Source organism: Gavia stellata, chromosome 4 (assembly GCF_030936135.1).
Source record: "Gavia stellata isolate bGavSte3 chromosome 4, bGavSte3.hap2, whole genome shotgun sequence".
Classification (NCBI taxonomy): domain Eukaryota; kingdom Metazoa; phylum Chordata; class Aves; order Gaviiformes; family Gaviidae; genus Gavia; species Gavia stellata.
This window is the reverse complement of record NC_082597.1, coordinates 32,441,847-32,586,025: the sequence shown is the minus strand read 5'-3', so window position 1 is coordinate 32,586,025 and position 144,179 is coordinate 32,441,847. Positions and strand designations below refer to the sequence as shown.

Genomic DNA, 144,179 nt, shown 5'->3' with positions numbered 1-144,179 from the left:
AGAGGACCACCCGGGGAAGGCGTCCCACTTTCGGCAGCCCGGGGGTCCCAGTAACCCCGTCCCCAGCGCCCTGGGAGGGGGCGGCTCCCCCCACCCCCGCTTCCCGCGCCGTCTAACGGCCGCCGCCCGCGGCCGCCTCACAACAGCGGGCCCCGCCGCCCAGGCCCGGGCTCCGCTACCGTCCGCGGGCCAGCGCCGCGTCTGCGGACCGAAGGGGAGCTCGGGGCTCTCCCGCCGCCCAGCCCCGCGGCGAAGGGCCGCGGCCGCCCGCCACGCCACACCTGCCCCAGCTCCCCCAGCCGCACCGGGAAAGTTGACTCCCCGCCGCGGGCGGCACCCCCCGCCCCCCGCGCAAACCCACCCACGGCGGCGTCCCCTCCCGGGACCACCCGCTGCCGGGGGTGCCCTCTCCCATCACTGGAGGCAGTGCCGCGGCGGCGACTCCTACTCGCGTCTCTAAAGCGGGACCCCACTGCGCAAAGCGGGCGGAGGGCACACCGCCGCACCCGCTAGGAAGCGAGCCGTGCCCTACCTGTGCAGTGCTGCCGCACAGCCGGGCTGTCACCCCGCGGCGTCCCGCCTCAGCTGCGCACACCTGGGACGGCTCGGCTCGGCTCGGCACGGCACGGCACGGCCCGCCGCCCGCGCGCCCGCCTGACAGCCGCCCGCGCGCCCCCCCCTCCGCGCCGCGCGCGGGGCCGCCGGGGCCGAGCGGGGCGCGGGGAGCGGCGGCGGCTGATTGGACAAGGGTGATGTCACTCGTGCGCGCGAGCGAGCGAGCGCGAGCGCGGCAATGGGGGGAGCGGGGAGAGGTGAGGGGAAAGGTGAGGGGGAGCGGTGAGGGGAGAGTAGGGGGAGGCGAGGGATGGTGGGGAGAGGAGTGGGAGTAGGCGAGGGCAGAGTGCTGAGGAGAGCCGCGGGGAGTGGGCGGTGAGGGGAGGAGTGTGGCGTGAGGAGAGCCGCGGGGAGGAGGTGAGCCCGGCGAGGTGAGGGGCGGAGGGGCGTACCGGCCGGCAGCCCTGCCTGCGGTGGGTGCACGGTCTCGGGGGGTGGGGGAGCGGGGTGGGAGGCAGCGCGAGGGTCGCCCCGTCAGCCCAGGAGGGGCGAGGGAGAGCAGTGGCGGGGGCGCGGAGGGTTTTCAGCATCCCTCCGTCCACGCCTGTCCCGCTTGCTGTGACACACGACTGCAGGTGCAACAGCACTCCGCGCTGGGCAGTGAGCATGTGCAGCACCGCGTCGCTCGCTCGCTCGTTCGCTCGCTCTCACTTACTCACTCTCGCTCTCTCGCAGGGACGGGCGTGCGCTCTGCACATGCCCGAAGGGAGGGTGAAGCCCACATGAAGCTGTTGCCCATACCCGGGCTGTGTCCCTCAGTTGAGCCCGCATCCACCGACAGCAGAAAACGAAGCGGGAGACGAGACGGACCTCAAGGGTGCGGCTGGGCAAGAGGCATGATGCTTGGGATCCTCGAGAGATGTGCCCAGTAACACCAGCTCCAAGCTTTCAGTTAATACCCTCTTCCCAAGTTAGGAGAGTAATTTTGAAATGACAGGATTTTTCTTAAGCCTCAATTTATTTTCTGGACTTTGCATCTTCTATGCAGGATCATATTTCTTAATTCTTCATTACAGAATCACAGAATCACGGAATCACTAAGGTTGGAAAAGACCTGTAAGATCATCAAGTCCAACCACAAAGGCTAGATATTTATTTTTAAAGTCTCTGCCTCTCCCTTCAGCCCAAGTCCTGTGCTATTTCCCACTTTGTAAATTGCTGCAGAAATCAAAACTCCCAGAATGAAAAAAAGACAGAAGGGCTGTGTGAATGTACAGGCAGGAAGGTGCCCTGTCCCAAAATAAGTATGGGGCTTGCTTGCTGCATACCTGCTTGGAGGAGAGCAAACAGGGCCAGAGTGGAGAAATGATTCACTGAGGACTCACGAGTCACTGCCAAATTTGTGACAACTGCTGCAGGAAAGACTCATGAGGAGCAGAACATGGAACCTGTAAAACTACAAGACATGAGTTTCTGCTGTATAAGAAACGCAACTTTTGGGGGGAACAGAGGCTGAAACTGTGACACTTCACATCTGCAAAGAGTGACAGATAACACACAGTCACTAGCTGGCAGAGCACAAATAACACATGACTAGATTACGCCACCTGCATGGCAATAGGGACCAGAGAGTGGAAAATTTCAGCTAGTCCAAGGCCCTCAGCCTGACAGCCTGAGGCCCCTTATTGCTCCTTGATCAATCCTTTATGTTGGGAGTAACACCAAAGCGTATACCTTTCCCCTTATGAGAAATGAGGACTCTGCAGTAGAGAGGCATCTGGAGTACTTTTTTTCAGCAACTTGAGGTAAGAAGGGGCAGGAGGATGTAAGTCAGGACTGCCTCACTTGTAGCTGTCATCTTGGGTAGTTCTTGCACATCTGAAAGGATTTGAACTCGCTCCTCTGAAACACAAGATACCACTGACCCTATGGCTTTACAGTCTGCAGATTGCAGCAAATACTGTTACGTCAGTTACTCTCACAACCATATGGGTCAGAAGCTTATTGTTCAAGGATAAAAAAGATAGTTCATAAAAAAACCCTAATAGTTTCTCATTTAATCATTCCAGAGTTGGGGATTTAGGCTTGGGTCTTTAATTCCTGTGTCTTAATCCAATACTGAGCATTGTATGTGTACACAAACATGCAGAAGAGGAGAAAAGCTGTCACTGTGGGTATGCTCCCAAAGCAACAGGGCCGGAGGTTGCATGTCGGGGAGAAAACTTGGTGCAGAAAAAATGGGAAATAAAGACTGAATAGCAGAGCATATTAGGGTAAACAGGTTAGATTATACATATTGGCAAACAATATATGTAAGAGAACGGAAGGCATTTAAAACATTGGTGAGCTTTGAAACTCCGGCACAGACTTCCTCTGAACTGCAGTTTTTAGACACCTTAACTGCTTTCTTATGGTAAGGACCATAAAACTGTTTCAGCCCCTGGCAGGGTTTAGAGCAGTCTTAACACTGCTCTGAATGGCATCCGGTTCCAAAACTGCCTCGGGCTGCATTTTGCAGCTAGAAGCACTAAAACACAAAAGTCAACTTCAGGATGATTTGCTGAAGGGAGTGCTAGGCTGCTTGGTGAGTCCCCTCAGATGTACAGCACTGCCGCAGTGTATTTAACATTTAGGATACTCTCTGAAGGTTGTTACTCCATAATGTTCAGTAATTTCAGTTTCCAATTTCATTGCCAGAAGTTAAGATGGCTGTCATACACGTTTTGAGGCAGGGTAATTTTTTGCTTAAATATACCAGTGGGTGTCTCTGCACTGCACAGAACATCCCTGTCTCTCCCTTTGCTTGATTCAAACATCCTTCGCTAGAGCCAGGGACTCAGCAAAGCAATACAGGAATAGAAACGTGCAAAAAGCAGAAACAGAGTGCATTCAGCACCCTGTGCATTTGTAATCGTAAACTGCCTGTTATTCCGTAACGCTCTCTCTTCCTACCATCAGTTTATACCTGTAGCTCATCCACATACCTGCATCCCTGGGTGCTTGATTCCTGTGAGGAATTTGCTCCCTGGAAAGAGGCACAAGTCATTTAGCATCCAACCATAAGGATGAAAAAGGCATAGCTGCAGCCTGCAGCACTTGTGGAGGAAGAGCAACCACTGACCTCACTTCATATTTCCTACTACAAACACTCATAGCATCCCCCATGGGAGGAAGGGGGGGTGGGGGAATATGAACCAGGGACAACAGCTTTCTGTTATTACAATAAAATGGAGACACAGGCCAGCATGAGCTTTATATACCCCTACCCAGTCTCAGCAATCTTTTAGAGGATTAATAAGATTAGAAGCCCCTATTGTTTTGCTAATGGCTGTTTATTTGAAAAATGGCTTTTCTTGTAAACATGCAGAAATGGCCATATGTTACTCCATAGTCCAGTGCTTGGACTACTACTAAAAGCAAAGAATGAAAATCATGTTCCAACTGCAAATTTTACAAAAAAGAAACAATTAATTTGCCCTTCAACTCTGCTGCTGTGGAATCTTGCCTTGTTGAGGGTAATGCATTAAAATAGTGTAAGAGTACTCTTTCTTTGAAAAATCTTGCTGCAGCTTATGTTGCTGTAAGAAGGCTAAAAATCCATTTAAAAATCCGTGGTTATTTGAATTCCAGATGTGTATTTGCAGAGATAATTTGAATTCTGACTATATCCAAGCCTGTCATCCATAAAGTTGATGCATGCAAGTTCCTTTTCATTGCTCCCAAATGGTGCAAAATATTTCTCATGATATCAGAAAATTTCAAATGAAAGTAAGAGTTTTAGAGTCAGACACCACCCAGCTGAACACTACTCTTGTTGAATTCCAGACTCTCCGAAGTGAATGAAATATGTCAGAAAGGTAATTTTAATTATAGAGCTTAAAATATAGTATACAGAAAGACTTAAAGTTGAAATTAGCTTCTGTATCTTACAAGTCTATTTTCAATAGCTTGTAGTTCAATCATTCAGGCTATTATTTTCTATGCTTGATCTCTTTTATGACTCAAATCTTCCTGGAAAATGATTCAGGTATTTTTGAGGGTGCGAAAGGACAAAATTAGGTGATTTTAATGAGAAACAACTTTTCTAACTGTGTCTTTTAATGGGAATACTTTCCCTGTATCCCTCCACAGGAGGGAGTAGGAACTTGGGATCTGGCAAAAAAGGTGGCTTGGAGCTCAGACAGATTTTTCTACAAACAAAAATACTCATACCTGACAAAGAACTGGAGCAGGAGACAAATTAAGAGGATGACATGAGAGTATGTTTACACTGTTGACCACTGACTGGTACTGTGAGCTCTAGATACCAGCCCAGAGCTTGTAACCTTGGACTTTGGGTTACTCTAAGTTACACTGGGGTTTGGTTAAGAACCAGTCACATCAAATCATGGGTTGGGTGAATATAAAATTAGCTGGTCCTTTCAGTAGGCAAATCTCAACTTCCCCTTGAATCTAATCCCACAAATTAAAATGTTTATCTTTTCCATGAAATTGATTTCTCTGTAAGCTATTACCAGGATATCAGGTTTGTAGCACAAAGGACAGGTGACTCTAATGTCACTTCAGAGAAGCAGAAGTTCACAGAATCACAGAATCACAGAATCACTAAGGTTGGAAAAGACCTGTAAGATCATCAAGTCCAACCATTACAAAAAAAAAAAAAAAAATGTTGCCCAGATTCTCTCCGGAGTCAAAAATACAATCATCTCTCACCAGTGCAGTCCACGCTCCATGGATGCATACACCCAGATGCATATAGCTGCTTAAACTTACGTAGCCACAGCCCTTCCATAGCAAAACAAAGGAGAAAAACAAAATAAATAAAAAAATTTAAAAGCAAATTGTGGGGTCCTATATTGGCTATTTCTCAGACATGATGGTACCTGTTCATGCCAACAGTTACTCATTTAGCCCAAGTGAGAGGTGATCATATCATGAGCACAAAATTCCTCAGTTTACTGACAGTTCTACACATTGGGAAGATGTTTCAGTTTTCCTTAAGAATATATGAAAATCTGCATAAACACTGTGCAAAAAGGATACTAATAATTGCTGCAGTTGTAAGTCAAAAACACTTTAAGAACTGTTGTGTTACGTTAGTTTTGTCACCCTATTCTTATGCATTATGCAAGCCTTTACATGACCTTAGTATTTTTTTCTACTAATTCTTTTCTCATTCAGTATGTAAGGTGTATATATATGATTCAGCATCTGTGCAATATTTCTTTATATTTTTACCAGTAGATTGATTCAGGTGTAATTTACAGCTAAATAGCGCTAAATAAAAACTCATGTTCTTTTTTCATTGTGCTGATGAATACAGTTCCTGAAGGTTCTTCAAGGTTCCCTGACTTTGAAACTTTTCTTCAAAAAACACAGGTAGGAAAAGATTCTAGTCTCTTCACTTCAGTATAAGCAACTGAGATACAAAAAGACTTGTGAAAATTCCTAAATAAATTGCAAATATCTCAGCAACTAGATGACCCACTCAAAATATTAATAGCCTGTTTTTTTTCAGAAGTGCTGAACGTTTTCCATATTCTTTACAGGGAAGTGTGGCGATATAGAAAAGATTCCCAAAAATCAGTCCTTAGGCTGGCACTTCAAGCTGGTTGAATGGAAAATAAAGAACATGTGTCTACTGTATTTGGAAAAAAAAAAGACTGAAGTGGCTTGCACAGTAACACATAGTCTGTGAAAGGTATGGGCCTTAGTTCCCCTGTATTGCTAACTCGCTTTAAGCACTTTCTATTATTTGAAATCATGCCGTTTAAGGCTTTCACAAGAAAACACATAGAGATTTCAAAGAAAATATCTTCATTCAAACCTCGGTAATAATGCACACATAATCTTTACTTTGGCATTTGGATTTTGCTGGGTTTTCAGCATCGTTTTTGGAGGGAATTATATAATGCATATTTGTACGCTACTTTTTATTTGCTTTTTTAAAAATATTCATTAGATATAAAAAGAAGATATTAATTTAATTCAGAGGAGAAGAATTGTTGTGCGGTAGGGTTCAACATATCTGTAGATATGCTCCAGATTTCTGAAGATTATTGAACTATTCTTTACGATATTTTAATAAGCTCTTTTAGAAGGAGCATTTCTGATGGAAGACTCGCAGTCATAGTAGGTGTTTGGGTATTAGGTACTTAGCATTAGCTATTAGATACTTTCCACTAAGGTGTGATAGACACCTTGGACTTTTAGTACATTTATTTTTATGCTCACTAGCCTGCACTAGTCATCACATATTAGCAACTTGGGATTTAAGCTCCCAAGTCCTAAAAATTTTATGGCTACTGTCGTCTCTGCTGTTAGTTGCCATCAAGGTCAGTAATGGGTGGTTTCCTTATTACTGCTGTTGTCTTCAGCTGGGGAATATTGGCATGTCCGTGTCGAGGCAGGAGTGCTGCAGTGCTTGCAAAGCCGCTGTGAGAAGATCTCACCATTCAAACTTCTTTAACAAAACAACCCCAGTATCAGCTTGGTGGTAAAGGCGAGACCAAGTTTACTGCTTGCCAGCACAGCCCTAACACATTTGCCTGATTATCATCAGTACAGGAGATAAGGTGTATCAAAATGATGTACTGGCGGTAAGGATTTTGGAACAGCATCAAAATACATCCCCAAAGATTACTATCATTGTCACTTAAATTCTTATTTCGTGAGCAGAACAACCCTGCTTAAGCATCACATTCTCTCTGTATCTTTGTTTTCTTAATATCCTGTCTTAGGTGGCCTAACCCCAGCTTTATCAGGTTCATCAGCTGTACTACATCTAGTACAGTTTTTCTTTCCTTATGTCCTGATAAATTTGTACATTGTGTGAATGCCATGGCGAGCTTTTATGTGAGTAATGTACATTCTCCAAAGCATGCTCGAGTCCTGCAGCTACTACATAAGTGACACGGGAATTTGTCACATACCTACTAGTGCTAATGATAGGGCTAAAACCCTGAAACCTCCATAGCTGAAACCTGTATGTTCACTTCGCCTTGACTGCTTGTGTATATAGATAGATATGGATATACATACATACATACCTGTGTGCATGCCCCTATGTACAAATGAATTTAAAACAGATTTCAGCAGGAACAAAATAGTAAAAAGGACTATGTCCTAATTTTCATCCAATGCAGTCTTTCCTTTTAGAGCTCCAAAAAGTCTTTAATCTTCTCAGCAATGTATGGCTACATTTAATTTAAAGAATTCTCATGGGACTGACACAAACTGGTTGCTTAGCAGGCAAGATCATCTAATAAGAGGTAAATCTTTAAACTACAAAGACCAGGAACTTCCACCTCAACAGATTATACTTTTTTCACTCATACTTTTTCAAGCAATGTGTTTTCCTTCTAAAAAGACACAAAAGTAAAGAAATAAAGAAATGGAGATGTAACAAAATGCATACTTTAAAAAGCTCGTATATTTTAAAGTTTCCTCCACCTTCTTTAATATTTTTAATACATTTTACAAATAACGTTGCTGAATTTATTTTAATGAATGTTAGCTGTGGATTAGAAGAGGTTACCTATGAGAGAGATACTGAAAAAAACATTCTTAAACCTTTGATTATGTAAAGTTTAATTGACATTCATAAAAAGTTCTTTGCAAAACTACAATCATAATTATTGTGGTCTATTTTGCGCAATGTGTTCTAAATTTTCAAGTTTTAATGTTAGGAACCGTGTTAAAATATTTTCCCATTTCCAGTGGTAGAAGACAGAGCTGTCAGGATTTCCACCAGGAAACCTGACACAACTGTCAGCAGCCAGCATTGTGCCCTTGCAGCAAAGAGGGCGAACAGCATCTAGGGCTGCATTAGGAAGAGCGTTGCCAGTAGGTTGACGAAGGTGATCCTTCCTCTCTCCTTAGCACTGGTGAGATACATCTGCACTGCTGGGCCTGGTGCAGGGCTCTCCAGTACAAAAGAGACATGAACATGCTGAAGCAAGTCTAGTGAAGGTCCGCATAGATGATTAAGGGACCAAAGCATCTGACCTAGCTCTCTCTAGCTCCAAGGGCTGGGATGTTTTAACATGGAGAAGAGAAGGCTCAGGTGAGTCTTAGAAAGATGTATAAATATCTGATGAGGGCTGAGTAAGGAAGACAGAGCCAGGCTCTTCTCAGTGGTGTCCAGTGACAGGATGAGAAGCAATGGGCACGTATTAAAATACAAGTAATTCCATCTAAGCATTAGAAAACCTTTTTTACTGTGAGTGTGGTCAAACACTGGGACAGGTTGTCCAGAAAGGCTGTGGAGGCTCCATCCTTGGAGATACTTGAAAACTGCCAGGACATGTCCCTCAGCAACCTTCCCTAGCTGACCCTGCTTGACCATGGTGGTTGGACAAGGTGATTTCCAGAAATCCTTTCCAACCTCATGGGTTCTGTGATTCTATGATCAGGATATTGTCCTGTATGTGTTTTTATGCAGAAAATTCCAACTTTTAAAACATGATGAATACAATTTTGCAGTCTCTACATATTCAGGACACGAGACATTTCCACATAATTTCAAGATGTGGTTCATACAATACATTCAATATGGATATACTTAAGAAGTTTTTCTTAACACACTGACATTTTAAAATAAATATATGCATTTGTACACATATGTGTATTTATAATATAATGAAACATCAAAGACATTCCTTATTTTTCAAAAGGAGCAAAGATTTGATATAGGTTAAATACATCCATAAGTATTTGCAGAACTGAGGATTTTAATTTCTTTTTAGGTATTACAATGCATTCATTACAAATACTGTAATATTTCTACAGATTGAATTACTTAATCCTTCTATGAAGTGCACCCTCTTTTCTGAGTGGAATATGTCATGACAAGCAACTCTAAGCTATAAAAACTGCAGAATTAACTTCATAAGCAAGCAGAAAAATAATATATTTATGCACACAAACACACACACTATTTCAAGTGCCTAGGCATTAGTCATGTTCTTGATATTCTCTTTCTTTTTGCAGAGTACATGATGCTTGAATCTTTTCATCGTTCACTGAATGTATATATTAGGAAGTGTTTTGTGGTTTGCTGCATATGGTGGCATGATTGGATGCTATGTGAACCATTTCAAAGTAGACATAAACTGTAGTTTTCTGCCATTCAGAAGGAATGGAGCTGATCCATGTGATCTCTTACAGTCTCATGTTCCTTCTAGAGGTCTTTACTTTCTGCTAACATCGTACTTGCTAAATGTAAAAACTATCTGTGTCTCATCTTCTGAATAGAAAATCATTAACGTGGGTTAATGATCTCATAAAGTTAGGCAACACGGAATATAGGCACATCAAGTTTTCAGTGTGGTGGTTTCTTACCTCCACTCTTTAGGATTCAGAGTAAAAGCCAGTATTTATCATTTTAGACTGGAAGAATTTCTTCCCTTAAAGTAAATCTTTCCAGGGGCTCTAGGAATGACAGTGTCAGCCTTATTTATCTACCTCTCAACTTTTTAATCCTTTTTAATAGAAGTGATGCTTTTATACTTACACTGTGCATGTTTCCATCACACTGTCCATGTGACCATTTGAAGAGCTCTGAACCTGTTGGCTAAATTTGAAGTACTGAAATGTCAGAGCTAAATTCTTACACATTTAGTGAAGGCAGGGTGAGTAGAAATACTTTGTAAATGACTTGATTTAAGGAAACGTTGCATTCTATTAAAGATCATAAAATCTGCGTGAGATGAAGTGTCCCTGTAGAAGTCCCAAATTCAACGTAAACTGCTCTTAGGATAACCTGTTAAACACCTGTTTAACCTGTAAAAAAAAAATCCGCAAGAAAAATATGTCTCCGGTGCTGTAGGATTAGTGCAGTACTAATTCAAAACTGAGATTTTTTTATAGAGTAAAACACAGGGAAACAGCCTAGTTTTAGATGGTCCAGTCTGCTTGGTACATAAACCATGCTGAATTAGTGTCTGAGATTTGCTCCACCACTACCTGATTTTGTGTTTACACATTGGTGCTTGCATGCTTTTCTTCTTGATTAACAGTTAACTGTGACAGATGAAAGCAAATAAACAAAACAGAAATAAAAATTCTAAGAGAAATGCAGTATTATCCATATAACATTTCAATTAATGTCAACAAGGCTATAAAAATCAGTGAAGTCAGAAATTACAGCTCCAGTGAGTTTAGTATTTGTTTCTTGGTGGTTTGGTGCTTTTTGTGTTTAGCAGATGCTATACCTCAGGGGGGAAAAAAAACCCCAACAATTACAGTGTACAATTAATGCCTCTGCAGTTCCTAACATTTTAGTGACTAATCACAACAAGCTGCATCATTACACTGCAGTACACACAACTTCTCTGTTAAAAGGGTAGTTAAGAAAGAGAAATTTAAGTTCAGCCTAATAGCCATCTGTTTTTTTCATCCAGTGGCATTCTAATGGAAAATGCAGAAACTGTTCTGAGCAGCTACCAGAACTTGAAGGGCACAATTTCTTCTTCTTTGTATCTCTCCCATTAAATCTTCATTTATTTTCTGCATAGCTTCAGTTAGAGACTCTTAATCCTGCTGGGATTTAAGAGCTAAATATTACTGGGGTGCAGACTGCATTTGGGAAAATACACACTTCCTAGAAGAAATGTAAAAGCCAGTGAATTTAGATTATTAGAAGCTATGGGTTTGGAGGATATGGGTCTTAGATATTTAAAATGACAGGTGGCACTTACGTCCCTTTGTTAACCTATCTGTCTGCTTCTCTGCAGATATATCAAGACCAAATTGTGTCAGACCGGTCTAATCTCCTCACACAACAACATAGCCAATCTTGTGGACAGATAAAAGGCAGTAGATGTCAAATACTAGGAATTTTTTAAGGTTTCTCATAACAGACTCTGAGCAAATTGGGGAAGATGATTTAGATAAAAATGCTATTACCTGGCTACGAAACCAGTTGGAAAAGCATATTCAGGGTAATCAGCACTGACTCAGAGTCAAAATGGAGAGGTATGCTGAGAGATGTTTGTCAAATGCCTGTCCTGGCATGGTATTGTTTCATATTTGCATTGTTGAGAGGAGTGATAGAAAATTCCTAAATTCAAAAATGGTCTAGATGGAAGGGATCTGGCTTGTCAGAGGACAGGTTTAAGTTCAAAGTGGAGTCTTGACAAGTGGAGATTCAATCTGAAAAAAGTAGTGCATTGTAGGAAAGGATCTGTGGGTTGTCTGAGATGATTCCCAAGCAAAGGCAAACAGCGTTATACTGCTGCAAGAAAATGAAACATCAGACTGGGACTTATAAACAGCAACGTGAAGCTGCACAGTGCGTGAGCCGGTCCTTCCACCTTACTCTGGTCTGGCAAGGCCTTATTACAGTACCATGTCCCATTTTGGATGTGACAGCAAATGGATGTGGAGCAGTTGGACAGAACTGAGACATGCTGAGAAGAGTCACTGTGCCGTATGGAAAAATCGGAGAAAATGAGATTGTTTAGCCCAGAGAATGGGGGACTAGGTGGTGACATGACAGCAGTCTATTAAGTAAAAGGTGGAAGAGAAGGAGGTTCACCTGTTTTTCAAGCCCATAGTAGAAAAGACAAGAAGTAATGGCTGTAAATTACAACAAGAAAGCATCAACTTAGTATCTAGTGATTTGAAGTCTCCAACTTGGGAGCTTTGTAAAAGCAAGAATAATCTCACTAAAGATGATCTTGCCTCAGGAATTTGGCTGTACTAGGTGATCTCTTTAAAGCTCCTTCAGCCCTGTGATTGATTGTCTTATTGATGTCTAAATCTCAACTAGAATTAATGTCTAAATCTCAACTAGACTGTTTTCTTGTAGCAAAAGCCTCAAACAATAGCAAAACTGAGTCCTAAATAACTTCAGCACCTTTTTTAGGTTATACAGACCATAGCAATATTGTATTCTGAAGCTGTAAAAGATTATTTTGCCTGTGTTACTCTGCATTTACTGAATAATGATGGGAACACCTGCTGCTTTTTGTAAGCAGATACTGCAACATAGGCAGTGGTTACTTCATTTATTGCCCTGCCTGGGACCTGCTCAGCCGTAGCATAACCTGTTAATTACAAAACAGAAGTGCCGAAAATGCCATGGCAGTGGCCAGATTGATCACACCTATCTTCCTAAGTCTACAGTGTAAACATCTACAACTGCACCACTCATGCTGATCTCCATTCTCGGTGAATAGAGAAAACTAGTCAATTTTAGGATGCAATTCATTTGACTTATTTTAGGTGTCTGTATTAGACTGAGATGAACAGCAGTGCTTATTTTTCTCCATTGACTAGATGCAGACTAGATGAATAGCTCAGACAGGGAAATCTGCATGGCAAATATCCTCGTTTTCTAAGATAAATACTGTCTGGTGTGTCAATTTCAGGGTCCAACAGTATCCGCATAACGATATTCTATACACAACAGTGCTGACTAGCAGCTGTTTGAAAGAGAAGGTAATAGAGAGAAGACTTCACTTCATCTCTCAGTTAACTCCTACAGCTGTTAACAGCAGATAAAGCTAGGAGGTAGAGATTACAAATAAAGTTGAAATGGCTGACCCCATAAGAAAGGAGTATGATCATGCAAATTATGTTAAAACCAGAGAATTAATATGTAAAATCAGGGTCAATATCTTTCAGCTGAAGAGTCTATTGATTAAAACTGCTGTGTACACAACTGCAGTGCACTGGTGTTTATTTTGAATTAGAACTACCACTTATATTGAAAAGCATAGTATGTCTTCCCCTGGGCACTCCAGATGAAGTGTTAAGGTCAAGTTCATGCAAAGTCTGGAGTTATATATTCATTGTCAGATTATTATATTTTCAATCATTTAAAAGAAATATTTAAAAGGGAGGAGCACTTCACCTCACTTCTAGCCCTAAGATTTTTGCTGGAAAATGGCTGCCTTTCCTATTTCAGTATTTTCAGTAAAACACTATTTTATGATTGAGAAAAGAGCAGAATACACTTTTTAGCCTCAATCTTTGGGTCTTTAACACAGCTTTGCTCTGCAAGATCAGATAGTTTTCTTTTCCTCTGGACTCAACAACTGTTGTGTGTTGTGTCAAATAAAATAAAATTTGAATCTTAACAAATATACATGTTTTTACCAGTCAGGCATCCTGACTGGTTCCATAATCCCTGGCTCTTCTACCTTGCCCTTCTCCCCTCTTCTCACCTCCTCCCACCTCAATATTTCCCCCCAAATTATTACTCTCTCTTTATATTTATTATAGTGTTTTGTTCTGGGATTGCCTATGACAGTCAGACCCCATGCTAAAGGCCACAGTGTATGTACGCAATTAGCAGAAGCATTTCATTGCCAAGTTCCATTCTGAATATTGCTTTGCACAGTGCTGGAGTCACTCTCAGACAGTCACTTGCAGGAGAAAAATAGAAGAAAACTCTTAGCTCTGGGGCTACTAGAGACAACATTTTCTCAAGTGCATAGAGGATTAATTGTTGTTTGATTGCTTGAGGATCCAGAATACAGAAGCCAGCCAATCAAGATGGACAAAGACCATCCTCTAGACATGTTCCTGGTGGACCCCTGAAAATATACACAGCATCAGACTGTATTTCTTTAAGCCTTCTAAAAATATCCATCAAGTTTTGCAGGAGATAGTTTGCATGTAAAACAGAGTAAGTGCCCTGATGGAGTAACTAGGGATTGCAAGAAGATTTCTGAGAATTCAACCTATATTAGTCAGATACATTGAAGCCCTAAAAAATAAGGCTGAATAACCTTTCTGTGAACAACAGGGCGTTACGCAGCAGTCCCTAGAGCTTCATTATGAACATATTTTTGGATAGTTCTTTGGGACTTGTGTTGAGATAGAAAAAGACTGTGTGGAGAAAGAATTATTAGTTAATTCCATTCCTTTTGTAACAGCTACAAAACTTTCCTGTTCTTGTCCATGAAATTTTGAATCCCTAACAAGTTTCCATGGATCTTCCAAGGTAAAACCCCATAATCTTGCTCAAGGGAGAAAAAAAAAACCCTACTATACCTTGTAAAAAATATTAAACATTTTTTGCACTGTGGAGTTTTTGTAAATACGGCATGCAACACTACTGCATTGTGACTCGACCGCTACGTGCCTGTATTCACCAAACATCAACAGCTTATTTTAAACAGTGATGCACTGAATGTGGCTTCACTGAAATGCATCACAAATAAAACTGTTATGTTTCCCTAAAGTAAATGGCTAAGCACTGAAATTCAGACATTCCTCGAGAGATTTACTCATTTCTAAATCACTTTCATGTCATTGTCACGCACAGATTGAAAAGACCCTCACACACAAAGGCCTACCGTCGCTGATGAGGTTAATGAAACTACCTACATGGTGAAGTTGCTGGATCAAGCTCTTAACTTCCTCCTTAGCATTTTAAAAACCATAGGAAAAATGATTCATCAATATTTTATGTGCATATTTACTTATTTTCTAGTGACCTCCAGATAACTGGTATGTTCCAGACTGCAGCTACTGAAATTGCATTGTAAATAAACAATATAGACACAAAAAGCCAAATGCACAGGTGGGTAGATAAGCAGATTCCAGAATGCCACATGGTTATCGCTCTCTGGAGCTAAGACTGAGAATGAAGCTGCATCCCCTTACTATGATTTAAATTGTGTTTTAAAAAGAAGCAGGTGTTCCAAGCTAGAGAACCCAAATACCTGTGAGGTGTTCCATAACGCAGTAGAAATACAAACCAAACAAATAAAAGATCAGAAAATAGATTGAGCACCAATCAGAAGGAAGTGCAAAAGGCTTATCTGCCCAGCGTCTGGCTTGGGTTAGAGCAACATGCGAATTGTTCTTGTGTGGGGAAGCAAGGACTCCCTCGGAAGCAGATGCTGAAGATCGCTTCTAGCTGTGGCCAGGCTGCTCCTGGTCTGGCCTTTGGCAGCAGTACTGGTGGTGGAGAACTCTAACATGCCGTGCAACTGGCCCTAAAGCAGCCATAGATCAGGGCCACGGGTGATGAGATCACGTGTTATTTTTCCATCCAGTTTCTGTTTTCAAGCAGAAACTGAAAAATCAGCTGTCCAGTAAAGTCCAGCTGCATTAAGGGCTTTTAAATGCATGAGGATAGGTTTCAAATGTCAGCGGTGACACTATCATCCTGTTAAGTGATACGTTCTGACAGACCCAGTAATCTCTGCAAAATGCTGCAGCTGTACGCCAGAAAGGCTCCTTCCATGTACAAACCCGATATCAGTAAAGCATAAAGGATGGAATTGCCAGTAATGACTGCATAGCAAATGAGAATTTTAATGCCATATATAAAGCAAGCAAAAAGCTACGACCAGAAAAAGCCACCATTAGGTAATTAAAAAAAATTTTAAAAATTCTAAAAAAATCCAACAAACTAGCAGTCTGGCAGCAGTCTTTTTTGAGCTCTATACTGATTTTCAGCTCACAGCTGCTAAATCCCAGCTGCGCACACCTTATGCGGCAGCCCACAAGCTATTCCTGCAGTTTTCTAAAGGCCACAGTTGGTGAGCTGGCCTTTAAGAGAGATACTGGGGAAGGAATGCAATGTTTCCTGCTTGACCAAGAGGAAGGTAAAACTGCTGAAAATTGTTTAAGGCTTTAATGTATCCCAAATAGAAATTACTAGCCAGCAGTTTGCTGGAGAGACCAGACGGTCTGATCGCACCGCAGGTTAAACATCACTAAAGCTGTTGAGCTCTCTACTGCTCTGCTGGTGGAACTAAGAAAAGTAAATCTAATCCCTGCAACATGACTGCTCCTTATGCAAAGGAGCTTTTTACAGGTGTCACTAATGGAGTGACTTTATTATCAATGGCGCCTTACACGTTGCATTAGGAAATTTTGTTCAATTTGCATATAGTTCTTCCAAACTGGTTCTTTTTCAGGCATATGTCTTGACATTTCCCATGCCCAAATACCCAGTCTTTAGTGAATTCCTAAGATGCTGATGTTTCTCTTTAGCAAACCCTAGGACTTTATCCTTTGGACAAGGACTTGTCATTTGACAGGGAGGTAGTTTTTGTACTGTTACTTCTGTAATTTTGGCTCAAACTTAGGCAAACTGACTGCCCTAGTGAGTAAAGACTGCTGCTGTTTTACAGGTTAAAGGCATAATGAGTCAGGATGCAATAAGCATGACTGACACTCTCAGAGTATATTCAGGCGAAAAAAATTAAATGTGCCTGATCTCTGGTACAGAGACCAGCTGGCCTGGCATTGCCCATGGCATCATTGTATTCTCTTTCTCCTTACAGCTGGGGAACCTCATTGCCACTGCCTGCTGGGAAAGATCCCTGGCTGTGCTAATTGTCAAATGTTGCCAGTCAGAGTGCTTGTTGGCCCAGGTCAAAACTGTGCCATCACCTAAGAGTACAGACAGGTGACTGTCAGTGTCCTGAGACTGTTTAATTTACTAGTACAGCTTTGACCTCAGAGCTCCTGATCCCATGTGTCATCCTCACATACAAGCATGCTTCATACTCTTGCTGTTCCTAAACAAGCTTGAGTTGCATGAGCAACATACAGAGCATATATGTTGGCCCAGACTTACCAGTGGCAAGCCAAACTTTCCTTGAAACAGCTTCTTTTTCCCAATCTTAGAAAATCTTTCTCATCACTTTGGGGTCCTGGCATTATGCTAGAAGCAGCCTGACTCGATACCCGCTAGGTTTGGTGTGCTGAGCAAGGGGGTACTGGACAAGGGGCAAAGGAAGGCATTGGAGAACTACCACTTAGAGTTGCTGGAGAGATTGGGACTGCCTGGGTAGGGGAAGCTGCGCCAGGTGGACACAACTGGTTGAGGCCCTGTGAGCAGCATTCCCTATTAAATAGTGCCAACCCATCCCCAGAGTAGCTCCATGATGCTACTCTGCATGCTAGTCAGCTGAGACACCATCTTGGTGGAGAAAATAATCTATGTTCATATTATCAGAGATTATTATAATCCATGCATAAAAAGGCTAAATTAAGCTTGAGCAAAAAAGTTTTATTTTACCACCTTGTAGCTTTTTAGTGTTTGTCTTTCCAACATTAATAATGTACTTTTAAAACAGATTTTCTGGCTTACTTGTCATGTAAGATAAAATGCATGAATATGCATTCTCTGTAAAGGGATGTTATGAACATCCTGGGTACTATGGCTAAGCCAAAACACGCTAGGAAATGTGATTCAGAAATTGAAAATTTAGCTACCAATACTTGCAGTTAAATAGTTTAAGCACTTTGGCTTGTTTGTTTCAGATAAAATTGCCATAGACCACCTTTCAAGCAGAACTCTGGGAGGATGGCACATGTACTGTTGCATTGCTTTGTTTGTACCTGCAAACGTTACCAACTTATAGCTGTAGTAATGAGCTGCTGAACAGCATATTGCTTTAATATTGGAAAAATGATGTTAGAACAAAGGCAGGTTGTAGTTCATTATAAACTTGCCCAATGCTCACATCTGAGAGCTCTCCAGTAGGAATCAGAGCAGATATTCTATATTTGGTACCAGACATAGTGGAGGAGTTCGACAAACTGTTGATGGTAACATTAAGGACTCATTGGTTCTATGGGGTGCTTAGAGTTGTAATGAATTGCCTTCAGATAGGTTACTTGAACTCTTGTGTTGGCTTATGTATCAGCATCTGTGCACATTCAATCCTGAGAAAGTCAGTGTTGGTTTTATCCACAAAGGAGACCATCCTCCAACAGTCTTCCCTGCTTTATGGTAAGGAAGCTGTGTCAAGTTCAAAACTTCATGAAGTTTTACATATGGAAATATAAGTGATGACCTCTAATGTGCTCAGAAAATACAAATGAGATTTGGACCTCTTTTAAATATTAATATTATATTAAATCAGATGTACTGTAAACTGATTAATATAATCTAGCCTTTGCTTTGCAGTAGGAACATATGAAATATTCACAGATAATAGTTCAAACGAGGAGACTTAAAAGGAGACAACCTTTTAATACAGAGCTTACATTAAGTTTTATTTATTCATCAGATCCCTTATTGCAGTTACGAGATTTGGAGGCACAATATGTATTCATTCTGTCACGATGGTATAAACCCCCCTTATTGTTTGGCATCAATTGTAAGTGTATATTAAATAAAAAGCTAACACAAGATTAAAAATGGGGTCAAAATCAGGATGATTACATTTTTTGTCACAGCTGGCATTCGGTAATTAATTCAGTGTCTTAAAATGCAAGTGACCAATTCCGTAAGAAATGGATTATCCATGCACGTATCATGAGGCAAATCCAGACACTTCCCTCATAATAAAACACGTTCCCTTATCTCCCAAGAACACACTGTAGATTCTCCACATACTCGTTGGTGTATTTTAAAGTCAGATGCAGTGATGAAATTGCAGCGCCACTGTGAGGACACAGGTTTACATCACTGCAGACATGACCACCTTTTCCTCTCTTTTTTTTTCCTGGAACCTTTTGGACATGTTGGTCAGTATGGGATTGAAACAGTCAGGAGACTGATCTGGGTTTGGCTGGCAGTCAAACAGCTTGTGATGCTTGGGTTCAGACACTCCAAGTACAGGGCTTGGGGAAGTATGCTTGTTTTAAGGATGGAAAAAACCAGCCACAATTAAGATTCAAATTCAAAATGAGCTGTGACCACATGCTTATTAAGGGAGCCATTAGATAAACTGTGTGGTTTTGCATGACTGTTTATTTGTGAGAAATGCTCCCAGTAAATATCAGGTATTAGTAATAGAACCGATAACCATTCAAACAAATCATAGCTACATTAAAAAGCGGTATTTTTTTCAAAGTGTCTGTCCCACATTAAAAACAGAGATTTTTTTCTCTGAAGTCTGTCCTTTTTTCAGGAGATGATTGACTTTTCAACTCCACAAGGCCCTTATCTAGGTGCTGTTCACCACATTCCTGTCCCAACTCTCCATGTCCTTTTAGATGTGGCCTGTGCCATACATAGCTGTTTATGTGCATTGCTATGCACTTCAATGCCTCTTAAAATCTGGGCCCTAAACTCTTTCATGCCTATTCTTTTTACCAAAATGGATGTGGAAAGTCTCTGCAGGTGCAGACTGATGGGAGGTCAGAGGCTTAATACACACTGCATGTGCTGCCTTGTACAAGGATGGGAAGAAACCGCATCTCTGATTTCAGGTTGCCTACAAGGACAAGCTGAGTGTGCACAGGGGCATCTTGGAGACAGTCCAGACTCCACGCTCTCTTGGGTCCAGATAGCTCACCTAAACATAGACAGGATGATGGGGGTCACAGTGAATTCACAGCTTTTATGAAAGGGAATAGATATTCTCAGCAACAGGCCCTGTCTCCTATCATATGCACCATTGTACAGTACAGCAATATTTTTAAGTCGAAAAAAAAGAATCCTTTTAGGCTCTAGTTTACTTTGTTTCCACACAAAGAGACAACAACAAAGAAATATCTGGAAATAGAGTGGTTCTAAACATTCTCCTTGGTTGCTTCTGAAGTTGTGTAGGAAGGTCAATAGCCATCAAGTATTCATGAACAGCTCTGCAGGTCAGTAAAGGGGAGGCAAAACTGGCTCAAAAACAGGTCAAGAAAGGTGTCTGCACATAGAACTGAATCCCATGTAATTCAAGGATCTGATAAGTGTTTTTCCAGCTTTTCTTATGAGAGAAGCCTTCTATTAGAGTAGTATTTTGTCCAGCACAACATATTCCCTTTGTCTAGGGAGTTGGCAGGGGGAGAGGACAGAAGCTCTTCAGGCTGTGGAAGTTGAATTTAATAGGATTCACAGAAGAGATTTAAGGAGCTAATCATACTTATAGCAGCTCAAGTCCAATTTTTATCCGCCAAAGCTACTGAATTTTTTAAGCATGTATTTTTGGCAGCACTCTCCAGCAAATATCTCCCCTTGGAGCACATTGAATTGTGTAGGCTGTATTACATAAATGAGCTTCTTTGCCATTTCTGTAACCCCTAAATGCCAGTGAGACATATAACTAGATAGTCCCTTACCTCACCAGGCTGACCTAGTCTTAGCCTTCCACTTCATAAAGCCAGAAGAGGACAGACATTCAACATAGGGCTTGGGACACAGTGACACGCAGCACTACAGTGTTTAGATGCCAGGATCCAGAGTCAGAACTGACTGGTATTGGGTGTCCCGAAAGTCCTATCCAAATATGAAGAAGGCTCAGGTGTCTACACCAGGATTCAAAGGAATTGGCACTTTCACCTTCTGCCAGCTAAAGGAAATACTGTAGATGGCAGTATGTTTGATATTCCATATATATATATACATACATACATATTTCCATATAGAAGGAAAAGGGTGGGGAAATGCAAACCAAGCCAATGATTCATTTGCATACATTTATCCCTTCCTGGGTTGCCGCTATCGTGGGTTCAGTGTCATTTAAATGAGCGGAGTAGGAGGAATATTGTCCACGATTTGTGAGGAGATATTTAGGCACTACTTGGGCACCCCTTATGTCCCATAGACCCCTCATTGTTATTGGCTCAATGCTTGTCAAGAGGGTTGCCAAGTGCTTTTAACAATCAGTAAAGAGGTAGGAAAATGAAATAACTGTGGGTTTTGAGGTTTTTATCAGCCTACTATAGACAGGAGAGATACGCAGCTCTGCTTTCCTTGAGCTCCAAAAATTCCTCTCTTCTTTAAAGAAACGCCCATCTCATAGAAGTCTACTAGCTCCATAGCACATCCTCCTTAAAACATGAGGCCATTATCTTACCTTAGTGAATGCAAAGACACCTGGTTTGATTACTGTCCTTTCTGAGAAACTGTGAATGTCTCACTTCACAGCAGTTCCCTTCAAAAGAAACGCGTGTCTTGTGCCTATACGGCAGAAGAGGTTCATTCATTGGTGACTGGGCTCACAGCCCTGCACTGGGAGACGGCCAAGACTGGTCTGAGCTGCATAGCCTTGCTGCTCGGGGAAGGCAGACTCATTGAGATTTTCTCTGAAAAAAGAGTAGGGCTGAAATCAGCAGATCCGGAAGGGTTGAGCTGCCACCACCATTTTCACCAAGTCTAACAAAGCTGAGGGCAGTCCACACATGGATGTTCGATTCCTTCCATCTGCTCTGCTTCCACCTCCAGGGCTCCCAGAGGCAAAACTCTCTAGTGGTTCCTGGGCACAGGAGGGCACAACACACTCTGAAAACATTCGAGAGAAAAGTAAGTCCTTCTGCTAACCTCAAGTTCTAGTCTTAGACAGCTGCAGAAAAAAATAAATATCAGGGGTTTGATTACTTCAGTTTTCAGAATTAGTGCACAACCCATGCAACAAGCCTCCCAAAGAAGTGTCATGTTCCTCAAGCCTTCCTATTGGTCCTTACAATTTTCCAGCCACCAAGTGCTTGGCAACCCTTTGTCAAACATTTTCTGTATTCCCTGGCCGGAAGCAGTTTGAGTCTTGTAGAATAAGTACTGGGTCAAGGCTGTCAGGGTTGATACAGACTGTGAAGACACAGCGAAAAAGACCTGGAAAGTATTGAGATGTAATACAAGATTTTGAGTGACCTGGAAAGTATTGAGATGTAATACAAGATTTTGAGTGATTATGGGAAGGCCAATGTTGAAGAGACATCTGGAAGAAGAGGAGACTTAATGAAGATGAGGAACCGTGGCTTTGTGGGTCTGTGTACAGCAACTGTTGCTGTGCTGAGTCAGGCAACAAGAGCCATAAATCTCATGAGATGAATAAAGATTGTGAATTAAATGCCACAGTGAGTACCTGGATCTTTTCAGATGTACTTTAACTGTCTAATTAGTCCCAACACTGAGAAGTGCACAACTGTACTTCAATTATTATCTCTTTTCTGCCTAGGTAGAGTGGTCACCCCTTTACCTCAAGAAAAGCAGGTCAGTGCCAGTGTATATCACTCACACTAACTGAAAATAAGATATATATTGTTTCTGGGGAGTCTCTCATCCTGAAATCTTTGTCCTTATACTTGGAGAGAGATACATGTAAATTGAGATTGCCAAGTTTGTCTATGGACTTGGATGATAAATTTGTACTCGTTCCTATGGAATTTAGGAAATGGGATATTTCATAGCAATTTTGAATGAGATTATTCTGAAGGTTTTTGATTTATTTTCTTTGCTGTGCCATGTCGATAACATGAAAGATATGCAATATCACACACAACAACAACAGAAAAAATAATTACGCCGGTGGACTACTAAGGGTTATTTCATCACATTTTTATAACATTGACACGCTAGATTAGACTATCTGACCGTGTTTATCAGATGAATGCCAAAACCCAGTAATCATACAGTCACCAGGAGCTACTTCTGCGCTCCCACAAAAGCTGCACTCATTTACTTTCGAACTTGTGGCTACGAGCCAGTGTAAATGGGCAGCCTAAAGTTATTAAACAAGGAACTGCTTCTTCAGCTGTGAGAATCTCTCTGGCTTCAGACCTTCGGTAGCTCCTGGTGCCGTTAAATCTAAAGCCTGATCCAATTCCTAGCTTTGTGTGGGAACTTGCTCAGACTTGCTTCATTTCTCACTTGACCAGGGCTGAGCCTTCAAACATGCACAACTTCTACAATATTTGTAAACTGCTGATGGTACAGAACTGTATTCCTCAAACAATTTTTTGCATTCTGGTGAGAAAAACAATTATCATAAGCATATTTCTATAATTGCAGGAAAAAGCTTTTGCTTTCTCATGGTGCTAAAACACATTTTTAATTGGATTCACAAACTGAATTTATTTTATATAATTGCCTTGGATTCTGTAGTTCAGCTGTTAAAAATCATTATCCTAGCTGGCCCCTAGCAGTCTTTCCCCACATCTGACCAACCAGTCCTGAATACAGACACGCGTGAAAGGCTGCCTCGTGCTCCAGGGGATGATGGAAATATGGGAAGCTATCAATAGCCAGCTTAGGCTAATGAAAGCACATCTCTGCAGGGGCTGAGCAAACTGATCATTGGTTGTTAATTATATGGGGCAAATTCAATTGCATTTCCCTGCAATAGGTTATGTCTGTTTGACCATGATATCTACTCGGTTTATATACCCATTTAATTACATTGCAGCCTTCATACTTGCAGAATACAGAAACCCATATTAAGTGAATAATTCAGAAATCATATCGCTTATCTCATTTTTAAATGGTTTTTGCCAGTCTTATCATATAAACTCGTAAAGAATTTTCATTGTATATGTATGCAATAGAAATATCAAGGTACAAATACCATTGGTGTCTAATTTCTCCATTCCAAAAGAGTAGTTCTCAGCCTGTTCCATGTATCTCCCCTTTTTGTCCTTACCTTTATATTTCTACCAAATGAACCATCTATGGCTGCTGCATAGAGCTCCTCTGTCCAGCTCTTTCCTTGCTTCCATTGGGATTCATTCAGCCTCCCTTTTGAAACTTCTCTGCACAGAGCTTTCACAACATTTTTGGAGGAAGAAATGTTGTGTCATCCAAATCAATGTCTCTTCTGCTTTCAACACAGCAGCCAACATATTTTGTCTTGATATCCCATCCTGTGCGCGTTTTTGTCTGACCCCTCTTTAAGATCTCCTTCTCCTTTGTGACTCATCTGCCTTTCTCCTACACTTCATCTCTGTTTTCTTCCTGTGCCTACTTAGTTTATCTAGTTAGTTGGAGTCAGTCTGAGCTTCCAGCCTGAAATCTTCCAGATCTAACCCTTTGCTTGTTGCCTCTCTCTGTTCAGACTTGTGACTCAGCCTGTCTCTCTCTCTTGTCTGGGACAGAGTTCCAGCTACAGACCTTCCACCATCTCTATAATCTTTCCAAACTCTCTCCAAGATCTCCTTTCCTTGGCACAATTCAAAGCTTCACTGTACTCTCCCTATCTTTTCTGTTATTTGGCAGTCATATTTGATTTTCCTTCATATTTTTTTCTCTGTCCAAATAGTAGTTTTTCTGTCAAATCTCGCTGTCTGTCTGTGTCTCTCTCTTTCTGTCTCTTGGGAAAGGAAAGTTATGTTTATTACAGTAAGTGGAGTTCTTTAGAGGTGTTTTGCCCATGTATTTTCCACACTTGATAACGTAGAGCCCATGAAATTGGAAAGGGGCTATTTTGGACTAGTAAGGGCATTAAGGGATCCTTTGCCACTGCAGAGTCCAGATTTGTTTAGTTTCCAAAGCAGAGAAAAAGAGTGCCAGTCATGGAGCAAAGAATGTCTACGCTAATATGTATGCTTTGAAGTTAGAGCCATGGGAAGCACCTTTGCCCATGAGACATGGTCTGAACCCAGCGAGTCCCTAAATAATGAAAAATGGTTCAGCTGCAGGTCCATCTTCCTAGAAATCATTTTATATATTGCTGTGAAAACATTCCAGTTAAGCAGTCAGCTGTGTTATCATAGCACCAAGCTCTGACCCCTTGGGGTTATGTAGGAGCTGCTCAGAACTAGAGTCTCAATAACATTTTTTTCCTACTCTTCTCAGACCTTTATACAGCTTCCAAATCTGAATCACAGTAGCTGTATTCAGTGCCTGGAAAAACAGTTCCTATTCATTATCACCCTGCCTCGGTCTCTCCAGTACTCCTTAGGTTGCCAAATTGCCATCAGTGCTTTTTCTCTTAGTTTGTATTTATCTTCATGTCCCGCTGGCTCAGTTTCTTTTTGTGTTTTGTGTTCCTCTGGGAATGATAATTAAAAAATGTATCATGCATTTGTTTGAAATAATACCTTTTATAAAAGTGGCATGTCCAGATGCAGGCTAGGGTGCTTACTTGCTCATATTCTACAGCTGTTCATCAAAGTACAACACTATGAAATTATATCACTTATAGGTATGGACCCAGTGTGGGAGAGGGCTATGGGACCTCACCTCTTAGGGGCATCAATGCACAACAGAACTGGGCTCCGAGGGAGCCAAAGGCTCAGGATTCAGCTTTTTGTTCGCAGTTGTATGGGCAAACCTAGAAGTTTTACTTGTCGTCCATAATTCACTGATTTTGGATGGGACCTAGACGTTCACACTTGATACCTAAAATACTAGGTGATGGAACATCACTATCAGTACAATCTTTAAAATTTTTGTACTGTACACAGGTGTGTTTCTAGCCATTTTATCTTCTTAGGCATACTGTCAGGCTATTTTTCAGGTACATATCATGATTTATGCCTTTTCTCTTAGAGTGAAACTTACTTAACTGGAGTAATCACGGTTTCCAGTCTATCTTTTATCAATGACATCGACTCACTCACCAGCCTAATGCTCCATTATCCCAGGAACTTCACATTGTTGTGGTATTACCTTTCCCTGGAGGAGGCTGAATTGCTTTTATTACTTCCTGCTTGAACAACCGCTTATCTCTTTTCTGGAGTTCTTCCAACAGGATGACTATACTTCTGACATGACTGGTTCAAATTGCCTTTGCCAGGATTTAACAGACTGAAATATCTGTCTCACTTTCTTCAAGGACAGAGATCTGATTTCCTATAGAATTTATGATTTAAAAACAAGTGTCATTTTTTGTGCGGTTTCCCATTTATGCTCCTGTTTTGATGAACTTGCCCACATTCTGAGTTTCCTGATGCCAAATTGCTAATTATTGGTACCTACAGCCTGACTCTATAAAGGTTTACAACTTGTAAATCCCATTGATTTTTGTTCCTATTCAAAATCTAAAGAACCCAGAATTTGTTGTTAAAGTCCTGTTTTCCTGCATTTGTTTTCTGGACTGTGACTTCTTAGTTTGCTAACCTGAGCTGCTAAATAATCTGCTTACTTTTAAATCGAATGTTAAGTATAGAATAAATTATGTTAAACCAGTTCCTGAACTTCACTGATGTACAAAGAAGTTAGATCTTCTAGGGCCAAGAGCTTAACAGCAGTCACAGGACAAATACATACTGTACCCAGCCTTCACCAAGTTAACACTGGCTGTATGCTCAAAACATACTGAAAGGACACACCCATTAACAAATTAAATTCCTTTGAGATTAAGCAGTACAATTGCAGCAATGAACTAGTATTCAAAAAGCCTTCAGCTTTACCATTGAATGCAATGCCTGCGACAGGGCTCGGGACTTCCTGGGGTTGGGGAAGGAGAAGAGGTCTGAGGATGGTGGCAGAAGAAGAAAACGAGAGCCTTTCCCATGACCACCAAAAGCCTCCCACGATTCCCCTTCTCCACCACCCTGCCACAGCCCTGCAAACAGGTCCTGCAGTGGCAGCTGTATTGCTATGTCAGCTTGCTCAGGGGTCTATAAACAGTATTACTGGCACAAGTTGTGTACCTTAACTTCTGCTTTTAGCTGGAGGTGAGTATTTTTTATATAAAAATCTGTCCCTTGAGCAACACCCTTTCAGTTCTTGGGGAAGTATAGAAAACAGTAAAGCCGATTCCTCTTGCCGACAGGGGCTGATCAGAATAAACATCTCAGACAAGTAAGTGGATAGTTGCAAGTCACACAGGTCCCGCTGTCTCTCCATTTCCTCTCCCAGTCTGTAATGTGCCTTTTTACTCTTGGCAGAAGGATTTGAGATGGGCCTGAGTCTAATGGTTGGCTGCCACTCAGGAGAATTGACAAATATAAGTCAAACTACAGGTGGAAGACTATAGACATGTAAGCTATCAGCTTCAAAATGAATAATGTAGTTTGACTATCCAAAACATAAGCAGAATTTTGTCGGCCTCTTTGGTGCTCAGAGCTGGTTTCAGAGTGGTGTGGGGCCCTGAAGGGACTGTGCTTTTAAGTGCGCCTATGTCTCGATTCAGTGACAAAACTATGCGCTCAGATACTAGGTCCATTAACAATGACCAGATTTTTAAATGGAGAGTGTGACTTATTTGATTATCCATTTAGTCAGAACATGATTGCTGAATACCCTTTAGAATAAAGTATTTAAATCAACGCAATTCTCCCCGGATGTCTTATTAACTACTATTCAATAAGAGTCACAATTACTTGGCTCTAAAATTGTTTCTTTCCCTCCAACAAAAACATTTTAAGGCATCACACAAGTGTACATGTGACAGTGGGCAGGAAGTCTCCTTTTAGGTTTGGGCAATCCGCCATTTATCTCTGCTTTTTGTTTCCTCAAGGTTAATCGTTCTTTCCTCATGTTTTAGTGGCAATTAAGTTTTTCTAGATGGATTTATTCTTGCCTATTCATAGAAACCCAATGTGAAGATCTTACATATTCATTTCTTTCAAAGCTTTAGAAGTAAATACATCTGTGGTAGAAAAGTCTTGTCTTGGTCACTTACACTTTCCTTACCTCTGCCTTTTTTCTCCGATCTGTTTCTTACTTATTTACTCGCCGTCCTTGTTCCTCCTGTGCCCTCTTCTTTGGCACTTACCCCTGAATTCTGTTGAGGCGTTAGTACTTGAATGAATGTGTACATGAAACGTATCTTACATCTGGTATACCTACATCATATATACCAGCCACCCTATATGCATACGATACATTCATGTCCTCTGACCTATGCACTTTTTCCTGTTCATTGCCACTGTTAGTTCATGTCTTTAAAAATGAAAATATTTTGTTTACCTGGAATACCCATTCTCAGCATCATTGCACAGATGTTCATGATCTCTTTGAAAAACACACTTTAAATATACATATTTAATAGTAGCGATTTCTTGTGTCTCAAGCAAGTAAAGGCATTTAATTGCATATTGTCTTAAGAAATAGATCATGCCATACCAGAGAGAGGAGAACAAAGCAGCCTCTGACAAGCTAACCTGAGATAGATAAAACTCATTTGTGATCACAAACAGCAAAAGCTGAACACAGCAATAGGACACACCAGACACATGAGATCAATTAACACTATTAGGACCTCCCTGTATCCTGTCTTTAGCTGGGGAGAGTCTCCAACACCTCAGAAAAAAGTGGAATATTCTCTGTGGTCACTAGTTGTGAGTTTATCTTACACTGGGGTGAACTTTGTGGGATCTCCCATCTCGCGTTCTGGTGGGCATGGTCACCACTCTGCTTGCAATAAGAAACATGCAGAGATGGGTTTTCTAAACCAACTGTTTTCTCAGCGTGGCCAGAAAATATGATTGGGCCACTTTGGGGTATTTTATTTAAAGTAATTATTGTTTGAGGGGTTCCCTCTCTCTCTTCCCCCCCTCCCTTTTCAGGGTGGCACAGTTGTCATAGACAGTCAATGAATGGGACCATGACAGTACAGCTATATGAATGCCCTCAAATAAAAGAGGGTGTAGGATGAGTTGGTGGCCCCAAGGCCAAGGAGCATAGACCTATTTGTGATCTCCCTGTGTAGACCCCACTCTGCAGGGGATGAGCTGCACCCACGGAGGCTCAGCCTGACCTTTCTCCCTCCCCAGGTCAAAAGCTGTGGCAGTGGTACAGGATCTCGCTCTTCCTATGGCATGAATGTGGTGTATCCTGGCTGTTGAGTGTACAGAGCATGCTGAGGCAGCGCTGAAGGGAGCCAGAGCTCATGCAGTCCCGTCCCTGTTGCCTCTCAGGAGCGTGTACCTCTGAGGCCCTACAGAGCCCTCGCAGAGCCCTTCAAAACAGAGCCCGGTGATGAGCTAACAGCAACGCTGTGGGGCTGGTCAGTGCTCCAGCGGTGAGCCTGGCCCAGGGATGCCTCTAATTAACAGTGGAGACAAACCCACTGAGGCCAGCGCAGGGTCAATGATGCTCCAAACACGTGTTTGCATTAGGACTCAACTTCAGTTGTTTGCCCAAACGCAGAATGAGGCAAACCAACACATTACAAAGTTACATTGAGCCTTAGACAGGAATCATGGAGAGGCTTCAGCACTTGTTTGAGCTTTCTGAAAAATTATGACTGAAAATATATGGCTGTATGTATATTTTAGTGGAGATATATATACATTCTGGATGCTGTTTGAGCACACCTGTTGAAAAGTTAGGGGTGCACTTGGCAATTACAATATTACATTACTATCACTTGGTCACATGCAGCTAGGCTATGTGCCATTTATTTTAATCAGTTTACATTTCAATTTTATCTGTGGTTTTATTCCAGAGCATGGTTCCTCAAATACGATTTGGGCTATCAATTTAAGGTTAGGCATGTGCGCAGCTTATTAGGATCTTAGAAGGTGAAAAAATCAGTAGTGCATAGATTAATGAAGTTGACAACACTTCCTGCAAGGATGGTGCATCGACCCATACCAAAACTGAAGCAGAATGCCTGGGGCTATTAAGTCTGGACAGTAACCTTTCAATGAACATGTTTACCCAGCCAAACCATATAAAAAACATCTTAGCTTTAGAAGAGTTGCACTGATGTATTTTTAGTTTGTTGCCTGTTGTTGTTAGGAGCAATGAAACACAGAAAGATTTACAGATCACTTCTGATTCACAGCACATGGCTGTGGCCAACCTGCTGCATCTCAGGAATAGGCTCTTGTTTTGTATGACACAAACTTTCTCAGGATTTAGCTCTATAAGTTTTTTATGCAGTGAGGACAAAATAATCTCACATGCTTTTTTTGTTTCATATAATGGTGTACTCATTTCTGAAGGGTGTTGCAGGTGAAGATATACTGCAATGTTAACTTGCGTAAGAAATCTGTGCTGATATCTAAATTCCTGCTCCTTTATATATGTATCAAGTGTCTATTAGAATTAAAAAAGCCAAAAGTCAACAGAATAGTTCTGTTTCAGTGTGCTGTTAACCAGCATGTGAGGTAACAGCACAATGTAACACACTGTAAAATCATCATCTGTTTATCACGAGGTCAGTAACAAGTACTAATGGATGGTGGCACAATGTATTCAGAGGATTAATTTTCAGTACTTAGTTTGATTGTCTGTCCCACCAACAGCTGCCATATCAAGCATTTATTACACACAACAATGTGAATTAACAGAAAAGCACAGCATCTAGTGACTTGACTTTTACAAAGGTCAGAGCTTATTTGAGGGGTCAACCACTATGGCAATGCACAAGCAATACTGAGAATGACACATGGCTCTACCCACCAGAGCATGCCCTGCCTAGGCAGCCATGTGGCCAAGGGTTGTCCCTGTCACCCTCTTTTGTCATTAGCACAGTTCACTTGTGATGATTCCAGGCAAAGAGTAATTCAGCAGGGGTTTAGGCATATAGCTGTAGGTAAGTCCTGCTTTGGCCATCTCCTTTTCTGTCCTGAACCAGAGTGACTGGACGTTTGCTGTGGTGAAAGCTTGATTGCCAGTGCCAGCACCATGCCAGCCCAGAAGGACCTGGACAATGGGTGCCGCTGGTTCCCTCTTTTTTCTGATCAGGCAGGCTTTTCCCATGCTGGCAAAGGAAACACATCAACTAACTCATTGGAAATAAATGCAGCACTTCCTTTGAGTGTGCAAAAGTGGCTGTGTGGAGCTGTTGCCGTAATGAGGAGCCTCATGACAGTGGGCAGACTGGTCTCTCCTAACCTTGGTAAATATTCGTGTCTGTGTTGATGCAGATCTCTGCCCTGTGTAGGGAAAGGGGGTGATCCTGCTGACTTAGGTGGGCATCTTCACGTGTCTTTGACCTGCTATCAAGTAACACACTGGTCTATTTGTATTTGCTGGCCTGAGTAAAAGGTGCATGGAGCCTTGGTTTACTCTCTATTTCTTCACTTGTTAGTAGAAATAACTCCAGATTAGTCAGTTCTTTATAAAGATATCCAGTTATTCAAAATGTGTAATGAAATATTTGTTAAGACAAAGTTAAATCCAGTGGCCGCAGCCACCCTGTTTGTAGGTACTGTTTCCAGTGCCTGCGTGGTTAGGGTGTGAGAGGTTCACCTAGCACTTTGAAGGGGTGGAAAACCAAATGTCCTTTAAGCATTAACCTTCCTTTAGTGACCTTACCCCCCCGTAACTATTCCTCTTTGGAGTGGTGGTGGGATTTGGCGCTGGGTGAGACCATGCCACTGCAGAGAGCCCTGCAATGCTGCAGAGCCTCAGAGCAGAGCCGGCTCCTCAAGGCTGCGCACAGGGAAGTGGAAACACAACTCTTGATGTGAGGCTGGGACATAAATTAATGACAAAATTTTTAGCAAGGCTATAATTTCTGGTTCTATAGGTTTTGCATTACATAATCTTCAATAGAAACCAACCCACTCAGAATTTACCATCTTTTAATTTGTCTTGAACTAGAGCAATCCACATGTTTCGTACATTAGCTTTTATTTTGTCAACTGAAGTAGTTGGACTTTTCAGATTCAATATCTGTGTATTTTTATATCAATTCAAGTCTCACGTGGAAAGCTTATTTGAAATTAAAATCTAAGTTACAGGGAAAGACTACCGCTAAATGCAGGACTAGGCTGCATTGATTGTCATGTCTGATTTTTGACAGACGTAGTCCTATGGTATACATCAATTTTTCTCTGAACATCTTACTGAAAACCTCATCATCCAGTGATAAGTGGATGTAAATCACTCTTGAAACCTATCCTACTAGATGTGTTCAAAAAAATAAATGCCTGACAGGCAACCAAACCAGAACCAAATCTGCAGACAAGCTTGAGAAGAGTGACAGCAAATTCATCTTGTTTCTTCTGTTATCTTTTACATGGAACATCGAATTCCAGCCATTAAAAATAGAATATTTAATCTACAATTAAGAAGGACATTGCAATGATTCTCCCCAAGCTTTTGTGTGCAGAATTAAATGTACACTTTGAGAGTGAGCTTCTTAAAAACATGGACTATGCCTCTGCAATGGTCCTTTCACATTATTTTTATTATTACAGATCTTTAATGAACAACCAATGAGCAATAATCTCACCAAAATTATCTTCATAATGAAAGTGGCTTGCTTTTTCAATATTTGTAGTGGAATTTCTTCAGTTGCAGTTTGAAATACATAATTTAGAAAAGAAAGATCGTGGTACTGCCATGTGGCTGTCTCCAGCAAGTAAACTGTCTGTGGCTGTGATGTCCCCGCTGGAGGCTGCTGTCATCAGCAAACAAACCCTGACACTCTATTAGACAGTTATTCACTAAAGAAATACTCATTATGCAAACCTCTGCCCGAAGACCTGCCTAAAATGCAGGTCTCATCTGGTGTAAATGAACACCGCTTCAATGGCTTTGGCAGCACGGTGACTGCCTGCTCTGTCTGAAACATCTGTCCTGGGTTCCATTTTTCAGCATCTCTGCTCTCATCACCAGCAAAAAGAAACAATTATTTGCCAAATTTTCTTCATTGTTAATCATTAACTTGTGACCGAGTTCCCATCTCTAACCTCAAACATCTTGTACCTGTGTATTTTGTATGATGCTGATACATAATGATTTTTCTATCATCTATCTTGTTTGATTTGGACCTGTAAGCAGTGTTTTGAAAACTTTTATTCTTTTCTTAACACCTTAGGTTTTCTTGTTTTATTCTACAGCCTCGATCCATGCAACAAGTCTCCTGCTACAAAGGCGTGTGCACCCTGCACCCTTTCACCCTGTCGTGGTTTAACCCCAGCTGGCAATTAAGCACCTACCAGCCGCTTGCTTACTCCCCCCCAGGTGGGATGGGGGAGAGAATTGGAAGAGTAAAAGTGAGAAAGCTCATGGGTTGAGATAAAGACAGTTTAATAGGTAAAGCAAAAGCCATGCAGGCAAGCAAAGCAAAACAAGGAATTCATTCACTACTTCCCATGGGCAGGCAGGTGTTCAGCCATCTCCAGGAAAGCAGGGCTCCATCACGCGTAAACGTTACTTCGGAAGACAAACTCCATTACTCCAAAAGTCCCCCCCTTCCTTCTTCTTCCCCCAGCTTTATATGCTGAGCATGACATCATATGGTATGGAATATCCCTTTGGTCAGTTGGGGTCAGCTGCCCCGGCTGTGTCCCCTCCCAACTTCTTGTGCACCCCCAGCCTACTCGCTGGTGGTGAGAAGCAGAAAAGGCCTTGACCCTGTGTAAGCACTGCTCAGCAGTAACTAAAACATCCCTGCTTCATCAACACTGTTTCCAGCACAAATCCAAAACACAGCCCCCATACTAGCTACTATGAAGAAAATTAACTCTACCCCAGCCAAAACCAGCACAAACCCCTTGTTGCTGCCACAGGGATGATGTGATGCTAATCCCAAAGGGCAGAGTCTCTGTTCTCCTCACATCATTGGGCCCTGACGTGCTGAGATGGTTCCTGCAGGCAGAGTCCCTCCGAAGATGATGCTGTCTGACAATGCAAATCAATTCAGTGTTTCTTCATCTTATTTCAGACCAATGAGGCTTCTGGTGGTACGATACTGAAAATGTGCTATGCGTAGCCTGTCCTGATCAAAAGGGTTAATAGTGGACACTGTCCTGGACACGCTTTAAAAGGAGCAACTTAAAAAGTGTCAGAGAAGGGAGACAGGCAGAGCAGGCACAGTGCTGAGCTTTGCTCTCACTGCTGCGACACCCACCCTGCCTGAGCGCAATCTGCTGTGTGACAAGCTATTCCCATCTTCATGCGTCAAGACCTTAAGCCTTTCTTCTTTGACACAGAGATTAAGGGCAATCCTGCCAAATTCAAAATCAGATCAAGTACGGTGCTTTGGCGAGATGAACTACTGCCCTACAAATTACCCGGCACAGGCTGGGCTCCTGGGCTTCTCACGGGAACCCGTCCCCTCCAGTTTTGCAGGTTCAGCCATGGGCACCACATCACCCTTTTCTGAACCTGTTCTGAACTTTTATGTGAACTGCAAAAGCTGAGCTGATTGATTGGCTGCAAACCAAACGAATCAACACCTTTTTTTTTTTACTTTTTTTTTTTTTGATAGCTGCCAAGCACAGGTTCCTACAAACACTGATCTGGGAACTGACAATCCAGCAAGGCATTTGGCTGGTTTCTGATTCTGCCTCCAAAGAGCACTGTTTCTGTGAGCCTTTGAGACAGGGCTGGCTCCTGAATTTCAGACCAGGCATCCCTGTCCCATAGTTCTTCCCAGTTCACTTTTCAAACATCAGTTCTGACCAAAGGTCCCAGAAATTTATGAACATGATGACAAATGAGCGAATTAGATTAAGGTCATTAATATTATTGCTTACAGAAATAGCATTATTGCTTTTTGCAAAACAAGCAAATCGTTATAAACTTGTGTCTTATTAGCCTCTATTTCATATATACTTTTACATATATGTAAAAGTATATATAATATATATATGCATTCACATGGGATGTGAACTTAGATGCACTGCTTTGGGTAGCAGTTATACCTCGGCTTCTGCTAACCACCACCTGTGACTTCCCCCTAGTGGTCAATTGTTATTTTTAAACATTAATGATTAAAGGCTGAGGTGCCTCTCACATTAAAAATATTGGTTTGTTTTAGAAGAATATATAGGAGCTTCCCTTTTGATAAAGTTTATGGTCATTGCCTAATTTTAATAGAAGAGCAGAGGCTGGTTTCTTATTAAAGCGAAAATTGTGAACCAAGCATGTGTTGGGAAAAAGCCAGGAAGAAAAAATAATCTCAGCTAAATATGTTGCTGACTAATGGGCTCACTAATTGTTCAAGTTACATAATTACATCTACCAACTGCGGCTTGTGGACCACTACAAAATTAAGTATTCACTTGTAGGCAGTGTAACCAGTTTTCTAGTGCTTCCTCATGTGGTGTTTGTGTCTAGAGACCATCAGATGGCCTAGCAAAGGACACTTCTCCGCTCCTTACTGGAAAACAAACTATTCCAGTCCACGTCAGCTTTTTTCCCATTCATCTGTCCTCCGACTTGGCCAGAAACTGTTTCAATTAGCTGCCTTCCCCTACCCCGCCCCCCCTGGTTTTTTTCTGAAGAGGCTCTTCAAAAGCACTGATTTTGGTATTCCAGGTTTGGAGTTCTCATCCTGTAGGTTCTTGATTTACTAACCAGTTTGTATGGCTCCCTTCTATCTTCCTCATCTCAACAGCTTGGAAAATGCCCACTTTCCTCAAATTATTGGAACAATACTGGTCAAACTCCCAAGCAAAGGGAAAAGGGTCTTTTCAGCTGGCCTTGCACTGTACTTACAGAAAGCCGTTGTTTCCCAGGTGACAGTTTTAGCTTGCTTCAAAAAGTAAGGAAATAAAAGCAATTGCCTTGTGTGTTTGTTCTTCCATCTGTCTGAGTACTTTCCCTACCCCAAACCCACAAACTTATTGGCAATTTTCAATTAAGTTTGACAGAAGCCTCAAAGATTAGTTAAGTCCTCGTAGGTCTCTTGAAACAATAGTTGGATAAATAGAAAAAAACCAAAACATAACATTACCTGGAAGGAGAATGAGATGCTACTACTCTGTTTGTCAACAACAGGTAAGTCTTGTCTACACCTAGCAGGTTCTGCTGCTGTAGACTAGCAAGGGCTCTTGCTGCCTCTCCCATGTGGGTAAAGTAGCCTTTGGCTGCTCTCCGCCTTTCCCCTTCAGGCCAACTATCTTAATAGCTGTTTCTCAAATCTTTACAGGAAACCTCAAATATTATACCTTTGTTCTTTCATTTCTCTGTCCCAACAGCTTCATTTTTGCTTCCTCCTCTTACAGTGCCAGACAGGCTAACTTTTCGTGCCAGCATGTCTGTAAGGCCTCCCTAGCTACAGCACATATATTGCAGGCCATCTGCTTGGAATATATTCTGAATACTGTCATTAAAAAACTTAATTTGTCCCCTTAGTCCTATGAAGTCTTGAAGCCCTCTAGATGTTTGCAAACACAAGGCAGAGCAATGTATGGAGTGGGCTGCTATCATCTGTCAGATAAGATGCTGGGTTTCAAGAGCAAAGCATCCCTCTTCAGAGGCCAGTGGACTGGGAAATAGGGCAGCACCCGCTGGAAGATACATATCAAATATAGTTTATTATCAGAGGTAAATGTAGTTCATTCCTTAATGCAGCATGAGACCTAGCAATTTTTAAAAAGTTAGACACCAGAATTAGACTCTAAACTTTCCCTGTTTCCTGGACATGCATATTTGTACAACATGGCAGGCTGGGGACTGGGGCATTTTTCTTCCTCTTTACTTATACCCAAAATGTAATAGAAAGACAGGCAGAATTAAATCCAATTTACAGTAGTGGCTTAGATTTTGACATGATGCCATGGTTTTTTTCAGCTGACAGGGGAACCATGCTATCTTCTAAACTTCTTTATTTCACCTGAGCACCTCAGGGTAAGGGAGAAGAGGATGAAAGGCTGGCCAGGTCCCGGTGACAGAAGCTGTCTCCTGCCCTGCCTCACTTTCCGCAACTTGTAACATATGCAAACCCATTACTTGCAAGCTGGCTTCAATTTTATCCCGCAGGGCTTCCCCTAGGGACAAAGCCAAAGCTGCCAAATTCACATTTGGGCAAACTTCTCTAACGCCAAATGAAGGATCCATCTTACAGTTATTACACATGATCTGAATTTTTTATCTGCTTACCTACACATGAGCACAGTGAGGAACTTGGCGTGTATTTTTGTTGCCAAAAGTCATGAGATCACAAGGATCACAATGTTCCTCCTTGCTTGCAGTCACGATGGATCACATCTACTGTCTGTCAAAGCCCTGTTGACATGTATTTGTCCTGACAGTTAGGTCTAAAGTTTCCACTACATGTGTACAAAGAGCAGCAAGAGATCCTTTCAGAGATTAAAAAATGATGGCCTGTTGGATATATTTGCACCTCAGGGGACATAATCTGGGGGTAGATTCCTACAAGTAGCACATTCAGTTAGTTCCATCTTCCCATACCAGTCGCTGCTTCTGCCAGCTCTCTGAAACTTTCTTTCCTGAGGTAGTAGGAAGGGGAAGACTGAGAGAGGGAGGGAGGGAGAAACACACAACAAAGAACAATTACTTTCCAGAAATTATTGAATCATATCACAGAATCATAGAATGCTTTGGGTTGGAAGGGGCCTTAAATATCATCTAGTCCAACCCCCCTGCCATGGGCAGGGACACCTTCCACTAGACCAGGTTGCTCAAATCCCCATCCAACCTGGCCCTGAACACTTCCAGGGTTGGGGTATCCACAGCTTCTCTGGGCAACCTGTTGCAGTGCCTCACGACCCCCGTGGTGAAGAAAATCTCACTGAAATCTCATCCTTTTCCTGCTTTTTCCCCTAATTCTTCTTTCAGAGGAGAAAACACTTCCATACTGTAGAGAGTATTTCTTCATATATTATTTCTCTAGGTTCTGTCTTAAAATGGGCCAGACAGCATATGAAGAGAATTTGGTTCCCAAATCTTTTGCCACTTTGCCTCTGCTACATGGAGCCTCAAGGAAACTGTATTTTCCTACGAACAATGTGAGAATAGAAGATTACAAGAAAAATCACTGTTGGGATATCCTCTTTAATTCCCTCTGTATTTATACAATCACTTCAGTGAGAATAAAACCAAAAGCAAAGATTATCACTAAAAGGAAAATGTAGCAACTGTATGTATTAGTACACTTCGGGGAACATGCACAAAGAACATATGTGTGTCTCCAAAAATGGTTATCGTATAAAATCTTTTGTCCCAACAAAGCCTAGGGAACTCAGACCCCTCTTTTCAGGAATTACTCTTTAATCAAAACAGAAACAGCTGTATTTCACATCTCCCAGTCAATGCATATTGCTGGAAAAATCAACACATACCCTACAGAAAAAAAGGCAGCCCAACATCTGAAGGTGCCAGAACTGAGACTATGCAGATGATAGAAGCTGGAATAGCCAGGGGTTCCCAATTACACATAGGTAGCTCAGAAGGCTGACAAAATGGCTTCTGATTCAGTAATAAAATCCCTTTTTCAAGCATCAAGGCAGAACATCAACTTTCTGATATATCTCCTGAAGCACCTGATCTCTTGGAATTCATGGCTGTCCTGCAGTCTTCTCTGCAGAGCAGGTGCCCTCCTGCTCAGTCTATTTCCATTCATACACAGAATAGACAAGATATGAAAAGAGCATTGCAATGGATTTTGTGTACTGTAAAAGACGTTATTTAAAATTCCCTCACTTCATGTACTGTTTAAAACAAGTGCCCAGAATTCTGTATGTCAGATAATTCCTTTAGGACACAAAATCCTGATTTGGGATCCTATCTATCTGAGGGCTCTTAATTTTGAATAAACATTCTTATTTTCTCTTATTCACTCTTGCAGGTATGGAACATGACTGTTTTGTTTTCTTTCTTTCCAGAAATATGACTAAATAAAGCATCTATGGAAGTAAAAAGTAAATAGCAGGAGATTTCAATGGTAACTGGTCAGACAAATTCACATTTTTTCAAATGGTAGCATGTAAAGATACACAACTTTCCATAAACAATTTAGTTGCAGTACATAAAGTCCTATAACATCATGGGAACAACTTCTGCCAGAGTTGTTTCATGCTTTTTTCTACTTTGAATTCTTAATTAGATGGTGAATCAGATGTGATTTTTAGTGCTAGTGTAAACAGAACAAACAGTGAAATTTTAAAACCAGATTTATTTTTAATACAAAATCTGTTGCACTATTACAGAAGTGAGCCTGTATGTTTACCCCCACATGCACAGATAATTCAGCATCTACAATTAAATAAGAGTATAATTGTATTTCTCTTTTACCAAAACCATTGGCAAATCTTATTAAGAAATGTTCTCTTTGTGCTTTGTAATCAACGTTTGTAGAATTCATTTCTTATTTCGGTTCCCATTAAGAAAACTGATCAATGGAAAGCTCAAAGGTGCAAAAGAAGCTTATTACAGCTAGCTGACATTTGTGATTACTTCAGTTGTGCTTCACCTACAATATATACATGAAAGCTGCAAGGTGTACTATGGTCTAATGTAATGCACTGGCAAAAGCTCTGAATGGTTCAATTAGGAATCTGCAGTAAATAAGCAGAACAGTTCACTATTTCGTTTTCACAGCAAAAAAAAAATATATATATTTAAGTAGATGCTTTAAAATACCATGCACACCAGTGGCTATAGTACTTCTTACACAGTACAACATAAGCTTTCTTGTTTTATTTGTCTGTAACACCTAGAAGCATATAGCATCTACGCTTTAAGTGTATTTACAAATTCAACAAAATATCTACATATAAAAAGCTTACTTAAAATTAAACTTGATGCAAGTTATGAAAAACCAATTTATTGGCAAATGAAACTGAGCATTCCTTCAACCATAGGTTGTTATAAAAATTTATATTTGGAGGTAAACATTTGATTGATATAGTATGTGAGAAAATAATTTTGCAACCAACAATAGTAATCCTTTACCACTAACCCATATTAGCACTTGTCAGATTGAATTCTGTGGTTCCGCACAGTAAACCCTACACTGCTTCAGGGTGTAGATAATTACAAAGCTGCCACACGGATCAGGCCGGGACATAGAGGGAAATGCACTCTCGCTGGTGTAGTCGGCTGGTTTGCTGTTTTAACAATTTATTTTACAAGAGCTTATACCTTGCTGTGTTAGTAAATAATTTAATTCTGGTTGTGTTTTGCTTCTGGGTTTTTTTTTAATTTTCTAAGGCCATGAAAACATGTTGTGCTCTAACTGTCTAGAAAGCATTTATTTTATTTTCAAAGAAAAAACAATCATACTCTTCTTTGTGTAATTGAAAATATTTAAACCCATCCATTTTTAGCACAGCAGTTTCATGACACTTTTTTTCCTTCACATTTATACTTTATTTGGCAATGATAGTAGTCCGCTAATCACAGTTTACTGCACCAACTGATTTAGTAGTACAGCGCATTATGGAATGCATATTGTATAAAGGCACTGAATGTATTTTGCCCTGTGTTTTCTGGAATATTGTCTCTCATTTTAAAGTTTTTCTTTCAGTGACTGTACAAATCCCAAAATGCATTGCAATGCGTATCTTTTATGCCCTAAAATCAATTCAATGTGTTTTGATGTAAAAATAGAACACTGTACTGCTGTAATACTTGATAGATTAAAAAGGCTATAAAGTAATAGGAGCAAAGAGCAGATAATAGGGTCTCATTAAGCATCAGCAAATGCAAGTGTCATACTTAAATCATTTAGCAATTATATACTGTACATACTGTTCCTAACTGTCTTGCAAAAAGACATATGATAGCTAGACATTAAGTCACCAATTTCACAACAATGTCCACAAAGACATTGAAGTTCTATATAATACTACTATAACACTCTGACAATGAAAACAGAATTCATACCCAGGGATTCAGCTGAGGACTGCATAACAAATTGTCAAACCATGTTTTTATAGTGTACACAAGATTATCTGTGAATTGTGTAGCATTTTCTTCCCATGCATTATACGGTATTTTCAACAGGAAACAAAATTATAAGTTGATGTTATTGTTTGTGTCAGTTCCTTCTAAAAAAAGTAAAAATACCCAAGTTTTGAACAAAATTTGAATCGCATATTTTGATACATACTAACATACCACTTAATGTGTCATTATGCTGTATAATTGTATTGACCTGCATATTCTCATAGCATAAACATCTTGTGAGGAGCTCCATTTCCTGCATGTTCATAGTACGAGAAGGAGGATGTACAAGTGCTTTAAACAAACTGAAGATACAAGGGGATCCAGTTCTCTGGTTACACAAATGAATTCATGGCATTTACAGGAGAAGGAGCCTCAGAGCTTTCATTTCCTTCTGCAGGTTCTTTCTCTTTTTTACCACTATATTGTCCAATAAAGGAGCCATCCTCATTGAACTGACCATTTACACCTTCTCCATAGTCAACTAAACTATCATCACTGTCTTCTTTTTTCACAGTTCTGTCTGAAGGTGTCCGGCTTCCTTTTTTTAGAGGTTTATGGTCCTCTGCATCACTGGAGACATAAACAAACAAACAAAAGGAATTAACTAATGTATTATGTATTAAGACAAAATCAGCCATGCATGCAGAGTTTATAAAAGGTATATGTGCAGCCCTATAATCCTTTAGTAAACCCACATCACATTGTAGAGACAGATCAGTATGATGCAGTTGACATGAATACATGGGGTAGGAATGGTTTAAACAGAGAATGTCTTCAGTGGAGGGAAGGGGCAGGGGGTTGTGGTTTCTTTTTTTTTTTCCCCCCCATCGTGCATGACTTTTCAATGACAAGACTTGTGCCCTCGGCTTGGAAGCAATTTAGATGCAACTGCAAGCATTAAAAAGTGGGTTGTAAAGTTATAAAAATAATAATTTTTTTGTTCTCCAAAGTAACAAGCTTATGATGTGCCGTGAAGTTAGTCTGTTAAACTTCTTAATTTCTTTGACTCCTTGAACATGAATGAAGAATGAATTCGGTTAAATGAAATATACTGATTTTCTTTACTAGTATAAAGAAAATAGAAGTGCTGCATTTCAAATAATTTGTTACGTAATGCAGGCCACACTTGCAGTTTTCAACCTTACCTTTCAAGAGACCTACATATTCCATTAAAAGGGTGCAGAAGAAACAAATGAAAATAGCCTAAGAAGAAAAGCAAAGTCCATATCCTCATAGTGATCAGTATTTTATCAATAATAATTTGCTCTTAAAATTGCTAAAATATTTACTGTATACAGGTAAAGCAACAATTTAGCTTACAGTAGCTACAGTTGAGCAGTTAAGAGCATGCTTTGGTTTTTCTTCATTAGTTATCAGATCAGCCTCCTTAGCCTAATCCATAACTGATAACATGTTCTGACAATGACGACGGTGATTTGGAGGACAACAGAAAAAGGAAAGGAAAGAAAGGCAGGCAGGAGAGATCCCTGTAGCAAAGTACCGTGGTCTTTCCCTTGTCACTGGAAAACCTGCAGCACCATCAGCATCCCCAAATAAATTTGCAGCCATGATAAGCTTGTATTTCATGAAATAGATGTAGTTGGGCTCTTTTCAGACTCCTTTACACTGCATTTCAGTTTCAAGATGAAGATTTCGGCAGCATTTCCAATTAAAAAAACACTATTGCCAGCTGCACTTTTGGGTGCAATTATTTACCTTGTCTTAAACAGAACATGTGACTTTATTTGTATATAGGGTACAAAAGAGTAAGTGATTTTTTTTTTTTTATTTAAAGACTCCCAGCTTATGGAAAATACAAAGAAACATGTATAGAATATCAAGGAAATAAAGATATATTTACAATATCCACAATATTAGGCTGAATATATATTCAGCAAATTACTTTAACTGTGTAATTCCTAAAAACAAATACCTTAGTTCTTCCAATAATTATATTTTCTATTTTTTTTCTAATGAGTATCTTTGAACACCCAGAGAAACCATATATATATATACACAGCACATACAAGGTCACACAGATTATATTGTTAGCTAACAAATGCCCTGTTGAGAAACATGTCACTATTGCTAGAAAACCATTACAGCAATTTTCCATCAATCTGCTTCTCCTCACCTCATCATCTTTTATGGAAGACTCCAAGTTATCACATTCTAAAAGAAGTACACCTCTAATATGCATATACTTAACAGAAAAAGCATACCAGAGATTTTATTCCTCTATGCATACACAAGAAAGAAGTGGTAGGAATATCTACCTTATTAACATGTAAGAAAACCTTCATGTTTAAAATACACAAAGGCAAAAACTCGAAACTTGACTGTATCAGTCTTGACTTTGTTTCTAATTATTGCTGTGTACATGGCACGAGGATAAATATGGCATTGTCGATCTTCTGTGCTCACTGATATTGCAAACATGTAGGCTAGTAACATTTAAAAGAATGCTACTCCAAAATGTCAAGCATCCAGCAGCTAAGTGCAAAGGTTTGTAACACGGCAAACACAAGCATATTACAGAGACATTACTGAAGAGAGCTCATTCTGGAAGGACCCTAGATTTAAAAGGTTGACGATAGAATTGAGTATTTAAAAATCACACGCAATGCAGTTTCTCCACTGCCCTCATCAGAGGGCATTAGAGTCACTGTAACAGGTTATATAAACCAAATGAAGACCAGACCCTCACTTCGAAGTAGTACTAGGTCCTACTCCCAAAGACGAATGACTTGCAGTGTTTAATGCTTTCTGGGTAATACCGTTTAGTAAAGAACACTCCACATGCTGTCTAATTTTAGATGAGTAGCTTCATAATTGCTTTCACCATAATATGTAGGAATGAAAATAAATTAAAATTGCATTTGTACCATACTCCAACTGGTCAAGAAACTCTGCAAATATTCTAAAGTGTGACCCTATGCAGTGTAATTCACTAGGCCGGAATATACATTAAATAAATAATACACCGTTACAAATATCCACATTTTTGTGTTTAATCCAATATAAAGCTCGATTTTCATTTATAACTTAGATAAATCTGGGTATGGGAACTTCTGCTCTTAGGGTTTTCATGTTTGCATTTTTGAAAACAAAGTTTATTTATAAGCCAAACAATGAAGAAATACTTACACAGTTGGTCGCATTGTGTCTGTGATTTTTCTATATTTTAGTAAGGATGAAGATTCTACTGTCTGTATAATTAAAAACAAACAAACAAAACTGCAGATTTACCCAGGAGTGTACCTGCACAGAGGTGGGCACTGGTGTAAGAGCACGGTTACAGCAGATGCAAAAATCACACCTGAATCTGGGGATTCCCTCCCTTTTTTGCACTATACAAGTCCAGAAGGAGGTTCTTCCAAGACTCTGGCAGTGAAAAAAGATGGGGGATTATCCAGGGTGCTTTACACTCCTTGTTCAGGAAAAGGAAATATATGCTATGGTACCTTTTACTCTTTATCAAACTGGATTATGACTCTTGTGTTAGATGAACACGTTTTGGGTGGAAGGGAAAGAAACGGAGGAATAAAAAGCAAAACGACAAGAAGTAGAGAGGGGGAAAAAAGTGAAGACATCAATGTTTTGGACAGCACTTTTGTAACCCTGGGGGTGCAAAACAGAGAAGGGACCCTGGTGCTCTGGGGAAATGAATGTATTTTCTGTTTGCCGCCAAGAAGCAAACTGCAAAGGCCGCTAAATTGCGTTATGAATATGGATTCCCCAAGAGCTATAGAACACTTTAGGCTGTAGAATATATACTACTATATTGCAAAAACATGTTAAAGCCATAATTTTTGATACAGTATCTGCAAGATTTGCTAATCTTTCTTTCAATTGTTCATAAAACTATTCCAAAATGCAACTAGGATACATAATATTTTATTTTAGGTTTTGTTCGTGATTTTGCTTGCTGTCTTTTATACTAACCTATTGTAATTATCTTGAAATGAAAAATAAAGTACAAATTGGGTTGACTAAAATTACAGTGGACAACTGAAGAAGTTTTTGAAATGTGTCATGTATGCAGTGCATACAATTAATAGTAAGACAATAGGTACTGGGAGGGAACAAAACAAGAGGTGAGAACAGGCATGAATTTTATATTTAGATCAGACAGCCATGAAAGTTAAGTCTCAGGATACTTTTACTATTTGTTGTCTCACAAATAAATTCCACACTACTAGTTTTTTAGGGATGAAAGTTGCTCAGTGAAGACTGATATGTACCACTCATTTTGGTAAGTACTGATACGTACCACACACATTTCTTGGCCTTTTAGTGAGAAGAGTGTTTAATATTAAAGCATACTCTAAAAGCATGATTTAAATGTTTTTCATAAACAATTGCTAATATATGAATACACGTTCCTTTCTCTTCTTAGTTTAATGAAACACATAGCAAACTTGCAGCTAATGATTAAGAGATATGAAGAAGTACGGAGGTGACAATAACATGTATAAGTGCAAAGTACAAACTTTTTTTTTTTAAAAAGTACTTCCATTTCACAAGTTTGTCAGTTATTGAAAGAAATATGTACCTTGAAATCTCCTTTCTTCTTTCAACTTTTCAATTTTTCTTCCTTAGATATGGGTACATGCAGCAACCAGTCAGAATGGGGAAGACAGTTTTACGATGCCTCTGCAGTCCAGCAGGCAACTAGTTCCCGCTAAACTTTGCCACATTCATGGACATGCAAAAAGACTCAATATATGGTTAGCAATATTCTACTTCTCCTTATAACACAACTGTCAGATGAAAGGCAACATAAAACAAACAAAACAGGTAAAGCATTCTGGGCTATTGTACGCAGAGAGAGGATGCAGAAGATGAAAACTGTTGGCAGTAAATTCCTTCTTCTGTGCCCTCAGGTCAACAGCCCAGAAATGTTTAGGTATAAGCAGTCATGTCAGGCCACAGAAGTACCTTACAGTATGGCTTCCCTGCATGCTCCAGGAGAACCTCTGCCCCAATACCTAACAGGTTTCTGCTCATGCTCCTAAATTGATAGGACTGTGCAGGTGAAAAACGCTTTCCCTAGACACTTATGCACCTGTATCAAACAAGACTTCAAAACATTTTACTATTTCTAATCTAGCTAAGACATAAGCACATCTGTATTAGTTTTCTGAGTAGTTTTTCTTTAGCATCTCTGTAACACTCAATCTTCATACCCGGCAGAAACTGGAAAAGCTGGGAGATTAAGCTCTGGCTTTAAGTGGCAATGGGTTGAAAAAACTGTTGTTAGTCAAAGAACCTGACTCACTCCTTGTGAAAATTTTAAAGAAAAATCTGCTGGTTTTGGTGGAAAATAATACAAAGCTAAATCAAAGCACTGATTTAAAAAGCAGTGACACAGATGTTCAAGAATTAAAATAAGAACCATCAAAGAAAGCACGTGTGTGTAAATGAGGACACAATAAGACCACTGCCAAATCCAATCGGACTATTCAGAGACAAGAATTCTCCAGGCAGTCCACCGACATCATCTCTTGTGCTAGAAGGAACCAAGCTTAGAATTATGGTGCTGAGGCACAAATCATTGCTAGGTTTCCCAGAAACACACCTAAGCTGCAATAAAACTTGAATAGCTACAAGAGGAAAAAATGCTATTGTAGTTATAACTATATCCTTAATCAACCCAGAACAAGAAGGAAGAGTAATACATTATCTAGCAATCTCAGAACTCTCCACCAACCATTTCCAGAAAAATCTCTCATAGCATATCCAAGAATTTCTAGGAAAAATATTGTGTGTGTCAAAAAGTTGAAGAAAAGAGGCAAAATAATTCAACAAAATGTGCAAACGTCCTGCGTAACCACAGTAGCAGTCCTACTACTGTAGTTGCCTTGTCCGGTTTGATCTTCCCAAGAACGTTTTGCAGACTGCAATGAGACACTGGACTTTCTTACTTCCTGTGAAGTTAACTAACAAAGGCATGCTTGCAGTCTCTCCCTACCCATGAATCCACAGGTCTGTAGATGCCATAACTTCTTAATTTCTCTTGAAATTTAGAGCCCAGGCTGATTTATACACCTACACTGACCTGAACAGGAGCTCTAGATAGTCTTTAATTTTTTTAATTTTTTTTCTCTAGAAGATCTTAATTAGTCATTAAGAGTTAAGTAATTTAATAATTTAAATCTTATTTTGAAACAACTCATTTTCTAAGCGTTGGGCTTCCTTATCCAGAAATACTGAAGTCTATTCAGTATAAATTTCCAAGTCTTTCACTCTTCCCAGTTCCCGAGACAGGAGGAAGCAAGTCTATGTTCTTAGAAAGTTCCTCTTGATGGTCTGGTGTATCTCTGAAAGTGAGATGTCCTTTCGTACTTGGCATGAAATGATTGTGAGACCTTATACTTTCCCTTTCCTCCTTTAAACTTTGGAGGAGAACGAAAGGAGCTCAGACACTTGTGAGGATAATAAAATGAAGAGCTTCCAACAGAGCTCTTTTTTTTCAGCTGACGTAAGGAGTGTTTGTGTTCTGAGAAATCCTTCATGATCTGGACCAAGGATTCACCAAATAGCTTGCCGCCTGTGTATGGTAAAGACAGCAGTTTACATTTTAGATCTAGCGATGAGGTCCAAGGTCGTAGCCATATAGCTCTCCAGGCTACAGTGAGACATGCTGTATTTTTAATGGTGAGTCTAAGAGAATCCTCAGCTGCATCATGGATAAAATTAGCTGCAATTTTACATAGCCTGTGTTTCCTCTGCATGGCACCAGATGGGACCCATTTCTTTTTGAATCTGGCTTGTTCTTTCTCCAACCATATTAGTAACGCTCTAGAAGCGTAAGTGCAGTAGATAGATACTCCGAGCTGGGCTGCAACTAGCTTGAAAGATCTTTTAATTGCTTCCTCGACCTTTCTATCAGTAGGATCTTTAGGGACAGCATCCATATTAGCAGGCACGGGTAGTACAGAATCACCACTAACCAATGCTCTGTCTACCTGAGGCAAGGTCCCCCACAAAGCAGCTTTATCCACTGGAAAAGGATAGAGCTTACGTAGGACTGCTGGGGCTTCATGCTTTGCCTCAGGATTACCCCAAATCCTACAGACAAGATCTTCCACTGCTGAATGGATAGGAAGTGCATTATCTACCTTGCCTTCTTCAGAAGGCATAAGCAGTTCTTCTGAAGCACATTCAGGTTTGGAAGATTTTAGCATTAACACTCTCTTTATGTGCTTAAACAGATAATTCTGATTCTCCATATCAAACTTACGCAGAGGATCTGGTCCTTCTTGGTCCTCTGTAGGGGACTCAGATGACACCTCCCCATCTTCAGGGGATGACTCAACCTCCAAGGCCTTGTCAGCCTCAGATTTCTCCTTCCCAGAAGATGTCTGATCTTTTAAACTGTCCATATGGTCAGACTCAAAAGTTTGGGAACTGCTCCCAGTTGCTTCTAGAGGAACCTCTGGAACTTCTGTAATTGGTACCCTGGGATGCTTTACTGAATGGGAACTAGCCTGCGCCACAGAACTTATACTTTGTCTGGCTGCTGTCAAAGCATCCTTTAAGACAGTAGCTAGCTCAGGCAAAATTACAGATTTCATTAATGAATTCTTTTCAGATTCAGAGAAGTGAGTAGCAGTAGAAGGTCTTACCTTCCTGTGGTAGGAGCTCTGAGTGTCTTCTGAATCTGAGCTGTAGTCTGGGGTCTGGCTGAACCAGCGCTGGAGAGAAGAATGCTGCCTTGCCAGTGAGCCACGAATTGACTTGCAGCTGAGGGGTTGCTGGAAAGGGGATGGCTGTCCTGCCTGAGAATCTGAGCCCTCCTCCGACCCCATTATCTGTTGCTCAGAAGCATCATGTCTAGAGCCATGCCTGTACTTCCATTCGTCTGACCTCTTTTCCTCTCGGCAGAGGGAAGCAGAGACAGAACTAACCCTTGTAAGCTCTGAAGACTGCCTAGCCCTCCTCCTGGTGTAGGAGGTCTCTGATCTGGTGCTGGAGTATTGATCCCCTGACCTTCTGAAGAAGTTGGATCTGTCAGATCTCACAGACTTTGCTTTGGTAAAGACAGGGTCTGCTTCAGGAGAATTGGCACAGCTACCTTTTCTTTTCTTTTCCTTGTCCAGTTTCTTTCCTGTCCAAGCAGACATGGACCTGAAGTGATGAAAAAAGTTCAAAATACTCGAATTCCTAGATCTTTCAAAAATTACTTTTTTTTTCAAGGGAAACCCTATACCCTTTTTCCTCAAAGAAGCACTGCATCATGACCAGTGCCATGTGAGGCAGACAAACTGGGAACTGAGTGACTGCAGTGATGCTGGGCTGCAGAGAGGGTGCCAAGATATCTTCTGTAATCTGACTGGTTGCTGCTGCTGCCCTGTCTCTAAGGAAAAAAGAGGAAAGCCCAATATTGACTAATTACACAGAAAAACATTTTAGAAAAGAATTTTTGCATGGTAAATAGAATGAGCTCTTTCATGTGAACAACTCTGAAAGCTTGGCATGCATCTGTCCATATTCACCAGACATGAGGTGGATAAATGCATTATGAAATAATTTAATAAAGCACTAGATGATTGCATAGATTAACTCAAGCCATTTAAATATGGAGACATAAATTCAAATCTTGCTACAGGTCACACCTGAAATCAAGGAAGAATAAACAGAAACTGCTCTTTGGCATTTAGAACTGTAAATCTATTCCAGTCAGATCAGGATGCACATTTCCCTTATATGAAGAAGCTATGGCAACAGAGTGGATCCTTCCTGAAAAAACTGATTTTTCTATGTACATTTGAAAATGTCACATTTTCAAAATAATAAAGGGCTTTTACAATGCTTTTGACACAGGAATGCACTGTAAAATCTATTACAACACCCATGGAAATTATAATGGTATTGAAATATTTAGAAAATAATAACATTATTTCCTATACTTATCAAAACACAACAAATAAAATAGTTTATTTAATAAGCTATCCTCATAATTGTTATATGAACAGACTTGCCAAGGCATGGTTTTTGTGATGCCAGGGGATTCAGCTAGACTACATTTACAATAAAGGAAGAGAGTCAGGAATAAGAGCTGTGTTGCATGCTTTGAAGCTGCTTGCTGTGTATCTTGTACTGAAATACATGAAAGGGAGATTTGGGTTTTTTTGTAGGACATTCCTTCACCTCTGTGTATAACATCACTTCCTTGTTAGCGGATTAGGTGTTAGTACTGGCAGCCATTTGAACTGTTTGTTTTCCATTCAATATAACAGAAGATTGTCTTTATTAGGCTTCAGTTAGAAATGTATTTTCAAAAACCATAATGCTAAATGTGCCCTAACTGAAAGGACACTGTATCTGGTATTTTAACTATCTGAAAGATGGGCTGTGAATAAAGATCCCTCATTTTTGAGACAATCATGTTTGAATCTGGATTTCACCTTGCATTAGTGAATGGCTTATTCTAAGCTTGGATGTTTAATTTTTTTTCTAATGGTGTGGTTGAAATACTATCTACAGTTCTATACAACACCGGATACAGAATCTTTGTCAACATGGAAAAAAAGTTAGTTTTGAATTAATAAATGTGATATTATATACAGTACATGTGTGATATGAGCAGTGAACATGACAAACCACATCAGTTGCTCACCTGTATTCACCAAATGTTCCATCATCTTCCTTCATAGGTTGTATTTCTGGATCAGCATGTGCATCCTCCTTTTCCTTCACTAAAATATTTGAAATAGCAATTTTTATCATCAAACTGCAAGATGAGAAACCTTAAGACTTTAATTTCTCAAACTGATCACATTTGGCAGGAACGTGGTTTGAATAAAACTCATTTTTTGAATTGTGGCCTTAGGCTGTTACATTTGTTCTTTTGAAGGAAAAGATCTGTTAATTAGTTATAGAATTTTATTTTCATTCAAGTACAAAATACTGTATGTCATTCTGCATTAGTAAAACTTTTTCTTCCTTTCATTTCCAGCACTAAAGAGAAAGTTTTGTTAAAAATCCTACTAAAATACTTTACTTATGTTATTACTAGAGCTATTGTTTATTGAAAACTGACTAATTTAGTTTTACTTATCCATGCTCCATATTTCCTCTTCAAATTCCTCTCATACTGATTGATAAAACTGAATCAGATTCACTTGTGTTCACTATCAGTTTGTACATTTTCTACTTTCATTTCATTCACTAAGACTTCAGGGAATTTAAATAGTATTTTAAGAATTATTAATATTGGAAAAAATAGGCGTGGTCTGTTAATTTCTTCTTTTCCATAACATGATCAAAAGCAAAGCAAAACCACCTACACTGGAACCTAAATTTAACACACTTGTGTCTCTTGCACATCTTTGTTATACGTTTAGTCATCATTCACTGGTGGGAATAAATCCACGCATGTAACTTCTCCCTTTAAAAAAAACTATGTAGCACTGTGTCCTTTGACACAGAAACCCGCTAGGACCTGAGAAGACAGATGTTTCTAGAAGACATATATTCCTGTAAGTTAAGATTGTTGACAGAGTAAAATAATATACTGACTTCTAGAATTATCTTTATGGTTCTTCCCTTTGCCTTTTCACTTCTGTCTTTCTGGCTACTACTCAAATCTTTCCCTTGTTTAGCAGATACAGTTATATAATCCAATATACAATCTCTTCTCTTTTACTCTGGTAATTTCCACACTTAATTTGTACATCATAAGTATACATGCTGTTATTTAAGATGGTATGAATCATTCCTGACAGTATTTTCCAAGTCTATAATTACAATAATGCGTAACACTTTGAAATGTATCTGGCTGCTATAATTTCATACTGAAATTATTTATTACTTTTTTCAAACCATAGGCAATCTCAAGATGACATGCTAAAATTACGACAAAAAAGAGTTAATAACTTTGTGCTTTGCATTTGTCACTATCTGTGGAACAGTACATTTGCAATGACACAAGAAATGCAATTAGCACTAGAGTCACTGCTATAAACAAGAGTACATACTGAACCTGGAAATTTTATATGCAGTCAAGGTCTACCTTTATATATGTGCACATATATACATATGTATGTGTGCATAAAAAAAATCAATACCTTACATCTAGTAATTCTGCAGAAGCAAAGAAAAGAAGGGCATAGGAGGGATCTGCACAATGTAATGACAACCTTAGCATCCAACTGCCTTCTATGCTTTTACTCAAACTGTGTTTTACCCTCTTCCAGATGGTGGCTCACTCCAAGTCCTTCCTAGTCTTTTCAGTTTCATCACTTTACTTGTATCATCCTCCTAATTTTCCTTCTCTTTTCTCAATTCTCTCCACTAAGAGTCAGTTTTCTATATCCTCTGTAATCTCATTTTCTCTTTAAAAAATCCAAATATTAGGAAAAAACCTGAGATGTCTTCGGCCTGTCATTCAACTCGTATATAACACTGTGTTCCTTAATCATCTCTTTTCTCCATGGGCAGGGGCGGTTGGGACAGAAGCTTCTCTTACTTAATTTTTGCTGTCACTACAAATCTTTGCTCTCTCCATAAAACAACTAAACCATTAGACTGAGCAGAGTAGGATTCTTGTACTTAATATGGTGATTTTATCTTCTTATAAAAATAATCTTCTATGCTAAGTTTAGCCATAAAAAAAGTGCCTATGAAGAGGAAAAGTTTTAAGTGTTGACTGACACTAGTTTTCAGAAGTGCACTGGTCAAAACAAGCAGGAAAAATTAAAACAGAGTATGGATTTTAATTTTTTTTGTACTTTCGTTAAGTGCAGCCATCTTTTTCATGTCCAAATTAACAATATGAACTCCGAGAAGTTTGAGCTGACTTTAAATAAGCACTCCAGAGACTGGATATTTACATAATTTCTAAACCTTTGGAGTCTGTAATATAGAACAGAATTTTTTCATGAAATCAAGGTTTTACCTGAAACTTAGCAACTGTACTTTCTGTTGTACGTAGGAGAGGAAAAAGAAAAATAAAATGATCCTTTGATGCCCAGTTGAAGTCCATTCATATCCACTCATACTTCACGGCTGCTCTGAGATCCTATCATGCAGTACTACTATTTTATGCAAACTGGTTGTCACTATCTTTTTCAAGAGAGCTTTAGTCTATGGATCTACTTCATAAGCACAAATATAAGACTGGGGAAAGATATATATGACACACAGACGCACGCATACATACATACACACACACATATACGCCTTTTATAATATGTACACCCAGAGGAATCAGAGTTTTGATAGAAGATGTATGTTGTATAGTTCCAATTTTAATTACAAATTATAAAATATACTTGGCCATTTCTAGGCCTAATACTAAAAAAAAACTCTTATGAAGAAAAAACTTATAGAAGAAAAAACACCCTAACTGAAGGATGGTAACTTCAAATTTGGCTGCAAAAATGCAGAGGCTGAGGACAACACAGATTCTGAGAAGGAGGGTAACGTATTTGAAACAAAATAATGTATGAAGGGATTTGTCCTATGAAATGCATTCCCAGTACCTTAAAGTAACACAGCAGCTATGATCTGGTATATGTTTCCACACTTTCTGACCAATTAAATTCTAACTCAGCTCATTTTAGTGGGTTAAACCCATCTGCATTAGACTTCAGAAAATATCGGGGGAGGACCAAATATCTCAAACAAAGCTCAAACCTCTCTAGAGAGTTAATGTAGTAATATGACCCTCCAGGAATGAAGGAGATACTTTTCTTATGCTTAAATGTATTGAGGTTTTCACAAATAGGCAGATTGCTCCCATCAAGCCTACCAAATGATGACTGATTTATCATATACACAATGTAAACACAGCAGCAAATGTAATTTCTCCAGAAAACCTGAGATCTGTTTCAATGGATTACATGTAGATTATTTTTACTCTCATTGTTATATATCATACCTGGATATTTGCCACCCTTATTCCTCCTTATGAAGCAAACGATCAGTAAAATCAAGATCAGAAGAGCAACAGCACACATAAGACCAATGAACCATCCTTGAGTAGCGATGTCTACCTGCCGACTTGCCATTGCTAGAGAATAAAAGAAGAAAAATGAGATGTTTTGCTGCATTTAAATTCTGTGCTAATTCAAATAAATAATAGCCTGTATACACTGTTCATTAATTAAGGAATAACATTCACTGTGAAAATTAGTATTAAAAAACCCAGTGATACTGTATTTTGCAAATATTTTCATTACTTAAAATGGTCTAAATACATGTGCATAGAACTTACTTTTCAGTATGTAAGAATTCTGCCAACATTTAAGCTTAGCAATTACTTTGCAAAACCTGTGCACATACTACATTGCTTTCCACAAACCTCCAAACTATTCTCAACCATTTTATATTAATTAAACTACCGAAATGAAATTGCAAATTATAATTCACACAAACACGTCGACTGCATTCTCAAAATGAATAAAAAGCCAATACTCATTAGCTAAGGCACTCCCATTAGTCTGAAATGGGGAAACAGGTGGGTCATTCAAGTCCCTAAGATTCAATTTCAACTAAAAATCAACAATGAAGCATCCTTTAAAGCCTTATTAAGCATCACATTTTCTTCCTCTCCTCAAACCCGTACCTCATCCTACAATTTATCATGAGCGCCATGATTTAGCAATGCAATTGGGAAGCCTTTCCTTGGCTCTGTTTCTCTCCAAATGTTGACTCTACCTGGAAGATAATGTAAATGACAAGCAAACTACACAGGAAGCACTACAGTCACTGATAAGGACAGGAATTATCTGTGCAGCCTGGGGGCTGAATCCCTCCTACTAGTCTCCAACACAATAGGAGGATTTTCCTGGTGAAGCTTATTTTCTACTCCCCTGTTTGGAAACACACTACAGGCAACTGACCTTAGGATTTGCTATTGGGAGAAGGTGGGAAAGGTGAGAGGAATTAGGGGTGCGTGCTACAGACAGAAAAAGACATGAAGTGAAGGAAGATGGACATCCATCCAAACCTATCTTGTTCATTCTTCACCTTCTCATCCAGCCCCAAAACCCAAGAGTTTGAAACTCTATGAAGAGTTGCCCAATAGACCTCTCTCTATTTGGGAAATAGAGACAAAGATCACCTTCCCACATGAATAAGGAAAGTCACATGCAAAACACTTCCTATGCATAAATGATATGGCATTTTGTTTCAGCATTTGTTGGTTTTTCTGGCTTAATGAGATAATGTATTGGATTATCCACAGCCAGTGCATTACCAGGATTTTAGTAAGGATCAACAGTACTTCAGATCTCAGCTTAGTAGACACTTTGCACTAGGACCAGATTGTATTTGAGACCTTCAGTCAGTCTCTTTGTTCGGATGCTGTGAGTATATCAGCTCACATGGCACAATATGTTTCATCCATATCTGCTAGGGAAGGTCCATAGACTTGCTTCCACTGAAGTGGAGGATGCAATGCATGAATAACTTTACAAACAGAAAGGTGAAAGTCCCAGAGGCCCATAAAGATTTCCGCTTCTCCTTAGAGAAGATATGCTTTTAAGGGAAGGCTCATAAAAACACATGAGAGAGAACCTATGGAGTATTGACAGTTTTCTAGCCACAATTCCAGGTGATAGAGCATAAACTCTTCTTCTTACAAAAGATGTTGGATGACAACTGGGAACAGTCCTGTGCTGGTGCTGTCCCTTGAACAATACCCAAGCCTTGCTTGGCAGACAGCTAGCTGACAAGAGATTGCACTGGGCTGGCAAGCACACTAACAATAAAATGTGACAATATTCAATTATAGGGCAGAATTCAAGCCAACGTCTCAACATTATTTACTAGTTAAGACAGAGACTGAGACAACTAACTTGGAAAAATCAGTTCTTAATGGTCCCAGATTCCTCAGGGTTTTCCATGGACCGTATGAAAACTCAAAGTACCTCTGATGTCTGGAGACAGTATTTACCCTCCATTCCATATGGAAGACCAATGTGTATTCCACTTTAGAAGTACTAGGCTAAAATTAACTCTTTCTTTTGCTGCCTCTTTTTGGTCTTACTGGGCAAAGTTATGACTTGATTTTCATTTAAATAGATCAATAAATTAATGTTCCTGGGTATTGTGGAATTACAATTAGGAGATTTCCAAGCCTTTGTTTAAGAATATGCTTTCTGATATTTTAGAAACTGACTCTTAGATGCACAATAATGTAAACTATTTTTGCATAAAAATGTCTACCTGCTATAAAAATATATAGCTTATATACATATACATTTATACCTTATATACCACACATAAATACTAAATTTATATATAAATATATATATAAATGGCAGTCTTAAAAAACAAAATCACAAAGAAAATCTTCCTCTGAATTATAAATCAAATTAATAAAAAATTTTGTTTCCACATTAGGGTTAAAATTATTTTGAGTTTTGCACATATGCATTAATAATAAGGCATTAAAGGTTGTATAATACATACTGTGACAAAATGCAAAAGCATGTTTAACATTCAAATGTAGTAAGAAATAGCATCAAGCAAAACAACTCATGCATAAAAATATGCAAGATAGATGGGAAAGAGTAAAGATGAAAACTTACTTATGCTGTATTCTTTAACTTACTGCATATCCAGTAGGAAAGGGTTTCTACATTTCAGTGCAACTTTACAAATGGCACAACATTTCCTGCTTACGCTAAGCAAATTATTTCTACTTCAGGCAGAAAGACATTTACTCTTGGTGAACTGCTAATGCAGGAGTCAGTGCAATACACTGTACTGGTATGCTCCAAAAGATAAATCCACACACTATGAAGATGCTCTATAGGAATACTTGTCAAAGAAAAAAAATGTTGCAAAAGCCTCATATACCAAATATTGCAGTTTCATTCCTAGTTAAGGTCATATTCCATACTCCAATATTTTCCTCCTTGTCCACTTCATTTGTTGCAGTGTTTAAAAGCTTTGATCTAGGCTGAAAACAGCATGATGCAATATGGTACTGTAAGAAATATGCTATGTATATAATTTAATGCTGGACACTAAACCTTTCCATTATCAAGAAGCAGAAGAGTGTCTTTAAATTCCCTTCCTCCTTAACTACTCAAGGACATGAGCCAAGGTGACTGGTTCATTCATGGGTACATACAGGATTCCTTATCTACTGGCTCAGTATTTTTGTGCAGAAAGATGCTTTTGAGAAGGTTTCCATTCAGCTTGTTTTGAACTATACTATAGTCTTGATCCTTGCTTTACTGCTTCTTTAGGCTTTGGATGTGTATTTGCATAAAATTTTACATATCTGCTTTTATACCACTAGCTGTCTCTGGCATAAATAAACCTCTGTGTTTAGCCCATACATATTTGCTTGGCACTGTTATTCAGCACTGTGTTTTCAAAGCTTTCCTGCAACATAATAAACTGTGAACAGAAATAGAACAAAACAAACCAAAAAATTATGATTTTAGAAAGCACTCACTTTCAAACTAGCATATTCATTATTTACTTTGTTGTCTGATAATTATTAAATATTGTTCAAGCATATCTTCATATTTAAACTACTTTCTTAAATCATAACATTCTGGAGTTGGTGAGGCTACTGGTAAATAACTGTGCACTGACCAAAATGCTTGGAATGAGCAGAAGTGGCTAGCGAATACACAAAAAATAACAGCTGTCAAAGAACATGGTGTGACGGCAACAACATATTCAGCGTAACATCAAAAAACTTCCAATAAAGCCCTTTCTCTGAGTTAAAGGAACAAGCGTTACTGTTTTGCTTACGAAGAAATATGACTGAAATATCTACATAAGGAACTTAAACAGCCATACTGATTCACAGGACATAGTTGTGACATCAAAATCTATATAAAAACAGTATATGACAGGAAAAGAAACATTAACAAGTAGGAATCTCTTAATACTGGTATAAATAGACTACATGAGACATCAAATTGAATCTGCACTTCTGATTATGCAAACATTTTAGCTCAGTTTTTTTTATTAAAATGGATCATATACAAATTGTTAGCTTTAAAAATATATACTTCGCTCTATTAAAGTACACGTTATTTAAATATAGCCATCTAATTATATTAATTAGAAATAAATTAAATAGGTCATCTTCAGTGTACAGCACACAGATGGAGTGTAAGCAGTGAGTATCTTGCCCCTAATACAAATAACAGACAAGTAGAGTGAATTGAGAGGATGAAAACATTCATTATCTACAGAATAAATATGCTGGCATTAATTTAGGAGTTTATAAAATAATTCAACATTGCTCTAAAAAAAGAACATGCAAAGACGCTAGCTACAACATCTCTTAGCTAGAAGCAGTTCAATGTTTCAGCACGTGGTCTACCACAATTCTGACTACGATACAGAATTGGTACGGCGTGCCTCACCTGGACCTGTCTCAAACACATCCTCTGAACTCCTAAAACCAGACAGGCCCTCAGCACCAACCCGGACTTTATATGCTGTTCCTGGTGTTAAACCCTTTAACACAAAGAAGCTTCGAGAACCATTTACAATTTCTTTTTTCCAATCTTCTTTGCCTACAAAAATTTTAGGAAAACAACATATTGGAATTTTAATTTTCTCTGTATTACTGGAAGTTTCTAGACAGAATACTATCAACAGTTACTTGACTGAACTATGGATTGGCTAAAAAAATAACTATTCTTTCAAAAAATAATAAAATCATATAAAATTATGACTTCAAAGAATATATTGCATGCAATATATTGAAGAAGACATTGTACATGAATTATGAAACTATTTTAAACATTTGTTCCATTGTACTAGAGAAATTCTATTTTCATTTATTTTTTTAAAAGGCTTATTGAACTTGCAATTAGAGAATATATTAAAATATATTTTAATCATTTAATTAAATTACACTTTTGTAGTTTCAGTCAATATTTACTTTAGTTGAAAAGTTCTACTTTGAAATATGAAGCTATTATATTTCCTCATCATTCTCTTACATCTCTTTCTAATGCAGTCTCAGCTGCTTCTTTGACCAATATCCAGTAAAATGCATTTATATTACAATTTTCAGACTGGGCCTCTTTAGTCATAACTTTAGAAGGATAGAGTATTTGAATAGAAGTATCTTGGTTTCATTAGCTAACTGTGTTTTAATTATTACTGGTACTATCAAAGATTAAAACCCGTTTTTATGCCAATGAAAGTACGTAAGATAGTTGATGCCTTATTTTAAGGTTTAATTTAACAAAGAATATTGTTTTGATTTGCTCTCTTATGTAATTCTATTTTTTTTCCTGAATTGGACATAATTTAGGAAAACTGTTATATCTTATTTTAATGCAAGTAATTGTATTTTTACACATGTAATCACTGCTTGATAAACAACTTCATGCAAACTACATTTTTAGAAGTTCACGTTCAGAAGAATTTATAAAATAATACAAAGGAACAAAGGCTGATATTCTATCTAAACATCAAATACGTGCTACACATTGACGTTCATTAAAATGAAAATCATTTGATCTTGCCGATCAAAGTGAAAAATAATTCTTCTAGACATTTAAGAGCTATAATTAACACCGGGTCAATTTAAGACCACATTTATGATAAAAATCTTTGAAAATATATCTGAACACTTTAGCAAAATTTAATGAAATGACTTCTTACTGCCTGCTACACCATATTCAACATAAAAGTTCGCATGATCTGGTCCCTCATACTCCCAACTGATATTGGCATAGGTCTCAGCGGCAGCTGTTGTAACATTTCTGATCCTTGGATAAAGCGGTTGCACTGAATACACAATAGAAAAACAAAGCAGAATACGGAATTGTGACTTCATACATAGAAAAAAAAAAATTATTTTAAGAAATTACTATGTTAATTTAGACCATATAAAGGCAAAGTATAGTACATTTGTCATTGTTTCCATTACTGGAAATTAGTGACTAAAGTAGCATATTTGGTAACTGAATCCTAGGCAGTTACTACACTATGAAATTATGAAGTAAAATCTATGTACTTTACTAAGCATGCCCTGTATCACAAAAACTGCCAAATACTTCAAAATACCTAATGGCCAAAATTCTGGAAAACATTATTTCTATTCATCTAGAAGTAAAATGCAGACAGCTGGAAAGTGAGAACATTGTCGGGTAATGGGAAATGGTAGGAGAGAATGGAGTTAAGAAGGTGGTACACACCTCCCTTTATGCCACGTGTCACTGAAGGGACTGCAAATACCTCAACTGCAAGCCCTTATAGGATTTTGTCTCTATTGCATTGATAATGATAAAAAAGGAAGACAATACCCTTATAGAATGTTGGACGGACAGTGTGCATGACTGGGGAGGTTGCAAAAAGGGTTTCTGAATATCCTTCACCATCAGAGATAGTAGGAAAGAAAAAATAAAGAGTAAAACCACTTTGCATCGAAAAGTAACATTTAAATAATACAGTAAAACCTTACCTGTTAAATGAATAATACATGCACACTCTTAAGTTCATGCAGGATTCAATTAATTTTACTTGTTAAAATAAGAAACGGCTAAGTGATATACATGTATTTGAAAACAAACTGAAGTATGTGTGTACCGACACCTTTACTTTCACAGAACATTTCTGAAATCAGCTTCATTAATGTTATGGATTCACGGCACCTTTAGACATTGGAACATTAGACATCAGATATCGGAAAGCCAGTATCAAAATACTCTGGTGTGAAGGACACAAATCACTAGAATGCAAGAAGTTGTTCATTTTAAGGTACTGAGTCTTACTGTTGACATTTTAGTTAGACAACAGTACTTTCCACAGATATGCATAATGCCCACACCTATGAAAAGAAGTGCTTCTCTCTTCAGCATCCTGTAATTAGCCACTTCTTTGCTCATACCTTAATCCTTTGTTCTCCTATTATACTTGTTACAAATGGACATATATTTCAGTATTTTCTTTTGCCTACTATTAATGAAAAATAGATTTTAATAGTTCTAATACTGTAATAGTGCAGATACAAAGAGGATGCTCCTCAAAGGCATGAAATTAGTTTTCAATGAAAATGCCTCACTCGGTTTGCCACTGACATTTCTATCCTGCTAAAAATATCTTTTCTGTTGGAAACAACATCAAAAATACTTCCCAAAGGACCATGAAACATAAGAGGTAAAAACCTAGTCTCAGTAAAGACAAATGGAAGAATTCCAATAACTTCACCTATATCAGAAAATAAAAAGGGCAAAAGCCTGTTCTCAAGGCAAGAGATGCTGCACAGATTTTACCTATGTACTTTAATTATTTTCTCCTTAAAACAGGATGGCCTGGTCCATATGGCTGACTGGAAGAAGTTCCAAATTAGATTCAAAGAGAAAATGGCTTAATTTGGCATAGTAAAATAAATAAATCTGTATACAAGCCCCTAACACAGACTCAATAATATCGGTAATGTGTCCAGAAAACTATTGTTTCTGAATCTTTTAAAAAAATACCTAAAAGATGCAAATTCCATAAATTCTCCTGAAAATATATTCTCATGATTACAAATTTTCACAATATCAGGCTTTTTATCCCCATACTTGCATCAAATTTTTCTTCTTAACTCTATTCCAGTAGCACTCATTGAACTCTTCAATCTGTATTAACTGATTACTCCCATATTTGGTATCTTTGTAGGTAAGCTGTGATTATGTATTTTATATAGAATTTCTTTTACCAACCAAAAATAATAAGGAATATATATTTTTAAATAATAAACAATACATTTATTTCTTGGCTAAAACCACCTGAACAAAATCAAATAGAAAGTGCTCAATTTTAAAAAGAAGCCATCTAGGTTACCAAGTCAACAACAAAACCCCTAAGAAATACCAGAGCCAGGGCTGTCTATGGGAAATCTAGCATGTAACCATACACATCATGGTAATGCAAGGGGATTAGATTCTGCTTCTCTGTCCCACTTGAAGGTAGCACAAGGAAAGAATAGCAGGCTCTAAATTTAGAAAGGTGCAGAGTCTGAGATTGCAGACAGGATATATAAACTGACTTCCTCATTTGCACATAGGAACAGGTGTTTGTTACAATCAGCATCTAAGCATTTGTTCTGTGCCAAGAAAACAACTGGTTTGTATTCTAAATGCGACTTTGTTTTGTTTCATTAAATCATATCTTCTCAAACCCATATTGTCCTCGATTTTTCTCTTCCACAAAAGTTGTCTAATTAGCAGCACAACTGTATGACTGATATTTGTCACCAATGTTAAAGACAGAAGAAACTTAGCAATAATCTGTTTCAAACTCTTGCAAACAGATGCCACAGAATTACACCTAACTTCTCCCTCCTCCTGCCCAAGCACTTGGGGATGAAGGAAACTGTCTCATCTTGTGTGAAAGACTCCAGATGACAGCTTCTGTACTACTAAGCAAATTCAATAATCACCTTCCTGTGAAACCTTTATCTCATTTTGTGTTTTGAGTCTTTTTTCCATCTCCAATTTCCAGTTTCTGCTCTAATTAAAGAGTTGCCTGCTAGATTAAAGAGCTGGTATCTAGTAAGTGTCTTTCTGTTCATATGATTGTATATAACAATTACGTTGGCTCTGAAAATTACCTTCATTTCCTTGGTGTCTTAGTTTCTAAATCCTCTCAAGTGACTCATTTATGCTTACGTTTATCAGATGTACTCTTATCTGATTCTTACCAATAGCTGCTTGGGTACATTTATTCATGTATATTTGGTCAGATATAAGTTCTGGTTTTTTCCTATTGAATACAGTGCACCAAGAAATGTATTCAGTAGCACATTTATTTTCAAAATCATTATTTTTGTAATTCTTCCTCTTTTTCACTACTGCTTGATGTAATTTTCTGGCAGGCCTGGAAAGTTTTAGTTAAGTCTGTTAAATGTCCATATTTGCAACATGAATACATACATAAGGAGATAAAAAATGGCTGATGGATCCTGAGGTGATGAAAGCCTAGAGTCGAAGTAGTTACAACACTTAAAGCTTGTCTCCAATCTACCCAGACTCTTGTCTTCTCAATCAGCGCACCTCTGATTATAATTAACCTCTTAGTTCTTCAGTATGTTTCCCAGCACTGTTCACAAATGCAAAATGTGTAATTGTCAGTTGGCAGAAACTCTCAGCGTGTGCAAGCGCCAGTTGGTAAAAAGGGGGGGCAGAAAGCTTTGTCTCAGGGAGCAGGGCTTTTTCAGCAGCGGAGCACTGTGCTCTGTTGATCTGTAATCATGCACGACGCTGTGCAGCAGGGCTGACAAAAGCGTCACTCTAAAACTGATGGGAATGGATTGTTAGTAAGTTACAGTTTTTATACAGACCGACTCTTATTCAGCTACCTCCAGTAAATTAAGCTCTTTTATCCACACTACAACACAATGCAAAATTTAGCTGGCACTTCTGAATATGGTTCCATTCCTGTAGTGAGATATGGTATAAAAGCATTTGTGAATTGTTGAGAAAGATGCCTAGGCTCCAAGTAAAATTTTCCTTTATTTTTCAAATTAATTCCAGTGCTTTTTTTTAAGTGGAGTTTTTTGTAGAGTTGTATTTAATCTTCCAGCCTTTCAGGACACAGTTCCTCTGAATAACACAGTTACACTTGGGCTGCAGATTCAATAGCATTTAATAAGACATGACATGAGATATGACCGGATTTTAACAACAGAATAGGTACTCTCTCTCAAGATTTAGTTCAGCAGAACAATAAATTAAATAATCCCCAAAGTGACTAAACTTTAGGAATTTTCAGGGGATTCACCTGATCTCCAGGAAAAAAATGGCAGGTAAGTGACAAGCACACATTTGAAGATTGTCGTCAAATGGAAAAAAACCACAAAGCAATATATCATAGACAATTAGTTAAAATGCATATATAAAGAGAAAAATAAATTCAAAGGAAAAAACCTCACACTGACACACAAGAAAAGATGAAGGAAAAAGGTAATAGATTCTGCCAGAGCCTGTAAGACACAGAGAAGGGTTTTGCTTTTGTTTGCTTTTTAACCTCCAACTTTTATAGTATGAAATTCAAGACTTAGTATAACAGTAGGAGTGAATTCCATTCTGGCAGTGAGAGACAGGCATTAGTCACTTCTAAGATTATTTACACCATTGCAAGAGCATTCCTGTAGTGCAATAAATACAGAAGACAAAGAAGAAAATCCAAGGAATCGTTTCACCGATAAGCATTTAGCATGGCATGGATTTTGCATGACATCTACAAAGTGAGAGGTATTTGCAGGAATTTTTGCATTGCAATAGTCATAGTTTTTGCTAGTCTAGCATGCAAAGCATCACCATTGTTCCCAGTAGACAAAAGAGGACAAAACAGTGGTTCTACACAGCAGGCTGTATTGAAAGAATCACATAGATATATCATGGAGAAGTCCACAGGGAGAGAGTGGCTGAAGGAGCAGTACAAAAATACTATAATCAACTTGAAAAGAAAAAGCAGCTTGAACTTGTTAGCAAAAAATATGGAGACATTATGTGAAACGATTCCAAGAGGGAGGAAAAACAGATGGTGGGCAGGGAAGATGATTTAAAGAACAGCATTTTGTACGGAACAAAGAAAATTGAGATGATCCTATCTTCTACGGAGAGATCAGAGATATGAACTCAGCTGGGAATGATTTCTAGCCTACAGTGAAGAGCTACATATTAGAGATTCAGTCAGAAAAAAAGAATAGTTTCAAACCCAGAGGCCAGACTACTTGTTTTTCTCCCTTGCAACAAAAGTATTTCTGTCAATAATACTTGGGATTTGAAGTTTACACGAAGAAGGCAGACCAGACTGAGTACCGCATTGACAGGAAGCGTTAGCTTCAATGAAAGGTAACTGTGATCTCACAACCTTATTTTAATTTCAGTTCAGGACTGCCATTTAGCAGAGTCTGTGTGCATGAAGACTACAAGACCTTGCTTTCAAATAAAAATGTTGACTAAATCAAAAAGAAACTGAAAACTGAAACAAGAAGGCTTGTGAAATGTAGAGACTGACATGTCATGGCATGAATCCCTACACTTCAGCTTACCACAAACACAATAATGAGCCCCTGTGACTGTTTATTTTAATCAGCAATTTTCATTTCTACCACTGGTTAAATTTGTATTCTCTTCCTTCCTCCATCGTCCAGTTATTTAAAACTTCTAATGGAAAAGGGTAAGAAAGACTTGACTCCAGTGATCACCTGAGTCACTTTCCAGCTGCTACTATAATTATTTTGTACGTAATCAGGTTCTTATTCCCCAATTTTTCTCACACCTCTGTCACCTCATGCCTGTCATTAGATGTCAATACATAAATGGCAATATCAATGCATACTGCTTCTGTAATACTGGGTATTATACATTATGTTTTACATATGCAGTTTTCAGACACATTTAGAATACAGGTTGCTAAGAAGAAAAACAATTTTTTTCCTTTGCAGTGCCATGATTTGATCAAATTTAAGTAATTCATAACATCACAGTATTAGAGAGGAAAAAAGATAGTGCAAGTCAAATAGGAGTATCAACTATAACAGGATAGCTTGCACATCTAGTAAAATAACGTGTCTCATGATTTACTCATGTGGGCTTGTGAGAGAATGACATGGATCTCCTCTGTTAAGTTTCCCTGAGAGAAGAAAAAAACTTCAATTCTTGTAATTTGCCACGATCCATTGCATTTCTGCTATTTGATGCAATGACACTGTTTGTCCAAAGAACTTCTTTATTAGGATGGTACCCATATTACAGGGAGACAATAATTTCCTCCTTATGTTGCCCGCCATTTGAATAGAGCTTCTAAGTTTTATTCAAGCTACCAAAAAAAATGATACCTTTATCTATGCCTTAGCCTTAACCTCATATTTCATGTTTTCATCTAAAATTTTTATTTGACCTTATGGGAAAAATGCACAAAACTTGCTTCTCTACCTATTGGTCTAGAATACACTGGATATCTTTACTTAACACCTGTACATTCATTATAATCAAACTCAGTTGGGACAAATATTAAAAGTGTCAAGTGGAACGGTAAGCAGACTGTGGTTACTTTCATTGTTTTTAAAGTAATAAGAGAAAATGAAGAGCCCACACCTGTCTAAAAAGATGGCAAAAGACACATGGTGCCAAGAGACAGGGAATGTATTTCAGGACTACAATAAAAATATTGAGACACTCTAAGATCCTTAGATTTACCGTAGCAATATTTCCTTCTACATTTTAATATATAGTTTTACTCTGAGAAGTGAAATATGTTCCAAGTGGCACAGCTTGCCCAGGTTGAAATGATTTGAATTCCTCCAGGACCTTGTGTATAATATTTCTGACTGGACAAGCTGCAGGTCTTCAAGGGCAGCTAGCCAGTAGAAAACACCAAGTACAGAAATTTCAGAGCAAATTAGGCTGGCTGAATCTGGGACCTATTGTCTTCTTAACTTCCAAGATGAATGTGCTCAAATTGAAAAGGATAATTACATTTTTCTGGTAAGTTCTACCCTTCAAAACAAAAATCTCAGATGTTTCTGACAGATCACAAAAAGGTTGGGAATATCTAAATTTCACATTCTCCTTGGTTTGGCTTTGGGTCCACATTAATAAGAACTGTATATACGTATAGGCCCTCCTGCATTTAATGGAGGAGTAAAAATTCACTGCTGGGTACGGCTTCTTCTTGAGTGGACCGAGTATTTCCATCTTCCAAATGCACCCACTCATGAGACCAAATAATTTGGCACTTGATCTTGACAATACAATCCTCCTTTTCCTTCCTCATAGTCCCTGATCAGTAGTGAAACAGTTAACACGTTAATGTAAGTGACCACTGAGTACATTTGTTTCAGACCTGCAGCAACTCAGATGTCCTAACAGATGTCATGGCTTTAGTTCCATCCTGTTTGCAGTTCCCAAATTTTCTTTGCAATTGTAAGAGGTAGATGCTACAGGAATATGTGAAAACTTTGAAACCATAAACGGCATGGAACCAAACGAAGACATCTGCTTAGTTTTCAGAGAATCTGAGATGACAGCTCTGAAATCTAAGCTGCTCCAGTTGATCTTACAAATAAGATGCTTTCTGCTAGCCACAGACTGTGATACAGCTATAATTAGACCTCAGTTTCACACAGAGAATCCATTTTTCCTTGCATGAGTTTTTATAGTCACCTATAAATAATGAGAACTTGATTTACATTTCTGCTCTTAATGTCCAGGACTACAAGCCAGTTTGATTGTTCCAATCTGTGCTGACTTCTCAGCTACAACTAGACTAAAAAACAGTAAGAAAGACTTGTCATTAAAATAAATCCATAACTCCATACACTTACCAGAAATGCAACTGATATTAGAATATACTTATCTATACACTTATAAATATATATATTATATATGCACAAATGTGTGCATACATACATATATAGAGTCTGATTTATTGCAGACTGAGTCAATGAAGTTCTTTTTTATAGCTATTATCATTCAAAACACCTGATCATTAAGTGGAAAGAAAATATAGGTAAAACAATTTATGCTCTCTCTTCCGAGTTTGTAAAAAATGTTGGGTATTTCATGTACAGAGTTTGATATGGGATGTTTATGGTCTGAGATCTGAAGCACAGATGTTCATTAGTGTTAATAACACCTCTATGTTAAAATGACACCTAGGTATAGAGACACCTTTCTGACTTACAGCTACCTAACAGTCCTTAGGACAATATTTGCTTCTGACAGTAAAGGTTTCAAAATTCATAAAAACTGTGTGCAAAAATGTGAAGAACACCTTGTTTGACAGAAAAACTGCATCATAAAGAACTAAATATTACCAAATTCAACAATAAGGAAGGTAATACGTTCCCCTCACTGAAATATCCCCTCAAGTGTCACTCACAAGACCTGTGAAACTAAGACAGCAGGAAGCCATTTGCCTGTATATTCAATCTGATACTTGAACTGAGAAGTATACAGAGGGTATTGTCAGTCATCTGTCTCCTATGCACAGTTGGCTTGCGAATGAAATAAATGTGATCAAATGGGTAGCATTAATCAGCAGTGAGAACAAGAACGCACCTACTTTTTTAAAACAAAAAATGCACATGGCACAAGCAGTAAAAAAATCTCCTTTGCAAAAATGCTGTTTTTTCTACTCCAGCTAATCAGTGCTAGTGCACCTGGATCCTGAATATTTATGATAGTGACATACATCTGTTAAATGTTCAGAAATAATTAGACTTTGCTGAAGCAAAGCTAATGAATTCCCCTGGAACTCTGTGGCAAAATAAACAGATGAAAGGTATTAATAAGCATTCTGGATCCCCTTTTAAAAAAAAAAAAACAAACAAACCAAAAAAACCTTAAATGTTTTCTTCCAGCACTGATTAATACTTCGTATAGCAATGTGCAGTCCAAGATTTTCTGTCCTTACCACTGCAATTTCCCCATTTGCAACACTGCAAAATCCACACATTAACAAATCATGCAGTTTCATTTTACCTTTGCCTGCACCTACAGCAGGACGGAGAATACCAGCTTTAATGGAGGAAAACAAGAATAGGAACACTATATAATTAGATACAACACCAAAGGGAACATACATATATAATTTCATTATAAACCACAAAAGCATGCAGACTAGATAAAATGTATTAATTCAAATAAATTTGAAACAATCCACTTATGCTGAACACTGACAGACTATTACAAGACAAAAATTAATATGCATGCATTTATAAAGTTTTATTGCTCATGCTTGTTAAGATTCATGATTTAAAATAAATGTAGTTCATATGCAACCTTAATACACTATTAGAGAAATTGCATTGCATACCAACTCATCTATGGCAATTCCAATAAACTGTAATTTTACTAAGGATAAAAATATGTGAAAAGATGGTACCAAAATAGAATTTTAATATCAAGATATGGAAAATCATAAAAGGCATTCCCCCCAAATTTCCCCTTTGCTTTAAATTACTTTTATTTTATTAAGCTTTTATATTTAAATAAATAGCATCTTCAGCAAAAGAACTGCCAAAATCAGAGATCTAGAATAGCTATAAATGTAAACATTAATAGTGACAGGACTGAACAATATACTTAAGAGTATTTAACTATTATACAATGTCACCAGTTACTCGGGGCCATAGATGACAAATTTATTTCTGCAGCTTTTTTGAAGTTACAGTTTCTCCCAGCTCTGTGAAAAAAGTTTAGACCTTACAGAAGCTGTTGCATACTTCAAAAGAGAAATAATTTCCTCCAGCCATAAAGCTGCATCATTTCAGTATTGTTCTCTGTGACCAGAGAAGGTCAATGAAGCAGAATAGGTGAACGGAGGAAGACCCCTTAAAATGTAAAGGAAATTTCGAAGCCCAGAAAAACCAAAGTCTTAGATCTTGTAAGTTTACATCAAAAATAGGGGCTTTACACCTCTTTTGGGGCTTCCACTACAGTAGAAAACATTTGCACATCTTTTCTTAAAAACTATTTAAAATCTTTTATTAGTGTATAATACAGTTAAGAAAGCTCTAGAGAAAATTTTACTAGCGGCTATTTCCTTAATGGCAGGAAGGAGTAGTAATATTTTTAATAACATTTGTAGTGGTTTTTAAACTCAGTGGGTTTTCTTCATACATACCCATCTTACCTTCATCCATAACTGTTACTGCTTCCTCAGTTATCTGACTTCCTGATCCAACTGAAGTTTGTGCATTAAAGTAAAACTTGTACCGTGTGCTGTAATTTAAATTTTTTAATATCAAGCTGCTCTCGTTGGCAGGAATTCTTATCTCTACCAAGGGACCTAATTCATGTGTGTTGTTAACTGTTGTTACAAGGAAAAAAAAAAACAGTTAGTTAGGAAAATTGCCTGCATTATCACTATATTAAAACAGGCTTTTTTTACTTGCATTCATTTGTTTTGTTTGTCTGCTGCATTGTTCATTTCAGGTTATATGAATGATAATCTACAGTTTCAAAAGAAAGCCACCTTTGTGTAAAAAGGATCTATGTGAGGGGCTAAAATTCAACAGGGAGATAGGAAATACCTACAAGTTTTTTAAGTTCAAGTTCCATTCTCATAAGTATCTGAATCCAAGGCACCTGAGTCCACATCAAATCATCTGAACTTACACACATTTGAAACAGTGATCATTAAAAAATTCTGGAACTCTAAACTAGCTTCATCATAATAAAGTCAGTACGCTTAGGGGAAAAATTACTGAATTTGTGTCTAATGCCAAGGAACAATGGAAGCTGGCAAGTGGAAGAAAACAAACTTCCTTAACCTGTTCCATACACACGAATCTCTTAATTTCCGGTGCCACTGCTGACAAATTTCTGGGCAAGTAAGCAGTGGCATGGAGATCCTAAGGAAGTGATTTATAGCTCTGGCATGAGTAAATGGCACATTTATGAATTTTTCATTTTAAAATTAAAATACCATGAAAATTCAAGATGCAGACAACAGTATTATTGGATGTATTTTGATCTACTTCTAATGATAATTTCTCTGCAGTTAGAATATAGGATTTGTAAGTGGTAGTATCTTGCTTCTAACTTGTCTGTCAATTATATGTAGGACTTCACCTCCATTTTTCTGTGAAGCATGGTTTGAAGAAATAAAAGTAATGGAAAAATGCTAACCTTGTACTTGAGCAAGTGAAGCTTTCCAAATAGAGTCATCTATATTGTCAAAATAGATTAATCTTTTTCAAACTTGACATTTACAATGCAATCATATCTTTTGTACGTTATAAACTTAACATAATTTTTTCTTAATAAATGGATTGCTATTTGGTAGACATATTGTCTAAGGTAGAGTTATATATTCATAATTAACTTACTTGGCTGAAACTTCAGTATATATGATGTCAAAACACCATTTGGACGGGTAGGTGAACCCCACTCCAGAGTCAGAGAGTCCAACGTTGGGTTAGTAATCTTCAAAAAGGAGGGTGAGCTAGGAACTTTTAAGAATATATAGTAAATACAAAGTAGATTAACTTAAGACAGCTTATGAATTATTAATTCTTAAGAATATTAGTGTACTGAGCCAGATTATTATTTTATGATGTCCAAGATGCAAATTCAGCAATTATACCCTTAGTGTTCTATTTGTGGATATACCACATTCAGTTTATTCTCTAGCTTTCTCATTTCATACCTCCTTCAGGGGTCTTAAATACTTTGTCTGGGCTTGCTGGTCCTTCTCCTTTACCATTAACAACTCTAACATTCAGCTTGTAAGAACTATAGGGCTCCAGCCCTGGCAACATTCCAAAAGTCTTGTTTCCCCTGAAAGTCAAGATCTTTTTTTCTACATGCCGCCTACTCCTTCTGGATAGACTCTGCACTTTCCAGTAGTAAACCTAAAGACAAAAGAAAATCTACAGTGAGTGTTCAGGTGTTCTGATTTTACAAACTCTAAGCTTTTCCATGAGTATCCATGAATTGTAGGTAGGAATAACTGCAATTTTAATGAGCTCAGGTGAGACACAGCATAGAGCTTTCCTGCTCCAGAAACAGACCTTGTCCAGAAACAGTCATGTCTACATAAACTGGGTTGAAGACTATCACCTGCCAGTTCTGCTAATGCTCAAAGCCAGTGTGACACAAGTTCTGGTTTGGAACTGTGTTAGTATGTGATGGTTCTTATGTTAGCAAGTTCATCTGAGGTGCAGGACTCATTCATACCATCCATTCTTGAAGATGTTTACACAGCTTCCAAAGCAGACATGCACTTTGCCACCTTGTTATGTCACACACCTGACTATGCTATTCCCTGTGATACGGAAGTCAAGTAGATATTTTTAAATGGAAAAGAAACCAAAAGATTTGTCTGGGCTGGAAAAACACACAAGTTCTGAAAGGACTTGGAGGTTACAATCATGGAATGATCTCCACCTAGGGACAGGAAGACTATTCCTCCATTTATGTGACAATTAGATCAGACCACAAAGCTGATTCTGGTGTCCATTTTGCTGACTGAGTTTCTAAGAAGCTACAGAACAGCCTCAGAGGTAACTACCTTGACTGCAGTCTCTTTTCTACAGAGTGTCTCTACCATGATATCTGGAAACATATTAACAGTTGCCCCTACAAAGACTTGTGTTACTCCTAGGATTGTCACCTTCAAATATAACAATGTTCATTTTTCACAGCATAATTTTCATGCATGTATGACCACACACTAAAACTGATAAAGCAATGTAAATGGGTAAAATTCTGGTTCCATTTAGGCCAACTGCAACACACGTCTTTAATTAAGGAAGCTGGGATTTCACATATGAATTCAAAAAAGGGAACTGTTAAGACTTACAAAGCCCAGGTAGATAGCTTATAAAGCAATGTTACAGTAACACCAGCTTTCTATTGCTAACAACATATCATTTCACTCTAATCACTGTTAAGTGCCACAGTGTTTTACATGGCTTGAGTTAATAGTTTTCAACATTGCCAGCTGTCATCCTGTAGCTCTCATCCTACCAACTAGTGTAGAAAGCCATTTAACAAGCTAACAAATAGTTCAAGTGTCGGTACTGTTAGTACTGAAACTCATCAGGTTCATGATATTTTAAGAATTGTTAGCCAGAAACTTTTCACAAAGCACATTATTCTAGTTGGTTCATCACTTGTCACTAGTCAGGCTGAAATTAAAGGAGAGCTTTAATAAGCTGGGTTCGATAAGCAGTGATTTGGACGAAGAATATGACAGTAAAAGAGACTGCATCACATTTTTCACATACTATATTGAATAATCACTGAATTCGAAGAATAACAGGAAAAAATGGCAGCAGTAACAGTGAAACGAATTCTTTTTAAAATTTCTTCTTAGGTTTGAAATGCTTTCTAGTACCACAGTATATCAAGAAACAGATTAATACAAGAGCAAAATATGAGTGATGTGCCGTAGACTGCTGCTAGTTTCCTGCTTTGTTCACCCATTTGTCTTCATGATGTGACTCTTCAGAGAAATAGACCTCTCTTTATTAACAAATGTGTCCCTAATGTAACACTGCATATTGGGATACCATCTGAAATAATTGTATTAATTAGGAAAGCCTGAGTTTGGCAGTATGATTCTGCTGATGTGTTTAAAAAGAGATAGACATGTGCTTTGTAAGCTATGTCAATAACTAAGACACTTAAAGCGTACTTGGCATCCATGAGAAATTTTCAGCTTGAATTCAGAGAAAGCTTTACAACAGTAACATTGTTGTTATTGTTGTTATTGTTCATTATTGTTGTAAAGTCCACTAGGTCTTAGGACTTGTCATGCCTTGTCTAGTTTTTTACCTATTTTAGCTTGATTTAGCTATATCTGCAAAAATCAGTTAAGAAACTTTTGCTGCATCTGCAACTTATTCAAGGATATACCATTGTCTTGTTTTTTCTAGCCGTAACAGCAAGACTACTCAGTGGTCAGGTTTGTTGTCAATCCTGTGGTCTTGAGCTTGTTTTATTTATGATTATTGACTAACTTTTTGCAGCTTCAGTTTTGCTTAGCTTTGTGTAGTTGTGTGTTCTCCTCCCCACAGAAAAAAATCATACTGTATACAGAGAAGGACTAATACACCAACCAGAAGTAATCATGGCATGACTAATCCCTTAGACCAAATGGAGAGGAAAGTGTGCAACCCATTAGCAAATACACGACAGGGAATAGCCCTCAGAGACTCCAAGTCTGAGGAAGAAGAAATCTCCATCTAAACTTGGGATGATGACAACTCACTGTAACCATGCCTTTGGCGGGTGAGAACTTAACACCTGATGTATTGGCAGACATTTGTGTCTATGGATTTTTTTGTACTATTAATGATCTTTAACAGGAATTTGGTGATTTGGATTATGAGCATTAGCGTTGCTGTAACTGGATTAATAATAAGCATTAACTTCACTAAATTCTAACTCTTTAATCCTCACATAATGGACATTTTCTTTTGGCTGCCCATTTGTGTGTGAAATACCAGATTGATATGAGACTGTTGTCTAACAGATCCAACATCTAACAGACTAGTAAGTCCTGGTTCTCAGCCAAGTTTATTATCTAAGGCAGAGCACCACACTAACTACAAATACTTATGCTAGCTCATAAAGAACTAGCTTAAGTCTCTCCAGATGATGGTATTTTGTGCCAGGTAAGTGACATCCACGTACCAGGAACTCACATTCATGTGGTAACCAGCTGTAACACACTGAAGTTTGGTTTCAATGCTCTTGAATGCTAGTCCTCCATTTTATAAGTATGATGTACATTTACACTCCTCCAAATATTCTTCACTCTTTTTGGTTTTCAAATATTTATTTTTCCTCCTTCATTTTAAACAGAAGTAGTTTAAATTAGTCTGTCTTACAAAGTAACCTAGTTCAGGCTCTGTAACTAGTCTGTTTTGTTAGAACATATTTATTAGTATACTTGCACAGGAGCAAAGAAGTAATTATTTTTTATTTTCTTCTATTGTTGCATAGGAAGTCAGTATATACTCTCATTCCACTCTTCCCTCCACAACCAGTCTACCATGCTTCTACAGTTTCCACTCTTGAGTTTCTTCTGATGGGCTTCTAGTGCAACTTCTGAGGCAACTTTTGCTACCAGATTTTCCCTGTCTTCCAGGGACACCAGTTCCCTCAGTTTCTAACCTTGAAGTTCTTCTGTCTCTCATTCTCTATTAATGGCAGTCTTTTGTCTCCACCACAGCCTTCTCAGTTATCATCAAAACCAGCACGCTAAGCTTCCTTCAATTATATGTACACTCCAAATCTTCTGCCATTTCCTATCTCCTTAAATTGAGCTTTGAAACTGAGCTTTTTCCTGGCCCCCCAAAAGACACAGTACCCAGCATAAGCTAGCAAGTGGCCAGTTACTCAGAATTAAAGATGTGATTAATCGTATTATGGCAGAAGATGAGTAATCTTAGCATTAGACCTAGAAAAGACTCCTACAGAAACTATTTCTCCTCATCCTCTAAATATCCTTTTGGAATAAGATCTGTAAAACTATTATAATTTTTTTTAATCTATATAATGTGTGCAAACTTCATTGCACACACATCCCATTTTTCTTCTAGGACAATGTCACAGGAGGCTAGTGCTACAAGGCTGGAACATGGCTGAACTTTAAATAAATTGTATCAAATCTGTTGCTCTTGTCAGCAAAACTTGTGAGCTCACTGAAAACCAAGAGTCCTCTTATATGTCAGTTACTTCAATATGGATACAATCTCATATAGGAAGAGTGATCTATTTTGATAAACGAGAAACAGAAAGCTTTTGACTGTACTTACTTTGTACCCTTGAAGGTGTCCTCGGACAGTTTTTAGTGGAACTGGGTCCCAATGCACCTTTGCTAATGTGCTGTTAATAACATGAACCTGCACATTGCCTGGAGCAACCATTGGCACTGTGTGGAAAGGATGCAACAAGTACCTAGTTAGAATAAGACACCACACAAAAATACTTTTTCAGAATAAGTCTTTGCATTGCACTCAAGGAGTAGATTAAAATATTCCTATGTTAAAAAGCTGACCTCAGAATTAACACTACAGAGTATTATGAAGCCTTATTATCTCCAAATTAATTAATTTTAATTAAAAAATAACTACTATACCCCTTTTTCTGTATTTTAGTATTTTAAATACCCATTTAGGTTACACATTTAGTTGCTTTTAGTACAGTTGAGTCAAACTACAAAACTTACAGTCTTCCCCTGAATGTCCAATCACCTCTGACGGCTCTGGTGCATATCCCAGGTCATTTAAAGCTTGTACTTTTATTTCATAGGGAACAAAAGTTGGTGTACCAGACACAATATATTTAGACACATTTGCAACTATAACAGATGTCCATTCATCATCCACATCTTTCTGACGCCAGCTGACTTTGTACTGAAGCCCTGGTCCATTAGACTGAAAACCTTTTAAAGACTGAAATGAAAATAATTTTTTTTAAAATACTCTGAAGCATCTGAAAAATTCAAATTCACAAATGAAATACACTGATTCTTCTTCAGAATTTTACTGAAAATTTACCACTGTGTTCTGTGACAGAGTAGCACTGCTGAAATGTCCAAGCTATGCAATTTAGTTTTTACAGGAGGTCATTTCAGTTGCTTTTCATTCATTAGTAAAAATCACATTGAATGGTGATCCATGCAACCATACATTGTGATTTCTGTATACATATTTTGTTTTCAAATATTTCTTAGGAAGTGGAAGAGGGAAAAACAGACTTACACCAACTCCCTATAAACAGTGTTCCCTAGACAATGTTTCTTGCCTGGGATGGGAAATTGGTTTTACATGGCTCTCCTTGAGCTCCTGCCATGATAGTAAGGGCATGATAGAGAAAACTTTTCCACAAAAGTTTTTTAGTGGAAGAGTGCACAATAATTTGCTTTATCACAGAAGTTGAGGGTAGAATTAGGACTCACATTATAATTCATTCTAAAAATAAGACTCTACTTGAGATAAACCACCATTTACATATTTAAGTTTTCCTAAATTTGCAGCAAAACATCCTGTATTACCAAATTAATGGCTTATCTTGAGAAATCACTCAAGGAAAATACGACACCTTAAAATATGGGGGGGGGGGGGGGGAGGTGTTCCATAATACATGCAGCTTTTCCCTGAAAATGAAGATGGGGAAATGTCTGGATTTTACTCTTTTTCAAGAACGCTTTAAGCAAGCAACACATTGGGTATTCTCATAGCGTGTTGACAGTTAGATCATTATTATTTCTCTAAAAAAATGCTACTCACAGACCTGAAAACAAACAAATGAAACCTCAGAAAAACAAACTTACCTCCCATGTTATTACCAAATTATCAGGTTCTGAGCCTATCCCTTGTACATTAGAAGGATTTTCATCAGGGTCTAAAAATAAAATATTTACTCGTGAACGACCACTGTTTGCATTCCAAGCAAATTCAATGCCATTCATAGTATAAATCAATCACTGGTAAGCAGGAATAGTTATTTACTTGCAGATTTTGTCAGGTACTGTTCAGATGGTTCACTCGGCTGACTTCTGCCAATCTCATTGACAGCTATCACACGGAATGAGTAGCTGACATACGGAGACAACTTCAACTGCACTGTTGTCTGAGTTCCAGGAACTTCCGTCTGGTAATGCCATACCCCTGGTTCATGCAGTCCATCTTCATATTCAATCACAAAGTCTGTAAACAGAAATTGAATCCAACTTCATGTCGAAACTTGCAACACCTTCCTACATCAGTGTAGGGATTTCTGAATGAGCTAATCAGAAGGGAGTGATCCAATTAATGTTTTTTCAAATAATGGAAATTGAAATATAAGTACATAAACCAAAACACAGATCTATAATGTGGATCTCAAAAGTACTGCCTAGATAAAAATATAATAGAAACATTCTTATTTTTGCTATGTGATATTCTCACTAACACAACTACCTGTCAGGTAACACATTATCACAAGAGCTCTCTCTCAGGTACTGGATTTTAATGTAACAGGAACCCTGGAACTATCACAGCAAGAAAGTGGGACAAGATTGGAATTTTGATGTCAAACTAATATTTGGCTGACAAATATATTGATCTTAGTTGTAGTAAGTACTTACTTACAGTACGTAGTACGTACCTGTACAATATTAAAACTCTCTGAGCATTCCATTTTCCCCAGCGAGACTGGCTTAGTGAAGAACTATTTAAAGTCAAGAACCAGTACTTGAGGAAGGTTTACAAGGGCACTTTTCAGTATCTTCAAAATAAGTCAAGGAATGTATGTTCAGAAGCTAAATTTCTTGAGAGTTCTGTGTGTGAACATTACGATGATTACTGTTAAGACCCTACAGAGTATAAAACCTCAGGGATAAATAGGTTTGTAGAGCTCCAAAAAGAAGATAATCTTCATTATGAAAGACGAAAGGACATTTTTTTTCAGCTGTGAAACAGCCAAAAAAGCTTCATGGTCTTAGATATGAGATACAAATTTTGAAACACTTAAGAGGAATTGTTAGGATACAGTAAATAAATGGGAGAAGAATGCATAGTCTGAGTATATTCCACAGAACCTTAAGTTTAGATATATGAAATTTACATTCGCATCAGATGTTTGTGTGTTGTGTAACAAAATTTTTGCCCTATCTCATTGTATAGGTAGGGACAAGAAGCCAGAATATGACTCAGAATACATCCTGTTTGCACTACCAAAGAAATTCTGAGGGGCATCTAGAAATTGCTTTTAGAATAATACGTATAGTACCACATAGAAATAATCCACAACAGTTTGAGGAGCCAAGATGTTCAAGACATAAAATAGATAAGTAGTACTAATCAGAGCCCTCTGGACTTAAGGCTTGCAGATTTCATCCCAACCTGAGCAGTAAGAAAGAGGGAGAACTGGCCCCAAATTACTGCCCGAGTTATAGCTGGTGTGGTGTACTCAGAGATAAAGGTGTTGGGATGGAATGTTTTCTGGACCAAAGTCTTTGCTGAAAAGGTGAGGGTATTACATGCTAAAATAAAAAAGCACCAACAAAATTTTCACTACTGCTTTTTGCTTCCCTAGTAACTAGCATTCTGCCTGCAACTCTAGTAGAACAATTTATAGGAGACTTTAAGGAAAAAAATTCTATTTGAGCTTTCAGAGAGATTCTGGTATGTCAATTGTATTATTTGTGTAAAGAGATCACTCATAACGAAGTGCTATCTTTGAGTCTTGATCTGCACTTTGAAGTGATAGCAGCAGCAGCAATAATAGGCTTACTTATGAAGCAAATGCCTTATTTTGTAGGCTCTCAGGGGACCACGCAGCAATATAAATTGTATCATAATTAAAACCAGCATTTTTTAGTCAGAAGAGTTTAATTTCCAACATCAGCGCGCACGCAATATCTCCCTTCTAGGAAAACTCTGACACCTAGTATCATCTCTTTTGAAACTTTGTGAACTCATTCCTGTAAAAAGGCAAGACTTGTGTCTTCTGGTTTGGAGAAAAATGAGAATACTGATACAAGAGTATATGAATAAGCTATAACTTAAATACAATTAAACTATTTACATTAAACTTCTATATAATATATTTTTGAAGTATATTACTAGTTTACAGAATCACAGAATCACAGAATCAGTACGGTTGGAAAAGACCTGTAAGATCATCGAGTCCAACCTGAAAAAAAAAAAAAAACCCACACCAAAAAAAAACCACAAAAAAAAAAAACCACAAAACCCACGCCACACAACAACAACAACAAGCCACAACCCACCCAACACCACACAGCACCATGTCCATCAAGCTACATCCCACAATGCCACATCCACACGCTCCTTGAATACCTCCAGGGAGGGTGACTCTACCACCTCCCTGGGCAGCCTATTCCAATGTTTCACTACTCTCTCAGTAAAGAACTTTTTCCTAATATCCAGCCTGAACCTCCCCTGGCGCAACTTGAGGCCATTTCCTCTTGTCCTGTCACTAGTCACTTGGGAGAAGAGACCAACACCCACCTCTCTGCAACCCCCTTTCAGGTAATTGTAGAGAGCGATGAGGTCTCCCCTCAGCCTCCTCTTCTCCAGGCTAAACAACCCCAGCTCCCTCAGCCGCTCCTCATAAGGCTTGTGTTCCAGACCCCTCACCAGCTTCGTCGCCCTTCTCTGGACGCGCTCCAGCACCTCAATGTCCTTCTTGTAGTGAGGGGCCCAAAGCTGAACACAGTATTCGAGGTGCGGCCTCACCAGAGCTGAGTACAGAGGCATGATCACCTCCCTGCTCCTGCTGGCCACACCATTTCTGATACAAGCCAGGATGCCGTTGGCCTTCTTGGCCACCTGGGCACACTGCTGGCTCATATGCAGCTGGCTGTCAATCAACACCCCCAGGTCCTTTTCCGCGGGGGAACTTTCCAGCCACTCGTCCCCAAGCCTGTAGCGTTGCCTGGGGTTGTTGTGGCCGAAGTGTAGAACCCGGCACTTGGCCTTATTGAACTTCATCCGGTTGGCCTCAGCCCATCGATCCAGCCTGTCCAGATCCCTCTGCAGAGCCTTCCTACCCTCAAGCAGATCAACACTCCCTCCCAACTTGGTGTCGTCTGCAAACTTGCTGAGGGAGCACTCTATCCCCTCATCCAGATCATCAATGAAGACATTAAACAAGACCGGTCCCAAAACTGAGCCCTGGGGGACTCCGCTTGTGACCGGCCGCCAGCTGGATTTCACCCCATTCACCACAACTCTCTGGGCTCGGCCATCCAGCCAGTTTTTTACCCAGCGAAGAGTGCACCTGTCTAAACCACGGGCCGCCAGCTTCTCTAGGAGAATACTGTGGGGAACAGTGTCAAAGGCTTTGCTGAAGTCCAGATAGACAACATCAACAGCCTTCCCCTCATCCACTAGGCGGGTCACCTGGTCATAGAAGGAGATCAGGTTGGTCAAGCAGGACCTGCCTTTCATGAACCCGTGCTGGCTTGGCCTGATCCCTTGAGTATCCTGCACGTGTCCCGTGAGCGCCCTCAAGATGAGCCTCTCCATAACCTTCCCCGGCACCGAGGTCAGGCTGACAGGCCTGTAGTTCCCCGGATCCTCCTTCCGACCCTTCTTGTAGATGGGCATCACGTTGGCAAGCCTCCAGTCATCCGGGACCTCCCCCGTTGACCAGGACTGTTGATAAATGATGGAGAGCGGCTTGGCAAGCTATATATACATTAGATAAGTCTGCAAGTGTAAAACTTCAGCAAAATCCCTTGGTGTTCCATTAAAATGCAATCAAAATCTTTGATGTGTTCTGAAATTTCTGAAATTCTGTTTTTACAAAACTTCCTTTCCAGATGCCTGATCTTTACGATTTGTGTTCAGTGTTGATAGTGACCAGCCTCAGACCCTGGAGAGCAACACTCAATAAGGCAGCCTAACTCATTTATTCCAAATATAATGTGTACGCTGCTCTTGGCAACTTGTGGCAGTTATTAACTAAAAATACACTGTATAGATAATTAAATTTATTATATCAAGTCGCTCATAATGAAAAAGTTGCCCTGACAAATCTTTCTGATTCTATTATTTTTTGGAAAACAAACAGTAACATCCTTCTTCCTTCGTCCTAATTTCCCCCTCCATCCTCTCTGTTCAATAATAAGCAAAAGTATCTTTCATCACATTCTGCTGGGAGGAATAATAGCATTTAAGATCAATTTTCTGCCTCAAAAGTTCATAGATGTTTATTTTCTCTGTCTTACAGACATGCTTTATTCCTTCAACTGTCTGGACTAGAAAAAAACAGAAAAAATATCTGCCTTATAGTTTCATGAAGAATAAGCTTCTGTATCAATAGTGATGGGTAATCCTTAAAGATATTGGTACTGATGCTAGTTCAGATTCATGGAAATTACAAAGGAGTTAATGCAAGATGTTAGTAGCTCTCTCCTTCAGAAGCATACAACTAACGAACAATTCTACTCTCTACATATTCATAAGACTGGACCTTGTCAGACAGAGCTCACATCAGTATCAACTTCTACGTTAACTAGCACAGGTTTTTTGATCAAAAGCCCAGCTCTTTAGGGGGGTAAATCAATCTTTCTGCTTGGCTGTAGAGGACATTCAGTGAATTTTTGTTATGTAAATAAATGGCAACTGTAGCGAATGAATTTACCATTCCTCCATGCCTCGCACAAAATTTATCTCAGAACTCTTTGGAATCTGAGAACAGTTAACGTAATGCCATTACCATAATGCAATAGATACAAACAAACATACTTGTAATAGGGCTGTTATTTTCATCTCCTGGTATCCATGAGAGTTCAACGCTTCTTTCTAGCTGACCTGTCAATTCTAAGTCAAAGGGTGGATTTGGCCGAGCTGTAAATCAAATTAACACAAAGTAAATAATCACACCAGAATATGTAGTTTCATCTTTGAAAAAAATCCTTACATTCCAATCAAAAGAATTCCACAAATACAGCAGGGCAGATCTACTCACTTAGGTAAGCATGACTTAATGACCATTAGCATGCAATTGTTACAAAACAGAGATAAAAAGGAGAACTGATGTATCTGGAAACTTCTACACATCAACAAGAATCTGTATTTGATTTTATCTACGTCTGATTGCACTGTGATACAAAAATGTAATGAGACGCAAAGAATTATGAAATGCATGTTTAGTTTATCTTTGAATGATTATGGGTGGTTATCTATTGTAACTAGAAATATTTAATAAAACATGGAAAATAAAGAAGCATTCACATCAAAGAAGCTTTTCTAGAATCACTACAAATATTTTGCATGTGAATTCAAAACAATTATAGTTTAAATAGAAACTAATTGCAAGCTACTAAGTCATTTATTTTTTGCTGTACTTTTAAAAACTCCTGAAATACCATGCAAGCTGTTAATATACATCCTTATAATGCATAAAGATGTAACTGTCCATTCCAAATTGCTGAAAATAACTCATTATATGATTTGTTACACAAAAATCAAGACTAATGAATAGGTTCATTTAAGAATACATAAGCATTTTCACTGAATGTGATAGGATTTACAGAAAAGTGCTTAAGACGCTCATACTTCAAAGTGTTTTAGGCATATTATACTGCATTTTAAAACCCAAATTCAGAAAAAATGCTACCAAATTAAACGCTATATACTGTCAAATTTAAGACTGTACCTGACTGAGAGATTTTTTGAGCAATTTCAGCTTTAATGTTAAAATCCTTATTAGCAATTTCATCAATCATAAACCAAACTGGTCAATATGATCCTATCCATTTTATGAGTGAAGTAAAATGAAGACAAACTATGAAATAAAGTACATGAGGCCTACAAAGCTGTCATCAAAAGCAATGTAAAAACACACCATAATTTGGTTAGTGTAAGTTCTTTGATAGTGAATTAGTTTTTAACGAACAGTTGGATTTACATTTTAGATCTTTCATTTATTATACAACTCATTTGCATTACAGTGTTCTCTATGAGAAAAACATTATCACACTGTAACCAACCTTAATGAAAAATAATTTATCTCTGAAAATAATTTATTCCCTACAATACAGAGCAGCCTGCACTGTAAAATTCCGAAGTCCAGTACTCCAGTAATGAAGCAGTTGGTACAATGGGATGAAACAACACACATACACAAAAACACAGGAAAAATGGAAAAAAAGAAGAGATGTTGCACTTTGCAATAGGCAAATAAGAAATATATCTGGCAGATGATGTAGAAAGAGAACTTCGTATTAGTTTACCGTAAATGATAGCTGGAGTTGGGGGAGCAGCTGAAAAGAACATTAATATAAAGGATTTAATCAGTTAGTAGCCAAAGAAACAGAATACTGTAGGTAGTTAAAGACTATAATTATTAGAGACAAAGAAAAGTTAACTTATTTAGAGTAAATGGTTGATTGTAAATAATGTATTGATAATTTTTCACTGGAAAGTTATAAAAGTATTCTTGAATATTTTATCCAATTTTTTAATAAGGATCGATCATCAAGAAAATAAATAAAGGAAGCAGTCTTATAAAAACTTTTAAATAAGTACTAGACGTTTGGCGTATGTCATGCCTGGATAGGCATAAGATTACAATACAATTTTAAAAGACAAGCATACTTGACTTTGAATCTCAGCTTGACCTCGGGTAATAATCATTCAGGACATTTACTTAAAACTGTCTTACAAATTGGGAGAAGGGACAAAGTAACACATTTTACAACAATCTGCAATCACAGAAACTTAACAGAGAGAACTAATTTAAAAAGAAAATCCCTGAAAAGTCATACAACCAAGCATGGTCAGTCTTTCTGAAGTATAATTTAGCTGCCAAAGAGATTCCTGAGGTAACATGTTTATGTTCAAATACTCTGCAATATGTAATCTACTGTGTTAGCTCAGAGGTGATCCAAATAAAAAACTATACAGCATGAAACTGAACGTGACCTGTAGCTACTGGACCGTTTTGTAAGTAGCTGATTCAAAGGCAAACTTTAGGGTAAGACTATTTTTAAAAAACTGAAACACATTTACAAATAAGTGACATTTCCTTCATCCTGTCCTAGAAACCAAAACTATGTGCTTTTCATTTTAAAGCTAATGCTGTTTTCATACTTAACAGTAATTAAACACAGTTCTGCTATCATAAAGTTTGAGAGTATTCTTACCAACAACAGTAAGCACAGCACTTGCTGAAACACTGTCCAGAGTAGTATTAACTATGCAAGTGTATGTTCCATCATCTTTATCAGTTACATTCATAATGGTCAAGTTGTCTTTACCAACTAGAAACCTGTAAATACAATAGATTCAGCCACTGATTTTTCAATAACTGGTACTGTTATAAAAAACTTGCATAAGACATTATCAAATCCCATATATGTGTGTATTTCAGCAAACACCTAGACAGCAATGTAAGCTATGGGACTATGTCAGCCTTTTCTACATTGCTCTTGATCATCTTCCCACAGTATCTGTTTATCCTAATGTGCTTTCGTTTCCAAATATACTAAAACAACTTTTAATTATCTGTGATCTAGAGCAAAATAGTCTTCCATTATCCCTTTGGCTTCTTATGCCAATTATCTTCTTCTTACAATTGATACACATGGTCAATGCACACAATTAAAAATTTTTACATCTCATTTTATTTTGAATTCTATCTTAATATTTTCACCACTGTAGGTAAGTCCTTTAGTCACCAAGTATGGGATAGTGATGATATTTATCAGTCTTCTTTGGAAAATGTCAATAGGTCAGTATGTTCCTTTCAAAGATCAGGAAAAGGAGCAGACAAAAGAAACTAGGAAATTAAAAATAAAGGAAAATTATTTTGTCCATACCTTTCATCATCTGGCAGTTCATCATTGTCCTTTAACCATATAACTGTTGGTAATAAGGTAGAATCATGTTTTATTATACACTCAAATGAAACTTGGCCATATCTCTGAATCACTTTGTATTCTGGCTGTTTAATTATCATCGTCGGATCTGAAAATTAAAATTACTATTACATATTTAGAAAGTCTGAAATTCTATACTAACCTGTGATGAAAGAGAGATTAATTTCTTACCTTTAACTTCCAACTGCACCTCATTTTGTATCTTTCCTAATTCATTCCTTGCTACACATGTGTATGTGCCAGTACTATCCTTTTGAGCCACCGGAATTTCCAAGGTTCCATTATCATGGAAAATGTATTCATTTCCACGCAAGATGCTACCTTTCACTCCCTTAAACCTTTATGTAAAAAGTAATATCATTATCCAACATAATAGTTAAATTCCGTTGTATTTTATTATCAGAAAATGCAAATTTGGGACTGCCACCTTAGAAAATACAGACAGAATCACCTAATGAAATTTAAACTTGACTCTGTAGAGATAACTCAACTGTTAAGCTTACATAATGTTGTATTAGAGTATTGTAATCAGCATATAATTAAGAATACACTATTTTTAAATTGTAAATAGAGTAAAAATAGTTTTAAAGCTTGAAATGTTTTTTCCATAGATATAACTAGCTCTTTTTACATAACTTAAGCACAACAATTATAGCTTACCATTCAATTTCAGGCTTAGGTGAACCAAAATAAGCACAGTCTAGCAATGCAGGACTATCTGCGATGACTTGATATAGTTTATTAGGAGGAGTTAGAATTCTTGGTGGCTCAGCTGAAAAGACAAAGATATCTTGATATAGATACAAAGATGCAAATACAAAATACTAAAAGATCAAGAATGGCCTAAAGAATTCTATGTTAACATCCTTCTCTGAAGTGATTTTTGGTCTCAGTCTAGGTCCAAATATGTTCTACTGCCAGTAGCCTGAGGAAACGTTAATGTAGGAGAATTATCTTGTGAAAAACAAGTGCTTCTTTCCTGTTTACAAGTAATAGGAATGGGCATCAAAGGCAATGATTTCATTTGGAAAATTTAAATCAGAATATACTTCAAGAAGAGAAACTCCTGGGGACAGACTGAACTACATAATTCCCAACAAACCTCCAGGCAGAAAGAAGCTAAGATGTACTTTTGGTGAAACACCTATATTTTTTAAAGGAACCACAAAACCGAAGTGAGTTCTTTCATTTAAAAGACAGTATCTCTCAATCAAAAGATCTGCCAGTTCCTGCAAGAGAGTCTTTATAGAGACCATTCTGCCTAGGATTTTGCTACTAGTTTTATTAAATTCAGCAACAAGAATTAGAGAGGCCCCAATATCTTGTAACTAGAAACACATTCTTGGGAGGCCTTCAAGACAAATGCATAATCATGTCCCCTTGCAATAGCAATTTAGAGATCATCTATTTAACTAATCCAAAACACCCACAATCAATGAAAGTGTACTGAAACATACTAACTTAAGGAACATTAATTCCTGCCTTATTTGTTATGCTTCTGTTTGCTTGATTTACATAAACAAACAAAAAAAAGAGATAAAATTTATCCCCAGTTTTCACCAGCTTTCACAACCATCCTTCTTACTTAGGAACACTGAAAGTGAAATTCAGGAATAACCTACAAAAAACAAGGTATGTATAGCCTTGCCTTTTACAGGGCTCAGGATCCCACTGAAGACCTCAAGCAAGGCTCGAGCATGCAATCTGTGTAGTAGCAGGAGACAACTGAATAGGCAAGAAAACTAAAAAGTATAAAATCTGTTTCTTACCCAACACATTCACAAATGCATTTGCTAGCAAGTATCCATATTCATTAGAAGCATTGCACTGATAGACAGCACTTGACCTTTCTTGCACATGAGAGAAAATAATGGTATCACCGTCTACCTTTCTGCTAGGATCTTCTGGGGCAACTGTTGGTGTAAAGAAAAAAGATTTGTTTTTCCTAAATGTCTGTTGGATGATATGTTCCACACTTATGAAAAGAAGAAACAATTTGAAAGACTAATATGCTCTTTCTTCTATTTTCCTGGGTGACTGTTCACTGGTTAAGATGTAAATTTCAATATGATTAAGGAAGTTATTCCAATTCTACAAATATTTAACTCAGGATGGTAGAGTTCCCATTTTTTGAGGGTTTTTTGTTGTTTGTTTTTCAAAGAAGTGAAGCTGAGATCATATTTTGCATGCATTAAAGAGGAAAAATACTGATATGACAAGATTCAGGCAAATTCAGACAATACCTAGAAAAAATAAGGAAATATTTCTGAGTGTCAAAAGAAAATTATGTTAGAGTGACATTTGAACTTTACAATCCTCTGTCACTTAAAGGTTTCAACTTTTCAAAACATTTGTTATACCATAAATAATTACCCAAATATAAAAATGCCTTACTCAATTGAACACTATCTCAGAGTAAAACATAAGTAATACTTTAATGCAAAATCAAGAGTCTTCACAAGAGCAGTGATAGTAATTCAGTAGGTGGCACTCTATCCCTTTTATAAGAAGTATACAATGCCATTTTCTCTACTGTTCTGTAGTAGCCTGAGCTGCCAAACAGCTCTTGCGTCCCAGAAGAATCGAGAATAAAACTGAAAATAAAATTCTGAGATATTACTGAAGAATAAAAGCTGTCATTTATGATACAACTGGATGGAGTAAGAGACGCATAACAGAGAAAAAACTTAGCTTGTAACACCACACCGCATAAAAATGCACAAACTATAGTTTAATAGTTTAAATAAATATTAAATCAAAACATATCAATGTATTATTAATATTGAACCTTAATGGTGACATTATTTATATATTAATATTTAAAATAAATGCATATATGCATAAATAAATGCATATTAGTTTGGTTGCATCATCAAAATTGACACCCTAATATAATATTGGAACTTAAGAAAATAAGTATATTTGTGGGTGACATTTTCATATAAAATAATTTCTCATTTCTTTCAATTGTTCCACATTGCTTCCTAGTCTATGTAAATGCCATTTTCATTAAAAGATTCATGGGCTGAAAATAGCTGGAGCAGGTGAGTAGCCCAGCAGGCAGGCCAGTCAGCTGTGAGAAGCGGTCTGTTTCTGCATACAAATCACTGCTAAATGGTAAATACCCACAACCGCCTGCCCAGGAGGTGGGAGATCTGCCCACGGCCGTTCCAATCACAGCTACTTCCTGCCCCAGGCTCTGGGCTTCCCTCCACTCATGCCCTCTGAATCCTGCAGCATTTTCTGCACATAGAGCTTTAATGGGTGCACAGACTCCCCTCCTCACACACACTCCCATACATAATACCTTACAGGCTGATGGTAGGGAACTTAAAAGAATGATCTAACCATTAAATTATCATATAAAAAGAAGGGTAGCATCTTCCCTTCTCACTGCTATATTTAAGGAAAAAAAGAGATAATCGCTCTTCAGTTATTTGAAGGAAAGGAGGTAGGTGCCTGTTCTCAGAAAAGGGCTTCAAGCTGTGGATCCCAAGAGGAAAAAAACCAAACTGAGGTAAGTTTCAGGTTAGCCAGTGCTTCCTTTTGACTGGTCTAGCTGCTTGCATGCTGAAAGGCACCGACTTTACAAAGCTCCCTGTTGAGACTGGTGTCCATTCAATCTGTCTTCTGACATACCTCCCACGCAACACCAACAGAACCTACATGTCTTTGTCCATGTACTACGCTGTGTTTTGCAGGGCTGGGCCCTAAAAGTTAGATGCTGTATCATCCAACTGCTTTAATGATCTTAAGCATGCTCTGCTGCACTCAACACACACAGAATGGCTGAGGCTAGAAGGTTATCTGGTCCAACCCCCTGCTCAAGCAGGGCCATCTAGAGCCAGTTGCCAAGGACTGTGTCCAGATGGGGGAAGGATCAATTCCCTCAATCTGCTGGCAACACTTTAGTCTAATGTAGCCCGGGATAACATTAGCCTCTTTGCCGCAAGGGCACATTGCTGGCTCATGGTCAACTTAGTGTCCACCAGGATGCCCAAGTCCTTTTCTGCTAAGCTACTTTCCAGCTGGGTGGCCCCCAGCATGTACTGGTGCATGGTGTTGTTCCTTCCCAGGTGCAGGACTTTGCACTTCTTGTTGAACTTCACAATGTTCTTGTCAGCCCATTTCTCCAGCCTGTCGAGATCCCTCTGGATGGTAGCATGACACTCTGGTGTATCAACCACTCCTCCTGGTTTTGTGTCATCAGCAAACTTCCCAAGGGTACATTCTGCCCCATCATCCAGATCATTAATGAAGATGTTAAACAGGACTGACCCCTGTGGTACACTGATAGATTACCAAGAGTGGCCTTGTAATGACAAATATCAGAAATAGTGTGGCCAGCAGGAGCAGGGAGGTGATCATGCCCCTGTACTTGGCTCTGGTGAGGCCGCACCTCGAGTACTGTGTTCAGTTTTGGGCCCCTCACTACAAGAAGGACATTGAGGTGCTGGAGCGTGTCCAGAGAAGGGCGACGAAGAGTGGCCTTGTAATGACAGAAATATCAGAAATAGTGTGGCCAGCAGGAGCAGGGAGGTGATCATGCCCCTGTACTTGGCTCTGGTGAGGCCGCACCTCGAGTACTGTGTTCAGTTTTGGGCCCCTCACTACAAGAAGGACATTGAGGTGCTGGAGCGTGTCCAGAGAAGGGCGACGAAGCTGGTGAGGGGTCTGGAGCACACGTCCTCTGAGGAACGACTGAGGGAACTGTGGTTGTTCAGTCTGGAGAAGAGGAGGCTGAGGGGAGACCTTATCGCTCTCTACAACTATCTGAAAGGAGGTTGCAGAGAGGTGGGTGTTGGTGTCTTCTCCCAAGTGACTAGTGACAGGACAAGAGGAAACGGCCTCAAGTTGCGCCAGGGGAGGTTCAGGCTGGATATTAGGAAAAATTTCTTTAACTGAGAGAGTAGTGAAACATTGGAACAGGCTGCCCAGGGAGGTGGTAGAGTCACCCTCTCTGGAGGTATTCAAGGACCGTGTGGATGTGGCATTGTGGGACATGGCTTGATGGGCATGGTGCTGTGTGGTGTGGGTGGGTTGTTTTGGTGTGGGTTGTGGTGTATTTTGTGGTTTGTGGGTGGTTTTGGTTTTTGTTTTGGTTTTTTTGGGGTTTTGTTTGTTTTTTTTTTTTAATGGTTGGACTTGATGATCTTACAGGTCTTTTCCAACCTTAGTGATTCTGTGATTCTGTGACATCAGCCAGTTCCCTCAGCACTTGTGGGTGCATCCCATCAGGGCCCACGGTCTTACGTATGTCCAGTTTGCTTAAGTATTCCCTGACCTGATCCTCTTCCACCAAGGGTATATCTCATTCCAGCCTTTCCCTCTGGTCTCTGGGATTCCTGAAGGCCAGTCTTGCTAGTAAAGACTGAGGCAAAGAAGGCATGCAGTACTTCAGACCTTTCCATGTCCTTTTTTTTCTTTTTCTGGGGAAAGAAAGCGATGGCAGGGCCACTCAAGCCCTGCTTGTTTGCCTTTAAGAGGATTCTGGTCACATTACAGGATAGCTGCACAAAAAGGAGAAAATGCTTTTGACATGTTTGACAAATCTGAATTTGGCACTGATAGGCGAAATAGCAAAGAATTACATAATACTAAAAATGGGTTTGTACAATCGGGATAATGAATGATGAGGATTTGCTACAGGAGTTCTGCTGCTGTAACAGACAGTTGAACATGTACCCTGTAACAGCCAACATTTACCCCCAATAACATTGAGTCTCAGCTTATAAACGTGTTTATGTCCTTTCTGGACAAAGACCTGATTGCCTGGTTTCACCTAATTTTTCCATCACTTTGTATAATAAGACAGCTGCTTGACTCTCTAGCCATGTACAGCATATTCCTGTACAGGGAAGGTATAGCCTCCATCAGATACTTTTGTCATAGTTAGTCATCAGCACCCTGAGTATCTTCTGTTCATCTGAATACATACTTCCATCTGTTTCATACACTTCAGACAGCCCAAGCAATTACTTTTGTTAGTATGTTTAAATAACCACTATGGCACCACTATTACTTTTTTCCTGGAAAAAAAAGACAGAATGAAATGTGCTTTCTGAACAGAAAAAGTTAAAACACACTATTATGCTTAAAGCTGGAAAGAAAAAAAATCCAGATTTTGTTTTACCCTTTTCTGTTGAAGTATTTCATTTTCCTGATCAATTTTAATTCCTGGTCAATGTGCATTTATGCAAATTCAGGAAGCTAAACACAATGAAGAACAGAACAACTGTCAACTGATGATGCTGTATATAATATAATGTTATCAGTCCAAACAAATGATACAAACTTCAGCCTGATCTGTAAGAAAGATGTGTATTTTGGGCAGAAAATTATTAAGACATGAAATTGGTCTAGCAGCTGTAAATTCTTTAGCTCAGATCTTTAAGCTCTGTGTAGAATTGGGAAGAAAATCCATTGCTTGGAGTTGTAGGGTTTTTTAACTTAAACATAAAAAGAAACCTTTTATTGTGAGGGTGGTCAGACCCTGAAACAGGATGCCCAATGAAGTGATGGAATCTCTGTCCTTGGAGATAATCAAAATCTGTCTGGACACAGTCCTGACCAACCAGATGCAGATAACACCCTGCTTCAAGCAAGCAGGTTGGACTAGATGTTCTTTTCACCCTCAACTATGCTGTGATACTGTGGTTTTAAAATAACCTAACAAACAATGTCGATTGAAAATAATTCACTGGGAAGGAGGTATATACCTTTGATTGTGATTCTGTAATTTGCTATTGTTTAAAAAACCTAGTAATGTGAACATCATCATTCCTGAAATCAGAGTTACTTATATTGTTACCACATTCTGAAATACAACAAAGTGAGTATGAGATGCAGCTGACATCAGTTCTCAGCTCTGATAACTTAGACTCCAGGTCCCAGAGGGCATTGAACTAGGGTGTTTTTTGTTGCCTAGAAGTATCATGTAATAGTATATATTTTTTTCCAGAAGCATGTTGTGGATTACAATCATAGTTTGTAGGATATATGAATACTAACTGTTTCTATTCTATAGTGAAAATGCTGATGTCATCCTCAGATGTTGTACTGGATATTTTCTCTGGCTGAAAACAAGCTGGAAAAGAAAGGGACAAATGACTTGACTGCTTTTCCCTGTATCAATGAGAACACATACATCTTTGGCATGAGTAAGAGCTAATCTTACCTAGATCAGTAAAATGTCACAGAAAAACACAGTGAAAGCAGAGAATAATTCATCTTTAGAAAAGAGCAGAAATACTCATTACTGTCTTCAGATGCCTGCATCTTCTTTAGCAAATCAAAGTTATGAATCAAAAGTAATCAGTCCTGCTATGCATTCATAGTGACTGTATGATTGTTGGAAAACGAATGTAATAACACAAAATCTGTTGTTTGAGTGTTATAGTGCTTAGTCACTCATTTCTTTACTAAAGCTGAGCTATCATTTTGCATCAATAGCAGAATATTGGTTACTCAGAGAAGCTAAGACAATTATTTGATTTAGGATTTTATACTGAACATTTGTTGTTGTAGTTCTACTATTACTATAATTCTGTCCTTAAGTTTATGCACAAGTAATAGTGAATATAAATGGGAGCATGAGATCAGTACTGGCTCTTAAGCCATGATTTTCAACATCTCTAACTTCAGAGACAGCTTTGAAGACCCTGTTATTGTGGAAAAATATGAAGAAAGCAAAGACAGAAGGTTAGGTGGGTTTTTTTCTGATATGAACATAGAAACATATGGTCCTTGTATAGTGATGCTCATGTATGCTTTTCAAGTTCTGACAGGATCACAGGCTCACTTGTATTACAGTAACTTTTCCTAGAAGTATCCTATCATTCTTCTTGACCTGCTTCTTCCTCCAAAAAATCATGTTCATGAGTAATTTATGAATATAGTCACCGTTTTCAAAACTAGTAAAGTTTTTCTGTGGTTAAAACGAACTACAATTGAATGACTGAAATGGGATTTTTGAAGAATTATTTGTATAATTTTGGACAGTCGTTTTCAGCTAGATTTGCTACGACAACAGGAGAACATGATAGAACCAGTACTTAACATTATCAACAAAGCAGCCAAGAAAACTGGGAGGAAAATACAGTGTGTAATCATCAAGGTGGCTTGATAAGAAGACAAGTCCCTTATGGAGGGACCTCCTGGTTTTCTGTAGATCATAAACCATAAGGGTTTTTTGGAGGGGCAGGGCTGGAGGCTATGCTTTCAGAGTTGAACACAAAACTGGTAATGAAATAGCAAGGGTGGGCACTCTAGTGCATCAGACACTTGAGAGAACCTATAGGGTCAAACCAAGGCTGAACCTAAGCAAGAAAACCAAGAAACTTAAGTAATCCACTTTTGCCTTACTCTACCTCTTACAGTGAACTGACAAAGACTTAATTCTGGAAGAGATGGGACACGGAAGAAGATGCCCTTTTCCTTTTCTTTACTAGCCTCACTTGTTCCTCAGCAAAATGTTTTCCTGTGATCACCGAAATCCTTGTTTCCAAGTTTCTGATACTGATAGTACTATTACCTCCAAAGGGACAGCAGGCTGTTACCTGCACTAGCCATGACTGTCCTTTGACTACATTGTGCAGAATAAAAAAAACTTGATTATGAAAAGTTTTCGTATCTGCTGCAGTTCCTAGGCCAGATGCGCAGTTCCAACACAATGACAACCTAAACAGTGGATAAATGCCTGCCCTGGCACTCCTCTCCTCTCTAAGACTGCGCTCCTCAGGGCATCTGAGTCCAGCAGATTTCTCCCTACCCTCCCATGGCTGTGGTGAACAGTTTGTGTGTGTACTCAAAGAGAAGACGATAGATGATGAATCTCTGAGACAGGGATTATCAAGGCCTTCCATGAAGGAAATCTAAGGGCTAATGTTTCTCCCATAAATTCAATGTGATTACTAATGGAAACTAACTAAAAACTAAGATTCAATGTGAAACGTGATATAAACAAGTGAAGAACATGTTGAAAGAAGATAAACAGCGCCTTTCAGTGCACTACTTTGTATAAATCTAAGTGTGTGTATTTAATATTTAATAGCTCATCATAAACCACTGAGCCAATAAATTAGTCTTTTGTGCAGTACTTGCAATGCCTTTCTGAAGTCCAATTATGAAAGTGCTTCCCCTTCCCAATTAATCTGGGTTGTTACTTTCTTAAAAGTTGAGATACTTCATGCATGGTTTCCCTTTTGTAAAACCATGCTGAATATCTAAGCAATAAAACACAACAGATTATGCAGCAGTATAAATAATGCAGAACTTGAGCGTTAATTGAAACACAATGTAAGGCAGAGTCATGGCCTGAACTTTCAATTGCTACTTGCCAAAGTAATTTTAATTGACCTCAATGGGACTGTGCATGTGAGTTCAAATTACTCCTGTGAGTAAACATTAGGTTAGGTCCTTATCACTCCAGCATGTCTGAAGCAGCTTGCTTTTCTTTTAAGCATTATTGCTTTTCTTTTAAGCATTATTGTTTTTCTTCTGTTGAAGAAAATGGATTAAAATATTTCAGAGAAACCTAAAATCTTCATTTAAAAATATCTTTTTATTCTGATTAATATAATCTGGAACAAAATTTACACCATTGCAATTTTTTTCCATAGGTGCTTAAGACACACTAAATTTTTCTTTATTCTTCCCTTTTCCCTTTTTTGTATTTAAGCCTCACCCTTTGACTGAGATACGGACGAATGGCTCTTTCTTCAACATTCCCCCTTCCTTGTCTGACTCTATTATGGAAAAACAAAACCGGAAGAATTAAGCATCTCCCAGTTGTGCTTTCCAATAGAAAATTGAAGTATTGCAAACAGATTACTGGGCCACAGGAGGCACATTGTGGGATATATGATGACAGCAGGGCTTTGAAATTCAAATGTAGCTCTTTTTCTTTGAAATCCTGCCATGGGTGTAGCTCTCTCAGCACTGCCCTGAAGCTGAAACAGCTGCTTTAGTTCCCTTTTACAGTGATTTCCTAATCATTCAGTTGGAAGAAGAGGGGCTCAATTCTATAATTTAGTAACAAGTGAACAAAAAGGCACACTGTACTTGGTAGTTTCCAGGCCAGCTTTTGAGAACTCAAGGATAATACAAACATTACAAGAATCTTAAGAACTGCACTTTCTGTGATCAAGATGCTTCTCTTTCTTAGATGCTCTGACAGACTCAGTGTACTGGAGCATCCAATCAACGTGCACTTAGATATTTAAGGTGGATAAAACTTCAGCTTTTCTCAGCAGTGAAAGTGACCTTTAACATAAGGCTGAGCTACCCAGTTATTTCCTGTGCTCTTTTTTTTTTTCCCTACTGAGGTTGAGTGGGTAATTTAATTAAAGTCTCTTAATTTTTACTGAGTTCCCTTCAACAAGGCTCTGTGTACTGATTTCTCAAGACCATTTGGAACATTCGGTGGCATCCTGCAGCTGCTTCTGAAAACTCTCTGTTTCTTCATGTTTTATTGCTATCCTGCAAGAATGCAGAACACATCATTGCTTTTCTGGAAAATGTACTTGTCTGTCATTTGAACAGCATGTCCTACAGCTTTGACAAGGAAGCAGTGCGAGGCAAAGATGAATCTCATAGCCAAGTGAAAAAGATTTTACTAGTTAGGAGGCCTGAAAAGAAGAGTTAAACTATCAGGACAGCAGGATAAAAATCTCCTCAAAACAAACCAAAAAAAGTTAATGGTAGCTACATAGAAAATAGTAAGGAAGATGAGACCACCCAAAACCCAGAAAGGAAAGAGCAGGACAGGTACCAAACTTTGATTATAAGGTATGCATTATGATATATTTACGTACAATATATACAATACAAAATGACATTGATATTTTCCTGTTTTCCTGTAATACCATTGCTTGATGAGGTGGTTAATAGCAGCTTACATAACTTATTTAACCAATGGAAACTTCTCATTTTAAATCTCAGGCTAGAGATCTCAACTTACATTTAATTAGGTTTCCTGAAACAGGTTCTTTGCTAAGTATTTCTATCTGTTTCACTATATACCCTTACTTTTCCCCCCAAAGTTGCATATTTTTCCCTCCAGTTCAGTTTAATTTCTCTTGTATTCCAAATATTTTGAATATATCTAATGAGGGTTCTCGTTTACCTGTTGCTATTTCCTAGATTCTCACTGTAGAGGATCCTCCTCCATGTCTCAAACTCTGTGACATTTACTTCATCAACAGACTTAAACATCTCCTGAAGCCCCTAAAAGTTACACTGTCATACTTTCAATAGGTCAGCACAGACCAATATTTTAGAGCACATTATCTCTCACAAGTCAATAGGGTTTTTTGTAATATCGTTTTGTGAAAGCGGAAGGATAAAGGTAGAAGAACCAAGTGTGATTTTATGGTACAGGCTATGCTGAGTACAAACTCAACTGACAACACACTGCAGTGTCCTACAGCAAGTTCTTCCCAAGTAAAGTTGTGCTATATATAGCAGCTATCTTGTGTCTGTCATACAGCGTTGCCAGTCATAACACTGCAACAATTAAGTGACTCAATCACCAATTCAGGGTTGCTCTTCTTACCCATGCACACAGAAACAGCTGTTTCACTGCCTTAGGGGTTCCATTTCTTTAACACCTACTTGGCACAAGCTGTTTGCCAGGCACTTGCTGACGCATTCAGTCAGTTTTGCTGCTGCTGCTTTTTAATGCTGAAGCCTGGAAGGCTCAAACACACTCCAAGCTGCAAATCCTGCAAAAGTGCTCTGTACATCCACAGATGTGAGGATTTGACTTTTTATGTCACGTTTACAATTCCTAGACAAAATTAGTGATGCGGTGGGGCGGCAAAGGAGAGATTTAGCAAACACGACTGCCACGACAACACAATGGTAAAAATTACACCCCAGCAATATCCCTGTAAAAGGGGCATGGCGCAGCTTTGTTACTATGGCTCCATCTCCACAAGGATACTACCAGCAGAACACCAGACAGAATAACCAGGAGTATGGTCACAAATTTTAGTACTCTTAAGCACAATAGAGGCACATTTTATTATTCCACTTTATGAACCACAGTATTTTTATAATCTCATCTATAATTTAGTATTACCTGTTAGGCAAGAACTACTCAAATACAGGCTCTTCATTTATATTTGAAAAATAACACCCTGATATTCCTCATATTCTCTTACTCATCCTCCTGTAAGGTAATAATTAAGAATCTTACTTGCTATGGGAACGCCATTTGCTAACCAGCTTATATTAGGCTTTGGGTTGCCGTTAGCTCTGCAAATCAATGTCCCATCTTCTCCAGGAGACAAGACCAAGTTTCTGGGTGCTGTTATCCAGTATGGGGCCGCTGGGGTTAGGAAGAGAAACACGGCAATTGTTTTCCAAAATTATGTACAGAAAAACATAAGGTACAGTCATGGTAACCAGAAGATAATTCAAACAAGGTATGTATAGATATAGATTTACACTTACACTGTTAGGGGTTTTTTAACACGTATATATGTGATACTTAATGATTAACTGGTAGATTATACTTTGGCTAAACTGAGCTAGTGGCTACCTGCTGCATTAGAATTCTGAGGTAAGCAACAAGAGGTTCTTTGTTTCATTCAGGGTTGCCTCCTTTGAATTTAATTTGCCTTTCCTAAAGAAAGCAAAATTTATCTGAGTATGGCATCTGCAGACACTACAGTGGTCTTTTGATTAATTTCAGAGCTATCCATGCTCACAGTAGTTAGACTGTGAGAAATTAATTTAGGGTTGATTACATAAAAAGATTTCATGTCAAGGGTGAAATTTAGAAATGGCAAAATCCTCAGTCTCACTGAATTCAATGGGTGATTGCAGTGGGGCCAGACGTTTACCCGAGACAGCTGAAAACACACAGAGATCAAAATGGATGGAACACTGTCCTTATGAAAAGATATTGATCTATGTCTCCATCTCTTTCACAATAAACAACCACAAACAGCATATGTTATCACATCTTGCAATTAAATTTCAGATTTTAGATTGATGGACAGATGCAAACAGAAAATTAAAACTTCTGCTCTTAAAAAGGAGGTTGAATGTGATCATAAAATGATGCTGGTTTACAACAAAATAAATGGCTATTTAGCATGCAAAGTAAGCACTATAGTTGATTATTTCAATGACTAATTAGCTGTCATTCCAGTTTTTTTGTTTCATGGTATTCGAAACATACTTACAATTCCTATTTGGACAAACATACTGTAAGTGTTTTTAGAACTAGCAAGACATCATCTTGGGTAAAAAACATGAAGAAGATGATAGAGAAACAGAAATGTCAATAAAGAGAGAAAAAGGAAGAAGACTATAAGACCGTAAGACAATAGTAAAATAGAGAAGAGAAAGAATCTGGGCTATATGAATGGAGAGCAGAAAAGATGGAGAAAATACGAAGGAGATGAAGAAGAGAGATGGGGAGGAAGCTAAAAAAATAAGGGAAAGAAGGAGTCTAATCACAGAAAATCAAAGGATCTAAAATAAATGTAGCACTGGTACAGGCTAAGAAATTATTTTACTGCTGTTACAGTACAATCTCAATTTCGCTTGTTGCTTTACAAAATAACATATTAAAAAAAGATAAAGAGAACAGAGATAGTGAAGTCCTTCCAGTGGTAGAATTCAGTCAGTATAATGATCATTTCCTCAGGGTTTTTTTTACCATTATCATTCATCCTTTCAGCTATATTTTATCCTAGAAAGCTTACTTCAATCTTGCATTCTGGACACTGACAATATTACATTAAGGATTATTTTAGTATTACCTTTCACAGTTACTGAAATGACATGATGAGCAGAACCTAATATATTTCTTGCTATGCATTTGTAGTTCCCAGAGTCAGCTTCAGAAACATCTATAATCTTGAGAGTTTTCTTAAAGTTTTCAAAAAATGTTCTGTTGGCTGGCAGTTCCCCACCCTCTTTAATCCAGCGGATTACCGGTGTGGGTCTGGAGAAGCAAAAGCACAGCTCAAATTTAGGGACTGGAGAAAAGCGAGGCTAGAGTTCAATACACTAATTTTTTAAACATATATTTTACAAATAATTATTTTAAGAACCTTTACCCAGATATTGGGGCACATCCAGCAAACGTGCAAAATATGCCAGCATTTTCTTCTAGGAAATGACAAGCCTTACTAACACTGTCAATGGCCATCTGTTCGTAGGCTTAATAATTATAGAATACATTTGTCTGCTGATTAATCTAAACCCCCTGATGGTTAATAAATGAATACAAGAGTATTTCAAATCTTATTGCACTTATACTACTAAATTGACGCTCATGGTGCTTTAAAAGGTAGCTTCTAGATAATGACAAGTTTATAATTGTCCTTTATGTGAGCAATATCCTAATGCTTCAGAAATGTCATAAATTTTACAGCAGAGCTGTAAGGAGACATAAATATTTCCTATGAGAAATAAAGAAAAAAATGTCAGTGCTGAGTCAAGTATAGCTAGTTGTCACTGCACCATGTCTAAATCTTGGCTATGCCCCATGTTGTCCACTGAAGTTGAAAGTTGTCCAAACACATGGAGATATACTTTTACAAGAAATTACAAGGTGTTGCTTACTGACTAAAATGTCGTGTCTCAAACAGTAACGACTCAAGGCAAATATTCCCTGAACAGTCTAATATCACATCTTTTATAACAGAGAAACCTAATAAATTTGACTTTTAATTATGGTATCAGTAATTAGAAATAGTTGTTTTAAACAAAATCTGAATCTGGCCCTTGATGGACAACTATGTAAGCTTCCCTCATTGAATTACTTTTTTTAAAAAAATTACATGATGGCTAAAGACAGAAAGCCATACAATGTATAATATTCTAATTTTTCCCTGTTTTTAGCCAGCCATTTTACTCCAGTTTGGATTGCTGAATACTTTTATTGCAGGGCTGTCAAAAAGCATGTAACTGTATTGCAGATGAAGATTACCTGAGCTGATGCTACTCCCACTCATAGGTGTGGTTTTGCTAGTGGTGCTGATGCAGACACCTGAGCAGACCACAGCTGAGACAGAAACACTGCACTGATGCTTGTATCAAGCTGTGTCAAGCTGTGCATGAGCGTGCCCTACGGAGCTTATGCAAGTGAACACATGTGCATGATGCTGTGCTGCATCATTTGCCATTATTGGCTTTCCTCATGGCTATCTCAGAGCACTCTGCATTATATGCTTTTGTGCACTGTAAACATGTTTACGGTTCCTGAAATAGGTACTAAAGATTTTCCACTTCTGCACTAATCAATCTATTCTCAGATTTCTTCCTGAGAATGAAACTGATTTAAGATCAAACTAATTCATGAAGTTAAATTGCTCATTAGTCATTTTCTACTTGCATAATAACCAGCAGAAGCAAACTTACATTCCATCGAAGAAACAAGTACCAATTAAACTCAATTACAATGAGAAATTGGATGTAAGGACCTGGTGTTATGTTCTAACAACTCCCACCTACCTGATCTACTAAGTAATTATTAGCATATGTAAGCAGCTTTTTCGGATTAGACCAGCAGATTCTTATTTATTTTTATATAATTTGAGAGCCTGATGATTGTAAATTTAGGAAAAAACAGATGCTTGGCTCCTGAGTGCAATTCTGCAGATGTGTGTCCGAGTTTACCCTATGGCATTTCTCGCTTGTGTCCTTTAAAAAGACAATGGTACAACCTGAATCCTGTGCGTAGTGTTTGGAGATATGAGAAGGCAGAGGCCATACTTATGTTCATAGCCAGTTTTAAATTCTGCTGATGCCCAAGTAAATGGTGGACTTCCTTAAAAGAGCTATTTCCATTTTACATTTCTGTTTCTTTGAAATACCTAAGCTTATACAGTGGTAACATTTTAAGCACCTCTGAAGTGTTTCCCTCTGTGTCTGTATTTTTATTTAGAAAAACACTGTCTAAAAAGTAACTCACAATCCTGCTGCAATGCACTCCAACAAAAGCACATTTCCTCTGAGTTCCACTTTGGTACTTGTGCTACCTGTTGGTGTTAGAAGAACTGGCTGCCTCTCCATAACTGGCTTCGCTGGAACAAGAAAAAATAAAATAATTAATTTCTAAATTTTATTTTAATATGGATCGAATGTATCCATCCATTCTCACATTTTGAACAGAGATTTTGCACCACATTGGCCATTTAATTAAAAATCATTGTTACACAACTAAACAGCTCAACAAATTAGGGTTTTGACAGACATAACATATCTCAACCTGTTAAATGCTATAATTTTGAACACATACATAAAAAATGTTATTATTAATGACAGGAGCAATTGATACATAGTTTTTACATAGGCAACTATGCAGCCTAATGGATGTATGTTAAGCCTTAATCCTAAGCAGCCCCTATTCACTTCAGCAGAACTATTACAGGGAGTAAGAAGTCACTTATGTGAGTGATCATACAAGACTGAAAGTTACCAAAAATTTCTGGGCTTCCATCAAAACACAAATGAAGCACAGTTATTGTATTCAGAAATATAAACCAAGGAGATAAAAGGTACGCTCCACTTTGCAGTATGCTTTGTTCAATATTTTCTAGACAATGTGAAATGTCTTTTCAGAAGTTAAGCCTTGTATTCTCTTCTTACTACATACTTAACTTTAATTCAAGCTGTTCCCCAGTCTGGTAATAAAGAACCATTGATTAACCCACAAGAATTAACCACAATAAACAGACAGCTGTAAATATAAGACCCGTTTCTGACATTATACTCTGTTGGCTTTTGAAGTATTATGGTATTTCATGTGCCTTCATGGAAGTCAGAATAAGAGTGCTTTCTGTAATAATAGAGTGCTTTCTGTAAATGCTCTTAATGTTCGTTTATAGCAATTTTAAAATATAGGATTAAATTGCTCTAAAGTGCAGTAGCAGTCTGACTCATTACAGTAAATTACTGTATTTTTAAAAATGTGAGCAGAAACATAACAAACTCTTGTTTATTAGGGTACAGGATTTACTGATAGGTTAACATAAATAGAACACTTAATTTTAATATAGTTTGTGCTATGAATTCCTGAAAAACTAGTACAGGAACAACTTAAAGTTGGGGGAAAAGGGTGGTCTAGAGTCAAGAATGCAGTTGATAGTCACAGACAATAACTAACCTACCCAATTTCAGCACTGCTAAGGACTGCTGACTCATTTTGCAAGACTATGAAAATTCAGAAGTATTACCTCCGTTTTTTCTGAGTTGTGAGCCAACCAAATGCTGTTTTCCTCACTAATTGTAGCTATTATATCATTTTGTGTTCAGGTACATATTTCTTGTTTATTCCTGAATGACATCTTACTTTTATGCAGAGAATTAAAGTATTCTTTGCGCCTATTTTATTTCAGATTCCCTGTAAGTTATGGTTTAATATGTACAAAGACTCATTTTACAAGAAAAAAGACAAAAATACAATAAATACAATGTATTTTCTATCTATCTCACACCATATCAAGTGGAGAGTCTAGAACCTCAAGTGTTACAGTATAGTGTTGCTCCAAAGTCAGACTTACTAAACACACATACACCTGTTCAGGAGGATTTAATTCACAATATACGAAAGACCATTCAACATAGATTAATGTAAAGATCAGCTTAAACACCAGACAAACAAAACTCATCTTTTCCCTATGAAGTTATTTACACAGACAGTACTAAAGAGTTTAGATTTTAATTAATTCCAGTTTTGCACTTACATTAAAAATGAATGGTACATTTAGTAAGCTATTAAATGTGAAGTGCATCTGTTAAATGCTTAGTTGTTGTTATTTATAATGCAGCATGTGATATTGAATAGTCCTAGTGATAATGAACACATCAAACTACTAGGTAAATAGGAGGAAAAATATAAAAAAGCAACACAGTATAGAAGCAATCAAATAGGCAATTTTTAAAATCTGCCCCAGTGTGAAAGGACTCATTTCTTATAAGAGTTTGTATTTTTTATGAGGCATATGTTACAATAACACCGAAACTTTAAATATTTGAAAGGACCGCACTGTGCAGTCCCTTTCTAAAGTATGTATTATCACCAGCACTAACAGATACCTTTATTAAAAACTGAAAAGGGAGCAAAAGGTTAAGCAGCCATGGAGGTGAAGTTAGTTAGCTAAATGCTACTGTGAAACAGGGAGTATCAGTGGGGACCAGTGTAACTCACCACCATAAATATCAGTTTCACTCAAATTAGCAGCTATAGTGTCATTCAATGAATCCACTGAAATAAACAGAATATCATGAAGAATGCATACAAGAGGGATAAACCAAAGTACTGGGAATCAAAAGGTGATGATATGGCCACGGCAAGTTAATCAAATGATTGATTAATTTGTTTCAATAGTTACAATAATCATAACAACTTGGTATTCTAGAACATGAAAATCATCTGAAAACTATTATTTTTTACACTGCATTTTTTCAATATTTTGAATCTTACAAAACACTTTTTCAAAAGACTAAGCCTTATAAAGGGAAAAAATGTCAGCTTTTAAAATGAATTATATGTCAGGAAAACTGGAGATTACATTTTATGTTTGTACAGTAATGTAATTTCTTATTCATAATTAAATTGCAAAATTCCCTAGCGTAACACTACTTAACTTTGGCAAATAACTTGAGAATTCTGGAAAATACTATGTAAGTATGCAATTAGGTAATGCAATACCTACTTGAAAAGACTTTTACAGAAATGGGTTGTTTCTGCTGTATAGTTTGTGTATGATTAAATCTTGCATAGCAGATATAGTCCTCCCGGGTGTCTTCTGGTTGTACATTAGAAAAGTAAAGGTCTCCATTTAGACCTTGGGAAACTCTTTCACTTTGAGGCAGCCTTTGGAAAGCTAAGGAAAAACAAGAACACACTTATCTCAATTATAATACACACTCCATTTCATGATCTGCAGACTCTACATTCACTCGATTACGCTCTTTGTGTTTTGTAAATATATACACCTTTCTAAGTTTCCTCTCAAGCTCCCTTGTCTTGCCATTCTTCCCCAGTGGGTTAATCTACAACTTACAGTAAGATCTCCAGCTGCTTTTGGCTTCATGCTTTTGGGCTGTATGTCTGCTTGTTTCTTCATTTCTACAGAAATGGAAATTCTTTAAATTTTAACTTAGAGGGAAACTCTACCTTTTGTGGTCTTGGTAAGTAATGATCAGCTATGTAGAAAAATTGGAAAAAGTAAACTAATTCTGCATAAAAAACAAACTCACCATTATCCATCCAAAATATTATAGGTGGTGGCAAGCCAACAGGAGGTCTGCAGTGTAGTACTAGTGAATCACCTTCTCGAACCTGATTTGGTTCTAGTTTTTCTTTCGTCCACAAAGGGGATCCTATAGAAAGTAATTTTAACACACATACAAACTATGGATTGACAAAAATTCCAGAACTTAAGGAAGAAATGCACATAATATTCCAGAAAAACAGAAGAACTACATGCATCAGAATGTTAAGTCCTATCATGTTAACTAAAGATTTAATTTTTGTTCTTTTTTTATGTTCTTGGGAGGCAAGGAGGTTTTCTTTAAAACATTTTGTACAACAGTGATTTGCTGAAAGTATAATCAACTGATTCGAATTATTTTGGCTACTCACTACATGTTCTATAACATTATCTTGGAAAGTTTTAACTACAATAATGCAAAAAAAAAAAAAAGTGATGCACTAAATTAGAAAAAAGGTAGACCTTTCTGAAACAGTATTATACACACACAGTTTTATTAAAACATGTGAGAACAGCCCATTTTAAGCTGAGAAGTTTGAAAAACTGATCTGAGATAACAATCACATAAAAAGCTGTAGAAACAGTCTACTATTAAACAAAACTTTTTATCTTTGTCTTCTTTTTGGTCCCAATCTGTTTTGTATTAAAGCTATTATAAAAACTATGGAATACCTGCATCAGAAAGAGAATGAAAATTGTCCTCATCAATGATGTGCATTAAGGATTTAAACATTTTATTCTAATTGTAGCATCATATATACAACCCAATTTTAACCTTGATAGGTCATCTGGACATACCAAAAAAAATCAGGTTATTATATTTCCTAAGGAATATTGGAGACAACATGCAATACAATATTAAATCTAAATATCAAAAACCATACAATACCTTCTAACATGATCACTTTGATGATTAAATTTTTAAGACAGGGAAAAACAAAGCAAAACATTCATAAGAAAATAAGCAAACCGAAGTGTTTCACATTTTATGAACATTAAGAGCTTTACTTACTGGAAGGCCTTATAACGATATTGTTGGAAATGGCTGCTCCTCTTTCATTCCTTGCTGTACACTGGTATACTCCTTCATATGCTTCTGCCTTCCCACCATTCATAATATTTATGACAAGGGTCCCTGAATTTGGTTTCATTGTTACCTGTGTATCTTTATCTATATCAAAATGAGTTCCATTGCGTGTCCAGGAGAAGCTAAAATAATAAAAACAAAAAGAAAAGTTTCTTCTTCAGTTGCCTTTTGCAGATTGTATGGAGAGAAAGAAGAAAAAAGTAATTTTCAGTAATACGTGGTATTTTTTCTTTACAGATAAGACTTGTTCCCAAACTAAAGTAACTAATAAAGTAATGGAGCACTTTTTAGTATAAGAAATCTGGCAATACTTGAAGATAAAAGGCTTGGCTGAACTTCTTAACAAGAGCCATTTCAAAGTCAATATTAAAAAAAAAAATACATGAAAAGATTCTGAAGTTAATCATATATGGAAAAGAACTGATTTTCCTTCTACTAAAGATGATACAGTAACATCTGCAAGAGCTGATATTGCTAAAGCTGCATTAGCATTTCCATTATAAAACATATTGTTGAAAGAGTTTAGAAACCTGCCTTTAAAAACTTGCTCTGGGCTGAAATGTGCCATCTCGCGTCCCAGCGACCATTTCTTTTAATTGGTTTGGCCATTTTAAAGTTATGCAAGTGAATTAAAGACTGTGTGGTGAGTCTGATTTCCTTTTACTACTCTAACACAAACAACCATGATTCTTTAAATGAAATTTTGTGGTATGATAGCCCATAATTAATCTAGCAAATTTATACTGGTGTTACTCAAAGCAAGAGAAGTTTTGAAAAGTAGTCACTAAAAATGAAGACTATTAGAACTCATAAAATAAAATGTAAAAAAGCAGAGATTCACAGTGCGTGACTTATACTACCATGCACTACCATACACTTACACTACCATGAACACCAATTTCTTCCTTACGCTTTATTAATGGCCAAAAGTATAGTTACAGAGAGCTAGACCAATGCCTGTGAAGTGCTGAGCACTCACAGGTTCAAATGTTGTGAACAGCAGTTTTCATACTTGTTACATTTCAGCTTCATAATCTTAAACACAAACACTGTATAGGCTTACTGGTTAGAATGCTTCCTAAAAGTATAAATACATATGGTACTAGAAAAGCTCAAATTTTAAGTGATTTAAATTGTGCTCTGACCTTCTGCAGTAGGAAGGCAAGACTGGACATGCAATTTGCACTTTGTGGTGGGGGAGAGCAGAAGCACTGCATCAGAAGCACTGCACCAGAAGCACTGCACCAGCAGCACTGCACCACACTGGAGCATTTTTGGGAGGACTAGTGTGCATAGTGAACTAATTGAACCTGTTTCTTACGACCTTGTGGGCGAAGCTGCAGAACATGGAGTTCCTGTAATCGTCTGCTACCAATAACACTGAAGGATACAGGCAACTGTAATGTAGCTTCAAATGAGAGGTGGCAAATGTGGTACAAAACCCTGAATTTGAGATACATAAAAGTCAGAATCCTTGCTGCTGAAGCTATAGGTAGCAGCACATCCATAAACCTTTATGCCAGCTGCTCTCATGAATAAGAAGTTACCCTGTTTTATTAAACAAGTCACACTCCTGGCTGAGAAAGTTCATCTTCAGCTTCAGAGCTTTGAAGCAGCTCAAGTTCCAATATGCATCAAGACTTATGGTCCAGACTAATTATTGTAATAAATGATTTGGATGTCATATCTTTAAAAATAAGCAAAACTAAGCACAAGCTTATAAAACTCATTAGAAAATTCTGCACTCAAATCCTCTCACTTCCTCTGTAGCAGGGAAACAAAGTGAGACACAGGTTTGATTGGAAAGATGAGGCTGTACAGCAAAGAGCCCTGGCACATGACTCAGATATGTCACTCTCATGGACAACCCAGAACAAGACTTCAAGAGAAACATCTGTAGAAGCAGTACAGTTGTCCTAAAGCGCACAATAATCTGATCCTCCAGGTCAACATCTTGAGAATGGCATTGTGCCTGCTAAATTAAAATGCTGGTAAACACAGCAGCTTTATGGCACTTCTACTATTAACAGAACACTAGAAAGGGTGACAGTATCACAAATAATCGCCATCTCCACTCTGCTGCCCAGCATGATAATGACCATGATCCCAAGGCAAACAGAAGGAATAACAGAAAAAAACCCTGGTTATTCAGAAGAAGTACCTTTAATGAGCGCTCTGTGTGTCTGAATGAGCAATTATAGACTGACCTTGCTAGTAAGTTGTAACATAACACTACTGAGAACTGAGAGATTCATATTTCTCTTTATAGTCTCTGAAATCAGAAGCAGTTATTAGCAATGCCAGAATGCATCATGGCTACTGCTATTTCCAGTGCAGGTACTCAGTGTCTTGAAATGAGTAGTTTTCAAGTATTTCAAGATACTGAAACAGGAACTTAAAATGGAAGATGATCAGGGTTACAATTTCTGCCAAAACCAAAACTTAAGGCTATTAAATACACTTGGTAAATCAAGGCTACCGATCATTAAAACTGATACACATTCCATAACTGCTGACAAAAAGCTTATGTATTTCAAGATGAGCCTCATAAAACGGAATGATTTACAAAACATCAAATTAGAATTTATTAGTGTTACTCCAAATTTTTTCAATGTCCATTCTTCTTAGACACTATGCCTAAATCTGGAATGTGATCCAGTTCATAGTATGGCATGCCTCTTAGTGCTTTCCATGGGCATTTACCTATCTGCTCCTGTAATAATCAGGCATTATTTTATTGTTAGAGCTTTGAGGAGAAAAAAAATACTACAGTTACTTGATGACTACAGAAAAGTTTAAATGTCAAGGATGAGAAGAGTCAAATTTATGCCACTATCTGGTAGCTGTTTAGATTACAGCTATTGTAGGAGTGTGCGCATATTCCTGCATGTGCAAGTACACACATATGCATATACTTGTTAATTTACAAAAGTTACATTATTTTCTCCTGGTTTTCCTATGCTATTAGGCCAACAAAAGCAAAACAAAATGCTACTAACCTAGGAGGTGGCTTTCCTTTTGCTTCACACTGTATTACAATATTCTCTCGAGGGTCAACAATGTAATCTTTTGGAGATTGCTGAGTTATCGTAGGAGGTTGTGACACTTCATTATGGAATATAAGAAACAGAGAGGAATTCAACAATATATTCAAAGTATCAGCAAGACAGTTTTGTAAGCAGAGAAAGCAGAATTGCAATTAGCAACAAAATCATCGACAGAAGAGTGGGATTAAGTATCCTTTGTATTAGTAGGCTGAAGCCCTCTACTCTTGTAAATCAGTGTAGCTATACTAACTTCCAACTGGGCTATGCTGATTTACAGGGGAAGATCTTGTCCAAAAAGGTTAATGGATATCATTTCTATACATCAGATTTCAACAGATTTTCACAAAACCAAAGGACACTTGAATTCTAAGTCTGACATATCCTGAATGAAGTGTTGTGAGACATATACCCACACAAAATGTTCCTTACCACACAGAAGGAAAAAAAACCACATTGTTTTGTATTTCTAAACTTTTTATGTATTTCCAAATTCTCTATGTGTTTAAACTTTTCACACATTTTTTGTGCTCAATATATTGAATTAATCTACATGGCATGCTTTTAGGAGCTACTTTTCAGGAGTAAAAAACTGTGTTAGAAGTAAAAGACTCTGTAAAAAAATGACAAAAATAGTAACTAGTTTTCAAATAGAGTAAACATGTAGGAAAAGTCTAGTACTTATTCTCCTTAAAAAACCCAACAAAAATATAGTCAATCTTGTGAATTGCCCCAGGAGAAACAAACATTTAACATTTATGATTTATCAAGTACTCTAGAATGAGTAGCACAAAACAGAATTTATTCACCTGACAAAGTAGTTGGTGCCTACGTATTTAAAGTCATTTATAATCTGTTACCATTATCTATGCCCATTTTTGCATTAAAAAAATACTGTTTATGATATTTAGAGAGTGAGAAAGGCTTCTTCCTCAACATTATTCATCTGTTTATAGTTTAGTGCCACCTAAAGGAACCAGTTTAATAACAGGCCTGTGAACATCCTTGTCTAAATGTTGTAAATTGTCTGTACAGCAATACACTTTGCTACTACTTTGAGGTAATTTCTAGCCACTTTAGCAAAATATTTCAATCATTAGAGTTAGCTGTGTTCTCATGCCTCAGTCTAGCCAGCTAAAATTGCAAAACTGGCATTTTTATTTTAAGTCTTCCCTACCATTATACATTAAGTACTCAGTTGCACAGAAAGAGGTAGCCATCTGTAAAGCCCTACCCACAATAATAGCCAGGAAAAAAAATCAGATCATGGAATCATGATGAGATACAGCAGCTAAGCAGAACAGAACAAACCACGCAGAGCTGGTTTTGCTCCTCTTCCTCGCTGCAGAGAGGAGAGTGCTTAAAAGAGGAAGGTGACATTTTTACATGATGATGACTTTTTGTGTATTTCTTTAGAGAGGCACTTTGACAACAGTCCTTTTCCCTCTCAGAGGCAGTTCTTGGGGTCAGTACAAGCCAGATGCTTACTTGGGAAAAGCAAGCACACTCTGAAAAGGGACATGACATAAACACTGCCCAACATACAGGATATTCCATCTGATGCACAACAAAGGCCTCAAGTCTCCACTCCTGTGTTATGCACTGCACTTGAAACTTATTACATTAACCATGACACTAGATCTGAGTTACAAGATCCCATAAAAGATTAGGTCTACTTAAATAACTGTATCCACTGATTTTTAAGGATATAAAAGTATCTCCAACTCGGACATGTAAAATAGTATATAAAAACATATATTCCAAAGAACTTATTTTTTATCAAATATATTTACTCCTGAAAGTAATAGTAAAACATTGCTCATGCTGATATTGAGAAAGGATTTTAATGTTCAGATAGCAAACAATCAGAAATCACACAATTCATTTGTTCAAAATATCAGAACACTGATATACGTACAGTAGTATTTTCTTAACACTGCATGCACAAAACATCTAGCTACAGCAAACCAAATTATCAACAAAATGTCAGAATCACACATTTTTGGACTGCAAATTCAATTTGCAACACAATCAGTATTAATTTTCAGCCGCACACAGCCTAGTTTTTGTGGACAGGAACTTACATTCTTCTAGAAGTTTTGCTTTTATTCCCCCATCAGAATCAGCAGTTGAATGGACAAATGGAGATTAAAGAGAAACATTTGTTAGTTAAAAGAAAATTAGCATTTTTTAGAGGGAAGATAAGTATCTCTGACAAGTACATTGGTCACCATTAAAAAGAAAACATTTAAAACCTTTAGCACTGTAACCCATGCATTGATGCCCGGAATTCCAGCCACAATTTCATAGAATCATAGATTTCATTGTGTCAGACATTACTACATTTATCTCAAAATTCATGGTATGAGAAACTTCTGAAGTGTTGACTTTTTAAGGGCAACCATGATTTTGGCCTTGCAAGGACACAAAACACTGATACTGAGGAGACAGTAAATCAGAATTAATGGAGTGCATTGCCCTCATGCTGCAGTCAAAATCAATCCACCCATATGATCATATGTAAGAACAAAGAGAATGCTTCAGGCTAAAATTACCCTTACAAAGATGAAAGCACCTAATTCTACTCAACAGACGTGCAATTCCTTTTGGTCTGAAAAATAACTAAACAAAAAAAATCATCTTAGTTGTCACATCTTTATTGCTTACTTCAAATATTTTGCATACACGTCTCCTCATCAATAATGTTTTAGAGCAAGTCAAACTGCTTTTGGTCATCTACACTGTCAGTCATCCCTCACCTACTTTGCGACACTGATGAGCATAGGAACCACTAACCTGAATGAAACCCAAAGGTTCAACTAATCAAGTATATTCTCACCACCAGGTCTCCGTGGTATGTAGGGAAGCCCCACAGAACATATAAGTCCTTCCCTTGTGGTGCTATCCCAGAGCCGATTCTAACCATTATTTATGAAAGCACTAACATCATTATAGATGTAATTTTGGTTAATATGATTTTTGGCTAAAAATTAAAGTATGTGACCTTATCATCCTAACAAAGTTATTAAACTTTATGTGGTAGGGAACAAGTTAACTGAGAGTTAACATGATACATCTTAAAAGGGCTACTCATTTTTGTCTATTGATAAACTTCTGGTTAATTTAACCTGAAGTGTTGCTTTATACAAAAGATATTAGAGTGGTGTACAATTTACATGTTTCTAAACTACAAGACGGGTTTAAAACACTATTTCTAGCCTGCAAAAATATGTAGGGAGAAAAATTAAGTTTAGAAAATAAGACATTCATTCATCAAACTTTTAAAGCCCTCTTTAAGCCACAGTTTACTGCTCTAAAGGCATTCACAGCAGAAGTCTGATGTGATTCAGATATATTGATCTTGTTACAGAAATACAGGTCATTGGTTTGAGAAGCTTGTAAATATGCATGGGAAAAAAACAGCAAAGCAGTTGCAATTTATGTCAATGATCATTAAAGAAAAACATGCATTTATGGAAGGTAGGAAGGTATCAAAAACATGGGGGTAAAGAAAGCCATGCGGATTAAAAATCATAGGCAAATTTACAGATGTATTAATCCATCAATTTAACAGGAGCCCTAATGTTCTCTTCTCTGGTAATTAGTTTAACAAATGAATAGTTACTGTGAGGTGCAACATGGTTCACTGAATTCTGAAAATGTGATCATGCTTATCTTAAGAAGAAAATAACAACTTGAAGCATGAATAAATTAATAAAATTAGCTATTAGGGATACAAAACACAGCAGCTACCATTGCTTCCTTTTCAGCATGGAGTGCTGCCTTCAAGGTTGCCCACTAACACAGTCTTATTTTAGACAAGAATTTCAGATCCTGGGTTTTCCCCTCTTCTAGTTGTTTCCTCACTGGTTAATGCTAGAGTTCCCTGCTCAGCAGACGTGCTTTAAACTTAAAGTTAGGTACTTAACTGTCTTCAGGCACTCCTTAGGAAATCTAAGAGCCTAAATTACTCTTCTGGATCAAAAAGTAAGAGGTTTCCAGTGCCTGAATTTTAGGTATTTTAATCTTTTACTAGATCTCATATCAGCTCCTGGAAACCTCTTATATGAAGATAAGGGTAGTTGCTTACAACAGCTAGGAATTGTCCTGGGGTTTTCAACGAATTGTCAATATGATCTTAATTTCACAAATAATTAGCATGTAACTGGGCTTCTCTGCCCTTCTTCATTTTCATCAAATAAAGTGTTCAGTAAAGGCACACTGAAGTGTGAGTATTCATGAGAATCCTATGTTAACCCTTCTAAAGTGAACAATGTAAGTAATTTTAATTTGCAGTTTTTGAAAATCTTCAGTAAATTACTGTAAATATTCATAATCACAATGTCCTGACTGAAGTGAGTAAACACACTCCATGTTTAGCTCCATGTTGGAGTTATCTTCATCTTCCTATACTGAAATTATTTAATTAATCTTCCATTATTCTGCACTTATTTAGCAGGTTAATACTTACAGTCAAGAGGTACATCCAATGCAGAAATCATTTGGCACAGAAAGAGGACCAAGGAAGCTTTGCTTGCAGATATGCTCTTCTTTTTCATCATGATTTTAGGCTGCATTAAGTAAATCACACTGAAGAATGATGTTCAACTTCATCAGACTAGGTAGCTTGGAATAGCTCTCTATATATTGATAAGGAACCTGGTAAATAAAAATAAGAGAATAACAATATGCAGATATGGAGAACTGGATAATCACATCTTATTAATACTATGAAATACCATCAGTCTGCATATTATATCCAGGGATAATAGTTACACCATGTGCTCTAATGAAATCCAAGCACAGATCCAGACGTTCTTAGGACACCTAGATCATAACACTTTCCTAAGGAAGCTAGTGAACAACTTCTACAACCTTGTTGAATGGAAATACAAAGGCCTCTCCTAAGAAGGATAAAGCATCAGTCCAACTAGTTAAAAACAGTGTAAACTAAAGATAATAGTCCTCTGAAGTAGATTTAGGAGATTAAAGCTCTGCATGCCCACCTAGTCTCTCAAACACCCTGCACAATTCTTGGAAATTTATTTTAGGCATCTACCCCAATGAAGACATGTCTGGCCACAAATTTGCTAAGTAAACTGTGGGATCTTCCTGCAGCTTTGCACTAGGTATCTTACCTTCTCCCCGCTTTGGAACTCTTTCTAATAGACAGCTGTAGGCTAAGTCCAAGAAGACTTCACGGATTGTCACACTGAGGTGCCAGCTTATGTACTGTACGGGAACCTAGGCTCCTATTCCTGGATTTCTGGTTCCACCCAGAATACATAACATTGAAATATTTCATCATTTCTAGCCTGAACACCCAAAATCTAATTAACTGGCAGCACACCATCAAACTCTCTTCTCCTCCTTTCTATGTGAAGAGATGGCAAAAAAGAAACCTAAGGGAAATCTGTTCTTTGAAATGTGCTAGGTTTTCCCCCTCAACCAAGCATGACAGATCATATTAACCACGGCGGAATGATTCTGGCTCCCTCCTTATTTTTACTGCATTGAGGACCAAGCTCTAACTTAGAATAATGCTGAAGAAGTAAAAACAAGCTGCCTGCAAGCCCCATCATCATAGACCTACAAAGAGCTATAAGAATACAGCCTTAGAAATCCAAATGGTGCATTCTCAGTAAATGGATGTCAGCTGAGAAAGTACTTCCCAGATGCCAGACTGATCAGAAAGTTCTCAGTGATCAGCATTAATTTACCTTGAATAGAGCACTTCCTCAGCTATGACTACAGATGTTAAACATGCTATCAAGTCCACAAAGAGTTAAAGTTGCAAAGAAGCAGCTGCCTTACAAATGTTAAATAAAAAGATACTTGTGCTTCCTGAAGTTACCTAAAGCAGCGTCTGCTAATAATTTCCCTCAGTCTTCAGGTTACAGAAGAAATGATGTCTCTTAATTGCTGCTGTAAAAGATCTTCCTCTTTGTATAGTCTTATGAGTAGAGTCTGGAATTGGAAACCAGAACTGAGGTGTACAGCTCAACCTCTCATCCTAACCTAGCACATCAAACTCCCTGATTCTTACTGTCACTTTCTGTAACACAAAAGTTTGTTTCAAAATCAAAATATCCAAGCAGGTTAAACTCCTAGAGATGTACTGTTCATTGGAACTCTTGGGAACTGCCAACTGGGGCACCACATGAGAGGGCAAATTGCTTATTCACATTCAAAACTATCTACAGTACTGCACATCATAACAAAAGAACTAAGTATTTGTCACAGCGGATTCGAAAGATTACAAAACTCATCAGAATAGAGAACACCTGAGTTCTAGCCTTTGCATAACTATTTATACAAACTGGAACTGCAAAAGCAGACAAAGTGGCAAGCCTAACTCCAAAACCACACCAGAAAGGGGTTAAGGCATACAGCAGGGAAGCATGACAAGTACTCAGATTTTCCTAGAAAAATAAACTGAACTTTCCTACATTTTAAATGAGCACCCTAAAGTGCTGGGGATTTAGCTGCGGAAGGGGAGCAGTGTTTCTTCCATCCCACTTTTGGCACATATAGTTTCCTATACTCCCTCTGCAGTGAGTAAGGGGAAGAAGAAAGGCTTCTCTTGAGAGCGCCTGAAAGCACTCCAGTGTGTTTCCTGCAATGAAGTGCTCTCCAGAAGAGCTTTGTTTCATCGACTACAGCTGTCTGCTCTTCTCCAGGTAAACTAGGTTCTCACACACTCTTCTCCTGATCTTTATGTCATCTCCTCATTACAGCATCACTGCAATTAAGAAGATGCCCTTGCTGTACAATGTGTTTGACCCAGGATTTACAGGACACTCTTTGAAGTATTTTACAAGTGAACCTTGACTTTTATTGTTTCTTCACCAAGCAAAATTTCAGTTCTCCTTATGAAACTCTGAGAACCTGATTATCCACTTTTTTGTCTTGTTCTTTCACCGTGTAAAATGAGTATTGCAGTGATTCGAGAATATTTTAAAATTAAATCGCATTCCCTTTGAACAAGTACAAATGAATAGGCAAGCAGTGGTGAATCAGGCATGTGCAATTAAAATGACTGTGAAAGTAATACCCTTGAGAAAATGCTTCACATTGTCTACCTCTGCTACTGCAACGTTCCAGTAGGATACCTATTGAGTCTACTTACTGCTGGGATGTTTGTATATAATACGGGAATTCAACAGGCAGCAGGAATTATAAAGCTGAGCTGGCACACTGACTTTGTCATTCTTCAGAAAGGCAATGTGCCCAAATGATTTGTGATGGAACATATTTAACTGAAAATTATTTTAGGTTTGTCAGCACAACTGGGTGCTCTTGTTGAATATATTCAAGATTAAATCTGACATAATTTAGTATGAATACAACAGCTACTGTGTAGAACCAAACATTGCTTTGACATAATATTATCTGCTACAAAATAACGCCAGGCCTCTAAGTGCAGATCAACATAAAGGCTTCAATTTCAAAACTTGAAATATTTACACAGCAGATTGCCTTTTTCTCCAGATAATTTATTTAAGATCTCTTGTAACTCAGGCATTTTGCCCTACCCTCTTCATAGGAAAACACATATATTTTGACAGCTCATTCAGGAGTCTGTTCACTGATTTGTATAAAATAAGATTCTCTATACCTACATACCTTTCATGTACATAACAAAATATCACTTGTTCTATCTTCTGTGCTTCTTGCTAAGATGCTGATTGTGAGTAAAAACATGGACTACAGGTTGAAGCTATGGTGTAGCAAACAGGATTCATAGTAAATATAAATGCATAGGCAAAGTATAATAGTATTTTATCACAAAGTATAATATCAGATTTCAAAGGGAGGGCTTTCATGTGTGACAAAAGAACAAGGATCAAGTGAGAGACATCCACTTTTTTTAAAAAAATATTTTCTTACTTTTTACAGATGAACTACAAAAAGACACAACTGGAAGAATGAAAGCACCTGTGAGCCTGAGGTAGAATATCTGTCAGCAGCACAAAACACAGTTTGGTGCCAGTGATCTCTTTGCTGTGACTCACATGTCTGGACACTTTTGGCCATAAACAACAAAAACAGATACTTTGAAAACACTGAAGTAGCTAGGAAAAACAGCATGGAAGGGATCCCTTACATATGGAAGGGATCAGTTGGGAGGCAGAATCCAAGACTCCTTTTCATACTATAAATCAAAAGGGTCAGGGACGTTCTCCTTGATTTTAAGAGCTTAAGAGAAAATGAATCATAGAATCACAGAATCATATAGGTTAGAAAAGACCCTTAAGATCATTGAGTCCAACCATAAACCTAACACTGCCAAGTCCACCACTAAACCATGTCCCTAAGCACCATGTCTACGCGTCTTTTAAATACCTCCAGGGATGGTGACTCAACCACTTCCCTGGGCAGCCTGTTCCAGTGCTTGACAACCCTTTCGATGAAGAATTTTTTCTTAATATCCAATTTAAACCTTCCCTGGCACAACCTGAGGCCATTTCCTCTTGTCCTGTCATTTGGTACTTGGGAGAAGAAACAGACACATCATGGCTTACATCCTTTCCCTCTGAAGGAAGTCTCCATACTACCTATGCACTGTGCTGTTCCCTGAATCATGTCCAGGCCTTGTCTAGGGGAATTATGGTTGGCTCAGGTCAAAATCTGCCAGGGAGTGTTAACGATTGAACACTCTACATGACTGAGGAATGCACACAGTATGGTATATTTTACTATACTATGCTAGTACTGAGTATTACTAATTCCTAATTGGGATATTAATACAGACAGACACACTCTTAACAGGCATTTCAAAGTTTAATCAATTAAGGCTCCAGCTGACAGAGGGAACACACTTTTCCTCTACCTATCTTCAACACAAGCACATGGCATCTTTGATTTCCTTGTAAGTACAGCTGCAATATTTCTTTAACAGAATGTAAGAGGTCTAAGGGAGTGTATTTACTGAAATTCAGCCTAGAGCACAGTTAAAGAATGTATTTTCTAAATGTAATATTGTTCCACAGAGTTTTGATGCATCAACTGATTATGCATTTCTACTCAATTACATTACTTTAAGACAAAAAGGTCTCTATGAATGTTAATTGAAATGAAGGTCAACATTAGAAACACGAAAGGGTTGTAAACCTGCAGGAAAGAACAACTGGAACATTTCATGCACATTAGGGGAAAAAAGCATTCTCTTCTATATAGTCATGATTAAATTAATGGAGAACAAGTCAGACATTGCAAATCAGAGGAAAATTACTGCTGAGCAAAAAACTTCCTCTGCTTCATTTGTCTAATACCTGTATTTTTTCACAGCAAAAGACAGATATAATTAGAATATAGGAAAAATAAACAGTTTTCCAGGAAGTCTGTTTCAAAGCAACCTTATATAAAGCTCCATAGAAACATGAAAAGCAATTTCAAATGAGGCAAATGTTTTTAATGACTTGTATATAAAAAGAATGTTGATAATACACACATTTTATTTTATATTTTTAACATACAAAAAGCACAAAATGCTTGCTTTTGAGGACAACTGCAATACCCTTATCACTTAATGACAGATCTTTATAGAGCTTATATATTTTATACAACTATGCTAACTATGCAAGTATCAATAAGATGATTTAAAATATTTTTGAACAACATTCAATTTCACACTTCTTTTTTAGCTTATCTAGTATCTACAGTAATAGGTAACATTAAAAACTCTGACTGGAAACAATTACTTCATTTAAAGTCTTTCAAATAGAAACAGATAACAATGCACTTAAGGTTATACTACGTAAGTGGCATGGACATGGTACTAATAGAAACAATACTGCTATTTAGATATTGCCTTTATTCAAGCTATTTTTATGGAGGTAGCATGACTTAATAGACTAAACATTCATGTACATGTTGACAGATCTGAGTCTTACTCAAAATTCTGCTCTTGAATAATCATGTAGTCAGTTCAGTCCCACCTGGTTTGCTTTCCCCATCCACCTCTTTTACCTATTAGATGTAAATCATCTAAGGTATGGGCTATTTACAGGTAGGTGGTCTTAATCTACTTACCACAGGACACATAGCTCTGGGGTGGCTGAATACAGGTGTACATAAAAAGAAATTATTTTTAAAACTTTCCAAAATACACCAAATTAGAACTATTTCTAACCCTCCAGAACTTTGGAAAATACCACACTGCTTTCCTCCAAATTATTAATTTGTCACAATCTACTATAGATATATCATTTAAAGTTATCAGGGAATACTAAATCTTCTTCCCTGACCTCCTGTTTATGAAGCGTAAGCCCATTGGTTTGGTTTTGGCTACATTGTATGTGCTATGGGGACAACCATGTAAAGAAGACTGGATCAAGAATAAACTATGCAGACAGAACTCCTGAATTCAAGAAAGAATTCCTCAGCACTAATTCAGATGCTGCAGGTACTTACTAGTGTTAGATGGTTGTATGTACTTTAGCCATTTTTAAGCTTTTTTGATGAAGGCAGAAGGCAAAGCTGTGTGCCACACTCTAAATGCTACATACAGTGAAAAACTGTCAGCTTGGTCACGCTTCTGGACTGCCGCTACACACAGCATTACTCTTTTGGCTCCGATACTGTACTTCAGCGCTCACACTGGTCTCCTTCCTTCTCACCACCCAGACACAATTTCCAGTCTCTCTACTCTCATCCTCTATTTTCCAAGCATGGCCTGCTAGCTTCCTTCTTCCTAGATGAATTATTTGCATCTTTCCATATTAAAAGATAAAAATTTGGCTCACTCAGTCATCTCAATCTCTCTTAATGATCGCCTTGTCTTCAGGGTTATTGATGTCCTGCCAATCTTCAGAGCACCTGTTAATTTCAAAGTGTGAAATTACAGTTGATTAAATCAGCAAAGAAAATATCATTGGCCTTCACATTGCTCCTCATGAGAACACTATGGCAAAATCATTTAGTCCCTGAAGCTCTTGTACTGACAATCCTATATTAAGACCTGCTAGCTGGTTTGTTATTCATTCAAATCTGGTCTGTTTCATTATATAGTTCAATTTATGTGTTTATTAATTGGTTTCACATGGCAATAAGTCAACTGCGTTTCAAAGTCTATTACATTGGCAGCATCATCTTATAAAACTTGTAATTTTATCAAATATTAAAAGATTAAAATCAAGTTTTTGTCAATCATTTGTTTTAAAAGCCCTATTTTCCATAAAACTATGTTGAGTAGAATCAATTTTACTCATGGCCTTTTAATTCCCTATCAGCTGAATCCTCAATCAGCTTTTTCCATATGTTCACTGTGATTTATATCAGGCTATATTTACCCTGCTCAATCTGCTTGTCTGCTCTGAATCTGGGCAGAACACCAGCTTTCTTCCAGTCTTAAGGAACATATTAAAAATGAAAACCTGTGAACCAGAAATCTCCCCCACTGGCTCCTCTAGAACTTGCAGGTAGACCCATCGCACCTAGACCTGCTGACTAAAAATATGTGTATTCAACACATACTATTTAATATCTATTAATGGTTACTATGATTAAAAAAGCTCTCTATCCTAACATGATGCATCATACTTCTTCTAATTCATCATGTTCCTTGCAATAATAAACCAACAGCAAGAGAAGAAAATCATTGTGAAGTAGCTCACAAAAAAGTGCTAATCCTGTTTCTGTTCTTAAGACTTGGTCCTATAAAAATAAACCAAATATTTGTCTGCTTGTCTCCTCCATGGCAATGGCCAACACATCTGCCATGAGAAGAGAAGCTCTTTCACACAAGTATCAATACTGGCTGCGCATCTGCACAGCCCCAGCACAATGAGATCCAATCACTTCTAGCGTAACTTCAGTATCAACTACTGAACTAGCACTGTAAAACAGCTTCACTATCCACCCATTTTGCATCGCTACTGAACAGCACTTGTACCAGCTCATCTGACACCCACACAGCTGATGCAGTCTTGCACGAGGTTGACTCCTCTGCCCCAGCCAGGACTGAGCAGGGTCCTACAAGGGCATGAATGCTCAGGGTCTACCTAACCACAGTCAACACCAGATCAGTCCTTTAACAGTGTTTTATTAGGGCAGGTGGGGGTGTAAATTAAGAGATGTCTGTTTGCATAATTCTGTAAGACATACTCCCTCCAGCAGCCACTCACCCATTGAATGGGAGACAGGAGGAAACCCCTGGGTTCCACGTAAGCTTTGATCTTTTCCACATTGATAAGGCATAGGCAATCTGGATCTTGTCTTCTTTACTTGTTTCTGGTTTTTTGAGGGTTTTTTTTTAGATGTTCTTCTCTCCAAATATTTCTCCCTTTTTCTTTTGGGAGTCTCTAGTATTGTTCTTCCGTGAACACTATAAAATTTTATAGCTGCTAACTGCAGCTCATTGGTAAATCACTATGAGCACTGGGATACAGATAAAAAAGCAAGGGTATAGGTCCATAAAAATTCCACTCAGCAAAGTCTTATTTCAACTGTCTGCTCTAGAAGTACAAGTGCCACATCCTAGGAGCGCCCAAAAATGCAGGTAAAAAAATCAACTAAGCACAGAGATCAAATGTCTAATTAAGAGCTGCAGGTAAACCCATAACTCAGTCATGATCCATAGACTCGAATCTTCTCTTGAGAGCAGCCACTTAGAGTTGATTTTTAAAAGACTGAAGCAGGGCTGATCTGTCCTTTTACAGTTGTCTTACATATCCCCTGAGGACCTATACTGGATTTGGTGCCTCTGAGGATTTAAACAGAGGAGCACTTACTTTCTAGATCCTGCTCAGTTTAAATTATGAACTGCTTTGGCTGGGGTGATCACATACATGGCAGAGCAAAGCTGTGGATAGCCCTCAAACAGGGAGGTAAGCCTAGTAAGCCTGGCAAGTTTAGGTGCCTCCAGAGTCAAATCAGCAGCTGAACAGCATTTTTGGATTGCAAATTTAAACTCAGCATCTCTATCTTGCTTGGGTGCTTTCTAGTGTCCTAAATTCTTGACTGGATTAACTCTTTTTCACCTGTTTTACCTCCTCACTTACAACAGAAGATGGAATGGATAATAAAAATAGTGGTTTAGTGTCATTTATTTCAGTAGTCCTTTAGAGTCATTACAGCCTGAACAAATATGCTTCATCTCTTATGCATGGATGCATACCTTGCTGTCTTTCAAAGGCTTGGTTGAAGTGCTTTGAATTGAGTGCAACTCTGCAAATCTGCTGAAGCCTATGGGTTTACACTGGAGGAAGTAAAAACATAACTTGCATAGGTTTAGAGAGATATAGTTTGGCTTGGAATGCATCACTAAATCACTAAATATCAAGGAGAGTAAAGAATTCAGCTTGATTATTAAATTTCTCAGTGAGTTAGAAATCAGAGTGAGTGAGAGAAAACAAATGAAGAAAACACATTTTTACAGAACCTGGGTGTTAAAAACAGGTACCCACATGATGGTATCATTAGGATAGCTCTTCAGGCTCTGCTTTGAGATTTTTAGAAGCATGCAAATGATCTAGCTGCTCACTAAGTCCACTTTCAGAAGATGTAATTCAGAGTGAACTTCAACAAGACAAAGGTTTTCAAGTAGCCCATCTCTTTCCCTCTGCAAGGTTTTGCAATAGAGAAAAAAAGTGCTTGAGGGAAAAATATCTATGAATCATCAGACTGCTATTACAGCCATACCATACTGTGCAAACAGAACCAGAAGGAAAACTACAGAGTGGGCAGAAGGAAACTGCACCATCATCCTGAGCGAAGACTCCCAATTCAATGACTACAGTTGGTTCCTTGTAATTATGCAAAAGGCACTCTCAGCTGAAATGCTCCCTGAAATGTTAATTTCTTTACCCAGGAGATATGATGAAAGGGATTTTTTTCCTTTTTTTATTTTTATTTTTATTTTTTTTAACACACCAGAATTCAGAACAGGGGCTTCAGAGAGCTCACTAAGGAGAAGGTAATAAATTCTGTATTACTCTGGTTAATTACTTTCTTTACACTGCTACAGCTAACCCCAAAAGCAATAGCTGTCCAGAAGTATTCCTGCAATCCTGGAGATACTCTTGTGAAAAGCATACTGTGCAAAAGAGCAGAATCTGATGCAAAGACAGGGAAACTCCTCCTTTGGGAAGTAGAGCAGAAACCACTAATATCAGCATGAAATGCCAGAATAGTTATGTGAGGGAGGAGGTCACTCAGAATAGGGACAGTGCCAGAAACTGAGGACTAAGGCATTCTGTCAGATGTAAAACCCTAACAAGTACATGAACAAAGGAGGGTAAACAGCGCTGAGGGAACAAACTGTACAAATTCCAGCTAGCTGCCTTGGGTAGATTTTTTGGAGATGGGGGGTTGGGGACTGACCACCTATGTGGAACAACTATTTAACAGGCAAAAGTTAGCATGTTTGCTGGTTTAATTTTAATTAATTCTGTTAAAGCAGTTACAATTACATCTGTTAGCTTGGAATCTCTGCCCACCATTAAAAACTAAAATAACCCGAGAGCTCAGATACAAACACTGCTACGCTTTAGAAATATCCCTGCCTTTCTCTCTAAAAATGCTGATAAAGTTCACGATGATTATAGCTGTGCAAATCGGGTCTGTCCCTGCTTTAAACAACACTAATTCATGCTGCCACTGTTCCCAACAGGATGACGTGAGACTTAAGCAAACGAACCAACTCCTTAAAATTTGTTTGCAAATATCACCAGTATTGTGCTACATTTCATAGCCAGGTCACCATGCTCAGCTATGCTACTGAGGATCATACATGCGGGGATGACTAGCGCCCTAACAATGGTCAGAAAGAACTTGCAAATTTTACAATTTTCTGACTTTATTACCTCTCTGTATGAGCATCTCTAGTTCCCCCTCACTCTCAAATAATTCATAACATGCAAAGTGCTAACTAGCTTCGTCACCTTCATAAAACCCGCCTGCTGCAGCTGGCCACCTCAACTCTATAGGTAAAGTAAAGCAGGGAAGGTTGGCATTCAAGTTTCCTTTTTTTCCTGCTGCTTTTGCTTTTATTTTTTCCAGTACTAACTTGCAGAGTTTCCAGCTCCCTGAATATATAGGCTCTTGTGGACATTGTGGAAGCTTTAAATGGGAGTATACAACAGGGCAAAGCGTGACAGGACGTGCACTGCGTCTGTGCAACACCCTGCCGTGAACAATGACACAACCTCACTGCCTGTCGCTCTCATTAAAAGCTGACTTACTCAGTTGGCACTTGAGAAAGCAAAGCAGACTTGGTGTCTGCCCTCAAGAGCTCACCACCACAAGGCGTAAATTCTGCCAGGGTTTCTTCCATTGTCAATGAGTAGGGCACAGAGCGGTCTGGACACACTGCCTTCTGCCTACAAATATTAACAATAATGTCGGTCCTCCATTAGGTGGCAGATTGACCCAGAGAGAGGATGGGGCAGGCGCTTCTCTGAGCTTGGAGTTGAGGGGAGAAGAGGGGGAAGGAGTGGGGCAGGCAGCTGTTGAAGCAGAATACTGCGATGGGATTGAGAAGATACCAGATAAATAGTACCTTTTCGGTTTTGCTAGATGGAGGGGAAAGGTAAGAAAGAAAGAAAGTGTGCACATACTTAAAGGCATTAAGGTTGGAATTACCTGTTAAAATTTTATATACATAAAGTCAGATGTAGAGAAATTGAAAGTATTCAACATAATATTAACATGAAAACAGAAAAATAATTTTCCAGCAGTGTTGAAAGCCACAATCTCGAAGATGATGCGGAAAAAACCAGACCCCGTAACAGCCTAGTGGTTTGCACATGAATATTTGCTACAGCTCTGCCCCCTTCTACAGAGAATTCACAGTGACGGATTATTTCAGCATAGATTTCACCTTCAAACAAGGGCTACAAAAGCATTACAGATATTCCATAGGAAGAAACAAGGGAAAGGTGAGAAAACAATGTTGCAGTAATTAGGGAATATTTAAAAGCACTAAGGCTTGAAGGCTTCAGAGACGTTGTGGATCCACTGCAGATCCATCGTAAGGCAAACTCCAGAAAATCTGAGCATACAAAGAGATTTCAGCACAGACGGCTGCGATTCTGCTGTCACCACCCCAACCTCTCATTCTGATGTACAAATCATGGGTATTCACCTCCTCATACAGCTTTTACTTTAGTCAATTCTATTGCCAGCTGGACAGAAAAGTGAAGGTTTTTTGTTCAGAGCAGGAAAAGCACCTTGGACGAAAACGCTGGACGCAAAGACGACTTTTTGGGTTAACCAGCATTTCACCTGTTATTACTTCCCCCTGGAGTCTACTGTTATCCACAGCTACCATGTTCATTCCATTTATTACTATATTGTCCTTCTTGTTTTAAACAAACGATGTGATTTTAGCCAGTTCTACTGCCATTGACTGTTAAACCTCATCTATCTAAATACACAAATAGATAGACCCAATGTTGTTATGTTATTTTAGTGGGACAACTTCAAATAACAGATACAAGGTACTATAAGTCATATTTTTAGGATTACTCTCTCATTTTGCTAGTGTTATTCAACCAAATCTGCCACTGGCTTCATCTGAACTTGGCTTGATTAAAATTCTTAAGATTTGTTCTATAATCTTTATTGCAGCTGATCCTGTTAAATCTCTGTTCCCCAGACGTTTCCTTGTATCTGCATAATCAAAGACCAAAAAAAAAAGTAATTCAAAAACATAAATGAAGGGCTTATTTTTATGCCTTTCACATTTATTTAAATGTGAAAACTTTCTCTGCTATTATGATGTTAAAGGATTAATAGGGCTTTTTAATTGAATGTATTTTTCATTTTAATGTATCAAAAATAAAACCCTGCAGCTTAATTCTCACAATAAATCTTGCACGTCTAATAGAGTTTTAAAGCACTATTATCAAACTGAAACCTTCTAAATGAGATGTGCTAACCCACATTCCCATGTTGTTGCACTTTCATTTGAAATATATTTTATATGTTAAGAATATTTTCAATTTTCTGTTTAAAAGAATCAGAGAAGGCACTTAACACCACTAAAATAACATAATATTAGGTGCAATTTAAGCAAGCAGCAATAGAACAAAGCCAATAACTAGAGCCTGGGTGAGCTTTTTTATACAAATCATTAATTCGAACCTTTAGGGTAAAAAAAGCTCATTTATTCATCAAGAAGTTAATCCAGTTTGTTCCCTAACTGGGAAATAGCTTTCCCTGCATTTTTTTGTATGTGTACACTATTCATTAATGAAACAAAAATCTTACCCAGAACTTCGTATCTATTATGTAAGCAAACATTACACTTTGATGTAAAAAATTTACATTGTTCACAGATTCATTTGAATTTCACATCTACATTACCACCGAGGAGATAAAAGAGATTTCTTTCATACTGCCATGTTTACTACAGTTTTCTTTGGCTTGTTACAACTAATTTATCCTTTAAATCAAGATCTCAAATGCAAACAGCAAACATTGCAAGAACAGTAATTTTTTTTGCTGTTTAAATTAAGCTCAGTGCAGTTCTGCACGGTTGCACCAATGGATGAGGAATAACTTTTTTCCAGTCAATGTACTCTTTCAAATAGTCTGTCTTCTCATTACATGAATACTATTCTATACACATACGATATCATCCCACAAAATTAATAATAAATATTGAATAAAGAAAGATTCTTCAAAGTGAAGGAAAAAATAGCATTGCAAGAGGAAAACATGTTACAAAAACCCAAAATAACTACAAAAGAAGTATCTGAAATTCTGCTGATAGTACTGCAAAAGCACTTTACTACACAGCTTGTAATCCAGATTGTATGTTGGTAGTAGCAGACTGATAAGCATATTCTTTTATCTACACTAGAGAATGACTACATTTAATCATTCCAAAATAAAAATAGCTTATTAACATATATACATATATAATATTTGTATCACACAACGAGGCATCCAAAGAAACATCTGCTTTTATGACAACACATCTATGCACAGAAACAAGGCAGCATGATTTCACCCCACAATAGGATTCTTATTCTCATGAAAAGACACTGTTTTATAATTATGCATCCATTTTATTTCCAAACTACGACACTTTTTTTCTTAAGCCAGGTTCTTTGCTAAATTTCTAGACATGCACAAAAAACGAAAAACAAATTTTTCTCCAATAATATGGGTACACTCAACAGTAATTTCTCACAGCACATTTATTAGAAATTATTACAGTAAACTCTGCCAGTTCTAATTTTTGCCTAGTTGTAACATCTAATACATATTTTTCATCCAAATGCAGTACAAAATACAAACATTTCAGAAGGAAAAACTCAAGAAACTATAAAAACGAAGGCAAGACATTTAAAAAGTGAAAATAAATAATATTCCTAATTAGCTTTGATTACTTCAAACACTTGGCTGTGCTTTATAGTTTTTATAAATTATCTTACTCTTTGAGGCAATTTTCAGTCAATCCAGTCATAGTTAGAATAACAGTGTATCAAGGCAGCTTGTCAGTCATACCCCTCTCCTCTGCACATCTTGAAATATTGATCCTTCAAAGAAAATACAAAGGACTGCTCACTCAACTCTCAAGCAACACCTGCAGGTGATACAGCCATATTAGCATAATACTGTTCTGGATTTCAACATGTAAAGAATGCAAAATTGCTATAAACGAACATTAAAGGCTAAAATGATTTTCTCAGCCATGCTAAGTTAAATTGAGAGAGATGCTGTTGTCCAAGGATTTTTAATTTTACATTAAATTGCCTAACTGCTTATACACCAGAGAAACCATAATATAACTAAGACCAGAAAGTACTCTTTAATCTTTAATGTAAAATTAAATTTTGCTGGTTTTTCAATTTATCCAGAGATTTAGCACCACTTAAAACTGTGCTTTGTTGTATTCATTTTAATCAAATGTTATTTTAATTGGGTCTGTAAGGACATGTAGAAACTACTGCACCATTGGGAAGAAACTAATTTTTGATCTCCTGTTCTTACATCTCTGAAACCAGCCTGGTTTTTAGTCTCACCTTTAACTTCCCTTCAGGCATTATTCCCTAGGGTTCCACAGCTTCAATTCCCAATTGAGATCTGCTCAGAAGAATAATGTATCTTAAAGCAGTACTTCTGGAAAGCAAGACTTGTGGAAATGGGGACATCTTACCAAATTTTCCATACGGTCTATGGGAAGAAGTTGAAGCCTAAAGTAGGGCTCCTGGGAAACACTGCAGTGGGCACATGGACAGAGCAAAAGCAAAAGGCAACTCTACCCAGCACATAGTTTCATGATGTTTATGGGGGTTGCCACTGTGTGTGTACACCACAAAATTAGAGTGCCTCCTTACAAAAAGGAGCAAGAAATCAAGGCAGGACCTTAGACAACTAGTTGTGAATGTATACCATCTCTCCTTCCCCCACCCTGATCTCTCCTAAGCATCCCTCCTTCTCGCAGACAGACAGGTACTGCCTTTTTTCCTTCCTAAAAGCTGTAAGCTAGCCAGACGCCACCAGACTGGTGGAAGAGCTGTTCTCCATACTGCTGAGAGAGTAGTCATCTAGGAAGAAGGAGGGTGATGGGAAATAAAGTCCATGAAGGAAAAAAAACTCAATCAGACTTTGAATCAGAACAATCTACCTCATACTGAAGTAGAGGCTTTGAAATACGGCTTTTCTTACTGTCAGAACAATAAAATACTAAATTGATAACACCCTGTCACAGAGGGCAGTTACAATAGCTGAGATTGGCTGATAATACCAGGCAGCAAAATTAGGGCAGCCCTCTCCCAGCCCTAATTCCTTCCTTCTATAGCAGGAACTTGACTCAAGCTGTTTCACTGCAAAGATCTGGTAGGTAGTTCACCGTTTAGCCTAAAATAAAATGGCCAGTTTAGCATCGTAGCCTAAACTACAAGTTAAATTCATAACTATTTTCCACAATGAAGTTAGTTTCAATTTGTCCAGACAACATTTGGACTAATAGCTTCACTCCCCGTCAGAATAAAATTTCAAGTAGCAAATTAACTTTCATCTCTAAGTGCATGAAAACAATGTTTTTCGTATCCAGACAGATATTAAAAGTCTCAAGGACGGGGTTTTTTGGTTGGTTTGTTTAGTTTTTGTGGGTTTGGTTTAGGTTTTTTGTCATCCTGGAACAAACTTCTGATGCTATATTTTAGATAGAATTGCATCAAGTCCATGATGAAAGGGGTTATGCAGTGTTGGCTGCACGTGTAGCAGTCACCAGACAACAATGACCAAGGAAACTCTTGCAAGCTGCTTCTCACGGAAGGAAAAAACATAAAACAGGCATCAACATATTTAGGGCTTGCCAGTAGGGCATAGGAATACTTTTCTTATAACCCTGAATAGCAGAAAAGGAAAAGAGTCTGTGGCTCCTTTAGGATTCACATCTTAAGGTGTTGGGTTTTGGGTTTTTTTACATTTGAACCAAGAGTGGAACACAAAGGCAACCAACCTGTTTGCACCCCTTATTATTTACTTAAAAATGTTACAGGTTTTCACAGTGCATCATAGGGGATCTCCAAATTCACACTCATGTCCCATTTTTAACTTCATCATTCATTCTGTAAGAAGAGCTGGTTGCTGTAAAAAGGAGTTGCCTGAAAGCATCCTCCACAAAACCATGGAGAAAGTAAAGATTAAATAAGACCTTTTCTCACTCTTCTTTAATCTTGATAGTGGGTTCCCAGCATTAGGCTGGGTCCAACAAATTATATGCATTTTGATATATAATGCTTGCTGCTGGGTAGCTGCCAGGAAAGGTAATAAAATTTCTGCTTAATTAAACCACATTCCTTTCTTCCACAACGGCTGACAATCTTGGCTATTTTTAACATGGCAAGGTGTATTCACATGACTATATGCTGGGAAAAGTGTGATATACCTTTTGTTTAATATCAAAAACCAGAATTTCCAGACATAAAGCCAACAGTTGGCATGACTGAGATGCTCTGAACTTCACACATATACTTTCTCACATGTTTAATCAGAGAAAGTTTACCTAAGTCACTGTACTGGTTTAGCAGAGATATTGAATATCATGGGGAAAACAGAGGAAGGAAAGACTCAAAGATTTTAAAAGGATAGTTAAAATATTGTTTTAAACAAAATGAACCACTTCTAATGCATTTGGGTCAAGGCACCTGCACCAAAAAAAGCACCCAGTGAAATCTGAGTTGAGAAAACAAATACAATTAAACCTGAACTAACTTGACTGCTGAGTAAAAATGAAGTTAGCAATACAACTGCCTTTGCTACTATAAAAGCATTAAGGGCCAGGTTAGAAAAGTAGTTTCCTCTTTTTTGCCAGCAATCACTGCAGTCTCTTGATCATCAAAGTACTTTATTAGAAGATACATTTCATTACTTAATCTTCCATATATCCTAAACAACTGCAGGTATGAAAAAGGAGGATCATGGAGACTAGAACAACCACTTTTCTTCTCTGCTTTGCTGGGTAGAGTCACAGAATTACGGAGCTAACTAATTTTCACAAATTAAAATAGAACCTTGGGGGGGGGGGCGGTGGTGGAGGGCAGAAATTAGGGATATCCATTCACTGGCCATACTCCCTTTTTTGCAAGAGCAGTCCTTACAGTTCTCTCCAACATTGCTTTTCACTTGAGTGAAAAAGTTGGTACTTTATTTAGGGGTGGATTTTCACACTAGGCTTGCTCTGATCTAATGACAAGTAGCTGTCAAGAAGATACAGAGATGTCCTGAGCTATTCTTCTGTTCCTCACTGCAAGTTCCTGCCCTCTCTCCTTGCATTTAAGAATTGTAGTATACCCAGTAAGCTACATCTGGTCATCGATGCAAGAGAAAAAAAAAACCTATGCAAGAAAAGATTAGGTTCTGACATGACAAAGATCTCCCAAAAGGAACTAACTCTTTTGGATGACAGCCTGAAATTAAGCAAAGTGAAGCATCACATGAAACTATACCCCCAGCCTATGTCTTCATGGATCTGAGCTGGGTCAATGCCATGTTGACTCTGTTCCTCCTTACTGAAGCACTGGTGAGGAATATTACGCAAAGCCAAGGAAAATTACTTTAAAGCAGATTCAAAGCTCTAAAAACATGTATTTATGCACAGTCGTTTTTCTTTTAAAAAAAATTAAAGAAAGATCCTAATATCTCTGACTTATTCCATTTGACTCGATGAATGGAAGGTCAACAACATCCATCATGATTTTTCAAATCTCTACAAAGTCCATAAAGCTTAAAATACATTATTCAAAGACAGCCTCCCAAACAGGCTTTCTTTTCACTTACTTTGCTATGGGAAAGAATTAACTTCTCAGAATCGCACACTTACTGCATTTCCCAAGGAATTCTGCCATATTGCTGTCACAGTCTTCAAATTTCATTTATACTTAACTTTTTCATTCAGATTAATCAGTTACTCAGTATGACCATTCTTTTGTATGGCCTTCAGCAAGGACCCAGTTTCTTCATGTCCCCATGATTCACATCCATACTTGCTTTTTAAACTACGTTTCACTTTAGCATCCCAGTTGCTGACTTTAACAGAATCTTATACTATTCAGTCATTTCAAGCTTATAATTATGGAAAAACAAGAGATGCATTTTATTTTGAGGTAACTTGTTTGAATCCTTGTCTCATGTTCAGCAACTTTAAAATACACACAGTACACAAACAGTCTTTAACACTTTTCCACATGTTCAGAATAAGATGTTAAATAAAACATGACACAGGGTTAGACTGTACAGCAGGCTACAAATAGATTAACTTAACAATGGGAAGGGATGAAAAACCTCTCCCTAATTACTGGGCATTTAATTAGGTCCTGAATAGGCTTTGATAGCTTCAGATCATGTAATTAATAATTCAGAATTGATCTACTTCATCTTAAACCTCATCTAGTCTTTGAATTCCTCTTGCCTTCTTTCATGAACAGCCATGGAGACGTGGCCTGAACATTCAAAGGCTTTGGGACTGTTCCCCCCTTTCCTTCATAAAGGGAAGCTCTTTGGACATATCCCATTTTCTTCTAGATGGTAACACTTTCAGCTTTAAATACATTCAACTGCAGGATGCAATAAGCAAACAATCCTATAGTCCTCTTGCCATTAAAAATCCTGCACTAAAATTGCTACCTCATAAAAATACTGTCAGGAAAAGAACTAACTAACAAGAAAGGTAACTTGAACCTAGTTCTACTTTATTTACATCACTCCACATTGTGTAGAATTGCACTAATCTCCCAATGCACACTGGGGAGAAGAGAACAGAACCGGGCGTCCTACCCTTATACACTCTCCTGATGTGTCTGTATCGCAATAGCACAGCAGCCTGTAAAGCCCATGTTGACTCTTCTTTCACCATATCTCAGACACATTTCACAAGATGACAGATTCATTCATAAATTCCACTGCACATTTCCATTAAAAAAACTGGCATTGGCATTTCATTTTTACTACATGATTTAAAACATGTCCTTGTATTTCTTCCTAATGAGTTGCAGCATTGCTCCTAGTGTAGTCTGTTAGAGATCTGAATTTTTAATTCTGAAGACAAGTGCTTTATTCTGCAAACTCCCTAAGTCATGTTAAAAGGAATGTCAAACTTTTATTGGATTTCTCTGACTGAGTTTTATATCCACCAAGCTTTTACACTAATTTATTCAGATAACATTTATTTGCTTTACTGGGAATAAAATAGTTCAAAAAAGTGTAGGTAACTACCATAAATTAATGTATGCAGTCTCCTGCAAAATAATTCTAACATAGTACCATCCTTCACATATATTTACCAGGATGCATTTTAGAAATAATGTAAATTCTATATTTAAAAGCTTTTATTTCTAAAGATAGGAAAATTAGTTGTATATGTAAGCTATATAATTACATTATATAATTATAAAATTAGCAATATATATGTGTGTGTATATATAGACATGCACAGACATATAAAAACAATATTTAGTCTGCCCTGTGACAAATTAGAACTGTATTTCTCAACTTAATCAGATCCTGTTGCTTTGCTGAGTACTCTCCTTTAAAAAAAGCACCCTGACTGTGCAGTTCCTGTGCTCACTTGCATCTCAAATACGTCTGGCACAACAGAGGTTTTCCATTTGCACACCAGTTTGCAAATTATATAGAAATTATTAACTTATCTAAAAGTCAAAGCAGCTATTAAAAAGGAAACTGAAAAGTCATATATAAGGTATTTATGGAAAATGGGTGTAAAGCCAGGTACTTGACAGAACATTGGTTAGGTTAATATAATACTCTGGAATGTGACACAGAGGAAGTATTAACCCAAGATTCTCCATCAAAACTCACCAGGCTATATCAGAATTTTAAATCTACTTTTGCTAAATAATCAGTTAAACTGTATGCCATGTTAAAGAAAAGTTCATAGGGGAATAAAGATTTATAAGACATTCCGGCTACTAATTTCATTTCAACTGTTGGTATACTTCTAGGAAGAAAAAGAAAAAAAGAAATGCTCAAAGCACTGTCAATAGCAAAATAATAGTAAAATAAGAGAAATGTCGCTTTTGACATGAATGCTGGCCAAGAGGCATCTCGGTGTATAGGTTATTTTAAAAAAGGAGATTTTAAAAACACATTTCATTTATCTATGAGAGTCTAACGTGACATTCTTTCAAAAACAAATCAGATGCTCCTTTTTTGCTCAATGCTTCATAGCCTTTTCAGGCAGCTCACTGCCTCCACTTCTACCTAGGCCACGTGCTGACACTTTTTAGGCTGTGTCGAAGCTTCTCCCTCCTGTTCAGCATGCTGTAGTCTTCAACGGATTTCATTCTTACCTGTGTGATGGAGCACACACGTGCAAACAATCCTTTTTTTAAATCTGTGGAATCCTTTATTTGTTTGGGCTTTTCTGAGTGGAAAGATGTTTTGGAGTGGAAAGACATTTTGCTCTGTTTAGCTTCGTCACAAAAAACAGCAGTAGCTAAGTCTACCAGCATCCAGAAGCTTTATCTGATGACAATAAATAACCATTTATTTTGTCCTCTAAAGGTCGTCAGGTACTTTCAACATGAAAGAAGTACCAGCTGTGTTACTAACAATTGCAGAAGGATGTCGATAGGCACAAGAACATTTGCAGAAAGTTTTCTACTAAACTAGTTGTAGTTTTAAAGATGCTCTACTCAGAAATTCATAATTAATTTACACATGACCATATTGAATACAGAATGCAATGAAAAGCACATTAACGTTTCTTGATGAAAGAAAGTATACTTTTTGAACAGAGGTGAATGCACCGCTCTGGTAGAAAGACTAGGTAGAGCCTTTTGCCACTTCACTGAGATCGAGTGCTGTAGTAGACAGGCACAAAGGCACTTTCTACTGTTCCCAGAGAGTCTGTCCATCCTTTTTCCAGGCTGTCATGACTTGCTTTAAAGGAATTACAAAACAAGGCAGGAATAAAAGCATTTTGTGAATAATCCACAGATCCAATTTTTACTGTCTTTTGCCAGGCAGAATATTTAATTTCTTCTGTCATTTTGCCACTAGATTAGGTCACTAATTTACTTACAAAACTCTAGTATAAATTTTAACATGAGAAGGATATATCCTCTTTCAAAACAACTTTTTCCTTTTTAATTCATAGCTGTTTTGGTGGCATTTCAAAAATTAATGAATATAGTGACAGATGACTGGATGACATGTTTCAAAGAAATGTTTTTGCTTTCTGAGGCTAAACATTTGACAGTTTTCTTGCAGAAATGTGTTTCCTGAATAACGCTTTATAGAAATGCAACAAAAAGGAATTATACCCTGAAGTTGTAAAAGCCAAAACCACATGAACTGTAATTATTTTAGAAACTAAGTGGCCATCAACATTTGTATATCCCGTCTTTGTTGTTTTATTCTAGCACTGTACACTGTCATTATCTGTTCTTTCAGCAGTATTAAAAGGCTTTACAAACTGCTGATACTCAGTCATTTACTCTTTAGTGAAACCAGAGAGCTTTACATTTACCGGACCATGTCACATATCAAAAGACACTTAACTACTGCAAAAGAGGACTCCTGATGCCAGACAGATAGCATTACTCAGCCATTACAGTACTCACATCTGCTAATTTTTAGAAGACCCATGAGAGTTCATGAAGCCAAAAAAAACCCCAAAAGCCTCTGTGGAATACATATGAGATTACATATTCTCCAGCATGCATTATTTAACAACGTTTCTGCTTTGGATTCCACAAATCCTATATAGATGGATCATTTAATAAAAGCTTGAAAATGTTGATGCTCTATAGACACTTTTCCAACTGTAATCGTTTTTTGTTTCACAAAAGACTTATATGGGTTGCAAAAAAAGGCATAACTGGAGAATTTTCATATCATAAATTTTAGATTTCACCTTTGCAACACAGGGTACACAATCCCTGGTGTTTAATTAGAAGTCTGTAATCACCGGTTACATTTTGCTATTCTAATACTGGTCCTAACTGAATGCAAAGTGATACTGTAAGCATTTTTTCCCCTCTGATGATAGTGCTCACACAGCCCAATCTAGTACTTTACTGATCATGTTATAGCGTCAGTGAGATTTTAGCTCAGCTCTGTTCAAAACTGAGGTTATTCTTCCTGCTTCTGCCTTATAAGTTTTGAGCTGAAACTTTTACTTCTCTATCCTGAGACTTACACATGCTAGACTAGGTTCCACAAATCCACCTGACAAAACCAGTGCCACTATCCCTAACTCTTCATCAATTTACACTGGTTTCTAGTCTACCACTATAGGTCTGTGCCCGATTTAATTTCATCACTACCATACTATAGGATCTGTAAGATTACGGACAAATGCCATCTCCCAGCTGGCTCAATTAACAAAGGAATTATCAAGATTTAAACAGGTGAAATATCAAACAAGTGATTTAGCTGGGTCTCACAGGAAGGCAATACCCATTGGCAGGGAGAAAGTCAGGCAAACTGATAGGCAGTAAGATATTTTGCTGGCTCAGCTGTTTGAAGATCACCCATTTGTCTACCCGCTATATCGAGAAGTTGCCATGTTAGAAAGCAACAGTTACATCAACACAGGATGGTGTGCTTCTTCAGCCATCTCCTATTGTGAATGAATGATGAAGAATTACGGTATCTTAAAAAGCAATGGCCTCATAACAGCTGTTTAGTGATAATGTCCAAACAAGGGCCAGGCGTATTTGCTGTATGAAATGTCACCTACTGTGTCACAGAAAGCTTTTCATATCCTGTCATGGCCACTCTCCCTTCAAATGAATTTAGTTGAAAAAAGCATACACATCTTCGTGTGGATCTTTCTACCTATGTAGATTAGTACAGATGAAAAGAGCTTGATGAAACTCATCTAGGAAAGTAAATTAAATCATCTGAACCTTATTCCATCAGACATCATTGCGCTATGAATACAATCTCATCACAGACAGACAATAACAACAAATTACATCCTTACTTAGTAAGGTCAATAGGAATTCTGCTGCTGAGTTCAGTTAGATAGGATTGCATCCAAACGTGTTCCTCAAATCAAGTAAGGTTATTATCTGGTTCAGTACAAGTACCAAAGGAGCTACACACCCTGCTACAAAGTGGGTGCCTCCTGGAAACAGAACAGAAATTATGCTGAACTAATGCACTTTAAATTCAGGAGAGGAGCACAGGTCAAGTAATCTGTTTTCCTGAGGTCTGTGAGAAAAGAGCAGGGTGCAACACAGTGCCTGAGAGCAAAGGTGCCACGCAGACCACATCTCACAAACTCCACAGAGAAACTATTGTTAGACAGACACACAACACGTCACAGGCAGTTATTGTACTAAACAGGCAAGTAAGGTAATGGCATGAATAACAGAGATAAATGCTGACATCTGTCAAGGTACAAATGCACATACCACACATTGCCCTTACAGTCTGGTTGTGCCCTAAGCCTGTGTTCTCTGTAACCTTTCTCTCATATGCCTACTGCTCTGTGCAACATTTCTACTTGAAGGTTCCCTGCAGCCCTGAAGACGAGTTCTATAGCCTACAGCAGAAACCTCCACTGAACAACAGGTGTAGGAGAAGAGCTGAACCTTTGTAAGAAAAGAAGATGTTGTGCTGCATCTGCAAGAAGAATCACGGGTGCAGGAACTTCGGTTTTAAAAAAAGCGGGTGTGGATCCAGTGTCCTTACAGTTTAAGCATGAGTCAACCAACCACTTTTCTGCATCAGTGCCAAAAAATGAGTCAAACAAAATGCCCCATCAGCTTTTCTAGACTTGTGTTAATTTCCAACTGACTAAACAAAGCATACTTCTGTAGTGAGCAAACTGATTTCTACAAAAGCTTCAAGCTTAAGAAGCTTACTTATAATATAAATTTCAAAACTGATAGCAGCATCCATAAGAAAACATTGAAAATCGCAACTGTATTTCACACCAGATACTGTTTTGGGGGAATGGTTTAAGGAAAGAAACAAGATTCAATTGTAAACATAGAAAACTAACTCTGTTATGGTTCCCATTAAACCCCAAAACCACTTTTAATATCTGCAGGCTGCAGGAATATTTTTTGTCTTTCCAGTGTTTTATATCAACTAATTGAATTCATCAACATTTCACTAACCAAAGATCCAAAGTGCTGCATCTAAAATGCTTAATACTTTTGCACATTCCTAAACCATCTCATTGTTGTAACAAATATCCCAAAGTCCCAAAAGGAACAAAATATTGCCTTTACTTTTTCAACAGCAAATAGTGTGCTAGCTCAATCAATGAGACATAGAGAAGTACAATGGAAAAAAATGTTAAAATATACTGTAAGAAACTTAATCCATTTACTTTGCATGAACTGAAGTTGTCTGATTCTCCAGGGCTCTGCAAACAGTCCAAGGCAACTACTATTGTCCTTTAAGCATGTGACTAATTTGGAAGAATGGTTGCTGTATGCTATTCCGTATCACCATTCAAGATACGGCTCTCTCTCATGAGTTTTACAAGTGCTTGAAAGACATTAAGGGGTGGAAGCATGCTGTCCTTCTGCAGTCTGCTGTTCTAGATGTGAAGGAGCTTCGATACCTTCAAAGCCTGTGTGGCCTGAGAGCTACCATTTCATGTAGAGGACTGGAGAAACTTGTCTGAACAAACTTAAACTAGTTGGAAGATATGACAGTTGGTGATGGGTTACTTAAAAAATACCTACAGGGTTCAAATCTTCATTGCAACATTTTTCTCTTTTCTCTGGCTGGAAAACATCCATTCCTGCCAGCCAAACATCCATTTTCCTTTGAAGTACTTCCTGAGAATTTAATTGCCCAGTAAATTGCCAACAAAACTTTCAAGTTGCAGACCAGCCCTGAGAGACTCCAGAGGGAGTAGCCTGTAATACTTAATTCATCTTTCCACAGTCAGTGAGGAGGGCAGAGTTGCTCTACAGGCCTCCAGCCATAAAAATCGATTTCTGACTGGACAAAGTTCACTAAGCTAAATACAGCCACATACAGGAGGTAGCAGTTCTCACCAAACACAGTCTGAAGTTCTGCTGGAGCAACGCTTTTGAGACCTGGGATAGTTATTCAGATAATTAGTGGATCTAGCTACATAAGCACAACAACTCAAATTTGAAAAGTTTCATATTTGAAAATGTGTTTCTTAGACAATTGAAACTTCTACAGTTATTTAGCCTCTCTTAAACAGTTCTTTCATTCTTGGCAGGTCCTCCAAATTGACTACATACCATTTATTTCAATTTGGCAAGGTTCAAATGATGACACAACGTAAGAAATACAGCGGAGAGAAGCATTAGGTTACTAAAATATTTTTTTAGCAACTGAAACAATTTTAGATTCTCTGTTTCAAACCTTCTCAAAATAAGTAATTTTCCATAATAAAGCAAAAGGACACAAAATTCTTGCAAGACAGGAAATACAAAGATTAAAGCAGAGTAATTTCTTTTTCAAGAAAATGCCAAATAACTGTACTAAAAATCCTAAAAGTGCTGACTTCATTTTACAATACTGTAAACTATGTACTTCATGCAGTTCTGGAAAATCTGTTATCTGTCAGGAAAACATAAATTGAGGTAACACTGAATTGCAGTAATGCCTAGCGTGGTATGAATAATCTATTTATTTTTTGTTGTTTGGAAACAACTGTTTTACAAAAAAATGTTTATGCTAGAATACAGGCTGTTAATCACTCATGACACATTTTATTATGAATATTTGAGTGAATACTTTTTAAATTGTTAATTCAGAAAAATCAAGATTTGTAAACACTGGATACTCAGGCCTGTTAAGGGTGTTGGAATACATTATCATGAAGGGCTAACCTTAACTGCATTATTTAATTTTTAATTGAAGATAAGCTTTTTGCATACAAATTCACACTAAAGATATTACTTCAGTAGCTCAACTATTACTTCTTATATTTTATTTCAGAATCTTCACATAATTTATCTTCTACTGCTTTTCCCACTTCACTGAGAAGCTTCTCCCATTAAGTGCTTTGTAACCTTTCCATCTACTTGAGCATGTCCTAGCAACACAGCGGCTAGAAAAGCACAGAAAATAATAGAGCAGCAGATGAGCAGCAGATATTAAAAGATTTGTAAAGAGAGTAAATTATTTAGAAGAAAAAATGGAAATGAAAAAATATTTCGGAAGCTCCAATCTGTGTAGCTCTTCTACAGGCCTGTCAGCCTGACCTCGGTGCCGGGGAAGGTTATGGAGAGGCTCATCTTGAGGGCGCTCACGGGACACGTGCAGGTTACCCAAGGGATCAGGCCAAGCCAGCACGGGTTCATGAAAGGCAGGTCCTGCTTGACCAACCTGATCTCCTTCTATGACCAGGTGACCCGCCTAGTGGATGAGGGGAAGGCTGTTGATGTTGTCTACCTGGACTTCAGCAAAGCCTTTGACACTGTTCCCCACAGTATTCTCCTAGAGAAGCTGGCGGCCTGTGGTTTAGACAGGTACACTCTTCGCTGGGTAAAAAACTGGCTGGATGGCCGAGCCCAGAGGGTTGTGGTGAATGGGGTGAAATCCAGCTGGCGGCCGGTCACAAGCAGAGTCCCCCAGGGCTCGGTTTTGGGACCGGTCTTGTTTAATATCTTCATTGATGATCTGGATGAGGGGATAGAGTGCTCCCTCAGCAAGTTTGCAGATGACACCAAGTTGGGAGGGAGTGTTGATCTGCTTGAGGGTAGGAAGGCTCTGCAGAGGGATCTGGACAGGCTGGATCGATGGGCTGAGGCCAACCGGATGAAGTTCAATAAGGCCAAGTGCCGGGTTCTACACTTCGGCCACAACAACCCCAGGCAACGCTACAGGCTTGGGGATGAGTGGCTGGAAAGTTCCCCTGCAGAAAAGGACCTGGGGGTGTTGATCGACACCCGGCTGAATATGAGCCAGCAGTGTGCCCAGGTGGCCAAGAAGGCCAACGGCATCCTGGCTTGCATCAGAAATGGTGTGGCCAGCAGGAGCAGGGAGGTGATCATGCCTCTGTACTCGGCTCTGGTGAGGCCGCACCTCGAATACTGTGTTCAGTTTTGGGCCCCTCACTACAAGAAGGACATTGAGGTGCTGGAGCGTGTCCAGAGAAGGGCGACAAAGCTGGTGAGGGGTCTGGAGCACAAGTCTTATGAGGAGCGGCTGAGCGAGCTGGGGTTGTTTAGCCTGGAGAAGAGGAGGCTGAGGGGAGACCTCATCGCTCTCTACAACTACCTGAAAGGGGGTTGCAGAGAGGTGGGTGTTGGTCTCTTCTCCCAAGTGAATAGTGACAGGACTAGAGGAAATGGCCTCAAGTTGCGACAGGGGAGGTTCAGGCTAGACATTAGGAAAAAGTTCTTCACTGAGAGAGTGGTGAGACACTGGAATAGGCTGCCCAGGGAGGTGGTAGAGTCACCCTCCCTGGAGGTATTCAAGGAGCGTGTGGATGTGGCATTGTGGGATGTAGCTTGATGGACATGGTGCTGTGTGGTGTTGGGTGGGTTGTGGCTTGTTATTGTTGTTGTGTGGCGTGGGTTTTGTGGTTGTGTTGTGGTTTTTTTTTTTTTTTTTTTTTTTTTTTTTTTTTTTTTTTTTTTTTGTGGGTTTTTTGATGTTGTGTGTTGTGGGTTCCCCCCCCCCCCCCCCCCCCCCCAGGTTGGACTCGATGATCTTACAGGTCTTTTCCAACCGTACTGATTCTGTGATTCTGTGATTCTGTGATATTCCCCAGATCTTTGTATTTGAATTCTCTATCATTTTTTTTTAAGTACTGAAATATATGTACACTTGTAGGATAAAGAAGGAGAACACAGATCAAGAAGGGGTCTCTTAAGTCACAGCCTGAAAAAAAGTATCATTTACCTTAAAAGTTATGACACTATTGAAAGCTCCATATAAAAAAAAAAAATAGAATACTGCATTCAATTGTATTTTAACTTTTATTTTAAAGTTCAAATTGTTACCAAATTCTCACTTAGTCTTCCACCCAGAAGCGGACTCACACTAACATAACAGTTGCACGACTTGATGGCCCATTAGGACACATCCGGGATTCTGTACAGTGTCTCCTTGGATTTCTGAGAGTAAAACTAAGCAATGCAACTTATGTTTGGAAGTCATGTTTTTAATTATCCTCCAAGAAGTGTTAATTTAAAGAATCTGTTTTCTTATATGGTTTCTCCATTTTAACCTCAGTTAATATCTCTGAAAAAAAGAAAACCATTCTTTGTGCAGAAAACTGTAGCCTCTTCCCTTCATTACCATCTTTGGCCTTTCTTGTCTTCTCTAAATTTATCTCTGTACCTCTCTCACAATTATTTCATAACATAGCATGTATTTTTTTTTCTTTTTAAGGTACTAGCCATATATTTTCTGGTCACTGTTAATGCCCCAATGCGAGAATCAGAGTATTGCCTACAAAGTTCGTGAGGTATCTTGTGTCCTGTTGAACCAGCCTGAAAGAATCTTTTGAGTAAAACAGATACAGAATATTAGGGGTGAGAGAGTGGAAGCTTTGGAAAGCTTTTGATCATGTCTGATGATGTGAAATCAATGAGATTTGGAAGTATATATCCAAAGTCAAGCAGGATTAAAAAATGGCTCAGAAATGGTCTCACTTCAGGAACACGGCAGGCTGATATCCGCTAAGAATTAGCAAACATGTACAGTATCCATTGACCCAAAGGACACTTCGTAGGCCTACAAAGCAAGAAGCATCTCTTATGTCTGGTAAAGACAATCAGGAAAGAAAAAGGAGAGACAGGAAGAGGGACACAGAAAGAAGATGAAAGCCAGGGAGGTCCTCTGATCCATTACTGATTGGATTTTCGATCTTCCACTGGTAGGCAGAAGGGAGAAACTATCTTATATTCACAGAAATCTTGTCGTTTCAAGATTACATCTCTCTCTCTTTCACACACAGACACACAGTGAAATGTGTGCTGTTCACAGCAAAGAGATTTAATAAACTGCAAATTTTCTTGCAGGAAAAACCTTTGGCATCTATCCCTCCCTTGCAGGCATAAAGTTCATTAAGAAGAATCTCTATGTTAGACTTGTCTTGAATGGAAAGCAGAACCATATACATTGAACACAGTACCACTTCTTGTTTATCTGAAATCTACAGGTCTACATAATGTATCAGAGCTCATATGTAATATAGCATGGATCAGAAATGAAAGACATTGCATTTCTTGAGATACAAAATGAGATTCCTAAAATACACTTTTCAAAATATTTAAATAACTAAGAATAAGTACTTCATTTAAAAAAAAAATACTAAAAAAACTGGTACCTGTATATCACAAAAAAGTCTGTGGTCAGCTGCTAGACTTATTTTTAGTCTTAATCTTCAATTGATAGTTTCCTTTCCTACGTAACCTCAGTCAGATTCTTGCATTATCATGTGCAGCACCATGGGGCAGTAAGAGATAAAAAGCCCAAAGAATGTCTTGGGCCAGGCTTCAAATGAGGGAAATAAAACTATGTACTGCAAATAACACAATCATCTGAGAGACTGTACAAGGAAAGAGAGAAAGGAACCCTTGCTAGTGAAAAATGAAGTGAAAATCTGGAGATAGAAAAATCAGCTTTCTACCAGAAGGGGCAACCAAGGAAAGGGTCAGGATTACTGGTCACAGGGCACAAATATGAAAGCATGTCTGAACAGCTCCTATACCTGCCTGCAGCAAAAAACTGAACATTAGTCACCTGTCCAGCCTTCCGTCCACAGACAATATCTGCATTGCTGGGCCTAAATTTCTCATTTTGTTTTGCAAACCATAGTTCAGAAAGTAGACTAAGTTATGAGAACCCTAGTGAAGCTAAATTGTTATGTTAAATTTTGATCTGACCTGCTTGCAGAGGCACATGTGATACAGGCAGCAAAGAAGGAGTTAGTGTACACCAATAGTGCTCCTTCTGATCACAAAAAGGAGCAAGTGATACTAAAGCTGCTTCTCCTCTGTCCCTGCTGAGCCTCTTAATTGCAAACAGGCCGGATTCCTTAACCAAAGAAGAAAAGAGCCACATGGACAACTGTCCTGAGATCAGGCACGAGCCTCATCCTCCTCTTAAGACAGTAGGGGTAGGTGAGGAATTAAGTCTGGGTGATGTACATACAGCATCATGTTGGGAGCAGTGCAGGGCATGAGGAATAAATACAGCTTCCACCTTGTTACACTTAACACTTCCGTAAGTTTCAGAAGGTTATCTTCAGTTTACTCAGGAGTAGCTGAGGCTCAGAAAACATAAGCGATTCAGACCCTAGTGAATAGACTGATATTTTTTGTTAGAGATAGCACCACAAAATATTGTTCAGGATTTGAAGACTGCAGCAAAGTAATGATTAAAGCCCATTCAATGGAACAATTACTATTATTTTCAGCAGTAAATTCTGTACCTGGTGTTACTATATGCTTCTAATACAGGGGAACTACCGACAGAATGATTTTTGGGTAGCAAAGGGAAAGGGAGAAGTTAGTTACAACCCCACTACTTGCCTTTATTCTTCCTATCTTAAGCACAGATCTAGGTTTGTTAGCCCATTACATCTCCAGCTTCTTAGAAATAAATCCATACGTTCCGGATAACTCTTCATGTACTACCAATTTGTAACACTGATAACATGAACATCTTGTTTCAGAGATGAACATATAGCTCAATCAGTAATGCACAAATGACTCTGCTGTCCTAAAGCTTTTAGAATATGATTTCCTTGAAATAAAGAATACAAAATCAAGTGTTACACTGTGTCAGTCACTTAAATATTCATATGCATTTCAACATAATACACTCCTGTTGCAAAACACTAGAAAAATATTTAGATAATTAAGGGTTATCTATACTCCTCTGCAAAAGGACATCGGCCTTCAACAAAGGCTGAAGCCCTCCAGACACTAAAATGCACCACATTTGCTGCCTTTATTACATCCATTACATTTTATTGATGCATAAAGTTGTCCAGATCATCCAGTAATATTATGTCTGTTCATTACATTTACCAACTCTTCTATAAATTTATAATAAAATCAAGAAACTGCATCTTCTTTTCTTATTTTATTATGGACAGTAATAAAAAATAGTGACTTAAAAAACAATTTATCTCTCCATGTTGAATTGCTATCCTTTGTCCTTTATATCCTGCTGTAATCCATTCCAGTGGCCTTTTCCTAACTGATTTTGTAAGCTCATCTTTTGTGTCATTTTTCTAGAATGTCAATTATGCCCTTTGTTTCAGCTACTTTGTTTATTACTACACACTCCTGAAAATGTGAGCATAAGCTTACATGCTGGCAAACCATTCTGTAAAATATTCAGCATTTCCAAGCCTCCCACATGACAGACCCAGGGAAAAAAGATGTATTCTGGGATTTCGTTACAAAAGGTCTTGGTACAACGCTGCAGTCTTTTCAGTACTATGTTTCTTTGCCCATTTCTCATGTTAACATACTCCATAAAATATTTAGTAAAATTAAACTTTAAACAAGTAAGTATAATGCTTCCCAACAGTATCTTAGTATTTTATAAAGTACTGAGTCAGGGCAGTGCTAAGGCTTTTGTACATTCCCAATACCAATGACTAAGGTCACAGCGGAAGGGGGGTTGCAGAAAACACACAGCCAGACTTCTTCAAGGTGCACTACAAAAAGCCAAGAGGTGGTAGTCACAAGTTGCAGCAAGGAAAAGATCAATCAGACTTAAATAATAAATTCTCCCAGGAGAGCAGTTAAGGACATACTAAGTTGCCCGAGGAGGCCATAGTATCTCCACCCTTGGAGATTTTTAAAACTGAATAGGATAAAGCCCTGAACAATCTGCTCTGACTCTAAAGTTTGCCATGCTTTTGAACAGGAGGCTGGACTGGATGACTTCCAGGCCCACCAGAAGACCTCAAAAACTAAATTATTTTA

At 38.1% G+C, this 144,179-nt stretch overlaps 1 protein-coding gene across 32 annotated transcripts; it reads right to left on the bottom strand.

Annotated features, from left to right (window-relative positions):
- Positions 1-41,010: 41,010 nt before the first annotated feature.
- On the bottom strand, positions 41,011-112,427 carry NRCAM (neuronal cell adhesion molecule). Of its 32 annotated transcripts, none has more exons than XM_059816309.1 (30): positions 112,322-112,427; positions 109,935-109,952; positions 107,806-107,911; positions 104,732-104,928; positions 103,706-103,828; positions 103,159-103,329; positions 102,651-102,707; positions 100,413-100,524; positions 98,254-98,438; positions 96,678-96,809; positions 86,248-86,391; positions 85,139-85,250; positions 84,650-84,816; positions 84,419-84,566; positions 83,744-83,868; positions 82,832-82,861; positions 81,342-81,443; positions 76,593-76,790; positions 76,415-76,485; positions 75,308-75,533; positions 74,895-75,010; positions 70,775-70,979; positions 70,455-70,577; positions 69,248-69,433; positions 68,104-68,139; positions 59,285-59,410; positions 58,030-58,182; positions 53,568-53,699; positions 50,304-50,382; positions 41,011-41,248 (listed from the first exon to the last, which is right to left on the bottom strand). In XM_059816309.1, the coding sequence occupies exons 1-30, from the start codon at positions 112,425-112,427 to the stop codon at positions 41,011-41,013; spliced, it is 3,924 nt and encodes a 1,307-aa protein (XP_059672292.1). The 32 variants fall into 32 exon arrangements, with proteins under 32 accessions (XP_059672292.1, XP_059672293.1, XP_059672294.1 ...); XM_059816310.1 differs by having other exon boundaries at positions 69,257-69,433; XM_059816311.1 differs by lacking the exon at positions 68,104-68,139 and having other exon boundaries at positions 69,257-69,433.
- Positions 112,428-144,179: the final 31,752 nt, after the last annotated feature.

Excerpts from the sequence above, each read along its gene's own strand:
- NRCAM (XM_059816309.1), bottom strand. The coding sequence starts at position 112,427 with ATGCAGCCTAAAATCATGATGAAAAAGAAGAGCATATCTGCAAGCAAA. Across the intron at positions 104,929-107,805 it reads AAAGGAAAGCCACCTCCTAG|CTTCTCCTGGACACGCAATG; the intron begins GTTAGTAGCATT and ends TTATTATTTTAG. Across the intron at positions 100,525-102,650 it reads TGAAACTGATATTTATGGTG|CGAAGCCAGTTATGGAGAGG; the intron begins GTGAGTTACACT and ends TTCTTGTTCCAG.